The sequence below is a fragment of the Pseudopodoces humilis genome, chromosome 1 (assembly GCF_049639895.1).
Source record: "Pseudopodoces humilis isolate 2021_Gansu_Grassland_sample_001 chromosome 1, ASM4963989v1, whole genome shotgun sequence".
NCBI classification, from domain to species: Eukaryota; Metazoa; Chordata; class Aves; order Passeriformes; family Paridae; genus Pseudopodoces; species Pseudopodoces humilis.
This window is the reverse complement of record NC_142200.1, coordinates 120889863-121034041: the sequence shown is the minus strand read 5'-3', so window position 1 is coordinate 121034041 and position 144179 is coordinate 120889863. Positions and strand designations below refer to the sequence as shown.

At 38.9% G+C, this 144179-nt stretch overlaps 2 protein-coding genes and 2 long non-coding RNA genes across 7 annotated transcripts in view; 2 read left to right on the top strand and 2 right to left on the bottom strand.

Annotated features, from left to right (window-relative positions):
- LOC148185215 (uncharacterized) overlaps window positions 1-1121 on the top strand; it is an 8997-nt gene extending 7876 nt beyond the window's left edge. Inside the window, exon 3 of the long non-coding RNA XR_015773865.1 lies at window positions 1-1121. This exon is cut by the window's left edge and continues 749 nt beyond it. This is a non-coding gene — a long non-coding RNA (uncharacterized LOC148185215).
- Window positions 1122-72148: 71027 nt separating this feature from the next.
- Window positions 72149-90825, bottom strand: LOC148185214 (uncharacterized). Of its 3 annotated transcripts, none has more exons than XR_015772396.1 (5): window positions 90652-90825; window positions 84740-85212; window positions 79455-79548; window positions 77939-78143; window positions 72149-74540 (listed from the first exon to the last, which is right to left on the bottom strand). It is a non-coding gene; the product is annotated as an uncharacterized LOC148185214 (long non-coding RNA). The 3 variants fall into 3 exon arrangements; XR_015772395.1 differs by lacking the exon at window positions 90652-90825 and adding an exon at window positions 89600-89708; XR_015772397.1 differs by lacking the exon at window positions 90652-90825 and adding an exon at window positions 85570-85631.
- Window positions 89494-118224, top strand: SP4 (Sp4 transcription factor). Of its 2 annotated transcripts, none has more exons than XM_088054351.1 (6): window positions 89494-89521; window positions 91192-91292; window positions 91747-93295; window positions 112427-112655; window positions 112890-113089; window positions 114590-118224. In XM_088054351.1, exons 2-6 carry the CDS (start codon window positions 91212-91214, stop codon window positions 114835-114837), a joined length of 2307 nt encoding a protein of 768 aa, XP_087910477.1. In that variant the 5' UTR covers window positions 89494-89521; window positions 91192-91211; the 3' UTR covers window positions 114838-118224. The 2 variants fall into 2 exon arrangements, with proteins under 2 accessions (XP_087910477.1, XP_005518926.1); XM_005518869.3 differs by lacking the exon at window positions 89494-89521 and adding an exon at window positions 90335-90517.
- A 6338-nt stretch (window positions 118225-124562) lies between these two features.
- On the bottom strand, window positions 124563-128339 carry LOC148185213 (uncharacterized). The gene is made up of 2 exons (XM_088067181.1): window positions 127806-128339; window positions 124563-127001 (listed from the first exon to the last, which is right to left on the bottom strand). Exon 2 carries the CDS (start codon window positions 126888-126890, stop codon window positions 124959-124961), a length of 1932 nt encoding a protein of 643 aa, XP_087923307.1. The 5' UTR covers window positions 126891-127001; window positions 127806-128339; the 3' UTR covers window positions 124563-124958.
- Between the last annotated feature and the right edge of the window lie 15840 nt (window positions 128340-144179).

Below are 144179 nucleotides of genomic sequence, written 5' to 3'. Positions count from 1 at the left end.
CTGCCTTATACTGTGCCAGCAGAAAATCGTGGTTTTCATCCAATTCAGAATTTCAGTATTCTGTGCCCTATCAGCAAAAAAAAAAATCACTCTAAGACCTTCACTTTCACTTTAGGATTTTTCCTGTGAAACATTTAGGTGTGGCTCAAGCTCTCTTTTGGAAGGGGTCCTCTATGTGGAGTAAAACACCAGTTTACCTGAAGAAACACCCCATGTTTTAATTACGTTTGAACATGACTCACTATGCACAAATTTGAAACAGTTAAACTGACTAAAATTTGTCCTCAGTATTTATTCCTCAGGGTAATCTTGTGCTTCTGTTGCCTCTCTGAGAACGTTATAGTGCCCAGAGAACTGGGGTGTAATTTTCACCAAATCTGTTTAATAGCTCCTATAGTTACCACACAGGTGATGAATGGGCCATGTGTTCTACAGGAGCACTTCATCAGCTCCAAACAGCACATCACCAACCTGATGCAGTGACAAAACCCTGGCTAGCAATGCACCAGCTCAGACTGGAAATGACTACACAGGGCTTTTCTCAGCTCTTACCCCTTCTTACCTCCATCAGGTCAGCAGAGGTGATGTCAATGTAAAAAAAAAATTAAAATTTCAAGCACAGTGTCACATTTATAGTGTTACATATTCAGTGCTAAAGTTAAAACATTTACATTGCCCTAAAAACTGTTAGTCTAGAATGAATACTCCCACAAGTCAAATAAACTAAACCAATTCAAAATATCTTGCCTCTAGCATAGCTGCATCTGCATTACTAGTCTTGATATAAAACTTCCAAAGAAATTGTTTATGTTGGCACAATGTCCCACATCTTATTTTTCTTGAATTCATGACTTTGAGGGCACGATACCATGAAAAATTGCAGTGCACTGTAAGGAAAAAAAAAAAAAAAGTAGCTCAAAACAGGAGAGTGGAGACAAATAAACAAAAAAAGTGTGTATTTCTTCCATAAGTGGTAACAGTCTGAGGAATCAATCTTTAGCAGGCTTATTATTAGCTGGTACATTGTTGAATAGCATCCCCTTATGCAAGACATTTCAATGACACTTTAAGTGAAAAACCAAAAAAAGAGTGAAGAAACCCTCATTTTACAAGGCTTCTTAAGGGCAGATTTTCACTTTACTAGTCATAATTATGTGTAACTGTAAATTCAACAAAACTCATACAGATAATCTTCCTTTTGGGAAAAAAGTGCTGGTCTGAGTAAATGCAATTTGAAAATGTTTTCCCTCACTTTGCTTCTAGCCTGCATTCTATCCTGTTATAGGCAATGCAACATAAAATCTTGTCTAGTAGAGTTATTTTAAAATAACTCAAATCAAACAGAATCTCTTTAATTTGAGAGAAAAGTGACAGGATCCCTTGTTGTTTACTTGATGTGTGCTGCTTTTCCTCCTACCTGCTGTTTTCACTCGTTGTAAAAATTCATTCACAGCAGGGAAGCCATTGGCTTTACCTGTCTTTAATTCATGCAGCATTTCAAATTGTGCCATCTTTGCAGGTGTGGTCAGGCTTTGTTGAGGCTTCTTAAAAAACAAAACAAAAAATTAAAAATTCTGATCTACCTGCTTGAGTCTGTCAGGAGCCCATTTGTATGCAGGCAGCTAATGTGCTAGAAATAAAAGCCACAACCTGTCAAATAAACTCCTGCACCTGTATGAAGCAGTTAAATTGTTCCATCTACCATTATTCTCGGAGATCAAAGGGGCCTCACGGTGAGGGGCTCTGAAGAAATAAAGAAAATGATAGACCTACTTGTCCTTGAGCTAAAAAAGAAGGGGTGGGGGGAAGAAAGAAAAGTGGACCAGTTCAACTACCTGAAGGAGCTTTTGTTTGGCATGGGCACAACATGAACGCATTCTTTCACATTAAGACCCAAGAGGAAGAAATTCATTCACCCTTATTATAGTGACGTAGCTCTGGCATTGATGTGTTTTTAACCTTGAATAATTGTTGTCTCTAAAGCTCCAAACAAGTTTTATCCTGTCCACAGGTCAGTTTTGTTACAAAGGCCAATTAGTGGTGCTACCTTAGCCTGCAGCAAAAAGCCAAGTAATGGTGGGGCATGCCCCATCCAGAGGTGATGAATAGCCTGTAGAGCTATAATTTGAGAAGGGGGGGGGAAGCTTTGAAGCATTTACCTTACATGGAACTCCATTGTCACTGCAGGCTGTTTGATCTTTAAATAATTTACTTAATGATCTCACCATGGGAGCAATTGGCAGAGCAAGATTAGGTTGTAAGGGCCTAATGGACATGGGAAAACTTAAAATTACTAGAAGAGAGGTATGTACAGAACAGATTTTTTTTTTTTTCTGTGTGGATTCATGATTTATAAGGGGGGTAAGCTATAAATTATAGTATTTGCTTGATGTGTTCTGGCAGAGGAAACAAGAAGAAATTCTCTGTTTGGAGAATTTTCAGGGAGTTTTAATCCTTATTCTTTTAATCTTTGTGGTTTTGTTTTGCTTCTACTTAAAAAAAAAGGCAACCCAGGGAAATTATTGTTTTATAATAGGTTAATAGGTCAGCAATAAAAACCTTTGGCCACTGTGAATAGGCTGTTGTTAAAAGGTCATGGTTAGCATAATATTTCATTTTTGATAAATAAAGGGTTGGAAAGTCTGGGTCCAGAGCTTGTGAATGGGAAAAGTGTAGCATGACCCCTTTTAAGCAGTAAATATTGTAAAATATGAATTATTAACTCACTTTGTGATCACACTTGAAAAGTACACACCATTTTTGTGGATACAGGATTTGGGATATTCTACAGTACCCTGAAAATAAAGCATTAGTCACCAAGGCCCCCTTTAATTACTTGCAGTTAACAATTGTTGCATTCCTGTGGTATTACACTCATTTATGCATAGAATACTAAAAATACTAAAGGAAAGTTACCTAGACCTATGGAAGAATTGTAGAAATTTTAATATAGATCACTATTTAATCATTTAATATCTGCCTTTTTAGATGGATAGCTTTATGTGAAACTAAAAATAGCCTTATGAAGTGTTTGAGACATACTTGCCTATTATATGCAATTTCTAAGACTCTCTATTTTAGGTAATCAAGAGTAAGCATTTAAAATATCTGTATAAATGCAACTAAAATATCTATACAAATGCAAATGAAAAGGGCAACATTCTTATCTGAATTGTACATATTAGTATCTTTTCAAAAACTTCTTACAAGAAGAGCAGTTCCTGACCCTGGTTTAGGAAGCAAATGGCAGTGTCTCTTATTGGCTTGGATTTATGTTTGACTTTATTACTAAAGCTGATCCCACACATCCTTTGAGAAACTTTGAGTCTTCATTTCTTCAAAGTTTCTGCACTTTCAAGTGTCCTTTCTTTCTTTCTTCCTTTTTTTTTTTTAATTTTTTTTTTTTTAGTCTTCTCTTTCCCCTTCCAAGCCATACACTAAAAACAGAGAGGATTATGGCTCAGTAAATTTCACTGGACTACATGGAAAAAAGATAACCTCTGCGGAGGGCTGAAAATAGAAAAAACTCACCACCCTGCAGTTTTACAAAAATATTTCAAAGAAGCAACACTGTCTGCAATAAGTTCTGCAATAGAAGAATTCTGATGGGACAGAGCTGGAGTGTTTAAAGCTGTAGCCTGATGCAGTTCACTGACAAGTGCCTTCAGTGAAGATCTAAGCTCTGCTCTTACCAGTGTTTGATTAAAATTGGGATCTTTTTGGCAGTAGCTGGAAGAATGTTATTGAAAAAATGTTAAAACCTCAAGGTGTCAGATGCCAATGACAGGCATGAAAGTCCCTGTCCCTCTGCTTTGACCTTATGGACTTCAAGGCTGTTTCTTTGTTGAATTTTGTTGAATTTTGGATGAGGAACATTGACAAAGAGTTTGATGTTGTTGAGAACACCTTGATGACAGTAAAAGTATAGGAGCTAGAAGAGGTCCTGAAACAGGTCTGTCAGTATTGTCCTGCCCCCAGATTTGACACATTCCAGGTGGGTTTGGAAGAAAAGAAAGAAACATTGGGATTTGTTCCACAGCTGTGTAAGTGAAAAAAGCACTCCTGATTACTTAAAAAAAAGAAATTACAGCATTGGTGGAAATACAGTGTAGACTGTTGACTTCATTCATTAACATTCAAAAGCAATTGTTTAGGTTTAAAGATTTGCTTTTCTTTCTCATTGCAGGCACAGTTGGTGATATAAACACATCAGTTTTACAGCCCCCTCTTCTATTTAATTCATTGCCTGTTTGAAAAAAGACACACCCCAACCTAGGGGCAAAACCTCAGGGGAGATTTAGATTGGATATCAGGAAAAGGTTCTTCACCCAGAAGGTGGCTGAGCACTGGAACTCCCAGGGAAGCCGTCACAGCACCAACCTTACAGAGTCGAAGTAATGCTTGCACAACGCTTTCAGGTACCTGGTGTGATCCTTGGGTGTCCTGTGCAGGGACAGAAGTTGGACTTGGTGATCCTTGTGGGTCCCTTTCAACTCAGCTTATGCCATAACTCCATAAAAAAAAAATAAAGCCATAATTAAAAAGTATTTTAAAGTAATATTTAATGGCTAGTATTAGTCAATTGTTCTAAAACTGGAATTATGAGTTTAGCAAGTACAATCATGTATTTTTAGACTTTTTATATACATTTCTAAAATATTTCAATTATGTATCATGTTATGTCCCGCTCTCCATAGTACACCAACAAACTTTTTCCTGTCAAATGGACTAAATAAATAATTATGAAATTTTTTGAGTAGTAATAGGTAGGTGTCCCAAGTTGAACTCAATTGTGAGGGAGAAAAAAAGATCTGTAACTTAAAAAAAGGTAATGGTTTAAGAAACAATATTCCTGCCTCACATGAGGGCATGAACAGTTATATTTTTATATAAGAGTTATAATTTATATTGGCTGAAAATGATAAAGGTATTGCCATTTAGTGCTTTACACATAAACATAAAGTCATGAATACAAACCCAATATGTTCTTGCATTACCAGAAGTAAAAGCAGAAAGAGAATAAAAGGGAGAGAGCGAACGGGTAACATGCCCAAAGCACAGTCAAACACTGAGAAAGAATGAGTGAAAGGAACAGAGGAGGATGGAGGCCAGCTGCTGTGTTTTTAAGAGGGAGAAGGCTGCAAGCAGCAAAGCAAATATGATACCCAGACCTCAAAACTGGCACGGTTCACCTGCAGATTTGTACCTTGGAAACAGCTGGAGCAAACAGAAATCTGCTCCAAACAGACTTTTTTTGTTGCCTAATAAAATATAAGAGCTGCTTTGGAAGAACCTTCCAGCAGAGTGCACCGCAGAATTGTCCATGGGGTATCCCAGCTTGATGGAGATTTCCAAAAGCAAGATGCATCGGACATGTGCATCTAAAGCTCTCTGTGCTTCACTGGCAACATGACTGATTTCTGGTGGTAAATCTCAACCTGAAATCTTCCCTGGAAAAGGGAAGAAAAGGCAGAAGAGGTTGGTAGGTGTGGCTTACAGTGCTTCAGATGTCTCTCTTCCATGTTAGTCTGGCATCTTTCCATCTGGCTGTTTCAGTTACTCTATGGAGGAAAAAAAAAAGAAATTAAAAGGATGAGAATCAAAAAGATTCTTTTCAAAAATATGCTTTTTACCTCTTCATTCACTGACATACCAAAAATTTCCAATTAATATGTGCAGAGACAGACTTTTGTTTTTTTCCTACAAGAAGAAATATTGAATGTACTGATATTGTATGCCTACGTATATAAAATATAAAATATATATACACATCTTGGAATGTACAGATGAAAGGCTGAAGGATTACAATATAAGGGAACTCTGGGTAAACATAAACACTTGTTGATACAAGACTGGGACACAGCCATGCATAAACTGATAAAATCTCTTTGAAACAAGTAGGAATTTTGCAAACTTATGTAGCTGCCAAACATCATATAGCAGCGAGTGACATTTTATTCAGTTGAGCTAATGAAATTTTTGCCTACATGCAAAAGGTGTATTCATGGCAACTTTAAATAGTTGTGTGGTTTTAGTGATAATGAGAGACATCACCAGACATCCTTCATGACGGATATCCTCTGGATTTGGAGAAAAGGCAGTCTGGTAAACTTAACAAACACTAACAAACCATGACAGCATACCTGAGGTGGAAGATTTCCTCCAGGGGCAAAAAGGGTAGATCAGACTCAATAGATCAGCCAACATTTGGCCTCTTCACTGAATCTGCCAATTAGTGCAGAGCATTATGGCATGTTTGTGTTGTGGCAGCTAGAGAAAGAGACCTGCCAAACTCATTCTATACAGAACCCCAAACATCCATTAGATGCAAGATGCTTTTCATCCTGATGAGTTGGCTTCAGTTCAAACTAATGGCCAACTGATGAGAAAGTTCATTAACTCTGAAGCATTCACTCCCTCAGGAGGTATAAACTAAAAAGTGGGGTCCTACAGATATACACAACGTAACAAAAATGATGCTAAAATATTGAAATTACAAAGCCAAACACTTTAATGGCTGGGAATGGGAGAATTAAATTCACTCCTCAAATTTTCATGTTGTCTGCTTTTGCACATGCACTAATGCAGTCTTTAATTACAGTCTGTCATTTCTATTTTTTCCCATGTGTATTGGAAGGCCACAAATCCTCAGTAACAACCTCTTCCATTGAATGTGATAAGTGAATGAGATGATGCTCTCTCTTATTCAAGACCCATGCTCTTTCATTGCCACATATCTGGTTTATGATAGCAGCCCAATTGATGCTGTACAAAAGCTGAAGATGTGGAGATTTATGGATATCAGCGCAAAACTAACGACACTTAAACAAAAACTAATGACATTTACTGAAGACATTCACACAGAGAAGAAAGACCACAATGTTTTTCTTTGTCCCTTCACACCTTCTAACTGTATATTATCAGATACTGGGGAGCACTTGCTTAAGTCCACTTGCTTTTCAACTGGACTTCTCCAGAGCTGTATGTCCACTCATTTTGTAGTATAACTGTTAGATGGGCTCAAGAAAATACAGGGAAACCAGAATCCTAAAAACAACCATGTCTTTTAGAAATCCTTTTCTTCAACTGCTATGTGTCATAAGATATTACTAGTCAAGAGTCTGAAACTCAGGGATGTTGTCTTCTTGCACATAGAGTCTAGTGGTGATTATAAGATCTCTGAAGTGACTTCCATAGCCAACAGAGTCAAAGCAGTAAGGGTGGGAATTTGCCGAAATTAATTCCTTGGGAGACACAGAGATACAGAAATAAGCATTTGGCTAATCTGGAAAAAAACTTGGGTTGTGCAAAATTTTTATAAATTGTTATTTGCATTTTTTCTTCACCTTAGAAGTGCATTTGTGTGATCAAAGGTGTGCATGTGGAGGGATGTGCTGGAGTACAAGGTAGAGCAAGACAGCACTACGTAACAGTAACACAACTCTTGGAAATTCATGGCAGCTACAAAATCAACATGCTGTTTCTTCTTAAACTGTCAGAAGTAACATGGCATACTTGAAATTATCCATCTATAGCTGCTATGTGTAATGTAACAACAAGAAAAGGTTGTAAACAAACCAATCTACACACAGCAGATTTTGATTCTGTGCCTAGCCTCTGCCTTGTCTCTGTTTTGCCTTATCAGGGTTTCAAAGGTTTGAACAAGGCATCACAGAGGTAGGAAAATCTCTTCAGTCAACACATGCTACCCAGCCTTAATGAACTGGTCCTTTAGTGCTAGATTCAAGACAAAATAAATCCTTCCTACTTGGATGTGGATGTGTGAAGTGCTACATGTCCATAATACAGAGAGGATGTGCACAATCTCAGGGCACAGGCAGTACAGCAGACAGCATCCATGAATTCAACCCACAGGAAAAGACAGAAGAAAAGGAGATGGAGATTAAAAAAAAGAGGAGCAGGTCATCAATACTTGGCCATAAAGGGCCATGCTGTAATTCCTATCCTAGGTTAAGCTCATCCCACCAGATCACTCTTGCAGATCATAGAGGCAATGCAAACTCTGTGTGTGCATTTCTAAACTCCTAAATGTAACTGAAATACAGATTTGACTGCTCGCTTCGTAAACCTTCTCTGCCATGCAAATATGTCATTCCTTGACCTTTGGGTTCTCTTCATCTCTATTTTCATATGTATATATATTTTGCTTTATCAGTGAACCATTATTTCCGTGTTATTTGACCAAAGTACACACCTAAAGGTCACCAGACACATGGCAGCTTTATGTGTAAGCTTTAAGAGTTGTTTATAGAGTTTATAAAAGAAAGCTAAAATTTATTAGAAATCAAAGACAAATGCCCCTTTCTGTTGCAAAGGTTTAGCAAAACAAGGATTTTTACCAAGTGTGAAATACAGTGGTTTTAAATTCAGGCTTATTTATGCTTTCCAATTGTCTACCAGGTATTTAGAAATTTCTGGAGTTAAGTTCCCAAAATGATTTTTTATATTTGAAAATAAATTCTAATGATATTTTTGCTAGATTACATTCATTCACTGATACGTGTGCTTGCAGATGGACACCACTAGGCATGATAGGATCCTGATCTGTAGAAAGTATGATGATGATGATGTTCTGTTTTATTATTTTCATCCTGATCCAGTTTAAGTCCACATGAGTATAATTTTGTTCAGCTCAGCATTTTGTATATCCTTCTCTCTTTTTCTTGTCTCTAGAAACTCCACATGATGATTTTTTTCCTTTTATCTTGTTCAGTGTAAGAGAAAGCATCTCAAGTGTGACTGGTTTTGTACCAGATTCACTGACTGTTTAAACTTAATTTTTATCCTGACCTAAGTGTCACAGTGTGGGATGTACCCTCTTGTGGGCAAAGTGAATTTTACAGTCATCCCTGCCTTATGCAGATTCCAGATAGGTTTCATTTGGGCTCTCTTCATGATAAAAGAATCACATCAATATTCTGGGCTCAAGACAGCATTTTCAAATGTTGGTTTCTAAAACTGCTGCCATTGAGCAACATTGAAGGAATCCATACAAGATCTTAAGAGCCATAATGCACCTCGGTGCAAGAGCTTCTGGATCTACGAGGTTACTGGCCAAAAGCTTTTAGAGAGCTCTTTTATGGGATAGCACAGTAAGTATATTATATATGTAACTGTATAATATAGTGAGGGCTGTTTTACTGGGCATTAGCCAAAGAGATGAAGCTGCTGAGGAATCTTCAACTTCCCTGACAGCCCTGTCTTCCAACTGCAATGCCCAGCTTGGACTCCAGCTCCACATCCCACCATGTCCACATCCCACCATGTCCACATCCCAACACTGCACAGAGCTCCAATCTCACTGTGTAGAGCCCCCACCCATTTCATGGAGCCCCCATCCCACCGGGTAATACTGAGCAGGAAGGTGTGTTTTTTGCTCTGTGATCCAGCTCTGCAGGATGCTCCCCTGTCCCACAGTGGGTGAGAGGCGATGCAAGTCCCACGTGGGTCCCACTGGATCTCTCCCATCACCTGGACAGTGAGAAGACAAATTCTTCTGTATCATACCTACTAATACAGATGTCTGCCTTGAACTCCAGAATATTCAATTGTTGTGCGTTATACTCCAACATATACATACTATAAGATATATTGTATTAACAAGTAATTTGCATTTTTCATTCTTCTATGTTACAAAAAGAGGTAATTAGAACATAGATAGTTAAGTATGCTTTCCAAATTCTAATAATCTGCTTTCCTAGATAAAATCATGCAATTAATATTATTTCCATAAATCTTCTTTAATTTCCACTGCAACTGCTTATCATTTTATTTTTAAGCTGCTAAATTTAATGATCTTGAACAAGTCCTCTCTCCTTTGCTGAAGGTACCTTTTAAAATATGAAAATATTTAGATTCATATCACAATATTTGTATTAAATCTAAGAAAAATAAATATGGGCTGTTAATCAGGTTTGATTAAACACAGCTATATATTTTTTCATTAATTTAAATTTATGCTGACATTATCTGGATTGAACTGAAACATCAGACTAAATTAAAACTCCAGTGTAAGATTTTAATGAATTTCACATAAGCATAAATATGGTCTGTATTTTTCAGCTCCTTCTTTCTTATAAATGTTTTCTGCTGACCTAGCTAAAAATCTCACAGAAGCCCAGAATCACAGAGTAGATGAGGCTGGAAGGCACCTCAGGATTGTCTAGTCCAATCCCCTGCTCCAAGCAGGGTCAGCCAAAGAACATTTCCCAGGATCTTGCCCAGCTGGGTTTTGGATGTCACATTTGAAAGATGAAAAAGGCACAGCCTCTCTGGGAAACCTCTTTGAATGTTCAGCCATTCTAGCAGTAAAATTTTTTTATCTTGTGATTAATACTAATTAGTTTTATTTGTAAACAATGGGAATAAGACCTTAACATCAATTTTAGAAAGTGTTGGCAATACCCAAATATTAACGTGTTAGGAAATACATGTATTTAAATAACACAGACTTGATCAAAATTGCAAAGTAAGAAACTTTGTGAAAAATCAAAAATGCTCACAATTTCATGGGGAAAACTATGGGGAGCTTAGATTGGGCTCTTAATATCAGACCCTTTATCCTGCATAAATACCTACTTCTCATTTGTAACACAGAAAAAAGTTAATTTGCCTCACAGGAGCTCTGAGATAAATTCAATGTCATTTGTGATGCAGTCAAATATTGCAGTGAGGAGTACAACAAAAGGAGAAAAACAAGGGAGTATTAACAGTTTGGTATTCAGAACAAGGAATACAATAAACATGTCATAAGGCCGCATGCTGAATAAACATGAAATTTAATGCTGAATAGAGATGAAATTTAAAGCTGAATCGTGCTCTGTTAAGTGAGCATTGTCCATCCTGTGTCTTGAAAGAGGCAGAAGGTTGGTGACAGACACAGAGTATGATCATATAATTAATGATTGGTTTTTTTAGGAGAGATATTAAAATGATGCAAATAAGGATTCCATGGGAACTGCGTAACTTCAAACGTTTAAGTTGGTGGTCTTAACATATAGACAATTATTTATTCTGTGTACATTAGCACATTTAAGAATAACATCATTCTCAAAAAGACTGCCATTAATAAAAAAAAAGCCACAACAGGATCATATTAATAAACCCTATTCTCTCTATGCGTCTGTGATTTTTAGGAAATGTTAGGTTTAGAGGCGTTTTATTTTCTGCTCTACATTGTGAGTCTGATGTCATTTAAATACATAAGAGCCCTATTGTTCTGTCATTTATGCCCCATGCACTTCTGCTTTTAGCATGATTAAACAAAAGAGACACATACCAAAGCTTTCTCGTTTGAATAATGCAACATCAATATTTTACATCTTGGGCTGCATTTCAATTTTTTCCTCAGCAAGGTGAACACTTGAAAAAGAAGGAACCATTGCTTGCAAAAGTGTCAATTAAGTTACATTCTCTTCTTTTCCAAAAGCGATTTGTGATTCAAAAAATATACGTTATTGAGTAGTTGTCATTCTGTTGTAAACCAGTTCCCCAACAGATGGGTTTTTATTCTCCAGTAGCATAAGGAAAGCAGTAATGTATTTACATAACAATTCCATTCTTAACATTTCCAGTATGTTTTTTCAATGGAGAGATTCTTTTTTCACCTGCAGTGAGGAGAAAGAACACTTATGATAGATGCACCTGAGTGGACCTAGTGCACTGCACAACATGGAGAGTGGAGGGGTTCAGATCCATCTTGTGTAAATCACAGATGTTCATGTTAGGGTTGAATTCAGCTATGGAGATTTCCAATTTTGGTTCTTCAGTCTACAGGAGTTAACACACTTTGGATCTTCAATAACAGCAGCATTTGGGTATCTTCTCTTGGGATTGGCTCCTCTGTACACTTGTTATTGTAAAGATACATTCTACAGTCATTTCACTAAGTGACCGAGCCCTACTCTTTACCAGGAGGTATCTTCTGAGGTGCACACAGCTGGCACAAAGGTGCCAGCCTTTGGAGGAGCTGCTTCCATGAGTCTGGCTTTCCCCAAAGAATGCATCTCCATCTGGTTCTGTAGCTGCAACATCACAATTTTCACGAGTGCACCCTTCCATAATGCCTTCTCTGCCCCCAGACATAGTGTTGAGAGCTGCAAATTTCTCTTTTGCATTGTTATATTCAAACTCATGGGTTTGTGGATATTTACCAGTAAGCCAAAAGGGAGTTTCAGGGACATCAGACATGCTGAGATATACTTCCCAAATACTGGGCCAATCTCAAGCATGCAATGAGAGACAATTGGTATCCTTTTGAGAAATTCCATTAATTCCCATCAGATACATAATTTTATGCACACATAACAGTACCTGACAAGACAAACTTTATAGTGTAACAACATTCTGCCACCCTTTTGCCTCAAAAGCCTGCAAACCCACTGATTGAGGTGCTCACACCTTAGGTGACTTCTCACATTTTTACAGTTTGACTTGAAAATAAGTATTTGCTTTGTTAAGTTTCCCCTCTGTCTGCATAACATTTTTACATGACAATATTATGTTCTTTTCCAGAATAATGAAGTAATGCTTGTTCTATATGTTCAGTTCTTCAAACCATTTCTTTAAATTGCTTTAGTACTTTTTGCAGAATGCTCATTGTGTTTTCTAAAACTGTCTGAAAAGTACAGGCTATGACAAGCCATCTGAGTGGTAAGTTGGTGCTTGTTTGTCAAAGCCGAAAAATAATAAAACAAAAGCTGCAAAATGCCAATATAGTTTATGGAGTCAAAATCTGGATAGGATCTTTATAATAAGCAATTTAGTCCATTTCATTAATAATATGGTATTTGCAATGACTCATTCTTACCTCTGTCATAAAGCAGCCAAAATGTTGGAACTGAGCAGGCTCATTATGCAGTACCTAATATTTCATACTTAGCCTCCAATCTTTAATATTTAATTTTGGGTTAGTTATTCAGGCACACTTATTCTTTGTGCTGGAGATGATAAAACTGATTTCTGATATATATACCCCTATATATAAATATATATATATATACCTATTGTCGTGGTTTTAAACCAATAACTAAGAAAATTACTTATTTCTTGCTGTGAGATATGGATTAGAACAAGAGCAAAACAGGCATAAAACTTAAAAGGGAAAAAAAAGAAAGTTTATTGACAAACTACAATAAGAACACCAGAATAAACTTCCAGAAAAACCTTTTCATCCCCTGTCTACCCACTATTCCCTTGTTCACATGACAAAAAGAGACAAAACCTTTGGAACTTTGATGGTTAAAACAGTCCCAATTCTTGCTACAGTCTTTTCACCAGTCTTTATAGAGAAACAGAAGTTTCTTCCTGTTAATTTATGGAGTTTCTCACAAGAAAAACTATTTTTGTTATACTTTTCCATTGCTCTAATGTTAGCTGCCCAGAGCTGCTGTTATTAGAGCCCACTCCTCCCATTTTTCACATCACTCTTAAGTGTATATGGGCCATGAGTCTAGGGATGGGATTTTTAAGGATAAGTTATTCAAAGGCAAAAAAAGTCTTCTTCATCTGTTTCCGTGAGCTTCACCAGAAAACAGTTTTCTCATTGCCTCTCAAGGCTTCAAATCTTCCAGCACTTCACTGTACCATAATTTACTTTTTACTCAAAATTTACACTTTGAACACTCTATTCCTCCCTACTTACTGTCATGAATTAAAGGAGTGTTTTCAAGACCTTATTGTCCATTTCCATAGTTTTAACAGAAAGATATTTCAGCTTAATTAAAGCATCTTCTTAATTCTCTACCTTTTCTGAAGCTTCTTTTCTTTCCTGTCACTAGTAGTTTATAAAGTCTCTTTTCATGTTGATCACTCTCTTTTCTCTGTCTGGATAAAAAGATTAATCCGCAAGTCTCATCTGGGAAATGAAAGAGTTAAAATCTTGCCCAGGCTGTTGTAGGTAGTTCTGTGGCCCCGGCCGGTGCAGGAGCTGGAGCCGTCTGCGATGGAAAGCTCCTCATGGCTGCTCTGGAGAGTGTAGGCGCCGCGCCCAGCCCGCTGCAGGTCTAGAACCTCTCTCCTTCACTCAGCAGTTTCTAGTGAATTTAGTTACAGCAAAAAACCTGCAGCCGAGCCAGAGATCGGCTCGGCCCGGCCCGGCCGGAGCCCGGAGAAAACCCCCTCCACAGGGCCCGCATCCCCCGGCCGGGAGACGCTGGGCCCAGCCCAGTCCCCGCTCGGCCGCATGGCCTGGGCAGGGAACGGGAGGCCTGGAGCTCTGCCACCCTTCCCAGCCAGGAAACAAAGAGAACCAAGAGAGCTCTGGTTTTACACTTTAAGGTAGGGTTCACAAGTTGATCCCACTTTTCAATGGCCTAAACTGCTGTCAATTCTCAGCAATGACCGATAATTGGTCAGGAGAAAAGACGCCAGGCAGCTCCCAGCAACTTAAACTTTCTTAAAGGTAAAGTAACTCCATGACACCTATCTATCTACCTACACCTATATATACATATATATATGTACACACACACACCTATATATACATATCTAATATATGTAAATAACAACTCATTTATTTTAGCAGAGTTCACATTTACAAGAATTCATGGACATAATTTAGTGAAAGTTACAAAGAATCCAAAAGGAAAATAAATTACACTACACAGGTTCTTACACATTCAAAACATTTAAGTTTACCTCAGGATATATTCAGCTGGTCCTGTAGAGTTATAGAATACATGTGATGACTTCTTAGGTTCATGGAATACCATCAAGACCCATGAATTTCCCTTTCATTGTCCAGGGTCAGTGCTTTTATATTTTCTCCCCCTCACCTCTTTCTTATTGTGTGCAGCTAACAGTAAAACAGAAACAAATTCAGAGTAGATATGTAACTATAACTTGTCAAAAATGGCTGTCTCTTAGTGCCTAGCTGCCGCAAGGCATTATCTTGATAAATATGTATATATACCACAGACTATACTTTATTGCAGTTGGTTCTATTGTCTGTCTTTTGCATTACACAGCCAGAAATCCTTGAAGTTAAATGTCCAGTCTTTTGAAACATTGAATAAAAGATGTTTAAATACTTTTATTTTTATTGAAGTGTTTTAACACCTCTCATATTACTCAGAGAAATGAATTGCTTGGGAATGAGGTTAATACTCCAGAAAAACCTGCTTTTTAAAACCCTATAAGAGGGGTCAAAGACCAGGAAATGCTGGTGAGCTATAATTCTCATTTTCAGCTGAATTGGCCATGGCAACTGCACTAAGAATGCAAGTTTGAATTTCATTATGTTCCAGAAACCTGTAACTTTGCATTAGAATGATTCATGCAATAACAGAATGAAATTGTGAGCATTTTTGATGCAGCATACATTAATTTATAATTTAATAAATTAGTATTTTAAGTTAAGTAGCTACTTTCAAGTACAACAAAAAAATGTTCATTTGATAGCTACTAAATGCATCCCTTTGCATTTTACCTGTAAAATTCTCTGTGTTTGGTGACAGGTTAAATGTATATTATACACTGTACACAGGGAGCCAACATGTGTCTTTGTAATACCACAGCAGCCATAGCAATTTTAGCAGCTTTCTTATTATTTTAAGCCGTTCCCATTGTCTTCTAAAGAACATAAGTGGAAGCTGAAAAATTAAGGCAACTAAACTCAATAAGCTGTCATTAGGAACAAAATATTGTATTGTTGCTTAACAAGTGACCATGTCACATAATATGATAATGCCTTTTTCCTTAATTATGTCTTTGTAGGTCTAAGTCATTTCTCAAGCAAAACTTTCATTAATTGCAATGGAAGTTTTCCTGAATGATGTTTCAGCACTGGCCTTTTAGGTATTTCCCTTTGTTTAACAATAAAAATTCTGTAAATGAGCAAGTATTTTTTTATTACGAGAGCTTTCAAGAATACACTTGACTTTTTGAGAAATGACAGCGGTACACCTCTTTAGTTAACACTGTTGCCTTACAGGCAGCTTAAGGAACTCACTGCAAAGTAGTAAGGCAATGCTCAGGAGTGGGAGGTTAAGAATAAGAAGATACCTTACAATTTTAGGAAGCAAAGTTACGTAGTTCTGCGATGCTTGAGATGCTGATACTTCTCAAGCACATCCGTAGTATTGCTAGTATTAGGGGTGGATCCATGTGCACAGCTACTTTTAGCAAAATTGTGGTCTAACATACCTTACAAGTTTCTGAGCACACTGCAGGGAATTTCAAAGGCTGAGGTTTTATCCCAAGAAAGCTGTGAAATCATTCCCACACCTTCTGCTCTGCCTGCAAGCTTGGAATAGCCTTTCCCTTTTTCCAGCTCACTGTAATGTTCAGTAGAGTCCCTCCTGCTGGAATACACCCAGGCTTTTGCAGCTACTCTGCAGCACCTTATTATCTCAGCCAGATAAATGACAGTGAGAGAGACAGAACATAATATCAGCTGGAAATTCTGCAAACATGTTAGGTGTTTCCTAAGCTTAACTGGGATTTGTAGCAGTTGTATTGCAGAAGTGAAAGAAAGCAGCTTGGGTTGGATCTGCAGAGGTCAGATGGGATACAGAGACATGACAAACTATGATCTCCATCCCACATGCCCAGGAGTGATTTCAGTCTCCAGCCACATCACCACCAGTCACAAGTTTTGCTGAGAACATATATCCTATTAAGACTTGTCCCCTCTAGTATTCTGTTCTCAGACTAATGTTATACCAACTGTTTGCATGGTCAGAGCTGGAGGCAAATGTGATTGATTCCCCTGTCAAAGGTGGCCTCTATCAGAGAACACCAGGTAGAAGTGGTAAATTTGGCTGGGTCTAACATTCCTGGCCAAATTCTCTGTTAGGTTCCCATTATTCCCTCTTGGAAATGTGGGCTCAGAACAATTCCCGATGCTAAGTAGCAAAAATGGTCCATTTAAATCAGACATGTGCAGCATGTTCTGGTGAGAGCCAGAGAGATTTATAGGCAAGAGGCAGATCATCAGTATCCTTAGTGTCCTAATCACATACACACCTGATAATAATAAAGAGCCAACCTTGCTGGTCTTTTTTGAAGTTGTTAAAATAGCCTGGAGTAGAGCCACTGAACTGCCTCCAAAAGCAGCTACATGTAAAGAGAAGTATGGATTGTGTCGGAAATCTTTTCTTTCAGGGAGTCTAGTTTATACAATTTATGGCTGTTTAGCAGAAACTGTATCTAGAGAACCAACTGAACCAACTGTTGGCTCTGAAACCAACATTCTCTCTCCCCAAGGGGCATTTATGTGGTCCAAGAGATGTTTTCTTGGGAGAGATGATTTTGTGCTAGATGCTCATCAGAAGAGTCTCACATCACTGGAATAGGCTTCTGCTGTGGCACAGCACTCTCTCTCTTGTGCTCAAGGCACACTGGCAGCAACATTTTTTGTTAACCTCTGAGGCCATTAGCCTAATGGCCAACTCAGGGCAAAACTTATTTGTATAAAGAATAGTGTATGGAGAATTAGCTAAACTTCCTATGTGGTCTGGTAACACTGAAAATGAGTTAGTGCTTCAGAGATTTTGAATGGTATTTTTATTAGGATAAATTAAGGTTATAAATATCAATATTACTTAAAATTATATTAACACACCATACCAATTCTTAGAGATTTGTAGAAAAAGAAGGCAATTTGAGCCAATCTAGGACAATCAGGTAGTTTATGGAAGCACATACTCCTGTGCTTTCAACTTCTCATTGTGATGATTTTGCACAAGATCAAACAATATCTTCCTTTCAATTTTTCTTTCAGACTACTTTATTCCTTGGAAACAGCAGAAAGAGAAGCAGTAACACTGATGTTAGTGCTTTTCTTTGTTACCTGATTTCTGAAAAAGTCAGAAAAGACATTTAAAGAATTATAAATGCACATGAGACATTGAGAGGTCCCAAGCATGGTGTCTTATCATTTTCCATGGAAACTCTTAAGCAGATATATCTAGTGGATTTCTGATTTGCAACCATACTCTGCTCTTGTTGTGTTTGATAAGTGCTGGGAAAAAAAAATAGCTGAGAAAATCAAAGGCAGAAAGATATTCTGTAAAGTGGCAATATCTAAAAGCCTGACGTTGTAAATGTTCAGTTTGGAGCGCCCTTTGAAGTGGCATGGAATGCACAGGATACCTGCCTATTCATTTAGCCACTGATAAGCTCCTAATTAGCACAGCACTCAGAACCTCCCATATAGTGAAAGATAGAATACGGCTTTTACTTCCTTCCTTTGCAGCTGTAAGTGAAACAGCTTTTAGGGGTTTTGCTTTTTACCAGTGTGTGCACTTGGTGTACTTGTAAATACCTCACTAAGTGAAAAAAATAAATAAATAAATAGATCAACAGTCACAGGGGGAAAACCTGTTTTTATTGCTGGGAAGTAGTGGATTCAGCACTCATCTGAGTCATGCAAGGGAATTTCTGTGGGTTTAGGTCAAGTTTCACTTACAAACTCTGGCCTGCAGGCTAACACTCTCTTTAGTTCAGTGCAACACAGCTGGCAGAGTGAGTAATGATTGCTTCTCTGTCCAGGACTGGGCCATCAGACCCCTAAATCCTAAAGTTTATTCCAGTGGAAATGTTCCAGTTCACTGAAGTGCCTCCTGAAAGCAAAACTGCAGGATCAGGCCCTTCAATTTAAAAAAAATGACATTTAATATGGACAGACAAAGGCACTGGAGAAGAACACAGTGACTCTCTGTATACCTGGAGGAGGGATAGTAGTACAAAACAAGCTTTTCTTTAACCACTACAGCAATCTTCTAACAGCAGCACCCACTCAAAAGCATAGAACTCAGAGGCTGATAATCATCTTTCAGTTCAGGTTATTGCATGCAATTTTTCACATTCATTCAGTTTTCTTCATACAGCTCTTAGTAAAGTAACTCCCTTAACAATAAAAGCTTTTATGGCAGCCCATTACACAGGAGAACTAACCACTCCTAGTTTTTTTATTGGCTTCTTGGAATATTTATAGCAGTCTTTGTTCTCTTTGCAAGCTTATGCGTTTGGGTGTGTATGAAGATTTTTCTACTTTTTTTTTTTTTATACTTTGGCAGTTGGTTTTGACAACGAAGTACATATATTTTTACATCTGTAAGGCTTTAAAGCTTTATATTTGTTTTCCTTTATATATTATTATTGGCATCAAAGCCATCATTCAGTCTGCTTTTCATTGTTTGACACTTGAACATTCATTGCTGTAGAATTTTCAAGTTGCCACCATGCTACCTGTTCTTAATAAACTGGTTACACTCTGTGCACAAAGAAATTATGAAATTTGATTCCATACTAACCAATCAAAAATTTTACTTGATGTCTAAAGGGACAGATTAAATTTGTATTTCAATAATTTGACAGAAAAGCCTCACATTAAAACAATAGATTTGCATTTTTGCAGGAATCACCTCAGCAGAAACTGAAATTGTCACATGACTTTTCTGCATAGCATTTTGGACTCGGGATGATAAACTTTTGATAAAGCTTACATAGAACTAAAAGTGGTCCCATATAAAATCTGGCTTTGGATACCTCTTTCCTGTTTTTCAAAGTTTTTAATTTAATTTTATATTCTTTCTTTGATAACAACAATCTTTTATTGTTTACACCATCTTCATGAAAATCATATTGAATATTTTAATTGATGGAAGAATTCAAGGTATATATATATATATATATAGGTATATACGCATATATATGGCTCTTCTTTATATTCCAGTATAATGAAAGAAGAAATTGTACTAACTGAATGATGTAACTGTTGAAATTAGAATTGTTTTCTCATTTTTCATTTCCAGTTCAGAAAATTATACTAAAAGTTAAAGCAATGCAAATAATAAATAGTAATATTAAAAATCTAGTAAATTCCTTCTTGAATTTATTATAGACATATTTACTGAAAAATGAATAAATAATCAAAATAATCCCTTTCTTTTTGATCATAAAATTATTAAGGAAATTATGATTAAAGAAAAATAAAGATTCAAATCACTGATATGAAGTGAGGTTTTTATAGTGCTCTTAATAAATACAAGAATGTTGCAATAAACACATTTTCTGTGGTATCTTCCACAGAGACTTATGTCCCTGGAGTTTTGCTGCTGCTGGAATGCTACTAGGTAGGTGGAATTTTAATTTTCTTATTATTATCTTATTAGCTTGTTATTAGCTTACAATCTAATAATACCAAGCAAGTTATTTGGACCTTGATAATGCATAAACTATGTTTTACTGTGTTGACTTGGGGAAGTTTCTTTTAATGGCTTTATTAGGTGAGTATATCCCTCCCACTCTAGAGCTATAAAAATACCTCTTCCCACTGTAGAGTGTCATCCTGAAAATCAAGCTTTCTGACATTATTTTCATAGTTTCTGAACACTTTCCCAGGAAGGTAATTATAAACATAGATGTTTATACATTCCATTAAACATATGTCTTTTGATGGACATGTTTCTTATGACCAGTGTGTTTGGGAAGGTGGCAACCTAACTATCCAATCCCTGGTCATTGTTGAGAATCTATAAATACTGAAACAGAATAAAGTTGCTTCTTCCTCTACCACACATGGAGCGATGTCTGTGTGAATAATTTCGTGTCTGACAGTGACAGTAGAGACTGGTGGGGTTTTTATGGGAGAATAGAGATTGTGGTGTTATCCCGAAATTCAGATTTGGGAAGGCTCCACAGGCTCACTCAGGGCAGTCCTCGTCCTTTCTACAGGCGAAGGTTTCAGGCCATTTCTCGAGCTCCTCCTCTCCCTCTCATTTCCTGTTCTCTGGAAAGGGACATTTTAAGTGACATTCTTCCCCTCCTACAAGCCCAGAGAGAGCTCTGGCTCTGTGGGCTCAAGGGTCAGGCCCAGCCGCTGCTTCCTGCCCTAGGGCTGAGTCTGGGGAAAGACCTCATGTGACCCCCCTGCTACTCCCACTATTTGAAAAGAAATGGAGTCCAAGGAAAATGGAGTCAGCAAGGACTAAGCCTCTTCACTTGTCAATTTCACCTACCAGGTCACAGCTCCTGTGGAAACCTTTTTGTCCCTGTGTTTGAAACACCAAACCTGGTCAGCACCAGACAATGGCTGCCCCTCAGCTGTAAGAAAGGGTGCAGAGTGCCAGTAAATTTGGTGATGTTAGAAAGTTCTGTGGTCACCTACCTCATCACCTTGGGTTCTGCTTGCCAACCACTATTGCCTTCTGTCTTCAAGACCATTGGAGTATCTGACACTCCACATCTGTTATACCACATCTAAACAGAGAGAAAAAATGCAATGTGTGAAAAAAAACCCTGAAAACCCCATGGGAACCTCTTCTATAGGCGTGAATCTTGTCCCTGCCCTGCTCCAGTGAACATGGGAGACCACACACTGTTGTACAGAGAGGTGGGAGACCTCAGTGACAGCAATCTGCCACTTAGGTGTGACAGGAGCCTCGTAATGAGACACACTGTGTGAGGAGTCAGCACCCATGTGAACAAATAGGAAAGGCATTGGCAAGATGTAGCTGATACTGGGGAAAACAGAGAGTATGGCAAGTTGTTTCTTCTCTGCACAGAACACCATGTCAGGTCCTTCCTTGGTCTTATGGTTTAAGGTCTTTAAGGAGTCAGTCTCTAGCTGTGTTTGTCCAGGACAATGTAGCTCAGGGCACAGAGATAAATCCCTTTTGAAACACTACAGTACAAAATGTTGCAAGTTACAGTGGGACTTTGGTGAAATGAAGCAGTGGAGACTTACCAGTACAACTGAAATGAGGAGTGACAGTGAAAAACAAAATGAAAAATAAAGAAGTGTCTTATTCTGGTTTTCCTATTAGCAGAACTCTGTGATGATGACCTTTGTAAAGGACTCACAGGGACTCTACGAAGTGCCTCAGCGTCGCTCATTTTATGATGCAGTTTATGCAAAAAGTATCTGCATGCTATGATAATAATAGTTGTAAAGAATAGCTGTGATACCCACGCCAGACAGCAGATCAGACAAATTGGCTTTGGAAGGAATAATCAGCGTCCCTTAACCCAACATATCTTTCAGCAGTCTGAAAGAAGCATATAAACAAAACCTTAGCTTGGATATCAGTATACAGATTAACTACGGGCATTTTCATTCTGCCATTGCACTACGCTTTATGTATTCAGCCAAACATTTCTAAAAGGATTGTACCTCCTCCTTGTTTGAATTCAAATTCCTAGAAATTCAAACTGCTAATGCAGGGTAAAATTCAATAAGCTTTGCAAACTGCTTAAAATTACACTATAAATATTATTTAGACATATTTGTAGGCTTATGCATGATAAGTCTATGAAAACAATAGCAAAACACTATTTTTATTCCTTCAAACATTTTTAATTTTCATCATGCCATTACATTTCTTCAGTTGAATTGTAACATAGAGACGTTAAAAGAAAACATAATTGGGCTTGTTTGAAATTATTTCTCTGAGACTTGAAAGAAAGAAAAGTCAAAAAATGCATTAGAAGTCAGAGTTAGAAAGAAGTAAGGGAATGTATAACCTTTCAAGATTTTTAAAATGTAAGGCATAAATAATGTTTGTCTCTTGGTAAATAGCAATCATATGCATAAAATGGGAATGAGCTGTAGAAGGAAATAAATCAGACAAAGTCTATTCAACTAAAATCCAAGGAACTTTAATGTTGTGGAACACTGTTGGACTGCTTCAGTTTTGCAAGTGCTTTATCTCAGCTGAAAGGTGAAATTAGCAGCTTTCTCAAAACCCTGGGAAGCTATTGTGTCAATGCTACACACTGGAGACCACTGTTTGACGCCAGTGCCACTAGTTTAGATGAGCACTGCAATCAGGAGTATTAGAAGTGAGTTGGTGGATTGCGTTGCATGAAGCAATGGAGCTGCTTACAGACAAAAGAGCTGAATTGGGTTTTATACATATCTACATTATCTATAATGAAGTCAAACACCAAACACACAGCTTAATTCAGCAACATTAAAGTAACCAACCCAGAAAAGAAGCTGGGGAGAGAGGTGAGATGAGGAGAGCACATCTGAATAAGAGAATTCATTAATAAAATGAATTGTAAATTCAGACACAGCCACTGGACCACTCCCTGAAATATTAATACTGTGAGGAATGATGCATCAAACGTGTCTCTCAGAAGCTACTGCTCATAGTTTTCTGCACTTTAACAGGTCACATAGTTTGTACATTTTAGTTTGAGGAGGGCATTCCCTCAAATTATCAGCAATTTACACAGTATATTTCTTTTTTTTTTTCTTTTTCTTTTTTCTTTTTCTTTTTCTTTTTTCTTTTTCTTTTTCTTTTTTTCTTTCTTTCTTTTTCTTTCTTTCTTTCTTTCTTTCTTTCTTTCTTTCTTTCTTTCTTTCTTTCTTTCTTTCTTTCTTTCTTTCTTTCTTTCTTTCCTTCCTTCCTTCCTTCCTTCCTTCCTTCCTTCCTTCCTTCCTTCCTTCCGCCACTTCCTTCCTTCCTTCCGCCACTTCCTTCCTTCCTTCTTTCTCTCTTTTTCTCTTTCTCTCTTTCTTTCTTTCTTTCTTTCTTTCTTTCTTTCTTTCTTTCTTTCTTTCTTTCTTTCTTTCTTTCTTTCTTTCTCTTTCTCTCTTTCTTTCTTTCTTTCTTTCTTTCTTTCTTTCTTTCTTTCTTTCTTTCTTTCTTTCTTTCTCTTTCTCTTTTTCTTTCTTTCTTTCTCTCTCTCTCTCTTTCTTTCTTTCTTTCTCTCTCTCTTCCTCTTTCTTTCTTTCTTTCTTTCTTTCTTTCTTTCTTTCTTTCTTTCTTTCTTTCTTTCTTTCTTTCTTTCTTTCTTTCTTTCTTTCTTTCTTTCTTTCTTTCTTTCTTTCTCTCTCTCTCTCTTTCTTTCTTTCTTTCTTTCTTTCTTTCTTTCTTTCTTTCTTTCTTCTCTTTCTTTCTTTCTTTTCTTTCTTTCTTTCTTTCTTCTTCTTCTCTCTCTTTCTTTCTTTTCTTTCTTTCTTTCTTTCTTTCTTCTTTCTTTCTTTCTTTCTTTCTTTCTTTCTTTCTTTCTTTCTTCTCTCTTTCTTTCTTTCTTTCTCTCTCTCTCCCTCTTTCTTTCTTTCTTTCTTTCTTTCTTTCTTTCTTTATTTCTCTCTCTCTTTCTTTCTTTCTTTCTTTCTTTCTCTCTCTCTCCCTCTTTCTTTCTTTCTTTCCTTCTTTCTTTCCTTCTTTCCTTCTTTCCTTCTTTCCTTCTTTCCTTCTTTCTTTCCCTTCCTCCCTTCCTTCCACACTTCCACACTTCTTTCCTGTTTGCAGAGCATTTTTAGAAAATTTATAATCTTGAACTATCCTGTATTCTTTGTTTCATTCATGTCAGACTAAAATAACTACTTATAGGTATTTTTTTCTGTTTTTCATATAACCTATAACTTGTTTTGTTTTGTTTTGTTTTTTGGTGGTTTTTTTTCAGGGATGTAGCACAACTGAAAACATGCTGTGAAAAAAGCTGAAAAATTGTATATATATTTACACATGTATGAAAGCATAGAGGTATCATATTCTAAAGATCATTATCAGAAATGATGAGAAATAAAACAATCTTTCTGTTATGTGATGAGGTTTATGAGAATATCCCTAGACAATTCATTAGTTTTAAACTGACATGAAAATCAATTAATTTTAATAGGGAATAACAGATTATGTGTTTAATAATTCATCTAATTTCATGAGGCAAAGTGAATTAGACAATGCAATGTAAATCTAATAGCAGTTGTAACCACATAATTTGACTGTTTGTCATGAGCAAAGCATAGTGAAATGATCAAGAATTACACAGAGTGAAAAATATTAATTGTGTGTAAACTGAGTGACAGTTTCTTGTAACCCTGAAAGACTTTGAGTTCAGTGTAATTATTTCTATTAGATCTTTTCCTAAAATCGTTCTGTATTGTTAATTACGTATTCATATTAAGCAGGAAAATTAATAAATAATATGAAATAACTTTTCCATTAATTTTTTCAATTCAGAGATGCTATGCAATTGAAAGAGATTTTATAGACTGAAGCTACGTGAAAATTGTTTTATAGTCTGCATTAATTAATCAATAATGGCCCTGAGAGCTGGCATTTCTGCCTGTTAATGACCAGCTGAAAGAGTTGAGGACCTGACGTCGAGCAGGGGGCCCTTAACCCATGCAGTCATTCACGCTGGAGAAATGCCCGACCCCCAGGTCACTGTTGCTGTTAATCAAAGCCATAATAATTGTTATGGTTATTTTTCCATGAGCACAGAGCAGTCATGTGCTTTCCATCTGAGTGTTATTTATTTCAGGTTCAGGAAAAAAGCAAAACGAGCGAGAACAAACGTGAGGCCTTGACAAGAAAAATGTCTGCTCTGGGTGGCCATGCGCGACAGATGGAGCGTGGAGCACCAGCAGGGAGATCGTGGCCATCTCAGCTGGTGTGTCACAGGACACACCATGATGTTGAAGCACAAATATTATATAAAGAGGTTGTCCTTTCCTATGTTTGAAAATATACATGTTGAAATACATGTTGCCATGGATACGGGTCTGCCTTTAGAGCAATAGTCTCTTTCACTTGGTAGTGACACTGTAGTAACCTATAGAATCAAGGAATATCACACCTCCTTGTGTTAATATGAAAAAAAAAATGTAAAAAGCACTTCAGAAGCAATCAAAGTGCTTTTCTTTTTACAACAAATACAAAGGAATCAAGGCCAAATTGAATGGGGCTTTGAACAAACTGGTCTAGTGGAAGGTGTCCCTGCCTATGGCAGGGGGGTTAGAACTAAATGATCTTTATGGTCCCTTCCAAGCCAAACCATTCTATGATCCTATGAATCACAACTTTGTAGGTGATTTTTCTTGTTTAGTCTTGTATAGTCTGAAGAAAAAGTCTTGTTAGTGCAATTAGGCCAGAAAATGTGGTCTGGCCTACAGCACATGGGTTCTCATCCCTCTCTCCCTTACCAACAGAAGGGATTTGACGCACCAGAGATGAAGAAGCCGACAAGGCAGGGTGTGAAAATCCACCAGCCATCTATGCCAAAGGGATGGAAGATACCTATTCTCCACACATTCTAGCAGAAGCAGAAAAAACCTTACCTCCCCACTGAAGACCAAACAGCAGCTTGGGCACATTGAACAGAAAGATGGAAGAAGCAGGATCTGGAGATCATCCTGGAATTGCAGATCTGGGCAGGAGAGAGCAGTATTCACATTCTGGGCTGAGAGGACTTCCTAGCAGTCCTAGTCACCATCTTTTGTGAGTCCTCTCCTCTATACCCGCTTTTGTCATCCAAGCAACACTGCCTACTGTGTGTGAAGGAAAGAGAGACATTTACACTGCAATTGACTCTTGGAGTCATGCAGTCACAAAACCTTACTTTTATACCTTGAATCAAGGTGAGGAAACAAAAACTTAAGTTCCCAGACTTCTGCTTGTTCCTTCAGATTTGGAAACAAGAGAGGAGAAGAAACAAGAGCCTCCTTGGCTGAACATGCCCCACAGTGTGTTCTTTTTGGGGTCTCAACTCTATCAGTTGTACCGGAGGAACCACAACAGAAAAGTCGAAATAGGAAAGAGATACATACATAGGCTGAACAAAGAAGAAGACAAAAACAGATATCACAAAAAGAAAACAGATCATTGCCAAACTGGGTAATGAATTGGTCTTCTCTGTCCTACCTGCCTGTTTTCCATCCATCTGCCAAAGAATCTGAAGGAACCGAGCACTTCTGAACCTCATTCAAGGCTCATCAATATGTGTGTGCAGATAAGGTGTAGTTTCTTGTATGCTACTGCTTAAAACAGTGCACATGGGTGCAGTAACCCAAGGCTGGGCAGAGAATTTCCATGAGAGTTGTAATGAAACCTAAGTTTCACCAAAACCTTTGTATCTGGTTGTTAAAAAGCAGCTTGATATTCCTAGCACACCCATTACCTCTAATATGTTTACCAGCAAACTGATGGTTTTGGTTCAAGAAAGTCCCTTCACTCTATGACCACAACCACAAAGACTTTCAGATTTTGTAGGACCTCCAGCATAAAAAACCTGTTTTGGCTGACCACACTTCTGTCAGCTTCTAGTCCTGATCCACTCCATGCCAGGAATAAAGCATCCTGGTTGATACAAAGAACAGATTTTCTATTTCTATAACTAGGAATTCTGGAAGATTTCAATAAAACTAGAATTGGCAAAATATCCACAGGAATATATGTTATTAAAACAGTTTATGTCTGATCACTCCTATTGTTTTTGAAAATAAGTGCTGTTTACTGATCTGTCATGTAATGCAGTGAGCTAACCAAAAGTAAAGACTATGCCTGGCACTGTCTCAGAAACAATTTTTCTTAGCTAACTGAATGCACCTAAGCAACTTAATTGTTAAGTGCTTGGCATTTGCCTGCTTAAAAGTAGGCTTTCCTAAGTCTGTTAGTAAAAAACAAATTTTCTAAAAAGAAAATTGTTAATATTTAAGCTGACTGTGTTAAAAGCAGACATAGGAAATATAAAAAATAGAAATTCTTTACATTTCAAGGAGCCATAAATTCAATATTTTCATTAAAAAGGCAAAAAATTTGGTAATTAGTGTTATGATTCAGTCCTTGCAGCTCTTATGCCTTTAATCTTTCTAAAACCTGGCACTAGAGTACACTCAGAAAATCTGAGCAAATTGTCTGAAAGTCCTTAAGGAATTTAAAATAAACGCTTAAATGAATCTCTCACTACTGGCATCCAACAAATGCCCAGATGTATTCATAGTGATTCACCCAATTAAGTTTAGAAGAATTGCATGAGTTCAGTTTCAGCAGATTCCCATTGATTCTCCTAGTTAATAAACAGTTAAAGGATGAAGTGAGTTTTTAAAAAATATAAGTGCTTTAAAGGTGCTAGAGAGGAAAAGCATAGTACTAAGTGGTCATGTGGCTAGTGCCATTCATCTTGGTAGTGACTATCTGTCAAAAGTGGCAAGAGCCCTGTTAACAGCCATGACCTGTGCTGTAATGAAGGGAGAGTGCACAGCAAAGTGTCCATTATCAGGCAGTTGGGAGCAGTAAATTGGTGCAGTTTGCCTCAATCTTGCAGCAAGTTGAGATGTAAGATAGGTGGGGATCAGCAAGCAGCAATTTTATCCTATGATCATTTTTGTCAGATCACATCAGAGTAGGAACTTACTCAGATTCATAATTTCAATTAAATAAGTTCCCTCATTAAGCGACCACTGCCATGAACGTTTTCTGTGGTCCTATATTTATAATTGCATAAACACACCTGCTAATATTTGGACAGGGAGCAGTGATGGAGAGTAAGGTAGACGACACATTAAGATGATAGTCAGGTACAAACAAACAAATCTTGCACCCTCTCAACAGGGCTAACAGCTTGCAATAAAATAGGCAACCTCTGTTACCCATACACTAACCCAAGTTGCTTACATCCAGTTCTAACCACGAAAATTCATTTCAGACTGTTTCCAAAACAACAAAACACTCAAGTAAAATTCCACCTCTGTTTAATCCCATGCAAATGAATTGATGCTATTACCACTTTCCTAGGGAATAAGCTCAAAACTCCAGGTGACACCCAATATCTGCTCCTGGGTGCATGGAGACGAAGAATTCTGGATGAACTCTTAAACTATCAGGAAGACTAAACCCCTAGAGACTCTTTAGTAAACTAGACAAGCAAACAGAAGACAAATGTACTTGTCACCACCACTCATTCACCACTTTGCTGTAGCAAAAGACTTTCAGATCAGTTCATCTGCTTTTCAGACACTGGATGTATTTCCCTAATCACATTCTGTCCCCATTCCTTCCCCACAATCTAAATGAGGAACACTAAAACTTCTGTAATTCTGTAATTCCTGTGATTCTGTAAAGCACTTCATTATACATCTCTGCCAAATTCTTCCCCTATTGTGAGAGACATGTGCTTTCCCTGCCAGCTCCCAGCCACACAGGTAGTTTGGATGATGGGCAGAGAGGTAAAACTCGTGTCCAAATAGCATTATATTGCAAATGGTCACAGCTTTACCCTGTTCTCCAAAGACCCCACACCATCACCTTGGTGGTGTGGGTCAGTGCTACAAAACTGAATAGCAAATATGCATTTTTTTCTTTCCATAGGTGTAGTAAATCAACAGATGGATGCCTTTTTCTCTCTCTTAGTCTATGTCAGCAGCACAGCATCCAACTCTAAAGGAAGGACTCAGCTTCTGCTATATGTTAATAGAGACCAACAGCAAAATAATAAAAAAAAGCTTCTGCAACCCTTAAGAAGTTGCACTTTTACCTTGCCTACTTCAGCAGGTTTTCAAATTGGATAAGGGACCAAGGAAAATGTGCTTCGACCCTCCTTTTCTAGACAGTTTTATCTTTTTCATTTCAGTGCCAGAGGAAAATTTCAGAGCTGGAAAGAAGGGGAATATTTTGGCCCTTTGAAGTCCTCACCATTAAGTGAGCTGTGAGGACCAGCTAAAAGGATGGGCAAGCTGCAGCCACCTGAGCTGGTAAATGCAGGGATGAGCTTGGGCAACAAATAGAGGTGATGGCAATAAATTTAAAATGTGCTGCTGAGATAAAGTAGAGAATGGGCAGTGACACCACTAAACTGTCCCAGGGTACAATAAATGAATAATGCAATACATGAAAAAAAATTGATGGAAATGCACATCTTATGTCCAAAAAGTAGAAAGTAGAAAAGTAGAAAGTAGAAAATTAATTTCCCTTCACATATTAGCACAAGCATAACTATGCACTGAACTCCTGTTGATGTTGGGATCACCACCTGCAGGCACCCTGAGATTGCTTCTTCATTTTTAGTGTTCTGCAAAGCTGTTGGCATTTCTTACACAACTTACATGTGCTAATTATCAGGGCTACCCAGGCAATAGCCAGGATTTTTATGTCATAAGTATTTGGGTTGTATAAGGCCTGCAGAAGAGGAGTTTTTGCTTGTAAAGTGGGACAGGTCTTTCTCACAGGTTGCAGTGTACTACCAGAAACACTGAGCTAGAGGCACAATGGTGAAACACAAGTGATGAAATCAGCTCTAGCAGGTAAAAATTCATTTTGGAGGGGCTGGAACCATCTGTTACTATCTGTATAATGGCACTTCTTACAATTTGGCAGCTAAAACCAGGCTGTAAAGGGGGAGTAGAAGCTGCAACTTTCTCTCCATGTTTTTGCAGGGTGGTGGGAAGTGAAGGGAAATAAAATTGTCCACATTAGTTGATACACAGGCAAAACTGTAATTTTGGAGGGGGGGATTGTTTACCTTAAAAGCTGTGTAAATCATCTTGAAACTGAATTAAACAGGTGGCTGACCACCTGTACATAATGATTAACTACGCTTACACAATAATTTATGTGAAAATACTGTCAAACCCTGATAACATCACATCTGCTACTACTGTACTATTGTGCAGAATGTTTGTATTTATTATTTCTTTGAAAAAAAAGTTAGGTGTTGCTGACCTTTCTTCCCTGTGCTTTGCATTGAGGTAAAGTGTTTGCACCAAAAGTTTAATATTCTTCCTACTGTTAAAAATTTTGAAGTATCATATTTGTGCATATTTGGCCATTTGAACAAAAATTCTGTAATTTTAAGTACTGAAAAGTACCTGAATTAGTCTGATAAACCATTACATTTTTAGCATTAAAAATGTTATTGAACACTTTGCTACTTATAAGGTATTTAAAATTGCTTCTCTGTGTATATTTAGACATGCTGGAGTTTTCTTCACCTTTGAGAATATTATAAACAAAACACTTTGGTCTTTATTCAAATTCTAATTTATGCAAGCAGAATCATATTCTTGCCAGATGCTATTTTAAGGAAGGAGCACCTTTAGGTCTATGAATTTACACCATCAGAAGCAAAATCAGCATGTGACTGCATGGCATGTGTTCCCATTGAAGGAAGTTAAATCTTCATATGAAATTACAGTGTTAACCCAACACTGGTGAATTTTGGCTGATGTGATCAGCACGCCACTCATCCATCCAACCACCCAAATGAAAGGCTTTGAAAGAGCTCCAGGATCCATGCAGGATTACAAAGGAGAAGGTGAAATTTGTATCAGTTTATTATATAGGGAGCTGAAGACAAATGATTTAGGGCTTGCTTCATGAGCTTATCACCCAGCCCTCTTCTGAAAGGGCTTCAGGATCCCTCAGTGAGACGTGGCAGTTCCCAGCTTATTGTCACTTCAGCCATTCACTGGCAGTGTCCCATTGTATCCAACCTCCATCACAGTGACCAAATTCAAGTTTGGTGACATTCTTACATCAAACATTTGGGTTCCTGCACAACTGGGGGTACTATAAAATGCTTGGGAATGGCAAATCAGATTCAATGGATTAGAAAAAATAATAACAACCATACATTTTTTTAAAACTGCTAATATGATTCCATTTATATCACAGCAGCATGTTCAATTAATTGTACATTTACATGTCTGAAGAAAATTAATCCAGGAGTTTTCAAATTATTCATTAGTTATCTTAAATTAAAACCCTGAAGGTATGTACAAAAACTTCTTTTCATTTATTTCATGTCTTCGTTGTAAAAAAAAATAATTAAAAAATCTCCAATTGCAGCCATTCTTTTCCTGGAAAAATATAAAAGAAAGTAATAAAGTTCTTCTGCTACATCATAAAGAATCATGTAATTTTCCTAAATTAGTCCTAGTATTAATATTCTAATATTCTAATTAATATTAGAATGCCAACAGACAGATTCCTCTCAGTCTGTACCCCAAGAGAGACCTCTCAGGGCAATGACAAAAGGAAATTTAAGGTTTATGAGGATGCTGTTTATAAACTGTAGGTTGCCAGAACAGGTTCAGGACTCCCCTTGACACCAGCACCCACAAAAAGAGGTCACATACGTACCACTTCATCAGGAGCAGTACACCTCTCATAGAGCTGCCTGAGTGCTGCTGTGCCTGTCCTGTTATCCACAGCTCCTGTTTCTGTGTTGCTGGTTCTCTGCATTCACAGTAGAACAAATAGCATAACTATCAGTTAGGAGAGCTTCAAACACCAATTGCAGTGGCAACATTTCTAGTACGATTAAAATTCTAGCCTAACTCACATTTGATTTGGGGAGTCACTACTTCTTAACAGGATAAATGGAAGAATCCATTGAAAAAATACATAACATGTATTTTCTGTCTCCAGCTGAGTCTATATAGTCAGTTGGCCTCTGGACCCTTGGATTTTATATCTATCCCATCACTTTCCAAGCTATAATTCACTCCTTGTCTTTCAGCACTATGCTAACATGAACAGGCTTTTTTTTTACCACACAAAATCCTCTGACAAATACATTTGATGACTCATAATTGTTCTGCTTTGTTTCTTGCAGGGATGCCAAGAGCATTATGTCCATTGCACAGGAGTTGACTGAATTTATTAACACTTGCCATTAATATTAACCATATCCTTTCATTTAAAAAAAATAAAAATCACCACTACCATTGTGAAGAGTTTTCTTTTTTTATAAAAATACAGAACTGATGTAAATCTAAAATAATCCATTCAAACAAGTGTTCAGAAAAAGAGGGAGAGGACTATCATCTTTAATAAAACACTGGTTTGAAAGCCATGTTTGCCCAAAATCACAGCTCTGTCTCTTCTCTTTTTGGATGCCTCTACCTGTTCAAATTTCAGATTCCCTGAGCATGGATTGCAGGTTGACTGTCTTCTAAGGTAATTTCTTTATGTTACACAAAAGGTAGAAAAGGTCCTGCTGCCCTGGAACTCCATAGTAGCTTCTAAATCACACACTTTGAGTGAAATTTGTTCTTCCCCACATCTAAAGAGTTTAATATCTGGAGCACCCAGCACACATATCACACTTATGCCCTGTTCTCCCATAGAGATCCCCCTTTACTCTTGAAACTGGCATGGCAAATCATTAATGGGCTACAAGACAAAAAGTACAGCAAAAAAATGTGCTGGTAGTGTAGCAGCTTTGCTTGGATTAAAAAGTATTCCCTTCATTTAAATCTCCCCAACTCTAGTATACCATCCTTTATTTAAAAAGTTCTTTTTATTTCCTCTGTTTCTGTGTTGTTATTGCCTCTCTCGATGTCAGACATCATGCCAACAGGGAATATTGGCAATTCTGCTTTTAGGGAGTACAGATATGTCTTTATTGTTATTGTTTTTTAATACAAAGAAGTAATTACAGTGCTTGTTTTTGTAATGTAACTGATAACAAACATTCATAAGCTGCAAGAATTTGAAGCAGGAGAGAATCCAGGACACAGATGTAGGCATCACCTTCTTCCACTTTGCAAAGCTGTCTGTATGTACAACTGGTGTGCTTTGGTGGGGCATCCCACCATCTCTGTCCTGGCCATGATCTGCAGAAACATAAATGAAATCAGAGTTTAGTTCAGATTTTGACCAGGGTACCCTTTTTTAAACACTTTTGTTACTTCTGACCGTGTTTTGATCTTTTTAAAAGTGCTTGGGCTCATTCCCTACCACATTTTCTGGTTGCCATAAGGGCTGATGCAGAGAAAACAAACACAGGCTGATTCAGCTGCTCCAGGCACAATCCCTTTCCCAGCTATCTCTGGTGGGCATTCAGCCTGCATCAAAGCACACAATGATTCAAATACAAATACAAATATTACAATACAAATATTAGGAGCCAGGGTTTTTGTTCTGGTTCCTAGTTATTTTTTCCAGACACCACCAGGTTCCCAAAGCAGTCCATTGTGTAGCAACCTCAGTTGGCATTGGGATTTGTGAACTAAGATTCATCTCATCTCACTGCAGATGTCCCAGAAACAGATGCTGAAGTCTACACTAGTTATTCTTGGTTTCCTCTAAAGCTAGAGAAGATAAAGAGGAGCAGTGTCCACAGCAGGGATTTATTTCACACAAATTAACCATTTTCCTTAAGGTGGAGCAAATCTCTGTTGGAATCTCATTTTACTCCAGTTTAACAGTAGAAAGAGCTAAGGATAAGAGCAGACTTAGATACCCATCCTTAGAGATGCCAAAGAGAAGAATAAACCCACAAACCAGACTCATAGTCCTAAAGATTACCAGAAATTCTGAGAAACTGCTGAATGATGAAAATTGGAGGCAAACCACAAATCAGCCTATTGCACTTTAGTCTTCTTCATGGGCCTTGGAGGTCTTATGAAGATTTTCTTTGGAAATATATTAAAAGAGAGGTGTAGAATGAAGGCTGGTATGAACAGCCAGTAGTCTCTGACAACTAGGAGAATTACCCTGCCTTTCACTGGATATTTTTCAGTAATTGCTCATTTTAAATCTGAGTGATTTCTTGATAACACACTTAAAGATTTTTTTTCTAAAATGACCTCTTTAGCTAATGACTTAGATGAGACATTTGTTTGCATTTGCTGCACTCATTTTCTTTCATATTCAGTGACTAAGTTTCTGCTGCCAGCAGGTTTATTCCTATCTGCATATCCTTAAAAAAGAGATTTAACAACAGATGCAGTTTTGATCAGATTTTTCAATTCTGCCTTTAGCATATAGTCACTCAATATTTCAAATTAGGTGTTGAATGATGTTCAAATATAACAGCATCTTTTTTCTGGCTCTTCATTCAATATTTTAGGACCGTCTGCCTCACAAGCTTCTTGAACCAAAGACATTAGTCTTTAAGTTTTTTGTTACTGAGTTCCGGTGAAAACTGGATTTATGAAATCAGTGAGAAACTGAAGAATGTTGCAATATACTGGTTTTTGATCAAGTTTAGCATTTCTAAAAATATTTTTTATTTCATTTTCCTGTATTGAATATGTCTTGGTGTTTCATGGTGAAGCTGACAGATTGGAGAACAATATTGCCATAATCTGGTTTGTTTCTGGTAGTCTTGCCAGGGTCATTCAGCTATTCTGCATCCTGTGCCTGTTATTTCTGATTTGGATCCCAGTGCCCAAGGCTACACTGAGGAGCAAGGAGATGGTCCTGAGGATCTTTACCATTACTCTATACTTTATTTACAATAAATGGCTATATGCATGCTGAATACCTCCACTTCACACTACCTTCAGTCACCCTAAGCAGAAGTTTATTGCCCCACACTCCTTTGACACGAATATTAGACTTCAGCTAATGTCACTTGAATCTACCAGCAGTGCCAACAAGAAAAACCTTCAAAGAAAGTATTTGATGCAGTCATCATGCCTCCCTTTACAAATGTTTCCTTTACATCCTCAAACCAATGTAATTTTCTACATGGCCTTTTAAGCAGAAGTTCTGTCCTTTGTGTGCAAAGTAGGACTGATTCTTGCAACCACATTTGCTCTAAGCAGAAACACCTCGTTTGTGCTTTCCTTCCTCCTTTGTCAGAGATAGGACAAAAATTTAGCACCACGGGTTTCTCACCTACACCACCTAACATCTTTAACATGGGAATTCAAAAAGGCAGTGACCACCCATGTCTTTTATATAGGGAAAGAATACTTGTCCAGCTAAATACTGGCTACAGGGGAGATGGTCCTGAAAAAGTTAAACTATTTTGTGAAAAAGATTGGAAATCATTGCTTTGCAGCCACAAAACATCTGACCTTATGCTGTAGCTAATTGAAAGACTAGCAAATTTCTACAGGAGGGTGCTCTCTAATGCAGTAAAATATCTAAGAGTTAGAGTCTGCTTTGTTGTCTCATAATTTTGCCTCATTAAAGGTTTGAATTGTGTTAGGGATATCAAGGTCCCATACTTTCAGAAGATGAGTTTTTGAAACATTTCTTAGGAGTCTGGCTTCAGCCTTCCCATTTTGAACACCAAGCTCACAGAGAGGTCTCTTTTGGGCTTTTGGTTAAAAAAAGGAATGCTCTGGAGTATAGGGGAAGGTCTGCCCTGTGCAAGGATGTGTGGTGCAGATCCCCATGAAAGCACTGGCCAGGCTACCTCAGCCCTCAAAGGTTGTTTGTGGAGACCTGTGGTTGTGTAGTGGGTTCTGTTGCAGACATGTTTTAGTAAATCAAATGACTGAGCACAGACAAGCCAAGCAGTTTATTGCTGCATTGAGAGTTACTCTGCTGCCTACCCTGCTTATGCCAAAGACAAAACAAAACAAGGAGTTGGCTGATGCTTCTGAGAAAGACATCAAAGATGTGCCTCATCCTTGCAGCCTCCCTCACTCCTGCCATGCCTTCATCCCTCCTTCAGAGCTCTCCTCCTCCCAGGCCAGGAGCAGACTGGCTCCCAGCCCCTGCCTGCAGTTTTTGCCTGTGCTGATGAAATGATCTGAGCCAACCTTTCCAGAGTGAATATCTCCACACAGTTACTCTGAGCTGTGTACACGGCACACATCTGTCTGGAAGAAGCTTTGTGGTGCAATGCAGAGATGTGCCCTCAAAGACACAAAGAGTTAATTTTCAGAATAAAACTAAAGGCAGGGCATCATTTTTTTTATAAGCTATGGCAGACAGTGTGACACCATGTAATTTTTGAGGAATTTTATACTTTGCAAGAAAACAACAATAGCCTGTGTCTTTTTAAGACTGGGGTTTTTTTCTGCCAAAAGCACTCATTTGCTTTGTTCTGATTGCAGTATAAATATTGTGGTGAAGGCATTTGATGATGGCTACAAAGATTCTTTTATTTTACCTTGCAAAGGGACATTTCAGAAGTTTACCAGGCATATTCTTCTCAAGTGAATGAAAAATACTAGGCACCATAGATTTGCTGAAGTAGACCCTACAAGAATAAATGCAACAGTAAAATATTAGTCAGCATTAACACTTGCAAAGTATCCCAAACCCTTCTAGGTCCTTTTTGGTAAATCAACAAATGTGTGGCACAGAAAGACAAAGGTGGGAACTCTTAGTGTCATCACTGTATAAATAAGAGATGGTACGAGCAGCTCAAGCCCCAGCTCTCCTACATGCAGCTGGCTGCATGTGTTGAGAACCAAAAGCAACATCACTGAGTCTGATACATGAGAGACACCTGCCCTGCAGACACTCATGAAAGGACCCCTCAAAAAAATTCTCACATCTCCTTGGAAGTACAATCCCCCGTTGAAATCCCAGCTGGAATAATGTGCTTATGCCTCAGTGTTTGCACAGAGTCATACATAAAAGTGGGCCCAGTATGATTAAAAGACAAAGTCGGGGCTGAAATACACGGTGATTGACCAAAACCAGCTTCTCTTCAGATTCTTTCTTGCAAATGTAACATAATTCAGTCCCTGCTGTTTAGGTCAGGAAAGTTGAAACAAATTACCTTTTTAGTAAGTCAGTTTTCCTTATTTGGTTTAAATAAGAAAACTGGTCCCAGGTGTAGGGTCCCCTTTAGCAGTGAGAGGACTAGGAATAATATCTGGTGTAGGTTCATGTGGGATGAGGTGCCGACCTTAGTCTGAGCAATGAGTGTGTTTGAGAACCATTGCCCTGTGCTCTGACGAGTTGGGAGGCAGAAGTTTATTGCTGCTGAGCTGGTTGCTCCCAGGAAACTGAAGGGCTTTGGGAACTTCAGACAGCTTTTCTCAGACAGGTGTGGTTATGGAAACCTGCTGGCACCTCTAGCTTCAGCCCCCTGCCTAATGCAGGAGCTCACAGACTCAGAAATCTGCAGTCATACGAGAGCCTGGAGATCAATGTTCACCACCAGTGGATTCCAGGCAGGCTGTGAAACAACTTGAAACTGGTCATCAGTCCCAGAGCTGGCTCAGTCCCTCATCCCAGGGGCTATGGACTGATAATTGCTTTAGACCAAATTCTGCAGTTTATTCTCTAGCCATGATTTCTCCACAAGTTAGGAGTGACTTGTTTGCAGATTCATTCCATGGCCACCTCCCCCTCTGAAGGATCACCACAGCCCTGTTGCTCTGTAGCCCTCACACAACCTTCCTATGAGGGGAGAACATCTTAGTCCAGTTTATTTGCAGCTCACCATTTCATAAATTATTCTGAATAATTCTTCTATCAAACTTATTTATTTTTTCCTCTACTGTCTCAGAAGCATAGATCTATTTTCTGTCTCTATGTAACTGATTTAAATGCTTGCTTTTTCTGAAGCACTATACACCAATTTAGTGGAATCCTTGACTACTGGATCTGCTAGTTATTGTTATTGCTACATTGTACTGAACTAGATTTTTAAACTATTTTCTTATTGATAGCTATTTCAACCCATTTTTTCACATCTATAAAGGGGGCAGTAAATTGTAGTAGTAGTAAGGTAAGATAAGTTTCATCTTTTTGAAGAACAAGAAAAGAAAGCACATTGCAATATACGCTCAGATTTTGAAATTACAGAATATAAAAATTGAAATCTCATGAACCTTAATATTACTAACAGAAAGACTATTTGGTTTTTAATGTCATATTTTTCAGGATGATATTGAAAGGGCAGTAAGCTGAAAGCATAGCTAGTGCGACACCTGGGAGCAATGTGTAAGTGCACACAAAGCTGCTTTGATGGTTAAACAGAGATATATAGTGCATGTGGTTTTTTTAAAAAAAAGAATCTGAGGTAGATTAAACGTGATTTCCTTATATTTTGGTGGAATTGAGTCATATCTATAGGTCCTTGAGTGGGTATGTAACAGCATCTTTAAATATCTAAAGACATTTAGACAGCTGTGATGGAGGAGTCCTGCTAAATGGCAACGGAGAACTTTCAAGCCCCTCCTCACCCTTTTCTGGGAGATACCAAAGGGCAGAATTAATAATGGAGAGTTTGAAATGTCATAGAAAGAAAAATAAGGAATACAATAAGGATGAATTAGTGCTTGTATACATATATGTACATCTATACATACACATATTCAGACCTCAAGTCGGGGCAGTATTTAAGTTCATATGAAACCAGAAGAGGAATAGGAGGTATTTTATCTGACTGCATGCTTGACTGCCAGAATTATTGTAAATGAACCCTCAGGAGCTCACAGCTGAAAGGATGATCCATTTGTTATCTCTGCTATCCATGTTATCCATGTTATCTCTGCTAAGAGGTGTAAATGAATATGAAATTCACTTCTTCATGACTCTTGAAAATGACAAAGCATTTCTTATCCAACCATGGAATAAGAAAGACAATCCAGAGTTACTAATGGTACTGATGTGTAATCTTGTCTGACATTCCCCCTACAAGCATTTATTAGTAATTTGCTGAAGAGAGGACATATGACTAACAGGGGTCAGTTAGTCATTGAGTTTGGCTGAATTTCATATTTGGATTCTGTGAAAGGGTGATCTCTATCTTTGAAATATTTAAATATAAAGTAATCACCAATGGCAACATACAGGAAGAACCAGCATTTGTTTATCATATTTATTTCCTAGTGTGCATAAGCACTGCTTCAGCCCAACCCCAAAATGATGAATTTGTTTTTAAAACTTCTTTCAAACTTGTCCTATAGTATTTTATATTTCTTTTTTTTGGTGGGGGGGTGGGAAAACAGGAGGAACAATGAGTGGTGGGGCAGTTTACCATTCATTCCCCTTTTCCCTTTTTTAATTTCATATTAATTATCAGAAGGAAAAAAACCCCCACATTTCCACATTTTCCTCTTGGTCTCTTAAAAGCACAAGGTTTAAATAGATAGGAAGTATTTTTCAAAAACAAATCCTCAGAATAAATGGCATCTGGAACACTATGCTATCTCTAAACTTTCTCATCGACTGTGATGACAGCTGAAGTGGTGGGAAAATTAGAAACACTATCTACAAGGACTTTAACTCAATTCCTGTTCTGATTCTTTGCAGCAGCTCAAACAGGAGATGCAAGCAATTATTGTAACATAAATCAACTTAACTCCTTCCCTCTTGGAACAGTATTAATGGAGATAGTGCCTCTGAGCTGTACCCACAATGACGTGTGTGGGGACAAGAGTGGCTACTTGGAATGAAGTACTTGGTGCAGAAGATGTGAAGATCTCACTATTCAGGGTTCAGGGTTTTTTCTACCTCTGACATGCTCTCTCCAATGGCATATGCTGTGGAGAGACCAGCAAGTAGAGGCTCACTAAATGAAGACAGTGAGGAAATCTACTATAGAAGCACAAACCCCAGCTGAAGTGTCAATGTAACACACTTTCTGAGATTCTGAGAACTTTTATAGTGAGTGGCATTTGAAGCACCAGGATTTTTTCTTTGTTGGTCTTGCATTCCTGAGGAGCTGAAACTTAAACATTGGTATTGCATGTCTGAAGTCTCTTTTGAAGTAGATGTATGTAACCTTAAATGTTTTTTTTGGTGTTGGTTTTGAGGGGGTTTTTAGGATTTGGGTTGGGGTTTAAGTTTTTTGGTTTTTTTTAGTGAGTTTCAGCATAAATTAAGGCACGTTCTTCTAGGACAGAGGGCATGTTGGAAGTGTTCAATTAGGAATTATCATCTCCTATTACTTTTTGCATGGTACTTAAATGGGTAATTACTGTGGGCTCATAATGAATGTTGGCTAACAGCACTGTTTTTGAAGTGTTACTCACAGCATCCATTGAAAAAGTTTCAGTTCTTTCAGATTTTCTTCTTTCCTATTCTCAGCTGGTTCTAGGGAGTTAGCAGGACCTGTTCAAGTCTCCTCCAATAGTGATGCATGGATGAATTTACCCAATTCACACACTCTGTGAAGACAGGAGTTACAACAGTGTTGAAGTGTAGAATGCAAGTGCTTTACATATACAAGTCATATACTCTTTGCATATACAAGTCTTAAGGTCTTTAAGAAGCTTTTTAAATAACCTTAGAAGAATCTCCCACTCCTATCGGAAAGGAGTTTTTCTAGAAACTACGGGAAAATTTAGGAATTGTGCTAGAATTTAATATCTTTTTGTCACAGATGGGATCTCTGAGATAAAGAGTAGCTAATGAGCAGCCTGATGTCATAAAGCAGCTGAGGGGATGGTCATGGAAACCTGCTACCCTTATGCTCAGAACTGCTGTTTTGTCTTCCTAAACAGCCTGCTGGAGCTGCCTCTGCTCTGAGCAGGAGATTGGCCCAGATGATCCTCAGGGACCCCTCCCAACATCAACTACTTGATGATTCTCTCACAGTTCCACCATTTTTCTCTGTTTCACTCACTGGATTTATAGTTTTGAAAGAAAATCTGATAAAGATCTAACAATACTTTATTTGAGGTTTTTTTAAAGTTAAAAAAAACCATGCAACACTTCTCAGTAATGTGCTGAGGCTATACCCTTAGGCTCTTGAAATTCACACACAAACAAAAAATTCATCTTCCTGTGGGTCTTTATGGAGCCCAAATTCACTGTCCCATAGGAAATATGTGTGCTTATGAATGCAAAGTGACACAATTAAATGTTGTAGTGTCAAGACATCCATCCCAACCTGCCAAGATCTGAGATCTGAGACTGCTTCAGCTGACATGGGTGAAGAGACCAGATGCTGAAGCATGCAGTAGAAATAGAGGTTTTGCCTATACATATCACCATCCTGAATTCATGTACCATGTGGTGAAGTCAAAAGGAATTTAGAAAGCTTTATAACTGCTAAGGGATATCCATGAGATAGAGACTGTGGTGTACACTAAGGTCCTAGCTTGGTTTCTTCAAAGATTATACGTATCTTAAATAGTATTTTCATTTTGATTTAGAGAGCAATGAATTTAAATTGTGCATAGATTTGCAAGGAATGCAAAAGGAATTTTTTGAGTCCACATTTTATTACCTCATTATCTGATTTAAATCTACTATGACAATAATATATGTTACAGACAATTAGTATAATCTAATTGATGCAACTTCTCAATGATTTAAAGAAACTTCTGCAATACCACTTACATGATGTGGTAGCTCATGCTCTGGATAAGTTTGAGTTCTAGTCTGCATCATCTTTTTTTTATTATTATCAGTATTTTAATTATTATTACAATAAAAATGACTATACCTACTTGGAAGAAAAATGAGTTCTTTCTAGCAATGAGCAACTAAATAAGTCAGAAATTCAGCAAAAACATGTGACAATGTTGTACTCATGTTCCTTCCATTTAATTTGAAAGAATGCTCCTTTTGTGTTGGTACTGAGGTTTACAACCAACATAATTAAATGTTTCATTAACATGGGACTAACTCACTCTAATAAACACTACCTTAGTAGGAGATTTTTGCAGGGTTAATCAGTTCTGTGGTATTTCTTCTAATTCTATTTATCCTTTTCATATCAGTTATTTTATGCTTTCACTTATTTATCTACTTCAGAGTCTTAAGAAAAAATATCGGTTTTGGATTGCATTCTCTAATTCTGTCTCAAATACATGGGGTTGTTTTTTTTTGGCATCAGTACCTCTGCCACGTTTTTCAAAATACATAGCCTAACTAATTCTCGTTGCATCTCACTTATTGTAAGCAAAGAGCAAAAGGAGAGACACCTAATGCTCCTCTGCTCCTTTTTGCTATATCACTGCATCACAGAAATCACATGGAGAAGGAACATCCGGATCACTGTTGTGTTCTTTGAATCTTTTTGAGACCAACAAAATAGTTCACAGCTTTTCACATTAGAGAACTTTGAGAGAAAGGAAACTAATTTTTACACCCAAATAATAAGACAGCGCACACAAAAAAAATGGAAATTGCACCTGGAGGGTTTGCAAGGCAGTGACTAGATCAAGCTCCATGTGAAGAGGCTACAAATAGCCCTAGGGAAGGTCCCAGGCTGAGTGCATGACTCAGGATCCACTTCTCCTTCCACATAAGAAACACTACAGAAATTCAAGACTAAATTAAATAAGTGTCTTATTGTCTCAGTCAAATGGGTTTTCAAAGCTCTTGCTCTGGGGGTAATTAAGAGGTGACAATAACTAGACAAGGTAAAAAATGTCTATTGCAATAGCAAGGCTCTCAAAGTGAATTTCCCTCTTAGGAGGTTGTTACCTTAATAAATTCAGACAACATAATCCAGCAAGATTATGAGGCATGAATTGTACTGCTTCTAGAAAATGAAAACGCCAAAATGTAGAAATGGAAAACAAAGAGTGAAAGGCGCACTTGTTCAGGTTAGAGAACCGCATTCAGGGCTTGCTGGCCCTTAATCTTCCAGAGAAGCTCTTTAATGATCACCTAAACCCCTTTGGCTGCACACTCTGAAGCAGGATGTCACTCTACAAAGTAGCCAGTGTGACAGATCTACTACCCCAGAAGTTGTAAATCAAATATTGTGGGTTTTTTCTAAAGTAAGATCATATTTCCTCAGCTTTTCTCTGTTTAAAAATAAAATGTCTTTCATGCTGAAATTTAAAAGATACTGTGAGTTCTAAGAAGCAATCTCAAATCTCAGTATGCTCTGTCTAAATATTACATATTTGCTGTCTCACTAATTAATATAATACAGAATATTTGGATTCTTCTTCTACTTTGTATATAACATGTTTTTACTAATGAGAATCATAGTTTTTCATTAAAGAACAGTAGACCATTATTCTAGCTTCAGTTTGCAACGCAGTGGGTTAAAAAATAAAGCACAGCCTCAATCTCAAATTTCATAGATGATATGCTGGCTCTGTGGAAGTCAATTAAAATTTTGCCATTGATTTCCAATGAGAGTGTGCGACAATACATGTTTGGACTGTAAAAGAAATCAATACTATTTTGAGACATTTACTGGCTGAATTCTGTTTATTTTTAGTTCCCTTGATTCCTTCATGTAGACCAAGAGAAATTTATTCAGAGGACTTTGTGGACTGATAGCTCAACAAATATGATTTAAACACGAGGCAACAGGCTAAATCATATGACATTGCTTTCAGTTTTCAAACTTACCTTTTATTATCAAGGTGGGGTTTAACAGAGCAAAATGAAAAATTGACACACAAGTCAAGGAATATCAAACAAGATAAAACACACATCCCAAATACTTTGTTGATAATGATCTAGTTTTGTGTGAGCACATAGTGTATAGATATACTTTATGTAACTCTGTCCTCTCCACCATTTGAAAATGAATAAAAATATGTAATTTTGAAAGAATTTTCAAGAAATTTTAGCAGAGAAATTCAGTTTGCAAGCTGAGCCCTTACCTGCCCAGTTTTTGCCTAGAATAATTTTCTCCAACAAAGTTAATCATCCCTGAAAATATTAGTTTAAAGGATGCATTGAAATCATATATCTGTATCTGCACTTTAGGACATTGCTATGAAATGGAGCTTTTTACTTTTTACTTTATGGTGTTCTAATTTTCTGATTTATAATGTACTTTGAAAACAACAATTTTATGCCTATTTTCAATTAAAGGAGATTATTTAGCTCACAATACCTTTGCAGCAAGAAGGTTGGTTAAATTAATATGTGGCATTTGATATGATATAACTGCTTCAGCTGCTGTATATTAATATGTGTATATGGGCAATAGTTTTATAAAATTAAAAGGAAGGCATTTTTTTAAATTTAATGATATTCCTTTTATTGCTTTTCTTTTATGTTCTTGAGAAGCAGCTTAGCTCTTTTCATATTTCATAAAGTGGAAACGTGTTTGTCAGTATTAAATGCAGTGCCATGTACTCTACATAGTGGCTTACAGGACCAGGCATGTGTGCATTGCATGTTGGATAATATTGTTCTTTCATAATTTATCTACATGGTACATACAATTCTCCTCAGAGAGGGAATATACCCAATATGTTCACGAGATCCATACACTCCAAATATTTGGACCACTCTGAGATGTTAAGGGAGTTACCTCATGAGACAGATCACACGCTCTTGTTTCTCTGCGAAAATTAGGTGGTACCTTAATTAATGCTGAATTGCAGCGGAATTCTGTGTGAGCACTTAAAACACTCACAAGGCTACAGAAGGAGTTAATTATGATCAGTGTTATTACAGTGAATACCAAATGAATTAATAATGCTGGCACACTTAAAATGAAGTGTTAGCCAGGACTGCGGCAGAATGCGTAAGGTTAAACATTATGTGATGAAAGGCATTACGTGCTCAGCGGGAAGAAGCAAACTCGGTCTCTGCAGCTCCACACTCTCGAGCACAGTGCCTGCCAGCATCACACACACTTCATATTTGAACAAGTCGAATGCACGTTTTCCTACAGGAAAAAGTGCTCAGCAATGCTAGGCACAGTTTAAATTTCCAGAGGGAGAAAAAACACCCACCAGAGAAGCAGCATTTTGTAGCAGCACTCTGAAGGTCTTCTCCTATACACAGAAATTTTCTAGGTATCTGTAACATTAAAAGAGTTCACTTAAATGAGGCTGAACACAGAAGGAACACCTGAATCTCCTAGACCATGCTGCTGCCCTGAGTTGTGCTGTCACTTAGCAGACACCATGTACTCTAGCTGGAATGAAACTGTGAAATACCATGACCTTACTCTACCTAAATTATTGCTTCATAACCTTCTAAAGATAACCTGCCTCTAAGTCATCATGAAATTTTTTGTTTAGATATAATATATTGCAACAATTCTTATCTACTATACATTTGAAAGGTATGAAAGCATAAATGGATTTAATCAGATGTAATTATTTTTATGCCTAGTGCTCAAAAAATATGCAGAAATGAATTTATGGTAATTTGGCAGCCAGCGGGAATTGTGTTTATAAATGTTGAAACAGCTGTTGGCAAATGTAAGTGTTAAAGCAAGGAAAACAGCTTTTAACTTCTACGCGTCAGGTTTGTGATAAAGGAATCCTCGCTCCTTGTGAGAGCTGGGCTCTGATTGACACACACTTCCAGCTGCTTCCCTCGATTCATTCCACACTCATGGGCACAGAAAAGAGATAAGAATCTGCCCTCTAAACTCTGACTAGCTATTCACTGGCTCTCCTCCTGTCTGTAACTACAAGCACAAGTTACACAGTAATTCTCCAGGGGGTTACTATAGGAGGAAGGGATAACAAGAGGACTTACTGCACTTCTCTCTGCTTACTTTCAGCATCTTCTCTCTGGCTGGAGATGCCTGTACTGCCCCACCTTTACACATAGATCACATGCTTGAAGGTTTGTTTAACCTACTTAAAGCTGTGTCAGTGCTTAAAGACTCCTGTGTTCTCCAGGGTGGGCTAGTAGCATCGCTTTTCCAATTTTAGTTTTAGGCTTTCAAGCAGAAGGAGTCTATTTTACAGAAATAAATGCATTCTACCTTAATGTGTGATAGCTCTGCATGCAGTTCTCCTGCCAAGTTCTCATAGCTTGGCTTCTGCATAAAAAAATCTCAGTTAAAGTAATTTCTGAAGTTTTACACGGTATCAATTATTCATTTTGTTCTATAGCCTTATTGCTTTATTTCCATGCATTCTAGACAGGCAGACTAAAAAAACCTAGTTTGCTCTAACAAATTTCCCCTTCAGGTTCTAATTCTAAATGCAATTATTTTATTTGAAAATAAGTGAACAGCAGAACTAAAAGTGGTCAGGAAAGTCAACAGCACAAGGTAGGCTGGTGTCAGGAAAGTAACCTGTTTATGAACTGGAAGAAATAAATCCCGTATGAACAGCAGTAAGGACTGACCTGTCCACACTTATGATATTCAGAGTCATAATTTTTAAACAAACAGCAAGGGTAAAACGCATCATTACTGCATTACTGGGTAAGTACACTTTTGACTCAGAGTATGTTACAACTTTTGCACATAATTTCCAATTTTGAAGATGTAACTAAGAGCTGACTGTGTACATCACAGCCTTAATCCTAGTATCTGGCTTTATCAAATGATGGGGTTCTCTTTCATTCCTGTACTCTATGTTATTGTGGAAATCAGTAGCATTTCCAATAAATTATAGATTGACCAGTACTAAAGGCTCTTTGAAAACCACACTCAGTCATCTCCTACTGAACCCTTTTAAGCTTCTATTAAGCTCCTTTGAAAACCATAGAGTGCCCTCTGTTGACCAAAACATATTCCTTTAACATATTACAAATTTCATACAGAAAATGTTACACTTTCATCTTTTCCAATGTTTCATTTAAAAAAAATAAATGCTAATTTTGCAAAAGTGAATGTATTCCCTTAAAGATTGCTATTAGAATGCAGAAGTTTTAAAAAAACCCCAAAACTACAACCAAATGCATTACTAAATATTTACACATAATAGTGATAAATGGAAAGATACATACCTGGCAACACTAGCTGAGAGCAATTTTTTTCCCTGCATATGGACAGGTATGCTCCTGTCTGTTCATTGTCCTGAACATGCACATTTCTATTAATACAGTGAAAAAAAACAGACTTCGTTAAAACTCAGAGCAGACACAGATACTGCATGACAGAGCACACAGCGAGCCACAGAAAATGGGTGGTAAATGGTGATTGCTTAATCCCCCCATGTTCTCCCAAAAAGCAAAACAGCTGAGTGCAGATTTCAGCTCCCATGTTGTCTCCATATGACACAGAAAAATTGATGGCTTGGCTTGCCGGTGACTCTTCGAAAATAAGTTCCAGCAAGCCTTGATAAAACAGTAAATTTTATTGCAATTTCTGAGCAGGGATTCATAGGAGAATGAGAATAGTTCTATTTTTTTTCTCATCATTTTTCCTTTCTCATCTGTTGGCCGAGTGAAAGCATTGTTGTACTTAGGACTATTTCACATGTTAATTGATTGAGGGTGTCAACACTGAAAATGATTGACTCACATTAAAATATCTTCTAAAATAACATATAAAATAACATCTGATATACTTTATTTAAATGTTGATAAAAGACTCAAGCTTTATGATGAACATTGAGATAAATATTAGTTTATATTTAATCTATCCAGTTAATGAAATAGTTCCTTTTATCCTGCGTCGTTGTACAGACAACGATTCATTTTTGGAAGTGATTGTTCTGTGATATTTTGTAATAAAGGAAGACCGATTCCCATCATTTTGTGTCCATTTGAATGTGCAGAGATAAAAAAAGAACAGTTATATAGTTTGATTTCTCTTATTTTGTAAGGACTTTGGTTCCAGCTGTTGAAGAAATGGATCCTAATGCTGAATGTCTGTGTATTCAGAAATGTGGTGACAACTATAAAAACAGATGGACAATTCACCTGTTGAATCACATTAAATCACTAGTAAATAGAGTAAATTAACATTTACTTCCTGGTTTACATACAGACTTAAACCAGATGTCTGGAAATTAAAGAGGAAATATACAGACACACAGTTCTTCACTCGTCTTGGCTCTTTCTTGCATTGTATTTTTCTTCAGATTTGATTCTTTCCCTAATCCTATAAATGAACCGTATATTCATGAAATCAAGGTTTTATTAAGTTAGGAATATGGCAATATAATTTTTTAAAGTACATTAATCATTATAATTTTTGCATAAGATCTTCATTTTTCCAGGTCCACTGATTAAATTCAGTTGTGAAATGAAACGTCAAATTCATTTTTGTGGAGAAAAAAAAGGGAGAGTAAATAGCAAAAGGGAAACACAAGTGTGTTTCTGAAAATTTGCAAGATAATTAACTAAATTTATAAAATAAAATTTAGCAGCATACAGAAAGAAGAAAAAGCAACAAAAAATAAGAGTAACTAGACTAATGGTCCTTGCATTTTTTTGAAGGAAATTCTCACAATCATGAAAAATAATGTCATGTAGTACCGCCAAACCGGAAGAAAGTAAAACGCTTCGGAGTGTGCGCTTTTCAAACGAGCTTTCTTGACTTCATGCGAACAGCTTTTACAAAAAAAAAATAAAGAACCAGTAAGCGGAAATCTCTTCCCATGGAGAAGGCGCTAATTGCAGAACACTGCCGGGACCACGCGGGGCCCCGGTCCGGAGCGGCTCCCGGCGCTCCCGGCGCCACACGAGGGCGCTCCAGCTGCTCCGGAGCTCCCAGATGTGCCGTCTGACCAGGAGAACTCCCTACTTCCCCCTTCTTCACCCCAGTTCAAAGATCGTATATTTTACCCCTTTCTATAACGAGGTGATGAAATGATGGAGCAGAAAATCCTTGATGTGTTGCTGCACTTGTACAAGGACTCGCTCAAGTTATGTCTCCCTGCTGCCACTGCGCTGCTCAAGCGCTCACAAACTGTTTTGTTCTGCTGAGTACATGGGATACTGTCCCATGATACCAAAACTGTCACCACAGAGATTTATTTTATGGACAGATTGAGCTCTTGGGCAGCATTAAAGAGAAGGAGAACTCACTCTTCAGAGTCACATCAGAAGTGGGTGCAGAGCTCCCGTAGTAAGACGGATTACACCAAAGGGACATGGTGTGGGTGTAAACACACCTCCACAAAATCTGCTTTTCTAGCAGGCTATGCCTTGAATGCAACATATTATACAGCCAGCAGATAGCTGTAAGTCCTTGTACCTGACCCTGAAATATCTACTCTATTAGCCATTTTAAGGGTGATACACAGTGGCATGAGCATAGAAACTTTTTTCAATGTGCCTTTTCTATTGGAATAAACAATATTTTCTGCTGCACACAATAAGTAAGGAACATTAACAAACGTTTACAGGTATATTTATAAACTAGACACAGAAGGCTACCTTGTTTTTTTCAGTACCCTAGACCATATATAGCTTTAGACCACACAAGACTAATCTTCTAAGCAGATTTCCAAGTAAGCTTTCCAAGAGGAAAGCTGTCCAGGAAAGGCATAGGACAGTCCTTTTTGTTCCCATGCATCACTCCTTTTAAAAGCACAGGGTGCTTTTCCTTGACAGCTGTATCACAGCAAGGGGAGGGGTGTTGATGTTTTCCAGCTTTTTAAACTTGTGACAGTCCATTTCTGTCTGGAAGGCCTTTCTCTGCACACCATCATTATCAAACCACAAGCAAGCTTGGTCCCTTTAGCTGGGCCTTTAGCAGGCCCATACTGGGTATTGGTATACAGTGACACACAGAAAGAGGGATAAAATTCACTCCATGGTTGTAGATTGTCTGTGGCCTGTTTCAAAAAATTGAAATTTTTTTCAACTTTTAGCCTTCTTTCCTTCCCCTTGGCCACAGAAAACACAACTGGGAAGTTTGATTTCCTTCACTGCAGTGCTTATCCCCTGTGCCCTCTGAGCAGAGAGGAATTTCCCCTGCTCTGCTATCACTGCATGTTTTTGTATTACTGTGCATTCTTTGATAAAATCATCAGGAAAGGGCACAGTCTCAGCAACAGCTACTGGATTGGTGGCAACTGCTGGAAGTATGCTGAATTAGATGGGCCAATCTGTTATTCTCACAGATAAATCTTTTCTCTTGTTTGAAACTGGAAAACACACCATTGAAAATTGCTCCTGGCTCTAAGTAATGAAAACACAATATATTCTCTTCATGCTGAATCCATCATAAGGTAAAAGTATATTAAGTCTCAAGTCAAATGACTTCCCAATTAGCCAGCCAGATTTGTATCCATGAAAAATGCAAATTACAGATGAGTGATGAGATCTTGTATGTGTTACTATTTTGCAGCCTCAGACTTTTTAGCTGGAACAGTAGTAATAAATAATGTTTCTGAGTGCTCATGCTGTGAAATTGCTTGCTGTTGTGAATACATCTCTTCACTACCTGCAGGTGCAGCAGTGAAAGTACAGGCACTGTTAATCACCCACAAAGTGATGAAAGGGAAAAATGGAAAGATCCTTCCTGGTAATGTCTTTCATGTAAATCCAATGAATCTCGATAATATGTTATCTTCAGGAACTCAGCAGTGCACCTGTTTAGAGGATGGATTTGTCAGATATCCTCTCCTCTCCTCTAATCCCTTCCCTCTCCTCCTGCCTCTTGGAAAGGTCCTTATTTTGTACAGGAAAACAGGAGCTCTGACCATTTTTAGGGTGAGCAGGCAAAGATGTTATCACGTAGTTACCTATGAAGGGACAAGCCCTGCAAGCTCTAGACAGCCCTTCCTTGCAGGCAGATGCTGTTGGTGGTCACCACATGGCTCAGCAGTAACTCCTTTCCCCAAGGGTGCTGAAATGGCAGCCTTGAAATGTAAGGAAGTTTACTCTCCCCTTCAAGGTGAGGGTATCATGCAGAAAGTAGAGTTAATACAATTTATGATGCAGGTATTTCTTGTGTGGTACATAAAATATTGCAAATATATCTCATGTATTACAGAGAACAGTTTTACATTAAAAATTTCCATCTTCAGTGCCTTCTGATGATGGTCTCTGACTCTCCAGTTAATTGTATGCCATTGTCTAACCCATGCCTCCTACCTTGTGCCTGCTCTTAAGGGTGTCAAATGGAATGCTGTATTATGTCAGAATAATGAGGGCAAAGATGTTTGGCAGAACAAGTGGTATTTCTGTGAAGGGACAATATGACTTATAAAATGTCTGAGAGTGTCCACCTGAACATATCCTTCTCTATTTCCCAGTTCTGCAAGGAAAATTTGTGTATTGTTTGAACAACTGAGGAAACTGTCTGAAAAACATTGGACAGTTGGTAAGATGCACAATTAAGTCGAAACAGATGTTGATCCTTCTGGGTTTCATGTGTTCTACTTGGTAGCTTTTTTGCATAGTTTCCCTAGCTGTAATACATAGTGAAAATATTATGAGCTTAACAGTTTGGTCTGATAAGTTTTATTTCACTCAGCCTTGCAAAGTGCTTTAAGAACCTAGATATTATCAGCAAAATACAGGAGAAGTTTTTTTATCCTCTCTCTTTCATTTTTATTGTGCCTGTAAATCATAATGTTGTAAAAAATACATATATTCATGTTTTCTTTGAAAATAAAGAAAGGGATGGAATATTTTGCAATTAAATTCCATTTGTGAAATTCACCAGCAATCAATCCTCACACACAGAAAAAAAAAAAATCATGTGATGTATCTATGACAGTTACACAAAGAAAAATAATATAATTTATCTTGCACATAGTTACTGCTCTCCATTTGAAACACTTCTGTCAGCTGTATGTGATAAGATCGCTTGTCTGTGTATATTATGATAAAAGAAAAACCAGACTAGAACATCTACATTTCTATTACCTCAAGAACTGATTTTTTTCAGCTTTTCAATTAGAAAGAACAAGTCTGACTTAGCTGAAGGATTAGGTAGCTCCATCTAAACACTTGTTGCTGCAGTAGCAGATGTTCTGCTGTGCACTGCATGCTCTTTCCTTTCTTATTTTTCAAGTAGCACCACAATAGTGCCACCCAGATCATGTACTTGAGGTGCATTTTTTTCCTAAACTGCAGGACAGAAATATTAGAATCTCTCTTAGACATTCATAAACATCTAGAGAATTCCTAAAATTTTAAAACTACACTGAACTTTAGAAGTAGGATAGACAAGAAATATTTGTAAGGAAGCATGAAGCTGCTAACAGGTTGCTGTTATCTCCAAAAGCAGAAATATTAAATCATGCAAAAAATAATGAAATTCAGTTGTTGATTAGCTTGTTGAATTAGGAGATTTGAGATCAAAGCACCCAAGCAGCTTGGAGTCTGCTCTACTGTGGCTTTTAGAGGAAGATTTTCATAGACTGGAAAATGTTTTTTGCTGCTATTTCTGCCAGATCACATCTATATTGCTATATTAAGACTACACTTCCTGAAAAACAGTCTCCTGACCACATCCACTCTACTTTCAAAGGTGTTTTTTCAGAACTGGAGGTATGTGGGCAGTAACACTAAGTTACAGAGGCAAGCAAAGTGGGAAAGTTGTTAAAAGCTATTTTCTTTTAGAGGTATTTCTTTGGCTAATTTTTAAAATATCTGAGGAAAGTAAAAGGTTTTAGTGATTTATTTCAACAAAATTTTTTCCACACTTACATAAATCAGTTGGGAGCAAGAAGACACAAAATCTGCAGATACTGCCAAAATTCTGTTCTAAAGATGTGAAGAAATGAAAAGAAGACAATGATAACTTCTGACAGACATTTTTTTTAACATTAATTACGAGTTTCACCACCATGAAGAACTTCAGGAGGTTTATCTCATTATCTTCATTTCAAAGATAGCAAGTTTCAGGAGGACATGTAAAAGAGAGGGTTCTTCCAGTTGTATCAGGAAGATGTGTAGGCTGAAAAGATGTGTGTGTTGCAGATGTGACTGTGCTCCCTTTGACACGTAGTCTTACTCAGATCTTTCAGAATTTCTCTTCTTTGCATGCAGGTAAGGAAATACTGGTGGAAGAGAGAGCAGGGGAAGGAGGAATACAAGTGAAGGTTGGTAATTATCAGTCCCTCTTTCCTCATAGGCTGTGTATAGGACACTTGGGTGTATCACTAGAGGAAAAACAAAGCCCTACAAAGGGTTGTCTTCAGTGAAAGGAGGATGATCTTACCTCCATCACCACGTATGTAGCTGTATAAGCAGAGAATGATGGTGGGAAACAGCTGGCAGTAGGGTTTATACTCCTTCAGATGGCTGCCTTCTGTCTCTCACCTAGTGCCTCACTGCCACTGCCAAGAAAGTAAGTCTCAGTCAACATTTGAATAAATTTTATTTTTAAAAATTATTTTAATTCATCTTGCTTAAGGGCTGTCTGCATGACAAGGTTAAGAAGAAACATGCAGGGCTTCATTTTTCAACCAGAACATATAGTCCGCTTATAGCACCTCTCATTTGTCTTTGATATTATTTTTTTCACAGCATTAAAAATATATTTCTTGGAACTAGGTCATGTTGAACTTTAAAATATCAGTGAGGCTATATCAAATTTTTATCAAATGCAAGATACCAACCCTCACTGATCGCTCTCTAAAGTGACCCAAAATCAGATGGCTGTAGTGGTGTCAAATCAAAATGAATACAGCCTGTTGCTCTGCTGCACGCAGGGGTACAACTACAGGATGTTACATTTAGACTTGGCATGCAGTGAATGAAGTCCCATTGTCAGTCTCATTTTTTAAAGATTAGCTGAAGGTTGTGAGTGGCAGCTGGATTAGATGATCATTGAAGGTCCCTTCTAACTGAAACATTCTATTCTGTTCTAATTCTCTCCTCTCCTCTCCTCTCCTCTCCTCTCCTCTCCTCTCCTCTCCTCTCCTCTCCTCTCCTCTCCTCTCCTCTCCTCTCCTCTCCTCTCCTCTCCTCTCCTCTCCTCTCCTCTCCTCTCCTCTCCTCTCCTCTCCTCTCCTCTCCTCTCCTCTCCTCTCCTCTCCTCTCCTCTCCTCTCCTCTCCTCTCCTCTCCTCTCCTCTCTCCTCTCCTCTCCTCTCCTCTCCTCTCCTCTCCTCTCCTCTCCTCTCCTCTCCTCTCCTCTCCTCTCCTCTCCTCTCCTCTCCTCTCCTCTCCTCTCCTCTCCTCTCCTCTCCTCTCCTCTCCTCTCTCTTTAGGTCATTCCTCTTTCTTTAGGTCACTCATCTTCTTTGGAATCACTGTTAACTTTTCAAATGTATAAAACCATGAAAAAACATCACATTTCCAGAAACTGATGATGAAAATTCAGGTGTAAGTAGAACCAATAACTAAATGAACTGCAGTTCTTAATAAGTAAATTTCATGTCACTGAAATAACTGTTGACATTTTTTCCATGATTTAAAACATATGTTCAGTTTGTATGAAAGGTTAAGCATGACGGATTCTTATGTCCTCTAAGTCCTCGTTTTCTGGAGAGAAATAGATTCAAAATATCTGGTTGTGAGAAGCGTGCATTAAGCAAAACATGTGAACCAATCATGTCAAAACCTGACACAGAGCAAAATTTGCTATCCAGATGCTGAAAGAGAAAGATACATCCTTTTGCATCTTGAAAATTGAAGCATTAACTCATTAAGCACTTATTAGAAATACAGATAATGAGGTCTGTGTCTTTAATTGTCTAGCATCAGTCTCTTCAGTTCATACTTTCTTCCTTTAAGTTTAGACCACATATTTCAGCATCGATAAACAGATTAATATATAAGTCACTTACACCACCAGTATTGCTCATGATATTTGCTGTCAAGAAAATTGAAAAACTCCTGCTTGAGCAACTGCTGTCCTTCTATGACAAGGGGATCCACTTAATGGATGAGGGGAAAGTTGTAGATGCCTACCTGGACTTCAGTAACAGAAACTACTGCTCATGGCCTGGACAGGTGAAAAAATATGCTCAATGGGTAAAAAATATGTCTGAATGTCCAGGTCCAGGGTGGTGGTGATTGGAGTTACATCCAGCTGGTGGCCAGACACAAGTGGTATTCACCAGGGCTTAGTGTTGGGACCAGTCCTGTTTAAGATTTTGATCAATGATGTGGATGAGGGGGAACAAGTGCCCTTTCTCTCAATTTATTAACAGCACTGGGATGGGCAGGAGTGTTGATCTGCTGGAGGATAGGAAGGGTCTACAGAGGGGTCTGGAGAGGCTGGATTGATGGCATGAGGACAGCTGTATGAGGTTCAAGAAGGCTAGGTGATGGGTCACAGCAACCCTACAGGCTGGGGACAGAGTGGCTGGAAACCTGCTGCTGGAAAAGAGCCTGGAGGTGCTGGTCGACAGCAACTGAACGTGAGGAGGGAGCCAAGGTGGCCAAGAAGGCAAATGTCTTCCTGGCTTGGATCAAGGACAGTGTGGCCAGCAGGATCAGGGCAGGGATTGTCCCCCTGTGCTCAGCACTGGAGAGGCCATACCTTGAATCTTGTGTCCAGTTTTGGGCCCCTCACTGCAAGAAATAGAATGAGGTGCTGGAGAATGTCCAGAGAAGGACAATGGTGCTGAGGAAGGGTCTGAATCACATGCAGAGTGACTTATGGTGAGTGGCTGAGAGTGCTGGGTCTGTTTAACCTGAAGAAAAGTAGGTTCAGGAGGGACCTTCTAGTTCTCTAGCTGAAAGGAGGCTGTAGCTAGGCGGGGGTCAGTCTCTTCTCCCAAGTAACTAGCAACAGTACAGGAGGAAATGGCCTCAAGTAATGCCAGGGAAGGTTTAGATTGGATATTAGGAAAAATTTCTTCACTGAGAGGGTTGCTAAGCACTGGAGAGGCTGTCCAGGGAAGTGGTGGGATCATCATCATCACCAGAGGTTTTTAAGAGATATGTAGCTGTAACTCTTAGGCTCATGGTTTAATGGTGGACTTGTCAGTGCTGGGTTAATAGTTGGACTCCATGGTCTTAGAGGTCTTGTTCAGTCCTAACAATTCTTTGATTCTATGAAAAGTCAACAAAATTTCAGCTTTTTTCCTTTTCCTTACAGAATGAGTTTTTGGTAGACATGAATATCAGATATTGTACGTACATGAACATTCTTAAAAATTATCATATATTTAACATAGTAATTATTATTCCTAATATTCATATTTGTATCTCTTTACATAGTAAGGGATGACATGATTTTAATATGGCTTGAACCAACTGTGCTTGAATGAAAATTTCATATTAAAATGACTCAAAACAGAACCTGAGATTGTTAAGTGAAGGTGTGCATATCCAAGAGGAGACCAGAAAAAGTTCAGTCCAACATATTGTCCTTTGATTTACCAATCAAGCATCATGTAATTGAGAAGTCCCTTTTTCAGTGTGTCCTTCAGGATTTCAATATTAGTACATTCTTTTTATTTTTTAACTTTCTGTAGGTAGAAAGAGGACAATGGTGTTATTCCTGCTTGCTCTGTTGGATTTCCAGCTTTGCACGAGCTAGCCATTAAATCAATGCAGTGTAATATTCCCTGTGTTTCCCTGGGAGAAGCACAGTGGCTGTCCAAAGCCAGTTTGGTGTCTCAGCAGAGGTGCAGGTCCATGTGCTCGCCCAAGGCCTCCGAGAGGGGCTGTTGTCACAAAACTCTGCTGTCAGCTATGGAATGAATGACCTGAGACTGGCACATGCATAGCTACAATTCCCCACTAGTAAAGATTTTCCAGGAGCACCACTGTGCATTATCTCACCTTCTACAATACTCCCTGAAAGTGATTTACAGACAGATCTTCCAGTAAATCTGAAACGGATCCCAAAGATCAGTTTCAGGCCATTTATAGACAAAATACAAAGAATTCCAGGGGATCCAAATGAGGTTTTAAAATTTTAACATTTCCCACAGCTTTCTAGATTCAAAGATTTGAATTGCAATCCATACGAGACATTAAATACTTAATACATGCACTGTTCTTTTTTTTATTATTATTATTTTAAGGCAGTTCATAAATTTATTGCAGTCTTATGGCATACCATTCAGATTGATTTATGGGACATAGCTCAGATTTCTTATAGCTGAATTACCAAGTACAAACCAGGTACACCATCCCATTAAAAACGAATTTACTATGGGAACTGCACATTGAAAGTTAAGTAATGGCTTGATTTTCAAGCTGAAACAGAAATATTTGCTTTTCTGCCAACTAATCCAAAACAGTCTATGAATAATTGCATTACCTTTGCTTTCAAAATGTTGTTTATTTTCACTGAAGGTCATAGTCTTTGGGGAAAAATTTCAGAATAATGAGCATTACTTTACATACTCTGGCCAGTAGTGTCACCACTGTCACACCTGTGCACTGAAGGGTATGTTTATCTTGGCAAAAAAACTTAGTTATGCTGAAGAGTATTTTTATAGATATTTTTATTTTATTTTAAAGAAAATTTTCCATACGTATACATACATATAAACAGCTTCAATTTCTATGAACTGCAAAATTATGAATGAGTTCCAGATCAACAAAATGTGGAAAAAAAAAAGTTCTTAATCCCAGAAAGCCTATCATTGCCCATTAACTCATATTTCGTAGGAAGTAATATTTAAGCTAATATCCTAAAGAGTAAGCAAAAAAAAAAAAATTCCTTTTTATTTTCTTTCTTTCACCAGTCTGATCATAACAGAATGTATGATGTTAAAAGAATGATTCAGTGGAGATGTTTCTCATTGTTTCCATTCCACACTCTATAAGGGTAACAGTGAAAATACAGGGTCCCAGCCTGAAGTGCTGACCCACCCTTCATTTTAATTCTTAAAATTAAATTAAATTACAAATTAAATTGAATTAAGTTAAATTAATAAATTAAATATTAATATAACATAATTTAATAAATTAAATTAAAATTAAATTCCATTTTAATTCCTAAAATTTTCTGAATGTTAACTTTATGATGTTCTTAGGATTGAAGAGAAGATTCACTATGAAATTAAGTCCTTTATAAAATCTTTTATCCGATGGTATGGAAATCTTGTCTAACGTATCAGAAGTGATGAAATAAGAAACCACAAGATTTTGATGTATGATGGCTCCTAAAATAAATTAAAATTAAAGAGGAAAAGAGAAAAAAAAAGAAAAGAAAAAATAAAAAAAAAAGTAAAAAGAGAATGAGAGAGAGAGTAAAGGTAAATAATTTCCTCTCCATGCCATTTGCAGTTTTATTTGTTTGGGGGGCTATTTGAACTTGTAAACAAGCTATGGCAGTAACTAAGCATTTGAACTGCTGTCCATGCTGCTAGGTGAGATGAGCAGTTTACTCAGGTCAAGATTTACTGGGTTAAATCTTGCCCAACATACTTATTCATAATGAAATCTCTGGTGAGTTGAAAGGATCTTTTCAGTCTCCATCTAGAACCTCATTTTGTTCACGGTCTTGGGAGGCCAGATGAAGTCATTATGTGGTGATACTTAAACAAACAGGTGGCACATATTTAGTTTTGGGTTTTCCAGGTAGACTGCCTCGTCTATGTCATTTCTTAAGCACAGAGGTTCCTTTATCCACATATGACCTGTAGTCCCCTCCCATATCCTCCTCCCCACACTGTTGTCAAGCACAGAGTGCCCATTGGCAGCACACAAAGTGGAGCAGGTGCTGGCTGAATGCAAAACAATAGGTTGCATTCCCAGTTTGGCACAATAGAGTTGAACTAAAACTGCAGCACCCATAACCAGGTGAGTGACATCTTTACCCGTGCTGTGTACTGTTGGCCTTTGGAGAAGGTGCTTGTGTGTCACAGAAGTACTGGTTTTATCCCACTTCTTCCCTATCTGGCATACACCCAAGGAAGATTTAAGTTAACTGCTCAAGAGTATGCTTTATGCAAAGAGTAATCAGCATGCTATATGCAGAAAGAACAATTAGTTTATGTGGGGTTTGCCTCATTTGTAAGAATCATAGTGAAAAAATGCAGAACCAGCATTGCCTGATTAAAACATGGCTCCTTCATCCAGGTTTTCTTCACTGTTGGTATGGAGTGGTCCCATTCAGCTGTGCATTTGGAAAGCATTCTGGATTACCCCAAATTTATGGCAAATGCTTCACAGTCCTATAGCCAGGCTCTGCATTACCAGAAGGAAATTCACTCCAAACTTCCTAAGGCAGGGCATGGAACATAATTTGTTAGGCAACCTACATAGTGTGTTGAAAGGAGACCACGAGAACAAGGGCCAAAAGCTGAGAGATTTTTGTGATAAAAGACTAGGACCAAGGCAGCTACTAGAAAATGAGCCGCATAAAGAGGCACATCCGTATTTATCTACAAATTTTACAGTGTACAAAAGAACATTTATAAAACGTGCAAATGTGATGTGCCTGCAGAGTACTGAGTGCTTCTAACACATTGATTTATTACACCACTTGACAATAGTTTCCCAGTAATGGATCCTAACTGTTAGTGATGATTTTAGAATTCAATTGGAATGAAAACAGGACTTTGTCTCTTTATTCTCTCATGTGTTACACACCGTGTTAGAAGTGATAACCTGTGTTGTGTATTCTGCAATTGGCCAGTGGCACAGCATGTTCTATAGAAAGAATGTACAGACTAAAGTTATTTCATACTCTCCAGCTTTCCAGCTGTGTTCACAAGTCTTACATTTATGTGTACTTATTCTTTTTAGAGGTACTAATTGCTTGATTTTTATTTCCTGAGCAATTAATACCATGAAGTAAACACACATTAAAAAAAAAGGCTTTATCCAGCACATGTAGAATTTATGACAGTTTAGGTAACTTTAAAAATACTTCCCCACATTTTTTCTTGTTAAAAATTACTTCACACAGAAATTGCAAATGGGTCTTTCATAATGCTTAACAACAGGCATCTGAATCCTCTATTCAGTGAACAGGGTGCAGTTCTTAGGAAATGTGGGGCTCTCAGGCTCAGGTGTACTGAAGACACTGTCAGTTGTTAGCCTCAAGCAAGTGATGTTGGATAATCAGAGACAAAAGTCAGGAACCAATTACTCACTGTGAGTGAGGGTTCTCATTGTTTTTCTGGGAAAACTAGAGTCCAAGTTCAAAGTTCCTTTTTTTTTTTTGTATTTCCAATGCTAGAAAGGGCTTTCAGACATTTAAATTTGTCTTTCTACCGTTGTTGTCACGAATGCTATTTTATTTGCTTTCTACCATTGCTGTCACACTGTTGCCTAGAAGAAGCTGGAGAATTCATCTTCCATGTGCAAAAAAGGTAGTAAGGTCAAAAAATATATATAAGTAATACATATGTAAGTATTCACCCCAAAACTCAGTTTCACCTTCTACTTTCCATCATCAACCTACAACAGTCATGCTTTTAAAATATTCCTTACCGTGAAAACAAGGATCAGCTTAAGCAAAGTTGATGGTAGCAAAGATCAGCAGAAGAGGAGATGGGGTACAGTATACTGGACACCGAATTTTATTCAGAAAATGAGAAAAAATACTGTCTTTGGGAACTAATATGACACACAACCAAATTGCAATAGCAAGAGAGCATCTCATCCACTCACTTTCTTTCCTGGCATCATTTTGGTAGCTATTTTCTTAAATAGGTAAAACTCTTTTTTTGCAGGTTTCAGCTCATTTTCAGAGCAGAAATTGATGATTTCTCCACAACTCCATTTTACATCCACAGTCACCAGTCATGTGAGAAAGCTCATCTGCCTTGGGATATGCCAGGTATTAGTTCTTCTAGTTATATTATTTGGTTGAATAAGGAAGAAATACAGTGAAAGTGTTCCATATGGTGTGCAGGGGTCACTATTAGTACATTATGCCCAAATCTCTGCTCACTTCCTCAATCAGAAAGAGATGGTGACCTTCTTTTCTTTGTTAAACTGTCCAATTGTAGTTTGAACTCTCATTTCACACATTTTCAGAGCAGACCCACTGCTTTGTCTGTTCTCATTTATTTCAGTTTCTTTAGCTAGTTTTCCTTATGTGCAATTCATATGTCATAAAGGATTTTTTTTTTGATTTTTTTTTTTTTTTGTGGGGAGAGAACTTGTTCCCAAGTGCTAATGTACAACTGATTAGAAATAAGCCATATGCTCCCCTAAATTACTAATCCTGCTTACTAATGAGAAAATCAGAAACAGTGTTGAGGACTCTGGGTGAAAGCCTCTTACTTTCTGCTGCTGTTTATTTAGAAGTCAGAGCAATGATGATGTTCCACCATGCTGACCCAGCAGCGCAGCCGAGACTTCTGTCCAGGACCCTGGAGAGTGCCTCTCCCGTCCCGAGGGACCGCCCGCTGCTCCCAGGGCTTGGGGGAAAAGATTTCAAGAAAACACGACTTTTCAGAGGGGAAAAGTGTACTGGTTCGGCTACCCATCCTGTCAAGCAGGAGACAAGGCAGATATTTGTGCTGGTGATTTATGCGAGAAATTTCCCTCAGGGAATGTTTTCTTTGTTCACTCTACATTTCACACTTCCTGCCTGTTCTTTGCCTCCATTTGTTTAATGAGATTTTTTTATAGACAGCCCTTAAGTTTTCTGGGTTTTTAAAGTTGTATCCTAAAAGAAGACTTTCATATCTTTTGATAGCATAGAAATGTCTCTGAGTCCTTCCTTCCTCCCTCTGAGGACTGCACTTTATCTTCATTTACCTTTGCCTGCATTGTTTACATCCCTCAAGCGCAGTTGCACAATTTTCTTGTGACAACAATAACAACTGCACACATGGGCAGAGTCTTACAGAATGTACAATGTGTTTTCACCTGGCAGCTATACCAGAGAACTCTCCTCTCTGAGGATTGTTTGCAACACTCTGCCCATCACAGTGTAAAAACTTTTAAGACGCAGTAAGGTTTGAGTAGAGCTGTCTCAGAAGATGTACTCTAGAGCCTATTCTGGTTTTGGAGTTTCTTTCCCCAAAGGACTTTCCTGATAGGGATTTTACTAAAAATCTCATCATTGGAATGACTTGATAGAATTCTAAAAATAGGTCACCAAGTGGATGTTAGCATACATGTTTGGAAATATGTGTTCAGTTTTAAATTGAAAAAGTATAATTCAGATCACTTTTCATCTCAGAGTTTCATTGTGATGATCAGCTGGGAGAACTGAAGTGTTTCCTGCTTTTTAATAACTTAGGAGAACAAATTATGCAGAGAAAAGAATGCACAATGGGATTCCTTCTAATACTTAATCAGAAAACAAACCCACACAATTCCTTACCAGAGGTGTTATTCCTCACCAACACAAAGCGCAGAAATTGCTCTAGGCATTCTCATAAAAATAATTTCAGTTATAAAGAGAAACACAAGGTAAGGAGGAAATGTTCACGAGCTGATGTTTTCTCTTATTTAACTGACAGGTTTCTTGAATACTTGGCTGGCTTTTTACTTCATATCTGTCAGAAAAATTATATTCCCACAGGTAAGATTCCTGAACAAAAAGAACTGAGCAGAATATTTGTTTACTAATTAGGTACCAAATGGCTGACTACTTATTCTTGCACATGGATAACATAGATCAATACAGTGCACATGAAAGCACACATATTATACATATCAATAAGCATGTGGGTGGAGGATCAGATGATCACTTTACATCGGTTCCAACATTCCTTTTGGTGACTCTGTCTGTGAGAATACACATCCATGCATAAAGCTTCCATGTCGATGAAGGATAGGACATGACAGGCATTTAGTTACAGGTTATTAATGATTTGAAAGAGGAGGTGTAAAATGGGGCTCTAAGAACAGCTGCAGAAAAGATTTTTTATTTCTGTAGAGAAAAAAGAGAATGCTTCATAGTACTAGAAAACAACAGATTTGAAAAAGGTCCAAAAGAATATCTGAAATTCCAGATCCTTCTCTAAGACCTTGAGCAAAAACCTCTTTGTGGTTGCTGGCATTAAAGACATGCTATACAGCTTGAGTAAACCTAATGCTTCTATTCAAGACTGTCTCAAAGGAACGAAGCAAACTAAAAGATTAGATGGAATCTGAGTTTTAGACCAGAGATTCATTTGTAACAGGATTCCCTTTAATAGAAAATGCTATTTAATATTATTGATGTGGGCGTTACAGTCCCCAGAAGCATGTCATCTCCTTGAAGAGCTCTGTAATTCCTTTGGTAAGATGACTGTACAGAAGTCCCTTTCTCTTTTGATAACTGACCCAGAGGGCATTTACTGAGTTCAAAGAAAAGGCATATTTATTTTTTTTCTCTTGCAAAGGCAATCTATATAGAAGAGGGAGCACAAAGCATTCCACTTTCTCCCCCTCCTATAGACACTTTATTTAATATGTATATTCATGAATAATGTTCCTTTTTCTAAACTGCTGATTCATTTTTACTTAGGTGCATATTGTCATACAGCATTCTGAGCGACGGCATAACCTTATATGTTACACAGGCTTATCCCAAATAACATTCTTTTTGAGTCAACTGCCCAAGAGAGCAAAAATAATTACATAATAAAAGATGGTATGGGTGATGACTTGCAGGTAAAAATAACTGTAGAAGTTAATACAACAGTGCATGGAACTCAGTACAGCCATTTTTTGTGATTCTGTGATTTTAGCCCCAAGAAAAACACAGGACTAAACCCTTGAAAATCAGAATGAATCTCTGATAATTTTTTTTTCTTTTTCTTGATTTCTGAATATTGGTTAAATCTCTGATATGTTCAGATTGTTCTGATGCAGATTATTCCCTGCTTTCCACAGGGATAAAGTTGATTTTCTTCCTAATAGCTGGTACAGTGTTGTGTTTTGGATTTAGCATGAGAATAATGTTGATAACACAGATGTTTAGCTGTTTCTGGATTTAGCAGGAGAATAATGTTGATAACACACGCTGTTTAGCTGTTTCTCAGCAGTGCTTACACTTTTCCAAGGACTTTTCAGTTTCCAATGCTCTGCCTGAGAGGAGGTGAAAAAGAAGCAGGGAGGGAGCATAGCCAGGACAGCTGGACCAAACTGGCTGAAGGGATATTCCACACCATGCCCAGGATATAAACTGGGTGGGAGCTGGGCTGGAGGATCTAATGAATGTTTAGGGCTGGGCTGGGCAGCAGTCAGCAAATGGTGAGCAATTGTATTGTGCATCTCTTCTCTTCCTTGAATTCTATTCCTGTCTCTCTTTTTTTTGGCTTATTTTTTTGATTACAATAATTATTAATATTATACGCTATTTTATTTCAAATTATCATACTGTTTTTTTTTTTTTTTTAGTTTTATCTAATTCAAATTTTAAAAATAATTTAAAATTAAATAAAAGTATATTGTGATAACTTCTTTCAAAAGGGAAATCTAAACTTTATCCCTAAGGTATAATCCTCCATATCTAAAGTTTTTACAGCAAACAGCATTTTGCACAACATGTGCAAGAACTGCAGCATGTGTTAATACATTTATTTTTTCTTAATGCTGTCCCGTGTATATGTCGTCACACATATGCATGCAGAATTTGAATGAAATTAATTAAATTTTAAAATACAAGATTTCTACTTATAATTCAAGAACAGTACTCAATTTCAGGTTATTAATCTTATATTTAAGTTTTTCATGTCAAAATTTCCACAGAACTCATTCCAGATTTATGCCAGAGATTGATTGCAAAAAGGCAGCATAAGTAATTTTCAGTTACTTATTAATATTTTTTTTGATCTTTGCTCATCATAAATACTATATTCAACATATGTAACTCATGAAGATACACAGCCAGTACATTTTCCTGTGGCGAAGTGCATTAAAACTCTTTCTGTATACCTTTCTCTTACAGGCAAATTAAGAAGACTTTTTACTACTAGATTGTCAAATGGTGGACTAAAGCCACTTCAGGAAAGAAGACATTATTTCAAAAGGCCATATTTGCCATTTTGCTAAATACTACAGATTATATGAAGACTATGTTATAATTTACCATTAATCTGCTTTAAGAGGGACAATTCTCAGCTGAGAGATCTTGACTTTCAGTTGTGTCAGATTTAATGGGAATTGGTGGTACTCATCACCATCCTGGAGTAAAATTAAAAGAGAACAAGACACAAATCATTGCATTTTGCTATAAATACTGTAACTTGGCTGGGTTTTGAATCAGATCCCATATAATTTAAGGTAGAAAAATATCTCATTTACCTTTAAAAAGTAGGTTCTAAACAAACTGAGCAGAAAGGCCACAGTAGCCTCAGTTGCTAAAAGGAGTCTGACACTTAGTCCCTGATCTGTGCTTAAGCACCTCCTGACACAGATCAGCCTGTTCCTAGTGTAGAACTCCTGGAGTAAAATAATCACCTTCTAGAGGTGTTCAATTAGTCTGTACAAATCTATAGCTGCACTTTCCCTGTTGCATACAGAAACATCAAGCACTACAGACCAGACTGCTGCACAGCTAACATAGTTATCACGTGTCTATCCATAGGTGGAGACATAGATCTTCCAGGGCTCTCTAAGACTTTGGTGCTGTAACTTGGTTTCTGTGAAGAAGAGGTAACACATATCCTCAGTAAAGCTTCATCTTCTCCCTTGCTGCTCCTTTTCCTGTAGCAATGACAGATCAGGTAAAATGGGAAGCATTGACCATCCCCCTGCTTCTTCACAGAATTCACTGCATAGGCTGATAAGGAAAGTGCTGGTGCTCAGACATGTCTATCACTATCCTGGCCCTGTTTCTCATTCACCCAGTGAATTTTCTAGAAAAGAAAATGGTAAATAGATTTTTATCATATCCCTTTCATACCTTCTCCATCTTTGCAAGCCTTTCTATGGTTTTCCCAGCCTTAATTCATTCTCCTACCCCTTTTCTGCTGGCCCACACAGTCAGGGTTTCACAGCTTACCTTGATATCAGCAAACTATTTTTTCAGCAAGATGATGATATTTACTTCAATACTGGAAGCAAGTGCTTTAATAAAAAATTAAGCAGTAAGAATAAAGTGAAAGTTGCCTGCTGAAGACACAGAAAAATTTAGATGACTAAAGTGAAGCTAATGCATGTGGGCTGTTAATCAGTGAGATGACCTCTGAGACTAAGTGGGACAGTTGTTGGAAAGAGCTGCCCTTCTCTCCTGATACAGCCAGAAGGAAGCTCATTTTTTGCCTTCAGGACTAGATAGGTTGACTGATGAGTTGCAGAAAAGGCAAGAGAAAAAGAGAATGGAATTCAGTATGGAAACCTATAGTTTATATTTCCCCAAGTTTACAGTCAAATTGAGACTCTTTGATCTAGGCTACTAGAAGATAGCAACTCTTTGAAGAAGACATTAGAAATTTATAAAGTATCTCAGGATTTGATGACAAATAACAGATAGCATTTATGCAGCAACTTTAAAACAAATAATCTTTCATTTTCTTACAAGCTTCCTATAGAAATTAATCCCATTGCTACTAAATTTTTCAAGTACATTTGAGTAGCTTGTGTACCTCCTTGAACATCTATATTTTCACATGTTAGTCAAATGAAATATTTAGTCCAAATATTTGTCACATAGTAAATACTAGCAAAAAAAGGCCCAAGTAACCTTTTAGTTTTATGTATCTTGTTTCTTATCCTCCTCATAAATACTATATTCAACCTTTTAGCTTTATATATAGTTATGCTGTGCTAAGGTTAGCACAGACATAAAAACCATCATCTTTATAATTAATTTTATCCGAGTTTGCCCTTTTAGGATTAAAATAATAAAATAACTGTTAAAAAGAAAACTGTTAAAAGACAAATCATTATTTCTATAAATGAAAAATGGTTTTTTTTTTTTTCATTTTGAAAGGTAAAAAATTGAGATAAAACCTAGTGAAATATATGTAGAGGTGTCTGTGGCAGACTGTCAGGTATAACACAGCATGCAAACCAGATATTTACCAAACATCTAATAATTTTAGAATAAATTCTTTTAGAATTTTAGAATAAAATTCTTACGATGTTTATGCTGCTAACACACGTGAAAAATACAGAAAATTACAAGATTGTTTCTGCAGAAGCAACAAATATTTGCAGTAATGTTATCCATCATCCTTCATGTATACATCACCTGTTTGTGACATATAGTTTTCCAGGTTGCACTCATGTTAAAATACACATTTATGAAGACCAAATGTTTTGTGTTTTGCCATGAGCTCTTTAGCTCGTTTTTCAGCTGAGACAATGTTGTTGCAAAATCTTATTGGGATGGAGTTGTCTTCATCTGTGGCCTCATGGTGCCTGTGACTATGGAAATTCCAAAGTGTTTCTGATATCCTAGGCTACCAAATGGATAAAGAATAATAATGTATTTATTATATAGAATATAATAAATTATATTGCCTTAAATATATTTTCCTTATCTGCCTAGAATTTCCTGAAGAAGACACCTGTTTTATTTCTCTGAAATAGATGGGAATGTTGGGGCACATCCTTCCAAAGGGATGCTGTCCTGGTTCTAGGTACTTAAAGAGGTAGGTACAGTTTTCTTTCACAGAAACACAGAATCACATAATGGGAAAGGTCGGAAAGGTCTTCCTAGAGCCCGCTGCACAGATCTGCATTCAGACAGTTCTTGAATGTCTCCTGCAAGGGACACTCCACATCCCCTCTGGGCAACCTGTTCTAGTATGGGGTTGCTCACACAGTAAAGTTCTTCCTCATGTTCAGGTGCAATTTCCTGTGCAGCAATTTCTGCCTCTTGTCCTGTTGCTGGGCACCCCTGAGAACAGCCTGGCTCCATCCTTTTGGTACTTTCCCTTTAGACACTGACAGACATTCGTGAGGTTCCTCTCAGTCGTCTCTTCTCGAGGCTGAACAGCCCCAGCTCCCTCAGCCTTTCCTCGTAACAAAGGTGTTCCAGTCCCTCAATGATCTCTGTAGCTCTGCTGGACCTGCTCCAGGAGCTCCATGTCTCTCTTGTGCTGAGAAGCCCAGACCTGGATACATTACTACAGATGCAGCCTCACCAAGGCTGAGAAGATGGGCAGGATCACCTCTCTCAACCTGCTGGAAATCCTCTTCCTGATTCCCCCCAGGATTCCTTTGGCCTTCTGGGCCTCCAGGGCACACTGCTGTCGTTACAGTGGTAACAAATACAGAGCTGTGGCTAAGGAAAGGCTGGATAGAGCACCTTGCTTAGGGAGAGCTGGAGAGTCCAAGGTCAGACTGTGGTTACTAAGAGTCCTGTGATGCATTTACATCAATGGGAGTTTTGCAGGGCCACATCACTATGTGCCTCATTCTCTCCTGAGCACTTCCTCGTCTTTCAGCTTCTGCCACCCCCATCTCCTCACTCAAGACTGCAATTACAACAAATAACTATGACTTCTGATGCTGCTTAGCGTTTGCCCTGACCAGTATAGACAGGTTATTAAAGGAAGCTACAAGAAAGCTGTACACACCCACTGACTCCGAACAGGTTTTTACTTATGCAGCAAATCAGAGCCTATCCCAACATCCAGGCTGTGATCAGAACTAGTTTAAGCCTAGGCTACTTTGGAGAGTATGTCCTAGCTGCAATAAAGCAGGGAAGCACTAACAAAATTAACAATTATTCTAAGTAAAAGTCTTCATATTTGCCTTATGAAAAAAGCACAATCTGAAACTAAACACAGCTCAAGCTTGTGGTTTTTTGACATGGTTAGTTCAATCTCCCTGTGATTAGCTGTTGCTTTTATAGCTACTGAAGAAATAACTGGAAGCATCTGCCACATAAAATTAAAACATAATGTTTCCAGAAAATAGTGGTAAGTTTGCTTTGCTATCTGTCATTAGAGAATAATCTTTTTTGTTGTTTGCTATCTGATATACTTGTAACTTTCCTTTTTCATAATAATTGTTCTTTTTTCCACCTGAGTAAGCTAACAGAAGGATCTGGGGTTTGAGCTTGTCATTCTCTCTTCATTCACTCTTCCTTTCAACCAGGCACACAGAAAAATAGCTCTTGTTCAGTGCCAAAGTACTGGATCCTATCTTTTCAGTGCTGAAAAGAAAAACCACTGACTTTTTTTAAAAAGCCATACTTGTCATTCTTCCTGTTCAAGCCTAATCACAGATATTTAAGGTGTCTGACAGCCACAAGTGACATTGTTTACAGTCTCTTGAAACATGCACTTCTTAGTTTTAATACCCTTTCATATAACTGTTACTTGTTACTTTCATTTAAAAGAGAAAACTGCTCATTTTTCAACAGTATTTCATTAATGCAAAATAATCTTTCTGGGTCTGGAAGAGGCATCTATTTATAAACCTAGCCCCTTCTTGTGCCTTCTGTGCAGTTGGCAGGGAAGCTGGCTGGGAAAGGCCAAGGGGCTGACCAGAGCCGGTCACCTTTCCACAGCCCATTGTGCAAGGGCCTGGACAGACACATGAGATTCAGATGATCAGCTGTTCTAAACTGGTGCTTTGTTTCATTTGTTTTCTACTTCAGTTGGAACAGGCCTGCAAAGATCATCCAGTCCAACTGCATGACCACTTCAGGGCTGACTGAAACTTAGAGTGCATCACTAACAGCGTTGTTCAGGGCCTCCTAAACACTGACAGGGATAGCTGATCCACCATGGTCTACCACCTCCCTAAGAGGCAACAGAATAGAATAGCATAGGATAGGAGAAGAATAGAATAGGGTAGGAACAGAATGGAATGGAATGGAATGGAATAATAGATTTGTGTTGGAACGGACTTAAAGGGTCATCTAATTCCAACCACCCATAGGCAAAGACATCTTTCAGCAGACCAGATAACTCACAGCTCCATCCAACCTGGCCTTAAACACATCCAAAGACGGGGCCTCCTTAACAATTCTGGCAGCTTGTTCCTGTGTCTCATCACCCTTACAGAAAAGAATTTTTTTCTCATCTCTAATCTAAACCTACTTTTTTCAGTTTGAATCCATTCCCCCTTGTCCTGTCACTAAGTGTTTTTGTAAATAACCCCTCTCCATCTCTCTTGTCTGTTCCTCTCAGGTACTAGGAGACTGTAATTATGTCACTGTGAAACCTCTTTTCCAGGCTGAATGAAGCAGAACTTTGGCTCTGCTTGTTCTCGTGGCTTCACTGATGTATACCTGACATTTACCACTGCCTGAAGTCATGAACACCTTATCATTCTGGGCAGTGATGACAGACTAGTTTGTGAGGAGATGAAGAAGCTGCAGTTTCTGGCATATGGCTTGGAAGGAACAAACCATGTCATTCTATGTGGATTGGAAACTAAAAACACTGAAAAATATCTCTGCTTTCTTGCAATTTCAATTTCCCAGTTGCTCTGAACATCAGGTTGATTTTATCCAGGCACTAGGGATACAACCTGGTAGGTGCTCACTGTGCTTTGAACACTATCCTCAGTAGGTAGTGAGACTGCTGGGAGAAGACTTCCTTAATCTTCAAAACTTCATTGGGCTGCTGTGAAGAGCTGATGCTGTTAGTGTGTACATTAACAGAATCTCACAGAGCTAAAGATCACTTCTGTGAGGAAATGTGGGGCACCCTCGTTAAAAAAAATGGAAAAGGAAAAGGAAAAGGAAAAGGAAAAGGAAAAGGAAAAGGAAAAGGAAAAGGAAAAGGAAAAGGAAAAGGAAAAGGAAAAGGAAAAGGAAAAGGAAAAGGAAAAGGAAAAGGAAAAGGAAAAGGAAAAGGGAAAGGGAAAGGGAAAGGTGTGGAAAGGAGCAGAAAGGTGCGGAAAGGCGCGGCGCGGCGCGGCGCGGCAGGGCAGGGCAGGGCAGGGCAAGGCAAGGCAAGGCAAGGCAAGGCAAGGCAAGGCAAGGCAAGGCAAGGCAAGGCAAGGCAAGGCAAGGCAAGGCAAGGCAAGGCAAGGCAAGGCAAGGCAAGGCAAGGCAAGGCAAGGCAAGGCAAGGCAAGGCAAGGCAAGGCAAGGCAAGGCAAGGCAAGGCAAGGCAAGGCAAGGCAAGGCAAGGCAAGGCAAGGCAAGGCAAGGCAAGGCAAGGCAAGGCAAGGCAAGGCAAGGCAAGGCAAGGCAAGGCAAGGCAAGGAAAGGAAAGGAAAGGAAAGGCAAGGCAAGGAAAGGCAAGGCAAGGCAAGGCAAGGCAAGGCAAGGCAAGGCAAGGCAAGGCAAGGCAAGGAAAGGAAAGGAAAGGAAAGGAAAGGAAAGGAAAGGAAAGGAAAGGAAAGGAAAGGAAAGGAAAGGAAAGGCAAGGCAAGGAAAGGCAAGGAAAGGAAAGGAAAGGAGGCATCACCTGTTGTAAAAAATTCTTCATTTGAGTATCCCCAGCTAAATCATTTCAGAATAAAGCTGATCTAACAATTTCTGAAACTTCTTATTGGCTAATTCAGTACCATATTAAATGGCATATCAAGACAATGTCTTCGTGATTGTTTAATCATGGTCGTTATTCCACTGCGAGTCACTCAGAGGCGACAGTCCCTCTAGGGGTTTCCCTATCTGTCTTCACAATAATTGACCTAGCAAAAAAACCCCTTTCCTTTTTCGCTAAATGAACTTGAAGTTACATTAAGCAGGGTGAGCTGATGAAACCACTCCTCACCACAGAAAAAGGAAGAACACTGCTTGTGTTTCCTCTCCTGTCTTTCCCCTAGCACCTGCTCCCACCACGTAGGTAGCACTGGGCACCTCTTTGTGACCTGTTCAGCTCAGTAACACAGCACACAAGCACAGGAAAAGAGAACACTATGAGCAGGGAGCTCCTTGAGCAGTGAGCTCAGCTGGCTTGGGAAGGGGGCTGATGAATATTAGAGCAAGTAGAGAAGGAGAAAGGACTCTGTGGGAGGCAACAGTGCTTGCAATGAGGCCCTGTGAGCACAGGAGGAGCAAAACCTCCCCTTCTCAAGGGACAGCGAAATGTTAGAAAAGGGGATTATGGAAATACATCCTGGAAAATTTTACCCGCTGTTTTTGTCTCAAATGTGTCAGTGTTTACTTGTGTGATTCTTATCAGGAATACAGGTCAGAGAAAAGAAGAAAGATGAAATGCAGTGCAAACAGATTGTTATTTGTAAAATCATTGGAACAGTATTAACCTGGGCAATATAAGAATAAAATATATCACTGCATAATTCCAACATGTTTTTCATTTTTTAAAATATATCACTGCTTGCTAACAATTTTTCATGTATTTAATAATTTTGTTGCTTCAAGACTACCCAATAATATCTGTCTTTAGTTCTAGCATTTAAAACTAGTTCCCAGTCATAAAATCAAATTCTGAACATCCTGAAAAGAATAATTTATTATTATAACACATATAAATAACACATTTATACAGACTACAGAAGAAAATATTGTGAACAGAAAATATGGAACTGGTAAAATAACAACATTTGAACACTCATTTTTCTATAAGAAATGTATTGCATAAAATCAGTTTTATTAATAAAATGTCATAATAAAAATTAAAACAGAATTAAAAGTCAAATATTAAATTATGAAAATATATTAAGTTTATTGAGTGAAACTATATTCTGGAAAGTAAGGCTAGTCAGACTTGGTCATGCACAGACATCAAGTCCAGTTCTGTTACCAATAACACTTAAAGCTCCCAGAACAAGGCACGTCATAATAAAGTATATTCTGTCTATGCCACCCATTGAGAATTCACCTTTTTTTCTTCCTTTGGGCTAGTCTCCTATATCAAACACAGGAGATTAGAGGTCCCACCAAGAATTTATTTCATGTCAGGGAAAATTTCTTTGGAAAATGTTCGTTCCTCATTTTATGCACTTCAATTTCAAATTTGCTTTCCTAGCCATAAAAATTGCATGCAGGTCCACTATAAATATCTCAACCAAACTGACTTCATATAAAATTGAGGTACAAAATTTAGACCCATGATTATATTCATAAATTATATTAAACACAGAGAAGTATTTTACCATCAATACACCAAAGCAAGCCCATAACACAAATACAGCACCTTATTTCTTCACACTTAAGACATAACTTTAAAATGGATTATTTTATAATTTTTTTCCATGCTATACGTTCTGAATAGGTGCATTGGCTGTCAGCAGACTGGCTTTCTAAGTAAAGACATGTTGTTCTAGAGCAATGTGAAGTTACTCTATGGAGTACCTCCTTTATTTTTCCAGTGGAATGACTATTCTCTACTGACTTCAATCCCTTAGGGCTTCAGTATAACCCAGTATTCCTTAATTTAAACTTGTTTTTCAAGTCATGGATAATGTTTTTTTCCCAAAACATTACAGCTTCCATTTTCCTTGCCCATAAAAGCCATCATGTGCATCAGCAGCTATTCTATATCCTTTCTGCCCTCCTGTGACCTACATTCAAGACTTCCCTTAGAAGAAAATCTTTCTTTCCACTCAACAAAGTACTCTAAACCCAGCTTAAAAGAACTCTTAACATCGATCTTAGTGAGACAGAAAAGTTCAGTAGTAAGGAAGACTCTCTTGGATTTGGCAGATGTAAGTCCTTGTTCCACAAAAGCTCTTCTTAGCACTCTAGGCAAGCCATCTAGTGGGATCCATGGTCTTAAATAACCTTTTTGAGTACAGATTTTAACATCTCTGTGCTTTGATATCCAAGCTGTAGTGGGAAAAATAAAACTCCCTTTTTTTACCTGAGTGTTGGAAACATAAGAATGTAACAATTTGAGAGCTCTTACACATCCTGGAATAAACATTTAGTGATAATATGCTCTTTATGAGCTTTTCAGGGATCTCACAGATTACAGACTCAAGCAATTTTTCAGAATGCGTGTATACTGGGATATACTCTTTTTTTACAAACAACAGGAAGATCTTCATTAAACTCTGGTGCAAAATGGGAACTGCACAAAAAAAAAAGTGCTACACAAAAATACACTCTTGAGTTATTAATTAAGAAATAGAAGTAATAATTAAATTAAATAGAAAAATGAATACTACTACAATCAGTGCACTTTGTACTATTAAATTATTAAATACCATAAATAGTTCAAGCTTTCCTTAGTGTTCCAATTAAGTTTCAAATGCATATTACTCTATTATCAGTGGTGTACCTGCAGCAAAGGCAGGCTTGAAAAGCATTACCTTCTAGTTTTTGCCATCATTAGTAATTGTAGCAACACTGTTAACCAGAGTTTATAAAACCTTATTGATGAGTATTTTTACTGTCATTGGCTGCAAGACAGACTGTTCATCTTTGAAGGATGGTACCACAGCTCTAGGCTGCTGACTCAACACTCCTCCACAGCTGATGCACACACTGCTCCCTGCCCTTCCCACCCTTCCTTTCTGCCTCAGCACTGACCACTCACTCCTGATGCTTGCACCATGCCAGCTTCACAGCTAATGAAGTCTTTTTGGGAACCACTTTTAGTCAGCAGCGGGTCATGTCAATTCACAGCAAAGCCTGTTATAACTGGAACAAGGAAGGATGGGTGCTTGAGGAGACAAGATCATGTGGACCAGGAAGAAAGAGAGCAAGGGCATGGGGAGGAAGGCTTTCTTGGCCACTGAGATCATTTCCAGTCACTGCTGACTCTTGCCTTTAATGTGTTCCTTCACTAATAGTAAATATAGGCTAAAAAGGTCACTAGGCAGGGCAGGTTCATTCATACTAAAGTGACACTTTCAGTTCTTCTTTTCTGGAGTGCATTTGGTATCTGCTGAAGAGTCACATCTCAGGCACATTCTTCAGATTTTTGGGTCTTCTTCTGATGAAATTAGAAGATCGGACACTTGGGCTAACACCAACAGGTTCTTCCCCAACTACTGCACAGCCACACAGCTATTGGCATAAGTATCTTCTCCTCAGAAGACAAATAGAAAAATTTAATTACTGTATATATATATATATATATATAAAATAAAAAAATAATGTCTGACATCTTTTAGATCTGAAATTTTTTAAGATTATGAAATGTCCAGCCAAAGAGCTTCTGAGCTTCTCCAAATTATAGAGTACTGTGAGACTTGTAGACCCAGTGAAGTGGCAGTGCCTGATCACTCAGTTCAGCTTTTGGCTTAAGAGAAATGGCTAGGAGGAAGGCCAAAGAGGATACTAGAGTGACATGTCTCACATGCCACAGTGTGATGTGACATGTGTGAGTGACATGTCTCACATGCCATAGTAGCTTTCCAGAGAGTGTTACTTTATTGCACCATTTAAAGCAGCATTAGTCTCTCTTTGAAAATATCTGTATCAGCAACATGATAGACAGGGGATCAACTTTCGCAAGTGCTTTCAGAATGGTAACAGTTTCATCCTTCCTGCTTATTTTTAGGCTCATCCACATATTCTATGAAACTTTAATTATATGCTTTAAAATCACTATGAGGCCACCACATGTCCTGATGCTGCTCGTACACCATGTCTCATGCTGAGTCATTTTGAGACATTCCTCATCCTGGCCTTATTTGTTCACTAGGTGTAACTTAAGCTAACTCTGCCCCATGTGTCCTAAGGTCAGACTAATTTCTCCTGTTTGCATTTCCTACTTAGGCTTTCCCTCTTAGTATATCTGTCAACTTGTCCCTGTACAGGTTGAAGCTGAAAACCAGTGTGGATAATTGTGGAATCTGGGCTTGAAACCTAAGCTGAAGTAACACCTATAAGGCATTCATGTGGGTCATACTGCCAGCAAAGGCAGCTCAGGAGTCCAAACAGCATGCCTCTCTTTCCAGCTATGATACAAGCACAGTCTCACAGCACGGCTGAGCCTCTTACAAAGGAGAGGAAGAGGCCTCATGAAAGCAAAGAGAATAGGTGTAGAGGTGTTCTGCTAACCCCACAGCAAAGCAATGTTGTCACAACTCTTGTAGCTGATCTCCACTGCTGCTGAAAGGTGCAGTCTGTGCCTGGCCAGATTCTCACCTTCCCTTTGTGCTGGGGCTGTGCTGCTTCATCACCACAGGCAGCTGAAACAGTTTAGCTGAGAAAATATCTATTGTGTGACTGTTTTTCCAGTTGGGTTAAGTGAGTTTCTCTAAGCTGTTGCACGGCCACACTTGTACAACAGCAAGGAAATCAGTGGTGATGCACACTTAGGCAAGAGGAAGAATCATTCTTTTTGGAAGAGTACCTTCTCAAATTGGCTAAAGGCAGTTGTGAAACCACACAGCTGCATATGAACCCAGCACAAGTAAGTACCTTGCTGTGAATCAGCACATAAAACTAAATGCCAAGCCCAGAAGACTTTAATTAGTTAGTGTAGCACTGCATTTGCTAATGACTAGTGCTGCAATGACCAGTGAGATCAGTATAGAGCACCATGGTTTGAAAGATCGTGGCTTTTCCAAGACAAGCATTGTGAAGAACAAGCAAACTTAGAGAAAGCACAGATGTTAAATGTTTCTGAAGTCTTTCTGTAACTAAAAATGGGAGATTACAAGCCCTGTTAAGAATAATTTTTTAAAATGAAAGTAAAAAATAAAGAATCCACAATATGTCCTCTGATACAGAGTAGCAGAAGGGATCAAACTGGCATAAGCCCCAGCGTGTCAGTTTTCTACTTCTAGAGCTGCTACCTGATTTTCTGTGCCAGCTAGCTCAGCTTTACAAAGAGACCGCAGGAACTGTGCACAAAGTATTTACTGATCACATGAAAGGTGTCAGGTTGACTTTGGTTATCCTGGTTGCTCCCCTTCTCACTCTCTGTTTGAACCAGGAAAAACAGCTACTGTCAGCATAGGGATATGGACCAGGGCATTTACTTAGAATAGAATTTGTTACCAAACTGACAAAGTAGTTTAGCTGGTCATAGCCAAACATTTCACCTGCACCACTGTGTGGTTTCAGCAGCCACTGTCTGGTTTTCTGCCCCTTCCTCTCCCAAATGATTGAATGCATATATTCCTAAAGAGGGAGACTTAAAGGTACCCAAAGAGTTTGTCACTCCGTTCATGCTCTTTAATCATCTCAGCTAAGAATTAGAGCAATCTTATTCTAGAGTTGTGAGGTGCCCTTGTGAAGCTTCAGGACAGATGTCACTTCAGTGAGAATATCTACCATTTCTTAATATGTAAAATATACACATTAAACCAGAAAGCTTCTCTCTCTCTCTTAATTATGTTTTAATTATTATTTTTTTCAGGTGGGTAAAGAGAGAACCAATTTCCATATTACATTTTATGTTGACCTTTAGTCATTTGTTTGGCAAGTTTAATATTTGATTGTAGGAAAAAAACCCAAACAAATGACCAAAAAACCCAAAAGATATCTTTCATTGTCTAGCAACTGAACTTAGCAGTGCTCATACATTTGTCATTGCCAGTATGTATTTCATCAGGAAACCACATGAGATGAATTAGATTTCCTGTTCAGCTTAGAGAGCAGCAGAAGGCATCTAGCCAGTGCAGAGTTGTTATCCACTGTTACAAGAGACATAACTGACTTTAAAACTCTTTAGTAGTTCTTCATCTGAAGACTAACATGAATAGGCTGCATGATGTCAGATTGGTTCTGTTCACTTCTGTGAGCTGCTTACTTCAACATACAATATATTCGCCACCTAGGAAAGCTGTCTTTCATGCCAGGCAACTGTGTCTGTGATCTAAAATATAAATTTAAATATACAGCTATAAATTAAGGTGTTCTTCTAAGGCAGATGGAGAGCTGTTCATGGCCACATTCTTCTGCTAAGAAGAAAAACTTGAATTCTGCAATTTCTTTGCAACAGCTTCTTTGAGCACCATGTAATTCCAAGGAGTATCCAAAAGCAACTTCCCTTTTTCTCCTCACATAATAACTGAAACTTGATTTAAAGAGAATTTTGTTATGATTTAGAATGTGATTTTTAAGTCTTTGGAAGTGAGTCTTGGCAATCTACATGAAGCTCTTAACAAAAAAGAAATCACATATATTTCCATCATAATTTAACTCAAAAACAAGGTAAAAAGGAAACCACTAAAGAAACCATAAAGGTATGACCAATGTAAAATGGCACATTTACATCACTGTTTTTCTGATATTTTTACCTTCTAAGAGAAGAAGGAACAGATCCCAGTAATCACCTCCCACAACCCACAGCATCAAATACCTGTATTTACAAGGCCAATAGCAAATGGGTGCTTTCCTCCAGAGAGGTTTAAATTTCACTAACAAAAATCAGTTACAATTGAAAGGTTAAAACTATTTGGTGGATGAGGGGTGGTTTGGGTCTTTTGTTAGGATTATTATTATTATTATTACTATCATCATCATCATTACCTGGAGTGCCATCTGTTGCAGAAGAAGTTTTCAGTTGTGTGATAAAGCTCACCTGCACACCCACAAAGATGCTCAGAGAGACAGTGGAAGGATTGGGAACCCAAATTACACCCTGTCGAGCTACCTTGAGACCCATCACGGAAGCCATCAGATCACTGAAGACCCATTTCCACAAGTCCAGAGGAGTACAATGGCAGGCAGGAGCCTAGAATCATACAATCAATGAATCATTTACATTGGAAAAGACCTGTAAAATCATTGAGTCCAACTGTTAATCCAGTACTGACAAGTCCACCACTAAACCATATCCCTCAGTGTCACATCTCCACATCTTTTAAATACCTCCAGAGATGGTAATCCACCACTTCTTTGAGCAGCCTGTTTAAAGGCTTAGCAACCCTTTTAGCAAAGAAATTTTTCTCCATATTCAATCTAAACCTTCCCTGTGCAACTTGAGGCCTTTTAATCATGTCCTATCCCAGGATAGCTGGGAAAAGAGGCTGAACTCCACCTGGCTACAGCCTCCCTTCAGGCAGTTGTAGAGAGCAATAAGGTTCCTCCTAAGCCTCCTTTTCTCCAGGATAAACAACCTCAGCACCCTCATAGGACATGTACTCCAGACCCTTCCCCAGCACCACTGCCCTTCACTGGACACTCTCCCACACCTCGATGTCTTTCTTGTAGTGAGGGGCCCAAAACTGAACACAGGGTTCAAGGTGTGCCCTCACCAGTGCTCAGTACAAGGGGACAATCCCTGCCCTGCTCCTGCTGACCACAGCACAACCTGAACCAAAGACTACCAAGAAACAAACAGTTTATTCAGGCCCCTCCCTGGACTGTCCCAGCAGGGACCCAGAGTCCAGGTGGAAAAGCCATCATGACAAGGTGCTGCAAGCAAGCAGCTCTCTAGATCCCTTTTCAGACCAAGTAAAGGTGCTGCCTAGGGGTGGGATACATCATTCAGTGCAGGAGAAAAGCGTTTTCAGATTGTAGGATGACTACATAATGCTTAGGGGAGGATCCAGAGGCTGGAAAAGGGAGATGTTTAGGTGATTAGGGAGAGGAGCAAGAGTGGGAAAATTAAGGGGTAAGGGGATAAAAACAGCCAGTTTATGTAAATACAGTATATTTCAATATTTCTGTATCTCACTACCTCTACTCTTTTTTTGTTCACATTTTAATTCTTTTCACCACTCACTTATTTCAAAGAAGCAGTTTGGCAACCAGGAATTTATTATAAATGTAGTTTGGATACAGAAAATTAGTAAGTATCTAACTAGCTTCTTCTAATAAGTATCAGCAATATTTAGAAGGAAAAGTATCTTAAAGCTCCAAAGAATACTAATAAACTAGTTATACAACTTCCCTTCTGAAAAGTTATTTAACTTTATTTTCTGTCTTGCAAACTTTGTCTTTAAAATGTTTACTTAATTTTCCTCTCTTGAAGCAAGTGTCAAAAACTGATATTGAGAACAGAGACACAATTTTTATGTTCACACAGTGTCTAAATATTTACCTCAGATATTTTCTGTGAAGTGGTCCTAGAATTAAAACATTTCTAACACTGCATTGCCATCACTGTCTTCAAGAATTCTTGAACAATAGGTAGTCTGAATAGAGGAGAATAAAATATCATCTTCAGAAAGGAAAAATCAGCAGTCGACATTATTTCAACATCAAGAATAATAATAAATTATTCAACTGACACTTTTAAAGCACCTGGAGGGTCAGCGAAAAAGAAACAGGCAAAAAAGATTTGTTGCAAAAAAAAAAGTCTGAGAAACTGCTGTGTTTTCTTTGTGTAACAGATTATCTGTCTCATAGTGAAAGAAGCAGTAGAAGAGATGTGTATTGACTTACAGGAATCTTTGGGCACTGTCTTACTTGACATTCTCATTAAGAGGTTACAGAAACATTTTGTTCTGGGCTAACCTGCTGCACACAATAGGTGCATAATTACTTGCAGAAAATACTCCTAGACTTATTTATATTTTGTTTTCAGTTAAAAGGATATATAATATAGAATTCTGATGAGGTCTGGCCAAAATCTGACCCAATACAAAATTTTCACTTATTACTTAGTTGATGGAATGGAGAGCACACTCAAAAAAAAATGCCAAAGAAAAGGGGTGCAAGGGACCTGAAGGATTAGAATTCAAAATGACTTTGATAAATGGGAGAAGTGGTCTGTAATCAATAAGACGAAACTCAATAAATACAAGAACCAAGTACTATATTGAGGCTAGAAAAAAATCAAATGCATAAATACAAAATTGAGAATACTAACAGCACTGTAGAAAGAGACTTGGCTGTAACAATAAACCACATATTGAATAGAATCAATGATACCATGCTGATGAAACAACAGAAAAACTCATCTTGGGACATTCTAATAGATATGTCATATGTAAGGCAGGATTAGTAATTGTTTTTCTTAACTCACCTTTCAGAAGCCTCAGTTTGGGGTAGTGTAATACAACAGCACATAAAGAAGAGTACTTTTAAAAATTGTTTAAAATATGGAAAATGATTGAAAAAGGGAGAGGTAATATTTGCTCTAAAATTAAAGGCTGATGACAGGTGTGGAGGTGATTTCTCAACCTTCCAATATGTAGAAAATCCTGAAAAGCAGGGACCCCACTTAATGATTGTTCTTCATGACACTGAAGGCATGATAGAACCTTGCTGGCTTTAATTGCAGCTGGAAAGGTTTAGGATAAAATAGGAAAACCTTCTGACTCTAAGGATAGCTACAGACAGAAATAGGTTACCAAAAGCTGAGGTCTAATTTCCGTCATTCAACTTTCAAAGAAGAGGTTAGAAAAATACTCATCAGAGTTCCTCCATTCCTTTGAGGAAGAGGAAAACAGTGGATCCTGATGGATTTTCATTCTTGCTATTTTTGTTACAGTCTCAAAGAAACAGAAAGATGCAACTTAAATTAGCTATATTTTTTAATTACTAAATATTTTCATGAAAGTTTCTGAGGGACTTGCCTTTTAGAAATTCATGCCCTAGTGGTCTGCTCATTTTAAACAGTAACGTCTGCACAGGTTAGATCTCTTGCTGACTTTGATCCATTCTCTCAAGACAGCTTAATGTATTTCTTGATGCCTGCAGGTCTTTGATTCCAAATATTTATCTTCTCTTGGATTTACTTCTGACCACTTGAATTTTACATTTCCTCACAGAACCTCTCTGACACATTCATCAGCTACAGAATTCAGATGACACTGTTCTTGATGCATCCCTGGCATCATGGGGGCTGCTTTTAACTCTTTATAGGCTGATTTATTACTCAAATAAACTATCTAATGCAGTATGTCCATTTAATCATTATACTATAGTGTAGTTAAATATTTACCAGATTGATTTTAAGCATGTTATTTTTTTAAAATACTTTGCCTTTTATTTCATGGTTTTATACCTGTGGATACCCATTCTACAGTTAAGATCACTACACTAATCTTCACTATCTTGCAGCTACTGTGACAGAGAGAGTCAGCTGTAATTACTTCTTAAATCAGATCTCATTTGTTACTTAGGACTAAATCTCTTGTGCACCAGCAAAACCACCTACTGCTTACAGTAGTCCTTTGTGGTAACAAGAATTTGCTGCTCTTAGTTATGTCCTTCACTGGCATTTGAGCCATTAATCCTGGGTACTTGAAATTATCTATTACTACAAGTTTACTTCTATCTGGAAATAAACTGCCCTTGTTAATGCACTTCTTTTGCAAGGATTATTCTTCCAGAATAAAATATACTGAAACTTGGAGCTAGGTAAAATTTAAGTCTATGGCTCATGTTCTTGGCTCCCTCTCCTCAGAAGTTTTATGAAAGTGTAACTGTATCCTATTGAAGAGTCAAGATTAGAAAATATATTTGAGACTATGAAATGTGCTTGTTCATCTGTTTTCTTTTCTATTAGAGTTCAATAGTTACAACAGTTCAATAGGAGGAAAAAATTTACCTCCCATTCACGCCTCCATCTGCTGTATCTGTAGACTTGAATTTTCAGGTACATTCATTTATTTTCTCAAACAAAAACCAACATTGTAATTCACATGTCCCTCATGCAGCTTTTGTCTAAATTTATTAATACAAGACCTGTGCAGAACTGTGTCACTGGTACCACATACAAAATTTGGACTACAAATTGCAAATAACACAGAGAATAGGGTATCCTGTTTATGACTGTATCTATATTACAGGTATGTTAACTAGTATCCTCTAGCTCAACTTCATCCCATTTTCCCATCCTCTGGTGCTTTGTAAACTGGCAGCGCGGTTTCACTGCAAGAAATAGGTGAGAGAGGTTATGAATCCACAAGTTGAATTCATCATCCTGACTGGGTCCCTTCTAACTCAGCATATGCTGTGATTGTGTCTTTGAACTGTTTAAGTTGAACAACTTTAAAAAAACCCATAAAATGCCCTGGACCTATCACCACCCCTGCCATCACAGTGTCTCCATTTTTGGAAGATAATATGAGCAAAAAGCACATATGTGGGCAGGGCAGCAGTGCTTTCGGTGGCAGCACAGATGCAGGCAGACTTCCTGAGCCAGAAGCATTTCCTGCACACAATGGGCCACATAAAATGAGACTGCAAAGTTGGTTACATCAGACATGACTTTCTGTGTAGTCATATATTGCCAATGATGACAAAGACAGGATCCTTTTGAGCATCACATCTGGCTCTGTGAGAAGAGTTCTGCAAAGGCAGGTGGGGCAGCTCAGCAGCAAAAAGATTTCAAGAATGGGAAGTACAATATTAACTATAATAAGTTCAGCCCTTTTTTTGGTGAGAATAGTAATGTATAAGCATGTTGTTGAGCAAGTGGAGAAAATAACTAGTCATGCAGAGACCCAAAGCACAGTTCTCCTATCTCAGTGCCCTGGCAGCATTTTGGGACTGGAAAATCAACAGCAAGCAAAGCTATTTAGGAAATTAAAACATTAATTTCCTAATTAATGAATAACCTAATTAAACCATTTTGATAGGAAGTGGTAGTAGACTTGGATACATCCTCATCTGCATCAGGGTCACTGATGGGGAAAAAATTCTCTCTGCTATCCTGGCTGCTGCTGAGATAGAGTTTTGGGTTGTTTTTTTCCTAGTAGCTGGTACAGTACTATAGGGTTTGCATTTAGTATGAGAATAATGTTGATAACACACTGATGTTTTAGGTGCTGCTGAGAAATAATTACTCTGAATCAAGGACTTTCCAGTTTCCCAAGTTTTTCTAGTGAACAGGTAAACAAGAAGCCAGAAAGGAGCACAGCCAGGGCAGCTGCCCAACTAGACAAAGGCATATTCCATACCATAGAATACTATGCCCAGTACATAAACTGGGTGGAGTTGACAGGAGGAGATAATTACTGCTCAGGGCTGGACTGAATGTTAGTCAACAGGTGGTGAGCAATTGTACTGTGCATCATTTGTCTTTCTTGGGTTTTATTTTTATTTCTCTCTCTCTTTGTTGCCAACCTTTTCATTATTACTATTATTAATAATATTATTACTATTATATTTTATTTTGTTTGATGTTTAGTGTTTTATGTTTTATTTTAATTATTAAACTGTTCTTAAGTAAACCCGTAAGTTTCTCCTCTTCATCCCGCTGGGCCAGGGGGCAGTGAGCAAGTAGCTGTGTGTTACTTAGTTGCTGGCTGGGGTTAAACCATGGCAGCCACGAGTCTCCATGCTCTAGATCAAAACGAAGGAGTCACTGTGTTGCAAGCTTTTGTAACTAACCATGGAAGACAATGCTAGGGTGAGGTGATACATGGAGGTGCATGGCATCTGCATGCTCCACAGCTCTCTCCTGGCCATGCTGACACAAGATTATGATCCCTCAACCTCCCAGCACACTGAGATCAACAGACTGACCCATCAGAGCCACTGGACACTGTGCCTGCACCCTGGAAGTGAAGCTCATGAGCTCATCTTCATTAAGACCTGTTCAGTTACTGATTTAATTACTTTAGGGTGATCACTGGCTGGGTGTACTTGTCCATCTCAAAGAAAAATCCTTGATTTTCTGCCAGACTTCATTCTACTCATAGCTTTCCTATATATATATATTACATATTTAAGAGTATCTATCTCCTAATCAGAAGGAACTACATCTCAAGGTTTTTCCTTCCCTATTTAATCTAGCACTAATGATGGTAGGGTATGTCACATACTTAGCCAGCAGGGGCTCTCTAGCTTGGGGGAAAGGAGAAGGCAAGATGTCTGCAGATACTCACACCTGGCAGAATCTTGGGACAGGAGGACAGGAGCCAACAATACTTCACAGCATAGACATCTAGAACCAAGTAATTCCCCAGGTTCAAACATACTTCAGGCAAGACCTGATTTTAGTTTTCAAACTTGTGATAGACTGGGCATAGAAAAGTGTAGAGAAGAGAAATATCATCCCCTTAAGATATGCAGATCTTCTCTATGCTAGATGACATGATTCTGGGTGTTGGAAAAACACTTTTTTGACCTAGTAGGGGAAGCTCATCAGTGAATGTCCTGAAGTCAATTTCCACTGTGTCCTTGGATATGCTGACGTCCTGGATTGCAGCTATCACCTGTTACTGTGACAAAAAAGAAAGTCTGATGTCTTGAGTAATGTCAGGTAGATTTCACTTTCCTCTCCTAAGATAAAACCTCACTTTCACAACATCTAATACAATGTCATCCAATAGTAGTCAGAGCTGACATGGTAGCAGGGTGCATGGGCCCTGTCTAGAGCCACATAAATCCTGCTCAGAATAAGTGTTTGATTCAGTGCTTGAGACATACCTGCTTTCTCATAGTAACTGCAACACAGTAATGACATGAGAAAATCCTAGGAGAACACTAGGTAAGTGAGAAGCAGGTCCAATGGAATGCAGCACAAGGAAGGGAAGCTTTGTCTTTCAGGCCTGGAGAACTTAGGACCATGGCAATCATAACTGAAACATTCATTTTTACCACTGGTCTTCCTGAAGGCAGGATTCTGAATCCAGTCCTGTGCTGTCTGAGGTTCCCCAGGTTGATGAATTTTCAAAGAGAGGATACTGATGAAGAAATCACTGCTTGAGCTCCCACAGTGTTGTCAATAGATATTTTTCACAGAATCCAAGTAGGTCAAATACCTCTTGCTTGGTTCACTTGGGATCACATGGAACAATGCTGAAGGAGCTTGCTTGCCAAGTACAAGATTTCCACTGTGGCTCTGGTCCAGGCTCTGTCTGATCAGTAACACTAGGCCATCACCAAACTCTTCAAAGCTGCTGTTGATGGAATTGAGACAGTTGTTTACAAAAAAAACACCAGATGTATGAGAATAAATATGCACCCAAACCTGTATATATTTCTTGGGAAAAATTCAAGCTCCATGGCAAAGCAGCACCAAGAGCACAAGGAAGCATGAAAGAATTGGCAAAAAAGCTTCATTCAGAAATGCGGTTACTGATACTTTATCTTACACAATCCTGGCAGACAAAAATTACTCCTTCATATGTTTATATAAATATTCCCACCACCACCCCCAGCTTCAGTCAAACAGTGTGGTCTTATAAAAGTTCAGCACTTTGTGTCTAAGGGCTGCATTTTTAATCTAATACCAGCTATCTTACAACTGGACTTACAGTTTTGTGAAGCTACCATGTCATTACTGCCTCTGCTGTTTGCAGCTGCTGGCCTCTCATCTCTCTCTGTCCAAACACAACCTATGTAAGTGCTGGCAGAGAGTAGAGAAGGGAACCAATGAAACTGGAGCACGCAGACAGCTGTCTTTCCCTCCCCCTTCACTCCCCCTCTTTTTTTCTCCTTTTGTAAAGATATTTGGATGTTGTTCTGTTCAGCATTACAAGCCCCACTGTGCTCTGGAGGGTCATGCCTAAGTAGGTTCAAAAATATCAGTCAGTGTGTTAGGTGAAAAAGCAAGGAGTGCTAAAGACAGCTTAAAGAGCAAGCCAGAAGTGATACAGCAGAAGAGTTTAGGAGCTTAAAAAGGGGGGAAAAAAGGAAAAAAAAAAGATAAGAATGCAACATACAGGTGGGGATTTTGGGTGAGAGAATATTTTTGAGGTGGAGAAATGGGTGGCTATTAGAACAAGGAAAGAAAGTAGCAAAAAAATAATGGGAAAAGCAAGACCTGGAGAATTAAATTCACACAGGAAAAAGTTGGAGAAAATAAAGTAAATGAAAATATTAGGAAAAGAGAAACAAAACAGAAGAACTGACAAGAGAGAGAAAACTGCACATATGGATAGAGAGAAAGGATAATTAAAGCATCAAAAACAAGAAGCCAAGCTCTTTGTAGTTAAAATATATACACACTGTGAGAGACACAAAGTAATAGAGACAGCATTAAGCGGATTTTCTTAGTTTGGGCTGTTGTGGAAACCAACCACCCTCATGTGATACTATGCCTGAGCTACTTCTTGCCAGGAACCTCATATTTCAGTGGGTCTCTGCTCACCCACACATTTCCATGCTGTGCTCTTTTCCTGGGTGACAACACACTTCTAAAGTTCTGAGCCTGAAAGAAAGTGGTGATGAAAGCCTTTTGCTTATTTTTTTCCCATTTCTGATATTTTACTTTCATAAATCCCCATTAGCAGTTGGGACTCCTGTGCCTGTGACACACATCCCATGTGTGACACACATCCTCAGACTTGATCTTTCTTTCATACCACTTGTCAGGTGACTACTGCTGACTTCAATCAAAGCCCACAGAGAACAACCAATGTCAAGGTGCAAAGGGAAGGTACTGGTTCATGTGGGAACAATGCTGAAAGGGGTAGACTTAGCTTAAGCTGGCAGAAAGAATTTGAGCAAGAGTGACATTTGGAATTTGGGAAAGAGTAGGTGGTATAGGAATAACTATGGATGGTAAAAATAAAAAATGAAAATCATGGTGCCCCTACTGAAACCACCTACACCACCACCATCTTTTATCTGTCACTTCAATCACTTGCTGAGTTGACACAGATTTTACTCTTTGCACCCTAGAGCAAATTTTTCAAAAGTACTGTACCTACAGCCTCAGATGGAAAGCCAGTAAAAGTTTAAAAGCTTCCACAGGACTTAAAACCTCAGTCTCTCACTAAAAAAAAAAACAAACAAACAAAAAACCAACCAAACAAAAAAAAAAAAACAACAGAAAAACAGGAGGGTGACATGGTAGCATATTTGCCTGTTCCTCATACATCCTCTCCTTCAGGAGGTGCCCCATACTCTGCTTCCCAGAGCTGAATGCATGGGAAAGCTGAGATGCTCTGAACAGCCTGACTGTACACTCCCACACACTGCCCAGGGGCTGGAGGTCTCATGGAGCTCAGCCCTGGTCCTGTGGTGGAGGTGGCCCAGCCTCCTGCTCATCTGATGACCACTGGATCACCAGCAGGTCCTGTCACTACCTCAGACCTGCTTGGATGTGAGGGATGGTGCCTTGACCAGGAGGGCATTGCCCTGCCTTGGCAGGACACCCTCTAAGGGGGAAGCCCTACTCTTGCTGCTCCCTGGCACTGACTAGGAGGAACTGGGACTTGGCTGAACTGTAAGCTGTGAGCTACTATCACTTGTTTGTCTGAACACAAATAATTCAACATTTGTTAGGGCCATGATCCCTTCCCAACTGTTGCTCCTGTGCAACAAAAGAAAAAAATTGCTATGTAGATAGGGCAGGAATTCAAGAAGTTTTTGGGAATTTATAGATGAAAGAAAAAAGCTTTAGTTACGTTCTCTAAAAGCACAATAGTGGTATGTCCTTAGAATTCCAGTTCACAACTGAGCTGGACAGTTAGGGGAGCAAGAAGTGAAAATACATTTACACTGTTGAAAACACAGAAGAAACAATCTTAATTATGTTATGTGTGCTACCATTTCTTTGTACCTTTCTTTGGTATGTTGTTAGGAAATGGGTCAATTTCAGGAATGTAGTTTTTAATTTTCACTAATACAGTGGGTAAACTGATAGCCTTTCAAAAATACGGAGCAATGCTCTGGGGATAAAACTACACCACAGTGACTGACACACAAGAAAATTGTCTCTTTAGAAAACATAAACCTTTAGAACTGAGAATTGTGATGGAGTTCAGAAAATTACTCTGTCTAGCCCTGCACTGAGGTGGAATCAAATACTCCCAGACCAGCCTGGCACATGCACACCCTAACTTTACAAAAACTTCCTGTTAAGGAAGTTCCTTTGGCCCAAAAGTTGGTCTGTTCTGGTGTTTCACCACTACAATACCACATAACAGAGAAGAGATTCAGAGCATGTCTGTGTTATGTTCATAGTAGGGACAAACATCATTCATTCACTGCTATGACAATGTAACACTCCAGTTGGATTTGATGATCCTTGTGGGTCTCTCCAATCCAGACTATTCTGTGTGATGTAATTTTCTACTTGTGACCTGTGTCTGCCTGTACAATGTCTGGAAACAGCCTGTGCCATGCTCATGTCTATTGCTTTCTTACTCTACAACGGTATTTCTACATTTCCTCTCTTCCAGAGGGTTTGCTGGAGGCCTGGAGTAGAGAGTGGGTGGAGGATGGCCTCCTCCCTTTGAAGGATGAACAGCTGGTAAAGAACTGTTTTGGCACTTTCATCTTTGACTTATCATAGAATCATGGAATGGCCTGCATAGGGACGAGACTTAAGATCATCTAGTTCCAACCCTTCTGCCATGTAAGACTCATTCCACAGGTCGCACAAAACTCCATCGAGCCTAGCCTGAGTACTTCCAGGGATGGAGCATCCACAACTCCTCTGGGCAACCTGTTCCAGTGCCTCACACCCTCCACAGTAAAGAATTTATGCCTACTATCTAATCTAAACCTACTCTCAGACTGAAGCCATTCCCCTATTGTCCTATCACTACAAATAGTTCTTGAGAATAGCTCTCTCCATCTTTCTTGTAGCCTCCCTTTAGGTAGCAGGAGGCTTCAAAAAGGCCTTAAGCCTCCTCTTTTCCAGGCTGGAAAAACCCAGATCTCTCAGCTTTCATTGTAGGAGAGGTGCTCCATGCCATTAATCACCAAGGAGGCTGGTGATACTGCACTTGACAAACTTGAGCATGTAGTATTGAAAATTTAAACCGACGAAATTTGCACACATGCACCAATTTTTTTCCAAATCTGAGCAAAGTTAACAGGCTTTACCACGGAGGTGGTTATTGTAGATTTACCATATTTGTACCCCATAGCTGCCACGACCAGCTCCGGCTTGCCCAGCTATTGCTCCAAAGCAGTCAGGCTGAGGGGGGGCCGAAACCGCAGGGAACAGCGACACAAGCACCGGGAGGAAACAACAGCACCACGGTAATTCATCTACTTTGAATCCAACAACAACCAGTCTAGTCCAGCACAGCGTGCCGGGGACTGACTCCCGCTTTGTGAACCTGCAGCGAGGCTGAGCACTGACGGCTCCGGGCTGACCCGCCCCGAAGGCACCTGCCGGGCACCGCCGCCACGCATGCGCGCCCTCGTCACCGCCAGCCCAGAACTACATAACCCGGCGTGCCGCACGCGCCAGCCGCTGCGGCCCAGCCAATGTGGAGCGAGGAAGCAGTTCCCGCCTCCACACAGCAGGTGTGGACGCAATGCCCGAGCCATCCTTCCCCCGCCCGCAGGCAGAGGGCTGGCGCGGGAGCTGTTACAAAGGCGTACCGAGGCGGCAAAGCGAATAGGCCCTGCCTTCCCTATGGAAGCCGCAGGGGTGTCTCCTCCCCGCTCCCTGGACAGCCGGGGAAGCGGGCGCGGGGGCCGCAACTCAGGGGAAGCGGCGGCTCGGGGGCTTCCCGCGCGCTGTCAGTTAGGAGCGCGCGAGGGGGGGGGGCCCCACGGGGTGGGCCGGCGCCCGCGCGCGGCCCCGCCCGCCCCCTCGCCGGATTCGCTGGCGACCGGGGCGCGCGCGCCGTCCATCATCGGCCCGAGCCGCGGCGGGACCTGGGGCTGAGGGCTCGGCCGGGCCCCGCCCCGCCCCGCCCGAGGCTCCGCCCCCCCGCCCGCCCCTCCGCCCAGCGCTGTCAAGCGAGCGGCGCGAGCGCGGAAGCCCGGGCCGCCCGCACGCCCCCGCCCCCGTGGAGCGCGCGCGCCTCGGCGGGCACGCCCCGCCCCGCGCGGCGCGGCGCGGACGGGCAGAGGACCGGGAGAAGGAGGAGGAGGAGGAGGAGGCAGAGGGCCCAGGGCCGCGGCCCGCCCCCGGCCCGCCCCCTGTGCCTGCGGCGTGGGGGGGCGGGCTGAGGCGGAGCGGGGCGACCGAGGGGCCGGCGGCTGGGCTCGGTTTCCTGCACAGTGGGCGTCGTTGGGGCCCCGGCGGGCCCCGCCCCCGCACCGCCCACCCCGGCCCCCAGCTGTCACTCAAGGCGGCGGGCTGAGGCCGGCGGCAGCGGCGGGCGGAGAGAGAGGCAGCTACGCCACAGCCCAGCGGCGGCCATTCGTGGAAAAATAGGCCGTCCCGCTCCTCCCAGCTCCGGCTGCGACCGGCCTTCTCCCCGCTACCCCCACCCCACCCTCCGCCTCCTCCTCCTCCTTCTCCTCCCCCCTAGAGCGGCGCCTCAGCGGGGCATTAATGCGGGATGAGCGGTATGTAACCCCCTCCCTCTCTCCCTCCTGTGCACACCCCTCCCTCCCTCTGCTCCTCCCCCCACCCTTCACCCCCCCTCTATCCCGCCCTCCCGGGTTCCCCCTTTTCTTCCCTCTGTTCTCCCCCTTCTTACCCCTCTCTTCTCTCGCAGCCCCTCCGCCCATCCGTGCTGCTTCCTCTTATGCCCCCTTTCTTCTCTTCCTCTCCTGCCTACCCCTCCGGCTTGCCTCCTCCGTACCTCCCTCCTCCATTCCCCCTTTCTTCGCTAACCCTCCCTCCTGTGCACATCCTTCCCTCCTTCATTCCTCTTTTCCTCCCTCTTTCCCTCCCATGCACAACCCTCCTCCTGCCCCCTAAAGCATCGACGGCCACTGAGTGGCCGCCGATGCTTTAGGGGGCAGGAGGAGGAGGAGGGTTGTGGGTGGTTTTTTCCTGCTGTCTCTGGGAGAGGAAACCAAACCTCCCCTTTCTGGGTGTTAACTCTCCAGCCCCCATGGGTTGGGTTTCAAACCACGTTTCTTAGGACTCGTTCTTTTGTAATAATGATTTGTACTTTTGTTTTTATGAAGAGGCAAAAGCGACAAGCTGGGAACTGAAAAGGATATGCTCGTAGGTTTTGTTATTGTATAAATGAAGGTGAATAATTAACCTGTTACACTTGATATTTTTGCAGATCAAAAGAAGGAGGAAACTATGCCCACAGAGGGAGAGAAATCTCCCGAGGCAGAGAATAACAACAATAATAATAAAAAAGGGAAAACTGGAGGCTCACAGGTAAAGAACACACACCCGAATAGGGAAGTGCCCAAACTATTAGCATTTAAAATGAAATGTTCAGCTAACAGCGTTTCCTGCTCAGGGCATATTTCTTTGGGTTGAATGAAACACAGTTGGTTGGGTGCAATGTTTTTACTGCCTGGACATGTTTGTTTGATTGTATTTTGCAGTGATCAGCTGCTTTCCATGTAATAGAAGCATTTTTAAATTTTTTTCTTTATTTTGAGGGGGTGGGAAAGACTGAATTGATGATGCAGTTGAGGTCTTGGCTGTCATATAATCATTGATAATTGATAAATAGAATACTATGTTTAAAGATTATTTACAGCAATTCATACTTCCTTGCAGAAGCACTTTTTTTCTTCCTGTGCAAACCTTAATGCTGACTTCTGATGGTTCATACTTGCACTCTTCACCTGAATCCTTACTGTTTTCCCTTTTTAATGGATAGGATTCTCAGCCTTCACCTCTCGCTTTGCTAGCAGCCACTTGCAGCAAAATAGGAACTCCTGGTGAGAATCAAGGAACTGGACAGCAGCAGATTATTATAGACCCAAATCAAGGTTTGGTGCAGCTTCAGAATCAACCACAGCAGTTGGAATTGGTAACAACTCAGCTTGCTGGAAATGCTTGGCAGCTCGTTGCCGCTGCTCCTTCTGCTTCAAAAGAAAATAATGTTGCTCAACAAGGATCTTCTGTTGCCTCAAGCGCAGCAAGTCCCTCCAGCAGTAACAATGGAAGTGCATCTCCTTCAAAAACCAAATCGGGCAATTCTTCTACAACAACCCCTGGACAGTTCCAAGTCATTCAAGTACAGAATCCAAGTGGTAGTGTCCAGTACCAAGTGATTCCACAGATTCAGACAACAGAAGGTCAAATCAATCCATCAAATGCTACTGGTCTACAAGACATACAGGGTCAAATTCAGCTTATTCCTGCAGGGAATAATCAAGCTATTCTCACAACCGCAAACAGGACAGCTTCAGGAAATGTTATTGCTCAAAACCTAGCAAATCAAACAGTTCCAGTCCAAATCAGACCTGGTGTTTCCATACCACTGCAACTGCAAACTATTCCTGGTACTCAGGCGCAAGTTGTAACAACGCTGCCTATAAACATTGGTGGGGTAACCCTGGCTTTGCCTGTGATTAACAACGTTGCCACTGGAGGAAGTTCAGGGCAAGTTGGCCAGTCTACTGAAAGTGGAGTTTCCAATGGAAATCAGCTGGCATCTACACCTGTCACTTCTGCTTCTGGTAGTACCATGCCAGAGTCTCCTTCTTCCTCTTCCACCGCTACAACCACTGCCTCAACATCTCTGACTAGCAGTGACACACTGGTAAGCTCTGCAGAAACAGGCCAATACACAAGCACAGCAGGTAGCAGTTCAGAGCAGGCGACTGAAGAACCTCAAACAACTGCTACGGATTCCGAAGCCCAGAGCTCCAGTCAGCTTCAGTCCAATGGACTACAGAATGTCCAGGATCAGTCAAGTTCCCTTCAACAGGTCCAGATCGTAGGTCAGCCTATTCTGCAGCAGATACAGATCCAGCAGCCTCAACAGCAGATTATTCAGGCCATTCCTCCACAGTCATTTCAGCTCCAGTCAGGCCAGACTATACAGACCATCCAGCAGCAGCCTTTGCAGAATGTTCAGCTGCAGGCTGTGAGCCCAACTCAGGTGCTCATCAGGGCTCCAACTTTAACACCGTCAGGACAAATCAGCTGGCAAACTGTGCAGGTTCAGAATCTGCAAAGCCTTTCAAATCTGCAAGTTCAAAATGCTGGGTTACCCCAACAACTAACTATTACCCCTGTGTCTTCAAGTGGTGGCACAACCATTGCCCAGATTGCTCCGGTGGCTGTTGCTGGTACTCCCATCACTCTGAATGCTGCCCAGCTTGCTTCAGTACCTAATCTTCAAACAGTAAGTGTTGCCAACCTGAGTGCTGCAGGTGTTCAAGTTCAAGGAGTTCCTGTTACCATTACCAGCGTTGCGGGTGAGTGGTCTCAAAGTTTTGGGGTTTTGCTTGTTTGTAGGGTTTTTTGTTTTGTTTTTGGGTTGTTTTTTTGGGGTTTTTTTTGATTGTTTGGTTTTTGTTTTTGTTTTGTTTGTGGCTTTGATTTGGTGGGTTTTTTTTACTATTACAAGAGTACCAGATGATTTTAGATTTTCAGAATTTTCTGTAATCAACATTAAACACTTAACTGTGAGGAAATATCTTACACATAACACTAAAATTCAGATTTTAAATAGCTGACACTTTTGCTAAACATTGCATTAATATTACCAGTTGCGTCAGTTGAAATGGAACTGTTTGTATTTGATAAACTATACTTAAATATTTCTGTCCTCCATCTTACTAAAGACATGTAGGCTCCAGAAGTGAACATGAGCCTTTACTGTTAGAGCTTCAATATGTTTGAAAAACAACCCAAAAAAGCTTTTTCCAACGGTATTCCTAATCTCCTTTTGGGGAATGTAGAATGAGAAGTAACAATACGTGAGCTGGGATACCTTGTGTCCTGGCATGCATTCATATGGAACCACTCATTGCATTCTGCACTAGCTCATAAAGTTGTTCCCTTAAAAGTCTTGAGTTCTGCAAAGAGATTGAGTGGAATAAGGTGTGCTTGCACATAGTTTATGTGGCTTGTTTTAAAATAAAAAAACCAACTGGTGATTGTACTGCAGTACTTGCTGCTGAAGTTTTGATATGTACTGTGAAATGCCTGTTTGATTATGCTTGTCTAATAGTTGGGAAAGGAGCTGTTAAAAGGCTCTAGGCTGGATTACTGAACTTAGTTTTATGGTTTACTCTTGCAAGGTCTCTGCAGTGTCCCACAAGGACAACTCTTGATGTAAAATTTGCTGACTTTTAATGTTTCAGATAAAACTTGATTTAAGTAGGAATTTTCTTTATCAGCTTGATAACTAAGCTTGAGTTTATGTCATAGAAGTAAAAGTCTTCTGTTGTAGTAGTTACAATTAACTCTTCTCAACAACAGCCTAACTATAGGCACAGTTTTTTTACTATAAAACTGTTAGAAAAAACTCATCATGTTTAACTGCTGTCCAGTCTATCATATTGACTCTTAAACAGTTTGGCTTTTTATAATCATTATGCTAAGATGACAAATGTTTGACTGGGCAATAGATTGTTCTCTTTAATTGAAATGTTTTGGAGGAAACATAACTACTAACATAGTTTAGTAGCTAGAAATTTGTTATTGGGAGAATTTCATCTGCTATGGTACTTCTAAGCATGGAATGGCATGTTGAAATACTAAGAGCTGAGTTAGGTGCACTAAACGTGGCTTGTGTAAAGTGTCACACAAGCATTAATCTGGGTAATCAGAATTAAAATCTTGACCTTGTGTTTGGCTGTAATGGTTCAAAGAGAAGTTTTGGTTAGCTGTAGCTGAACAGCTGCAGTCCTGTTTACCTTGGAACACTTTTCTTCTTGGTGGGAAAGCACTGGTTGATGGTTTTCTTAGATGGAAGTCCCTACTTTGGTAGGGGACTCTACAGGAAGCCTGCTTTGGGAACAGCCTAGATTTGAGGGTGCTGGAAAAACCTTTCTGCATCTAGGTTTTTTTCCTCTGGTTACTAATGGTGTACTACTATTCAGTACACACCAGCAGGTATTAGAGCAAGAGATTCAGAATATCATCTGTTGGTTATATTGACCCTACCTGTGCTTGCATATGATGTCTTTTGGAAACTAAAGGAATTGAGATTAGTAATTTGAGGATGAAAAAAGGGCAATGAATCACAAGTATGGTCCTGGACAAACCAAGCCTTAGTCATACAGTGTTTGTATGTTAACTGGACTATGTTTTGTCACCATTGAATTCCTCTTCATTGTGCCCACTCGCTCCTGCCTTGCTCCCAGGTGGCCTTATAGCTGTTTCCATAATTTTTTGGCAGCAGTGAATCATAGAAACATAGAATAGTTTGGATTGCAAAGGACCCTTAAAGGTCATATAGTTCAACCCCTCTGCAATGATCAGGGATATCTTCAACTAGATGTTGCTCAGAGCCCCATCCAACCTGGCCTTGAATGTTTCCAGAGGTGGGGCATCCACCACCTCTCTGAGCAATCTGTTCTAGTATTTTGCCACCCTCATTGTAAAAAATCCTCTTTCTTATGTCTAATCTACATCTACCCTCTTTCATACTAAGGCCATTCCCCATTGTCCTATCACTACATACCCTTGTATAATGTTCCTCTTCAAGTCTCTTGTAGCCCCTTTAGGTATTGGAAGGTGCTATAAGGTCTCCCCAGCACCCTTTTTTCCTTCAGACTGAACAACCCCATTTCTGTCAGCCTTTCCCCATCCAAGTGGTGCTCCACTCCTATAAGTGTTCTGACATTTTTTCCTTTCCTTTGTCAATGAGGTACTATTACTCCCCCAGGATTTGATGCTATGGAGAAAGAGTAAGCTTTCTGAATGCAAGATTAATTGTAATTTCCTTCTTTTACTTATCTCTGTTTCTGTCCTGTGAAACTTCCTTATTCTACACTCTGGGAGTTGGAGACATGGTAGAATGGAAAGTGAAGAACATGATGTGCAGTCCTTAGTACTGTATTAAGATTCCAAGGAAAGAATGGTTATGAAATAGAAAATTGCAAACATGCTAAGATCTAAACTTTGCTTGCCACCTAAATAGAATAAGATTACTTGATCAGGGCTACTAACTTCCTCAGGTTTTCTGGTTTTTATTTGAAATGTTTTTTTCTGTTATTCCCAGGCATCATTACAGGAAACCTTTTGAAAAACAAACAGCTCCTCAATATCTGCAGATTGTATTTCTTTTCTGTAGTACCTGAGCTTGCCAGTGTGAAGTGTCTTGAAAGTAAGCTGAACTCTCCACAAGTAGATCATTCACCACAAAAGAGCAGTAGAAGTAGGTATTAGAAACAAGCTGTATGGAGGATGTCCAGAAAACTTTGAGAAGGCTGAGTGAAGAGGTGCTCTAACTTTGTTAGGGAAAAGAAGTTACTTTGTCCTTCAATCAAACCCCTTCAATCAAGCCAGCTGAGTTCCTAGGAAAAAACCTTTAAAAATAACAATAAAAAAAATCACAATAAATAACTTTTTTTTGTATTTGTGTCATATTTCTGTTCCATGAACAGTGGTTTTCCTAGTTATTTCCACAGTGAGATGTTTAAGCATTTTTTTTTAAATTTTTACGTAGCAAATGAAATAGTAAAGCAGAAATATACTTAGTTTAAAATTATAACAGAATTGTTAATTTATATAAAATTTTGATAAATGGGGGGAGTTGTGATTTTTGTTGGGATTTTCTTGTTGTTTTGTCAAATAGATTCTAAATTCCAAAAGAGAATAATTTCACATTGGGAAGAAAAACATTAAAATCTTCTGGTAAATATTATATTTTTGTCTACCTTTCATAACCTTTGTTACTGAAAATCTACTGTAAACCTAGCAAGATGCATAAGTGTGTTTGGGGGTTTTTTGTTATGTTTTCAGTAAAAAGTTCAAAAACTGATCCTGGTAAGTAGCATATGTAGGGTTATATATTGCGTCTGGTCAAAAAGCAAGGCAAAGCAAAGAAGTTCTCACACTCTTTCACCTTCTGACCTGAAGGAAAGCTACGATGTCAATGATAAAAATAATTTTTTTACTGTGAGAGTGACTGAGTACTGACACAGGTTGCCCAGAGAAGCTGCAGACTCCATCTTTGGAGATATTCAGCAACTGTCTGGACATGATCCTGGACAACTTTCTTTAGGTGGCCCTGCCTGAGCAGGGTGATGGGACCAGATGCTTTTCAGAGGTCCTTTAAAATCTACACCAATCTTTGATTCCATTAAATTTTATTAAGGTGTACAAAGTGTCAGTCAAAGGCATAATTAAATGTACAGAAGAAAGTTTTTAATCTTCTCATCCAAGTTTCTGAGTGTTAAAACCAGGTCTTTAAACAGTTGTTTAATTAAGAGGAAGACAAACAACAGGCTACATAAAAACCACTGTGGTTGCTTGAACATTCAGGTATCTACTAATACCTGCCTTGCTCTGAGATCAGTACCTGTCATAGTCTTTTACCAAGCTAGTTCTGCACTAAGTATTTATTCTCTGCTCTGTCAGTTGTTGTTTTGCACATGGTTCCCTGTGGAAGGGGATAGCCTTCCACAGGGAATAGGATAGGGAATATTATAGGTGGCAACTTCCTGAATTTAGCTCCTATGATCTTGGAGAAAAGCAGATACTACAGAATACCCTTGCCTTTTTTCAGTGCTTCTGCTGTGAGAGTTGCAGATGTAAGTTCAAAGGATTCCTGTCCCCAGCCCCTTTTTAAAATAAGGTATATTTTGCCTCTTTAAAGCTTATTTTCAGGTCCTTCAATTTATCTAGATGTGTTAATTGACAATATAAGGGACTATGCGAAGGAAACTGATTTTTAATACTAGTTGATTTCAAGAAAAATATACAGGTTTTAAAATAGTTTCCTTTTGGTAGGTGGGGTTTTTTGCTGAGTTCTCTGGGGGTTTTTTTGTTTGTTTTGTCCCTCATAAAAAAAGTTATTCTTTTTTATGAGAAAAAAACGTAATAGATCAAACTCATGTCTACCTTAATTATATGTCTTAGAGTAATTTTGTTACATGGTGGTGGAGGTGTTTGCCCCATACAAAAGTGAATTAGATGCTTTGGTTTTAAAATACTGAAAAATAATATTTGTATTTTATGTATACTTGTTCCAAGATTTTTACTTGTTTTAAGCAAAAGTCATCAGATTCCATCACCTTGCAACACAAGTTCAAGCCTTTTTCTTGAAGATGAGTGGTGACATGGCCTGAATTATGGGAAATTTGGAGTTCATCCACCCAAAATAACCTGGGGCAATGACTTCTGTTCAGTGGAACAGTCTGTTGCCTGGCAATAGTAAAGCTGGAGAGTTTTAAGTCTATTGTAGGGGTGTGCAATGGTCTCCAAAATGACAAGGAAATCCAATTCCAAATGCTCTTATTGGGGTACTTAAAAATACAGTGACCCTTGCCGTTGTATTTCATACTCTGTACTAATGTGCTACTAAGGCATTTCTCTCTTTGGCCAGATACTTTCACATCACTGTGACTAGTAGTTATACAAGTTGTCAGTACCTTGAGGTCTCTGGATTTCTTGTGCATTTTCCCACTTGTCTGCATCTAGCTTCAGCCTGTCTTCAAGGCTTTCTCTTCCCTTTCCCTCTTTATTAACTCTTCTTGTGTGACAGTCACTAGTTTTAGGACTTGCAGTTCTAAGATTTGATATATTGTTTAGACATGACTGTCATTCTGGGTCAAAGTTTGATGAGGACTTTGAATCATTCTACCCAATTCTTTAAAGAGGAAAGAAATGGATTAGATTAACTATATGTCACTCAGTGACTGGAAAAAGGCAAACATCACACCGATCTTTAAAAAGATAATAAGTAGACCCCTGAGAACTACCAACCAGTCAGCCTCATCTCTGTGTCTGGTACAATCATGGAACACACCTCCTGACAGCTTTGTCCAGGCATATGGATACAGAGGTGGTTAGAGACAGCCAACACATTGTCCCAAATGTACACCAAATGTGGCTTCACAGAGGGCAAATCATGCTTGACTAATCCAGTGGCCTTCTGTGATGGAGTGACTGAATCAGTACATAAAGGAAGAGCTGCTGATAATAATCTACTTCATCTGCCATGACGTATTGTAAGGATTTTTGACATGTTCCTCACAGTAGCCTTGGAGAGATGGATTTTATGGATGATAGGGAAGTGGCTGGATGGCCACATTCAGAGTTGCCATCAATGATTCAATCTCCAAATGCAGATCAGTAATCAAGGATGTCCCTCAGGAGTCTGTACTGGGACCAGTACTGTCAGTTTCTTTACTAATGATGTTGTGAGATTCTGTGCACCCTTGGCAAATTTGCACCAAAGATGGCACCAAAATGAGTGGTGCAGTTGCTGTGCTTGAGGGAAAGAATGTCATCCAGAGGGGTCTTGGCAGGCTTGAGAAATGGGCCAATGTGAACCTCATTGTACTTCAGCAAGGCCAAATGAAAGGTCCTGTACCTGTGATGAGGCAATCCCTAATCTCAGTATAGATTGTATGATGAAGTAATGGATTGAGAGCAGCTCTGTGGAGAAGGACTTGGGGATATTAGTAGATGAAAAATGGGATATGCACTGGCAACATACGCTTGCATCCTGTAGAAAGCCTATTCTGTCCTGGGCCACATGAAAACAAACAAGGCCAGTAGTTCAAGGGATGTGATTCTCTCCCTCTTTGCCACTGTTGCGAGTCCCCATCCATGGTAGTGTGTCCTCTGCTGGGATCCCCACTAGAAGATAGACATGGATCTGTTAGAGATGGTCCAGAAGATGGCCATGAAAATGATCAGAGAGCTGAAACACATCTTGTGTAAAGATGGGCTGAGAGAGTTGGTGTTGTTCAAATGGGTGGACAGAAGGCTCTGGGAGCCTTCCAGATATACAATGGGACCTTACCAGAAAGATAGACTTCTTTACCAAGACCTGCCCACAGTAACAGCACAAGGGGCAGAGTTTTAAACTGAAAAAGGGTAGGTTTAGATTGGACATAAGGAAGAAATGCTTTACTCTGACGGTGGTGAGACACTGGAACAGGTTTTTCAGAGAGGTTGTAGATGCCCTGTCCCTGGAAGTGTTCAGGGTGAGATTGGGTAGGTCTTTGAGCAGTGTGATCTAGCTGAAGATGTCCCTGCCCATGGCAGGGGGATCAGAACTACATGATCTTTAAAGGTGCCGTGTGACCCAAAGCATTCTGTGATTCTATGAAAATAAGAAAAGTGTTTCTGACCCTGTCTCATGCTGACTGCAGGTGATGCATACAAAAGCAGTGCTCAGATTCTCTTCCCTCATTCAGTCATCTGCATATTTCTGAGCCAAAAGTGGGATTTTTCTTTAAAACAAGTTTAATAGTTCTTGATGGATTTATTTTCTCTGAATTTGTCTTTTCTGAGTCTGCCTGATTTTTTATGCATTCAGTTATTTGTCTGCAATATATTGTTTTAATTGTTGCATAAGACATGTTTTTATTTAAAGTTCTTAAGTTCCTCTATTATAAAAACTTAAAATACCTGATTCATTTTCATACTATTCACAGTCTTCTATTATTCTCTATTATGTATGCTAGATTTTGGGGGAGGGGAAGGTGTTTAGTCTAGAGTCCTAGAATATTGCACTTACATTGTTGAATGAAAGAAAATGCATTTTTGTGACAACACATCCCGTGGGGCTCCTCTTGTGTTAAGGTAATAGTGAATATGTCTAGAAACAGAACTCAATGAGTGGTGTAGTTACTAAAGAAGGGATTCCTGTAGGTGGTAAGAAGGCAAAAAGGCTTCATTCAATACATACATAGCCACATTACATGGAAGAAAACTGGCAAATATAAACACCAAAGGTGGAAGTCAAAGAAGCTGAAGGATAGGGGTTGCTTTATTTATTTTTTTTTTAAATAACTTGCAGTGTTTTACTCGATTTTCATTGACAAGCAAGATGCAGCAGACATCTTGAAATAAACAAGCTGCAAGCTGTGAAATCTGTAGTAAAAAGATAAGTACAAAGTACTGAGCTGTATTAAAAAAACCCAAACAAACAAAAAAGGATTCTGTCTTGGTTTTTCACTTCGTAGTATGTAACTTGGCATTCTGAGAGCGTAACTGGAAGGAGTATAGAAGTGTAACATACTTCTTCCAGTCATGAAAGGTCACAACTGTTCTCAGGCTGCTTTGAGCTCAAAATTGTTCAGAACCACAGTGTTCTAAATATTATATACTTTTCAAATGTTTCAAGGTAATTACAGGAGGAGTATTTAGTTTCCTAATGACAAAATTACTTTGGTTATAGGATTTTCTTAAACTGAAATTCAATACAATGGCAGAAACAGTTTGACAACAAACTGCAGTTGAAAACAAACATTTGCCATGGTGATGGTAGCATAAAAGTGTCAATATAGTCGTTCTGAATTTGATGCCTTAGGAATGTGCAATCTGCCTGTTCAGATAAAGTGCCAATGGAGAATAACCTGGTAAATATGCCTCAGTAAAATGAGTCTTCTCTGCCTGACTTGTGAGTAGCAAGACATAACTTCACATTACTTCTAAAAAAAAGTGGGAAGGGGAAGCATTTCAACTACCAACTTTGCTCATAATTACCAGGTAAAATAGGTTTATAATGAGCTATTTTTATGCTATAAACTTCAAGAACAAAGTATAAGCCTTAAAGTCTTCAAAGCAGAATGTTACTAAAGCTGTATTTCCATATTAGGTTATGTGTGTCATCGATACAGGTGCACCCTCTTGAGAATATTGGGTTTTGCCATCCCTTCTCCCAATCCCTATTGTCAGAAATCAGAACATATAGAACAGGAAAAGAATTGGCTGAGGTTTTTGTTCATAAAATGCCAAGCAAGTGAGTTGAGTGATACGGCACATCTTAAACAGCTTGTTAGTATTTTTTTCTTTTTTAAAGCATACTTAGATCTGCACTAAACCAACCTTCTTGTTCTTCCATTACCACCTGGTGTGAGGGAAAGACAAGAAGCATATTCAAAATCTCATTTCAACAGCTTCCTCACTGTAACTTAAATTTTGGAGTTCTAAGTCTTGTATGATTTTGGAGCTGGTGGATGAAATAAATAATTTCTTACTGTTTTAATATATTAAAAAGCATTTTAATAGCAGTGGTGATTATTGAAAAAGCTGTTTATGGAATGGGGTGTTCTAAGGAGTATTAATTTCAAGTGAAACTGTTATTATTGGGGGTTGCCCTGTGGAGAGCCACGAGGTGGACTCGATGATGCTTGTGGGTCCCTTATAACTCAAGATGTTCTATGATTATTGAAAAACAACTATTTTTTTTAGTGGTCAATTATTTTTAAGGGATAATTTAGTTAATAGAAATAACTTGATTTATATGCTATAGCATAGTAGCTTTGGAAGTAGTCAGGACTGCATAATGAAGTATAATTTTTTTAATTAATATTTTACTCTGGTTATGACACTTTCAGCAAAGCAATAGCTCTGGACATCTGTAGTCTCTTGAGAAATGTAGGATCTCTTAATTTAGTTTATGCTTAGTTTAGTTTGGGGCATGATTACACAGTTATATTGATTTCTGGATACATCCATTCCTAACAGTGGAGTCTCCACTGATGTTTAATGCTGCTGACAATTGGTAGCAGTCATACACCTTGATCAGCTGGTCATTGGGAAAACTGTATCACTCCAACATGCATATTTAATCTTCACAGGTTGGCAGACTAGTATTATTTTGTTGTAAAGAGAGAATTATCAGTTAATATCCCAGAAAACCCCTTGGGATACGTGTTAAGTAAAAACCTGAGTTTCCTTAATTATAGTGATGTGTGATGAAATTATAATGAAATTATAGTGAAAAAGTGATGATGTGACTGCTTTTCCCTTGAGAAAAATACTGAGGTTTAAGAAATATGGACCTTGATTTTCTTGTTTCTCTGGTCACCAGGAAGTAACTGGCAAAAGCATGAAGCTTTTCCGTTTGTTCTGACACAAAAAACAAGACTAGGTAAACAGTTTTGTAAACAGTGTTACAGAAAATGTCAGAACTTTTATGGGCTTGGGTCTTACAGATTTATGTGGCCCTTCTTTTGGGATTCTATAATATATAGTTTTGTTCGTCCTTGCCTGATGAAGGCTATAGCAAAGTTTCAGTTTTTACACCTTTAATAAACAAGTTAGTTTTCATATTGGTCAGCCTATTCATCCAAAGCTTGTGGCTCATGTTTAGTCTTGCTGTGTAAGATCTTTAAAACTGTTTTATGAATCTGGGTTTTTTCCTGATAATATCCTTTAAATTCCTTTTAATTACCTTGCCTTTTTTAAAAAAAATATTTACTTTATCTTGATCAACATACATTTCATATAGCCAAAATACCTACTTTAAGAAAATCCATGAACCTTCTAGTCAAGTGTAAAATCTGTAAGCCAGCTAAAGCATAGTCAAAACCCCATAATTCCCACCCAAAAAAGCCCCCAGCCTACCTCCCAAAATCCAAATAGAGTACTTAGCTTATATTTTCTCGTGTTAGCCTCCTTCTGTCCTTTCAAGATTCAGTTATTACTACTTCATGGCAATCAGTACTCATAAATTGGATGGAAATGCAGAAAATGACACTTTCTGAGCATGTGTTTTTGTTGCCATATGGCAGGAGTGTGTAAGATAAGCATTTGATTTTTGTTTTGTTTTGGGATTTTTATTTTGTTTCAATTTGTCTGGTATTGAGCTTCTCTAGTCAGACTGTGGAGACTGGCAGACCACAGGTTTCTTTCTAGGCCTACCCCTGTTTAAGAGTTGGGGGAAGAATTGAAGGAAAGAACTGGACCACATTCTGTTGTGGCAATAAGCTATAGAATAACCTGAGAATTGGGGCAAGGGAATGAGGGAGAGGGAGATGTTCCATAAAAGTAAATCTAAGAATCTCAATTTCTTACATCTGCTGCCAGTTTCCATGCAATGTGTCTGATACTTTGCAGCACAGCTGGTACTTGGGTTTTCAGCTGTTGCTCTAAGTTTCAGCATGCAGGAAACTACTTGTGTTTATCTGCAGTGAAGTGTTCTTGCAGACTCACCCTGAATATACTTTTCTTTTTGATTTTTTATTCTATAATGATGAAAATCAATAATTTTTTTAAAGGGTTTCTTTTCACTAATATAACAAGTTACTTTTCTGATTCCATCTCCTCTTTTAGAATACTTAATTAATTGACCATATTTTCTTTTCATCTTAAGTCACAGTAACCAAAACAACCAGAGACATTGCCTTGCTTTAACTGAAACCACCAGTTGGTTATTCAAGACTAAATTTTGTGAAATTGTAGCTCTGTGTTTGATTTTTATATTGGTTTTATATGGGTCTTTCTGTGTTGTATTTGTGTTAGCTCTTTCCTACATTTAATAAAGTAATAAAAAGTAAACTTGCTTTCAGTTTAATGAAAGGTCCTACCAGCTGTGAAAACTTATTTTTTGTCTCAAAGTACTGAAGTGCCCTCAGGTTGTCCTAAAGCACTTGGGTAAAGCCTTACATTTTTGAAAAATCATTAAAGTAACTTGGTGAAACTTCTGGGGCATTGGTTTGATTTTGTGTTACCAATATAGTTCTTGAACTAGAGGAAACAAACTTCATCTTTTTTAAGATGCTTAACCCCCTCAAACTTTATTGCCTTAAATTTCACTCTTGAAGCAGTGCTTTCAACAGAAGTTAAGCATAGTTATTATGCTGTTCAGTAATTTTTCAACACTCTGAGGCTCAAAAAGCTTTTGGAGTATAACAAGTTCTTACAAATCTTGACAAAGTTAGCCATGGACAAAAGATAGAAACTTGCTGCAGTGCCCCTGTAGGAGGTAGAAAAAACAGATTTCTGTTTGATGCTGCAGTTTGCACTGGAAACTTTCTGCTTGTAGTAGTGTCTGGACACAATGCTGTGATTTGTGATGACCCTTGTAGGAGCTGGGTGAATCCAGTTCCTCTCCTCACTCCAAACTGATGTTCTCTACAGGATGTGTGGGTCCCTTGTATCAGTGCTTGCAGTTTCCGTTCTGGGGAATTTTTCCTTTGTAACATATTGTTTCTTCATAAGTCTTTATTAACCACTGTTTAGAAGAGAGAGCAGACTTGCATCATCTTCTGTGTAAATACTTAAATTCAGTGTTGTCTTTACATAGATGTAATTTTAAAATATGAATTGTTCTTCTTTTTTCAGCATGAAACCTTCATAGTAGATTAAAAAAAAAAAGAGGATCTCTAACTATATTGACACACATTTTAAACAATATTTAAATCTTGTCTATCACTTAATCAGAGTGTTATATTCTATTATTTAGACATGTTATTATAAGTATACTGTATTATAAATAAATATATAAAGTATATAGATATTATCCTAGTATAAATTATGTGTATGCCTTTGTGGAAAAAGAAAATTAAAGGATGTTTTCAAGCTTACAGTACCTGGTGTATGCAAGGCAAGGGAAGATGAGACACTTTTTTTCCCAGTGTTTCATATCAGTGAGTTGTTAATGGGTGAGTTGCTGCATCAGCTCTGATGCCTGTAGAGCTTTTGAACTCTGCAGGCTGTCTTGTAGTAATATACATTGAATTATGGATTCTAACTGCAACCTTCTCTTTGCTTTTTAGAATACACAGTTGAAAAATTTTCTTTTTTGCTGCATTAGCCACTGTAGCTCTAGGTACATTTTGCAAAGTGTTTCTCAGATTTTGCAGTAAGGTGCACCCTACTGAGATAACTCTTGTCATTGGTTGCACAACAGCAACAGGAAATACATACATTTTTTCCTGAGGAACTATGTACCAGAACTTAGAAGTATCCTTTTCTTAGTTGTTTCTCTTATTTCCATGATACAATTTTCTAATGCTTTACTCTCATGATTTCTGTAGATCAATAAAGTTAAGTCCTTTTTTTCCTTCTGCCCTATTTGCCTCAGTGAGTAGTATTTCATGCCTGCTACTTCAGGTGAACAAGAGTTGAAAAGTAGATGTAGCGTGTGGTAAAAGGGAGCTTGGTTTGACTTAGAATGGATGGCCCAGCCTATTAACTGGTGGCCAATCCCTCTGTAGAAAAGTACTTTTTAGGTACCATGCATTAGCTTTCTTAAATCATTCAAGTGCTGTTACAGCTTTGCAAATAAATTTTTAACTGGAATTGTGATTTATGTGTGTATTACTTGGTTTCACAGTAATTACTTCAAGTTGTTAAATTTTCTTGCATATGTTACAAACTCATGTATGGGAAAGTATATGTGAGTTTTACCTGCTAAGATGGAATTTTACTACAAAATTGGAAAGCTGAGCAAGTGATGCTGAAGAATAAAGGATGTGAAATCATTTATCTTGATAATCCTGTATCTCGTGTTAATAAGTAATGCATTTTCTTAATGGCTTAAATGGGAAAGATTAGTGACAAAGATCATGCAGGTTCTTTTATTTGAGAAGCTTAAAAATTTCTATTCAGTCATAATCATACTTGTAATATTGCAATAAGTGAAACTTCTGTTGCACTTGATTTGTAAACACTCTATCAGGTGTCCTTACTGTATGCCGTTTGTCCTATGGTCAAATAAATGGTTACTATCCAATAGCAGGAGAGAATTTAGGCCTGAGAGGAAATTAAATGCAACTGAGTATCAATGTTATTTTGTATCAGTGTTATTTTGTAACATTTGGTTGTAACTTTATATCCTGACAACATACACTAAAACTGAGACATAGGCAAGTTCAGGAATGATTTTTTAATAAAGATATTTCACAATTTCAGAAATCATTCTTAAAGAAATTATGGGAACTTGAGGAAACTTTCTCTGTTCCAAAAGCAGGTGTCAGTGTGCGGTGACTGCTTTCACAGTTCATACAGAATAGCATAAATGAACTGAAGTGTGACTTTGTTCACTCATGTAGTGATTTGTTTAGACCTCTTTCTGAAACCTGTGCTGGGACATGAGAGCTGTTGTTACTGAAGGGTTTGATTGTGAATGGTGAAACGTAATGATATCAGGTTTTGTGGTTTGGAGTATGTCAGGAAGAAGCAATTTCAAGTGGTCTCTTGATTTTTACAGCATTTCTGGAAGGCTTTAAATAGAATTTAATGCCTCTAGTAAGACATTGACAGGAATATTTTTAATAAGACCTTTTTTCTCCGTCTAGAAAGTGTCAAGGGATCATTCTGTTCCTGTATGGATGTTGTTGTCTCAACCACCTGTTTTAGAGTAAGCAGGTTTGTTTGTTGGGTTTGTTTTTTTTTTCAAATAAGAAGCCACTTTAGACCTAGATCCTCTCAACTGAAAAATCCTCTCTGTTTCAAGCTTTTAGAAGTTGCCCTCATTTAATTTAGTAGGCTGCTGATAAACTCATGTCAATATTAAGTTTTCTCAGTATCTTTTCTTCAGTAGAGGTGATTTAAGAAATAATTAAATTATTTTATCTTCCCTTTATATTCCCTTTATTTTTCTTCCTCTTTAATAAGTGCTGGTGATGTAAAAGTTAGAGACCCTGTGATCTAGTATATAGTTTAAAAAAGTAGAATTCTAGTATATAGTTTAAAAAAAATCTCATACAAGTCAGACTCCCATATCAGACTCATTTTGAGATTTTTGGGCATGTTCTATCAGTTGTTTTGTGAAAAATGTCTAGTTTTCTTCAGGAGAAAAGATATTTCAACTGGTCTAAAGTACATTCACATTATTCTCAAAGACCAAAGACTTTTATGTGTAACTGCTTTAAAATGAGAATAGATACATTTCTACCCTGTGTATTAGTAGTGTGCTAACTTGTTGGGGTGCCCTCTCAGGAGTTCAAAACAAAAATTAAGTCCAGTAATTACATTATTGAACTTCACCATGTTTTCTTCTAGATGCATAAATCATTGACAAAGAATATTTTTTGTGTATGTGTACTTTCTTCAGTTACTTTTTTACCTCAAAAAACTAGATTTTCTTATTGAATGTTGTGGCCTGGCTCTTCAAATAAGACAATTTGTATGATATTTTGAGGGCTTCAGAACCTTCTGTTCTGAATTTAATAAGTGGAGTTCAAGGGAAGGGAGTTTAAAATAGTGACTCCATGTGATTAATTTAAAGAAGAAAAATCAACATGCATATTAGAAAATGTAACTAGTTAATGCTATCTAAAGAGCAATCACCTAATTACTGTTTAACTGAAACCATGCGGGGAATGTAATTGTCTGCCTGAGCAACCTTACTTGGCATTGCCCCCTTTGTATTTTTATTGTCATTTTTACAGTTATTGTGAAGAATTTCTACTCAAATGTGTCACTGTATTATGTTTAATAAATAGAGTAAGGTTGTAGCTCAGTAGTGTGTATCCTGTGTTCCAAGATATGCCCTGTCCTCACATGGGAGAAGGGAAGTTCAGAAAGGTAAGGTATGTGCCAGCAGTGGTATTTGATATTCTGAGGTGTCAGAAAACCCTTGCTTGGTTGGTCTTTTCATTACTTGGACAGTGAAAATTGGTTCATATGGAATCAGCAAAATATACTAGATTTTTAGAAATTAGAGGCTTCTCTATTAATATGGATTAGTCATATCCTAGAATTATATCTTGAATATTAACCAGTAATCATGGGATGAGAAAAGGAGTCATCCTCCTCAGTGTTCAAGTGCCTCAATTCACATCTTGCTTGAAAAGCCTTGGTTTGGTACCTATCTTGGTTTAGGGTAAATTTATGGAGGGAACTTTTAAGGGATCTCTTTAGAAAGTAGATTTAAGTGGTCCCTCCCCCAGCCAGCTCAGGAGATAAATTTTCTTCAAGAGAAGCAGAAAAAAACCTGTTTCTTTAATGAGCAAAGTACTCAAAAACATGAAAAAATTAATAATATCAAATAATAAAACCTCTTGTTGCTCTGAAGAGATGGTAGATTCAGAGTCTACAGTCTTTTTTGTAGGTATGGCTTTTTTTGACTTAGCTATCAAGGCAGCATCCAAGGTGGGCGGGGTTTACTGGCATAGGTTCTTGGTGTTGGTCTTCTGGACCAGAGCATCATTGAACAGTTTCTCTGAAGAAGCCACAGTCTAGAGAAAAAGCTTTTGTCTCAGCTAATGAACTAGAAGCTACTTTAAAAGTAAAGACCTCTCAGTTTTCGCTTCCCGGCTACAGGGCTGTGAACTCCAAGAGCACTCTGAGTGCCTTATATTTCTCTGGCTGTCTGTGCTAGGCAGCCCAGTCTATGAGAAAAGGAATTTCAGAGGAGTAAAAATGAAGTTTCTGCAGATAAATGGTGAACATCTCCCCTACCCTTCTCTCTGTCTCTCTGGGTGAAGTTTAGAGCTACGGGGCCCATTTCTGAGCAAAACTACAGACAATGGGGATACTTTCTTTCTTTTTTTCAGGATACCACGTCATAAAGTCACCTCAGAACAGCAGCCCAGGGAAAGGTTGCATTGAAACTTTAATATCTGTTCAAGAAAGTCAGAGAGAAAGATAATTGTCCTCTTCAACTGAGTTCTGAGCACAGACTGATTAGGTCTCGGGACTTCTTTGCTCCAACAGGACTTTGTGACATAGGTGGAGTCATCTTTCTAACAGACTGTAATTAGTATCATTCTTAACAATGTACTCAAAAATGTGACTGAAAATGAAAATATAATAGGAGGCTGCAGTAGATCACAATATCTGTTACATCCTTAACTTTTGTAGTGACTATTCACAGACCCTTCATTTCTAGTGCTGGTCTGTGAGCTAAAGGAGTTTGCACCTTGGGTATGTTTAACAGATGAAGAGTGGAATGTGCTCTGCAAAAGACTGCACATTGGGCAAGTTCTTCCTTTTCCTTTACCTTTGCCTCACCAGAAAGTGCAACTGTTTTTTACCACAAGCATTCACATTATCATGTTAACATTATCATATTAGGATAAGCATTAGATATAAAAAAAAAATTAGCTTTTTTTTGACTGTGGCTGTTTATAGCACTCAATCAGTGTTCCAACAGCTTAACAGCCTAACAAGGAGTTGCCCCAGGACTAGCACTTTCTTTGGAAGCTCTAGTATTCTCTTCAGCTACTGTTACACCAAAGTACTTGATATTACTATTTGCATTTATATCATGATGTTCTTTTTACCCTATCATATTCTCCCTCAAGGATTATCATGAGTGCTTTTCTTTCCCATTAAAGTATGGGAAATAAATATATTTCTAGTACATTGCTATTCTGTAAAGAAAGACTTGGTTCTGTCCTAAGCATATGAAAACTCTGCACTCAAGGTTAAGCCTGTAATTATTTTTCCTTTGGTGCTGATACCAGAATCCTTTTAGATTTTTTGTTTGTTATACTGTCTGTCCAACAGTAAGTGGAGTTCAAACACTATCTTTTGTGGGCTTGTCCTTGTTCTTTTCAGAGAACTGAAAACACTCAGTGTCTGTCAGTATTTATGGCCTTAAGAAGACAAGGAATTCATGTTTATTTACATATCTAGGCAGATCAGTTACAACTTCTAGTCACAAATTAAGGGAGAATACTGGGAAAATTTGGTCATTGCTTCAGGTAAAAATAACCTGGTACTGACCTTGGCAGAAACAAGATTTATTATATTTCCTGTAGCCAGCAGTGGCCTTTAGATGACAAATCAAGTCACTTTGGGAGGTTCTCTGTATATCATGTTCTTCAGTCCTAACCTGTGTGCATGTATGTGGTGGTGTTAGGTGGTGTGTGTTAGGTTTCATCTCTGGCTGGTAGCATGGTGTTACACAGGATAGTCTCTCCAAGCATCTATTGCCCCTCAGCAATCACAGGAATGACGTAGTCATTGTGCCATGCTGGGTTGTGTGTCAACTCACTCAGTAGTTGGGCACTTCAGGCTTCAGAGAGAGCCTTCTTATCCCCATTGGTGATGTCTGTTGTGGATGCTACAGAAATCATTAAAGCCCATGCAAATATCTCTGAATCATGTTATCCCCCAAGGAATTTCTACATTTTAAATGAATATTTCAATACTGAGGACTTTCATGTCTTAAAATATTGTATTCTGCTCTGAAGAATTCTGGTTGCCTGTTACACTCTCTAAATAAGGAGATAGTATTTCTTTTAATTTCACAGTTGTATGAAGGCAGTGAATTTTTGAAAATGGCAGTATCTAATTATATTTTGTCCCATTCCTGTAACTAGGAGGGTTGCTGTTCAGTGTTGTTATATTGTGGCTGGAAGTCATATCTCTCTCTGTCAGATTTAGATTATTATATGTATTTTTTAAGTCTGTGTATTACTAACATTTAAAACAAACATTATATTACTTTGTTGTTCAAGAAACTACACTTCTTACCTATATTGGAATATAGTTTATTTTGCTTTAATATCGAGCCAGTAATCCAGATTTCATTAGATCAAGAAAGCCAGTGAGATAATGGACTTATGCAATCAGGCTGAATTCTTCGTTCGTCAAGTCAGCCTTGGAATTTCATTTGATCCCTTCCCTGGGGAGGCTGTTCTGGTGATCGACCACCCTCTCAGTGAAGTCTTTTCTTAATGTCCCACCTGAACTTCCCCTGTTGCAGATTCATGCCATTCCCTCATATCCTATCACTAGTTACCAGAAAGAGGAGAGAGGAGATCAGCAGCTCTCCCTCCACTGCCTCCCTTGAGGAAGGTGTGGACTACATGGAGGTCACCTCTCAGCCTTCTCTTCTCCCAGCTGAGCAAACCAAGTGGCCTCAGCTGCTCCCTGTAAGTCCTTCCCTGGAGACCTTTCATCATCTTGCTCCCCTCCTCTGGACACTCTCTAACAGTTTGTTGTGCTTCTCACATTAAGGCATCCAAACCAGCACAGAGTGCTCGAGGTGGGGCTGCACCAGTGCAGAGCAGAGGGACACAGTCACTGCCCCCTCGCTCGGCTCACTGCACTCTGCTGGATGCAGCCCAGGGTACAGCTGGCCCTTTCAGCTGCCAGGGCACTCTGGTGACTCTTGTACAGCTTGTCATCAACCCAAACACCAGATCTCTTTCCTCAGGACTGCTCTTGCTTCTTGTCCCCCTATTTATACATCTAACCAGCATTACCCCATCATCAGTAGAGAATCCTGCAAAGCAAATCTCAAGAAAGCTTTGGTATGTTAGCTTGTTCAAGTCTAGTCCTAAGTTTCTTTTTCATTCTAAAGTTCCTTTCTGGCTTGATGTTGATTCAAGACAGATTGTAAGAGAACTGACAATTCTGTAAGTACCATAAAGCAACTTCTAATTAGCTAATTCTAGTTTTCTGAATGCAAGGTTATTAGAGAGATATTAATTGGCAATTGACTGAACAATATTTCTGTGTAAGATTTTGCCTATCTCATCTTTTAAGAAAAGGAATACATTTTTTAAACTAGTTAATTTTTCTTAGTATCAGTCAGTAATTTGCAATCTTGTGCTGTTTTAATACCAAATTACATTAAACTAGCAGGTAAGTAGTGCTTCAGGAAAATGGCTGGATTTAATGTTTTGTTTGTGGCTTCACTTAACATTAGGTGGATTTTTTTACACCTAGTGTAAATGTATAAAGGTTATTTGTGCATTTCACTTACTGAAACAATTTTTGTTTTACAGGTCAGCAGCAAGGACAGGATGGAGTAAAAGTACAGCAAGCCACAATCGCTCCTGTAACCGTAGCAGTAGGTGGCATTGCTAATGCAGCAATTGGTGCTGTTAGTCCCGATCAGATAACACAAGTGCAGCTTCAACAAGCTCAACAAGCTTCTGACCAGGAAGTGCAGCCTGGCAAGCGACTGAGAAGAGTTGCCTGCTCGTGTCCCAATTGCAGAGAAGGAGAAGGAAGGTAAATGTAACTTTTATCAGTATATATTTAAGCATCTTATCACATCCTGCCTCATTTGGGAATGAAGTTGTCCTATATTGTGTAAATTTTTAATGCTTTCTATTAGAAAGTACATTTGTGTGGGCTTTTTTAGATGGGGATTAAAATTGCCTCTGTTAGCATGAAATGTTTCTCCTAATAGCTGGTAATGCTTTAGAATATAACTACTTAGCTGTTTAAATATGATCTTTTTAGAGGCAGCAATGAGCCAGGAAAAAAGAAACAGCATATCTGCCATATTGAAGGATGTGGAAAAGTTTATGGCAAGACATCTCATCTTCGGGCACATCTGCGTTGGCATACTGGTGAAAGACCATTCGTCTGCAACTGGATTTTTTGTGGCAAGCGATTCACAAGGAGTGATGAGTTACAAAGGCATAGAAGAACCCACACAGGTTGGTCATCCCTCTCTCTAGCCATAGTACAGCAAGTCTGAATCATAGTGGCCATAGTTAAACAATAGTATCAAGGGTCTCACTTACTGAGTTAGCTGAAAACTACCCTTAAATGTAAATAAAGTAACTTTTAAGCAAGGAAGAGGTAGATTGTTGCAGTCTGCAACCTCAGAATCATGTCCAGGGAAGCCACAGATTCTGGGGACCAGCATGGAACACCAACGAGATGGGCCTCTGTTCATGAAACCATTTATTCAGCATGGGAACAACTCAGATCCAGAACAGAGAGCTCCAAGCAAAGGCAGGGTGACGGGTTTTGAGGAACAGAACCAGGGTGGAGGACAGGGACTGCTAGAAACACAACAAGGGATAAACCCCCAGGGACTCAAACCCAATCAGAACTTCTGGGCCGCCCTTCACAAGGGGTTTGGGGTGGGACAACTTCATCCAGGGCTCACATGTCCATCCCCCAACACAGGGGTTCAAAATTCACACATGGCTTACAGCCATGCCTCTCCTTTCACAATGCTTATCTGAAACTAGCTCTTTGCCTCCCTGAGGCACCTCACAACAGTAGATTCCAGTTTTCATTAATTTAGGCTGACTGTAAAATCATATAAATAAAAAGAGATCTGTTCCAGCTTTTGTATGTAGGCTAGAAAAAGATGACCATTTCATCATAGATAGCTGATGTACATTAGCTAGTTCCTGATCTAAATGTAACAAATTTAGGTAAGGCACGTAGGATTGGCCATGGACCAGGGTTATTGTTTCCTCGCTTGGATTAGCTCAGTCCTTAAGAAATTCATTAACCTGGTCCATGCGCCAGATTTGGTCTTCTTGGGAAATTCCCTAGAGTTTCAAGTGGGAACTGATAAAGCAAATTCTCTTAGCAGTTCAGAATGGGAAAGCTGGTCTTTTAAAAGCTGAAAATTTTAACAGCCTTCATATTTTTTGCCCCAAGAGAGTGTCCCCCCTTCCCTGTGCCTCCTCCCTCAACTTACAGCACCTGATGTCTAAGCACTAATTACATTTGAACAGTGACAGGACTTTTTGGTAAATTGAATTTGTCTCTCTTGATGTAGATTTCATACATCTTCATGGAGTATTGGAATTCATGTTTCTGATTTTTTATCCCACCACTAAATAACAAAAGTATTCTTAAAAAATGCTACCAAGTTGTTCTCTGAGTGCTTTTAACCTTCCTTGCTCTGGTAGGTTCATGTAAGTTTATCAAAAATCTCTGGTGTTCTGAAATTCAAACTCCTGATCAGGTAGTCACAGCATAGCAAATACTTGTTGAGAAAATGTTTGTAGTGAAGAGTAAGTGGCCAAAAGCCTGTGGCTGAACAGAACACACCTGGAAATGAGTCCGATGGAAAACATGTCCTTTTAAAGACACTTTGAATGTTGAATAGAATAGGGTGAGATTCAGATGATCAAGCAGTGTTCAGCGGTCTCTTTCAGTAACATTTTGGTTTTCTTCTTCTTTTTAAAAAGGTGAAAAGAGATTTGAGTGCCCAGAATGTTCTAAAAGGTTTATGCGAAGTGACCATCTCTCGAAACATGTCAAAACTCATCAGAACAAGAAAGGTGGTGGAACAGCCCTTGCTATTGTTACCTCAGGAGAACTGGACTCTTCAGTTACTGAGGTTCTTGGTTCTCCAAGAATTGTCACTGTTGCTGCCATTTCTCAAGATTCAAACCCAGCAACCCCTAATGTTTCAACAAACATGGAAGAATTCTGAAAGGATCATTTATATGGACACCTAGTGCTGCACTTAAGTTTACATACCTTTCAGGATATGGAAGTGGGCTGGTAAAGTGGATTACAGAGCAGGAAATCTTTTTTTCAGTCATGACTTCTGTAAGTGTTCCAGGTTGGAGGGTCAGCATGGGAAGTGTACACCGGTGCAACAAGACAAAAATTTCAAAAATACAAACAGCGCAAATTGATGACTGGATAAACAGATAGAGGAATAATATTTCCATACTGTACTTTTTTAGTTATATGTCTGTATATTCTGTAACGATTTTAAGTGAACTTTACCCCCCTATTTTAGCACTGTATGTTAATGTGTTTATAAAAGCAGATAGTGTCAATGTAAAATTGGGTGGATCTTGACTAGGATTAATACCATTTGATGAAGGCACTTTGTTTTTAACATAGATTTGTAATATTTTCATGATATCATCCTTTTCCCATAAGGCACAGCAAAACAGAATACAGGATGAACGACAGTGGATATATTTTGGGGTTTTGCTCAGTCCATACAACACATCGGTTAATTTTGGCCATCTTTTCTCAAGTTTTGGAATTACTCAAATAGCAGCTGGGTGATGCATGCTGCAGAGTGGTTCTGAGGTGGGCCTCAGATTAATTTTGACTACTACATTATAGTAGTGTGTATAAATGACAATCAGTAAGTTCTAATTCCTCCCTTCATGTGGAGAGCTAGGTTATGTAGAATTAGTGTAAACAGTAGGAAAGATAAAACCTTAAGATATTAACATAAGATTTACAAAAGTGATGGTATCTTTATGTAGAATGAAAAAAAAAAAATTGTGTCAATTTTTGGTAATTCATTTCATTTTATATTTCCCTGCCCATGGCAAGGAGGTTGGAACTAGATGATCTTTAAGGTCCATTCCAACCCAAACCATTCTGTGGTTCTATGATTCTGTATTTTAAAACATCTGTGGCCCATTTCTAACTCATAGATAACCTGAATCTTGAAAACTCGACCTTAGGTGTTTGAATGTTTTAATTTTGTTAGAATTCATGGAAGTTAATCAGACAACTGAGTGTTGTCCAGTGTCTCCTCTCTGTAAATACTAGATTATTATGTTGTGGTTAATGTGCTGAGTTCTTTGTGCTTTGACTTAATAGCCAAAGAAAAGAATTAATTGTCACATTTTAATAAGAAAATAAGTAAGTAAACATTTTATCTTTCCCCTTAAATATTACCGTCTCTTTTTTTCTAGTCCAGGATAATATGTAGGCTGGTAATAAATATCTGTTGCCTATCAAGTCTTATATTGACCCTCTAACCACAAAACAAACTGGGAAAAGAGAAATATTATCATCTTTTTGGGACATGACTTTTGGTCTCAAAGGTTTGATTACATTTTCAGATGTGACAGTGAATATAGAGAAAATGTAAAAAAAAAAAAAGAGAAAAAAAAACCAACAAAAATTGCATTTTCTATGTGAAAATTCCAGTAGGTACAAGGAGGAAAGATGGCCAAATATTTCATACTCAGGATTTTTAATTACTTCCCCTAGGCGTAAATATAACCTTTTACATCTAAAGTCACTTGTTAATAAATTCTCGTGACCAGTTTTTAAGGAGATTTATACACCGAAAATATTTTTAATGTAACTGAAGGAAGTACAGTGCAAGAAAAATAAGATGTTTTTCTTTCCCCTACAAATTATGAAAGGAAGAATGTGTGTGGTAACTGTTGGTTTGCGAGACATAACAGGTACCCTGTGCATTCCCCAAAGAGCATATACTTCTCATCTGAACAATTTATCAATCTTGTGGTGTTTTCTGTATTTTTGAAGCAAAATAAGTACCATTGTTTACACTGTGTACACTTTAGGCCAGCCCTTTGTAGCAAAATACTAAGCTGAGGGTATTTTATACTTTCAGTTTACATAAAAAGCTTTGAGATTAAAGAGAAACAATTTTACACTGTGGTTATAAATTTCAAGTTTCTTAAAGCTTTTTTAGACTTGTGACAGAGTCTTTAAATTTTAGTTGGGTTTTGTACATTATTTTGTATATTTTATTTAAAGTACTCCTAACTGATGTATCTGGATTTAAAACGTCAGAAGCAATTAGGTGTTACATTTAATACAGATGAACATTAGGTAGTATTAACTGTTAATTTTATTATAAAGGAAATGAAACGTCAAAGATATATTTTATCATTATGCTTCACAATCAGTGCTCTACATTACTTTATGCAAAGAAGAACTTTCCTAACGTTAATATCATATTTCCTAAAAGTTAACAGTTTTGTAAACTGAAGTTACAAACATTCTGCACAACCATTTCATATGTAATTTTTTCATGCATACTTACGTATGCAGATAGGAAACTGAAGTAATTTTTAATCTGCAATGAATCCCTATTATAGATATTTCCAAATCTAAATCTGGTTGGCTTCATAGCATCTCAAGTACATTAACTTGTGTTAGCAGGTGCACATTTTACCGCTGGAATTAGAAACATTCTGCCAGTCTGTTCTGCATAACATTCTGAATCCACTTTTCTGTCTTAAAAGGATCGTAAATTTCAATGTCCTTTATTTGACTCAGTGGGATATAGCTGTTGTAAGTAATAGGGCACAGATGTGCAGTAGTATCTTGTTTAATGGCATTTCACTGTTCATTCCCTTTGCCACCATTAAAAATTTTGCTTTATTGTAATTATCAGTGCAAAGTGTATTTACCATGGTAGAACTCCAGTGTTAGAATAGTTTTTTTCTTACAATATACTTTCTTTGGTTAGGTTTGTGTATGTGTTGCTGATTACATTAGCAATTGGTGTTAAGTCATTATTTATCACATTCTTTCACGAGAGCAGTAATAAAAGTGTGTAATCTAGGAGAAAAAGTTAATTTGTCAAAGTTAAGTAAGCATGATGTTTAGGTCCTATTTTTCAATTTTATAACTGTTTTATTGCAACAATATTTGTATTTAAGTCTTCATTTTAATGCCTTGTGGTGTTTTTTTATGCATGTCACTGAATTGTCATCCCGCAAGAATTGATGTGCAGCATAGGGTATTAAATCTACATAATGATTTTGAAACAGAAAAATAGTTGATGGTAAAAATGTAAATGTTTTGCAAAAATTCCTTATAAAAAGAAAAGTTTTTGTAGTAATATTTCACTTGTAAATTTTTCTAAAAAAAAATGGAAAAGGAAAAAAATGAGAGTAACGTTTCCCCACATGTAGAATTTAGAAATTAATTCTGCCAGCAAAGCCTGTAAGGCATTAATCTGACACTTTTACAATGCTGATTTGTATAATTTTTTGGTGGGTTTGGAACTAAAATCATGTACAAGTTGTTGCCTGCAATAATATTTTGCAAGTAACCTATTAAAATTCCCTTGAGTTTAAAAGGTTTCTTCATTTAATTGCTTACAATATAAAGCAGCAATAAATTATGTTTGTATGATAATCTGTTCATCAAGAAGAACACTAGAAAACAAATGCTTCTCAATGGGGAAAGGTTGGCAGCAGCTTCTGGATTTGTGTAATTAAGACCTGTACTTGCTGGTCAGCGTTTCCCAACTGGCAGACTCCCAGCAGGGAATTAAACCAGCATATTCTAGCTCAGCATGAATTCTGTGGGGTTTGTTCAGCTCTTGCTAATGGAAGCTACGGTTGTTCCTCAATACACCAAAGGAATATTTCCTCTTTTTTTTCCAAAGGGAAAAATTTCCTAAGGTAAGGAATATGTATACACACACACAGACACACAGATGAAATACAAATTTAGAAAATGGAAGATAATTCAGTTTGACAGAGATAAATAATAGAAGCGTCACTGTATTGCACACAGGGAGTAATACAACAAAGAAATGGAAACCTAAAAGTACTGACTTCAACTCATAGAAAATATATTGAGCTTTCTTAGTGGAAGTCGGCAGGCTCCTGCATTTATGTTATACTAAAATAACTTTCATGGTATGCCAAATTGCTAATGATATTGTTATACTGATTTTTTTTAAATGCTAAACGTTTTTATGCTAGATTTTACTATACTTTTGCAGTGAATAAGTAATGCTGTTTCACAAAGGAAGAAATACATAGAGAATCACAGGATCATTTAGGCTGGAAAAGACCTTCAGCATTGTTGAGCTCAAGTGAAAAGTTAACACTACAAATCCCACTACTAAAATAGGTCCCTAACCACCATATATACACATAAGAAGGACACTTTCTTCCAATTTCCAAAAGAAGATGAATTTTTAATTTGGGATTCTAACCTCGTACAGCAAAACAGAATCATATTTCCTAATGGAGATATAAAATACATTATCTTTATTATGTGCTTGATTAAATACCTGTTACAATCTCAGTAACCTCTATTTGAATGTCAAACTTCTGAACTCAGTCTATGTCATAATTCAAAGTAAATGGACATCTGACCAACTAATATGTCTTTATTGACCAATTGTTTAGTATTGTGGCACTGGTGTACTTTGAAGCAAATTCTGCATTGCTAGTCCTCTGCTTACACCATTTCAAATATAAAATATCAGAAAGCAACAAATTCTTACATAAGGATGGAAGTGCATGCTACATTTTACCCTTTTAGTCCTTCAACTCTGATCATTCTACTCTGGGAAGCATGAAGTGTGACACCAAATTGAGTATTTCTGTCTGCAACTGTAAATTCACTACCATTGCTAAAATTATTTAAAGTTATATTTTTTATTATTCCATTAGCTTTATTTTCTGTCCGGCAAGGTAGCAAATATCAGGATTAATTCATATTGAACTTTCTAATGCCTTCAATGCCCCTGCTTCCCATTCCTTTTCCTTTCCCCAAAGCTATTTGCATTCCCTGATATCCTAAGATTTGTCAATGAAAATGGAGGTGCTGTGGGGACCTAGAGCTGGCATGTGCTATCTTTGCTTGCTAGAATACCTTCCATGGAGAGAGGACAGTGAGATACCTTTTCTAGAAGAGCCTCACTAAAAATGACCAGAGGCTATCACAAGCAGGTGGATTGGTGCTTTGCCCAACTACTCTGCATGTAGTGATGGGCATTTTTCTTTTCAGTTTATTATGGTTTGTTGGATGGTTTTCACAGCAAGTACCAAAAATTGCTTGCTTTTAAATTTGCAGGTGAAGAAACATAAGCATTTCTTTAACTTACATGAGCAGTGTACAATTCATAATATAAGATTATGAGATTCACAATATACAAATTCAAAGCTATACCTATCGTTTCTACTTCTGTGTATGGAAAATGCCTAGTCTTGAGCATTTAACAATTTCTTAACAATATTTTAGCACAACATTTTAAAAAATATGTTTCAACCTTCATAGTTTGTCCTAGGAAGGAGAAACTGTTCTTAACTGAAGTGTATTGCAGACGATAAATATTCAGAGATTTTTTTTTTTACCACATACACATTTTACAGCATTTCTGGACTTTTTCACTTTCTCTCTTGCATCTTTTCCCTCATGCATCTGTGCTGTATCCTAGCCTAGGTTGCCCTTAAGACCTCTCTCGTTTCATTTTCAAATGCTATAGTTTTTTATTTGAATAACCTCTTGCTTCTTGCTAAACACATTGCAGTAACACATAGACCAGACAAAAAAAGTACTCTCTCTTAAATATTTATGTTGGAAAACTCCTTTGTAAAGTATTTCATTTGAATGAGATCCCTGTTCCATCCCCACATATTATGGAAACTTAGTCCAAGCTAAGCAAGAGTAAAATAAAAGTTTGCAGGGCAGGGAGTGTTTATCAAAAAATGTTTGTGCTGCTGATCTAAAATTCTGTTGAGCATTTATTTTTATGTTGCTTTTAGTTGAATGCATAGCTTTGTGTCACTTGTATGTATTTTAAAGGAAAGTCTTGGACTAAATTCCAGGAAGAGCCCAGTCTCAAAGCTGGCTGACCTTTTGGTGTTGACACATTTGTCAAAGTTCTGAAAGAGTTTTAAAACTGCTAAAAGCAACTAGCAAGAGAAGTATTCTCTGCATAGACCTAGACACATTCAGATTTCTTTAAAAAGTAAGTGAATTAATGGGGTATTGATTTGCTTTCACAGCTCAATTTCCTAACTTAAACTGATGCTGATAGGTAATAAGTGTGTCTGCTAAGTGGGCATATACATCTTCCAGGACTTAAAGGTTCTTGAGTTTGTACATCAACAAATATATAAAACACTATCCTATTGCTAACTCCTTTTTTTGTCAGTTCTACTTCAGTCTTGCAAATAGAGATTCTCTGCTTACAGTTTTAAAAATCTAAGGGATTAATATGCAAAATTAAACAGGTGAGTGAAGAAAAACAAAGAAAGTGAGAGTCAAACCAAATGAAGTGTTTTTTTCTAGTCACGCATTTTACTTTTGTACTGTTGTAATTTTTGCTTAGGCATGCCAGATTTTCATCATTTTATGGTAGTTCCTAACAGGAAACTTCCATAACTGGATATGGAAGAAAAGTTCATTTAAAGGAGAAAAAAAGGTAGCTAGAGCATAAACAGGATTCTGGTTGGTGTACCTTTTCCCCCTTAGGTCTTCAGCCACTAAAGTTTACTGCTGCTCATAAAGGGAAAAAAGTCAAGATAATTGAAGGAGGCAAGAATTACCTGAGAGGGATGAGAAGGGTGATAAAATACTTAATTAGGAAAAAAAAATTAAAAAGTACATTACAAAATAGGAAACTGAAGAACTAAAAGAAACCTGAATGGAGTCTGGAACGATACTACGCGAACAGGAAAAGCAGTAGTTACCATTGTACAATTGTACATCATAGTACATTGTACTACAAGTAAGTTACCATGTTGAGCTAGAAGGAGGAGGAGAATAGGTAGGATTTTCCCTTTGCAAATACACATTTTTTAATGCTGTTGAATTTTGACACTGGTCTTGCACGTGGTGCTGGCAGCTTCTTTCTGTCTTTAGCAGAAGTCAGTACGCAGTAGATGCACTATTGAAAGGCCTTTGAAAGTGGAAATCCTTGTTAGTGTTTATTTTTCTAAACTACTGGATTTCCAGACAGAGTAGAATATGGTTAAAAGTAGAATCTCCTGGGAGCTGTGCATGGGCATAATAAATGTCAGTCATCCTGGATGCTACCATCTGTTTACATTAAGAGAAGCAATCAATTTTTACAGATTGTCTTAAACCAGAGAAATTTTTCTACTTACATTAAAAAAAATTCAATTTCCCTCAGTTTTTTTTTCTCTTCCTCTTTTATGGCAGCATGAAACCACACAAATAAAGTTAGTACCCTTGATGGAATAAATACTCTGGTTTAAATGGTAAGAGCTTAAGACATGAAATAGTCATACATTCTCTTAAATATGAGCAGAAGTGATTTCACTGGCATCCAGCATCAACTTACTGAAAACATTCAAGTGGTGTAGTTCAGATATATCATAGTAGATATGACTTTTGCATTAAACTAAGTCTGCGCTTCCACATTGGCACCTCTAAGTTTCACTTTTGTTGAAATAAATGCCTGAAGCCTCTTCTGAAACTAAGATTGAAACCTTTGGGTAGTCCTCTATTTTTACACTTGCAGCTTTCAAAAGTAGTTTGGCATTGAGGATCACCTAGAAACTGCTATGATTGCTACTCATTATTGCTATTATCCAGTAATAATGAGTGATTGCACCCTTGTTCTTCCTTTAGTTGTAACTCTTCAATAGCCTCTGTTCTGCTTGTTTTAGCACAGCAGTCTGTTACCACAGTTAGAATAAAATTTCTCTCTTTTAAGAGCTCTAGTCTATATTAGATTATCTAATTAATTGGTGGTAGCTGACTGATCATGTGGTAAAATGCACATAAAGAGTAGAGAGCTAGAGAACAATGGCCTATGTAACAAGCCAATATGTAAAGAGGCATTAGTCGCAAAAATGCTAAATTTAATCCTGTTTCTATTTGATCTCTTCCCTCCTTTCAAGTTCTGCTTGTGCCCTGCAAAAAAAAAAAAAAAAAAAAAAATCATCTGTGGTCTTGAGGAGATACCTAGCAAACACACAGCAACACATGCAGTGAAAAGAATCTGACTGAGACAAATATTTATTGCAACAAACCCTTACCAGTTGGACAGCAATGATACATGGAGGAAAATCAAAAGTGAAAGTTATTGTGGAAGATGATAACAGATTTCAAATGTGTCACGGGCTCAGAAAAATAATTTGGAGATTACCTTTTTGTCATATTGAGGAAATAAAAAGTGCATGTACCACAATAATCTGTATGAATCCCTTCATTTGAATGACACAAAAAAATGTACCAGGTGATCCCTCAGCTGAACTAACTGAACAAAGCTTCCCACAAATATTCTACAGGCAGTTTTTAATAAGGATCAGAAAATTACTTTTTGAGGGTGCCAACCTTTTTCATTTCAGAGAACAAAAGCGTCTGTTATACTACTTTGCTGAGATCATAGAGATCAATATCTTCTTCACATATATCTAGACAACTGTCACCTTATATCCCTCAAAATGTATTATTATGATCTCAAATTACTGTTGAGCTTGTCTGTTAACCATGTGTTAATTGTCCTTCTGACTGGCCAACTAAGAGATTCAAATATCACTCTATACATTGTGTTGAATATGTCTATTCACTGTGCTACAGCTGCAGCAGCTAACTAGATAATTTGCATTGAAGCTTTTACCCATACTCTTGCTGAAGTGCGCTCCTAGAAGATTTTCAGCTGAGTATTTGGGATAAGATTTAAAGAAACAAAAGGATTATCAGAAAAGAATAAGACAAATAAAGCTTGAGGACAGATTATGAGGAGAGTCACTGAGGTTACAGATGTCATGAAGAGACTTTGGGTCAACTTACAGAATTTTTCATGATTGTTTAATTATAAATCTTTCAAGTTTTCTTTAAAGCGTGTTTTATTTAATTTCATCACAGGAAATGGGGAAATTACTTGCCTTCAATAGGTGGATAGATTAGATAGATAGATAGATTAGATAGATAGATAGATAGATAGATAGATAGATAGATAGATAGATAGATAGATAGATAGATAGATAGGCAGAGAGATAGAGAGATAGATGATAGACAGATGGGATGTTTTCATCAGTGCTCATTTAAGTTTGTAGACTCCTCTGGCTCCAAGAGGCAGGTTTGTCTCTGAGGAAGCCTGGAAAAACCCCTGCACTTACACCAAGACAGGTGTTTTCTCTGCCACTGTGCAATTCTAGAAAAGAAATGTAGTTCAATCTTAGCTATGAAGAGCTGTATTACACAGATTCATGTCTCCAAAGAGCAAGAGGAGTCAAAAAAGAAAAAAAAGATTTCTCTTTCCGTTTCCTGGAGAAAGGTGGAAAGTGCTTTGAAAGTTGGTTACATGCTAAGTGTTGACCAAGTGAAGCATGAAAAGCAAACGGATGGCACTGGTGAGGGAGCCAAGCTCCAAGCCCTAGCAACACTGCTGAATTCTGGCTGACCCCTGCAGAGGGGAAAGTAATCGCCTTCTCTTAGAATATGAGAACAAAGGTGCCCACAGAAAAGAAATCAGGGGAAGAAATGCAATGTCCCCTGTGCTGTAAAATTCATCAGGTGGCACTACAGTTTGCTGCACAAAGAGAGCAAGCCAGCTCCAAAGGTCTGTGGGGCAACAGCCTGGCACAAGGTGGATTGCTGGGCATTGCCTCACTCTTTGTACTCAGCTCCTGAGTGCTACATGCAGCAGTGCAGGGCTCTGTGTGTTGCCCGATCCGAAGAAAACACAAACAACCGAAGTCGTTTATGCGGTGCTTTATTGAGGGCCCGGGAGCCTGTGGACTAGCGTCCAAAGACAGAGCCCCATTTCACAGAAAAATCACAGGGTTTTTATATGTTTTCTACACGATTTCTTCATCATCATAATTTCTTAATTCTCTCTCACTACCTGGTACGATTATCTCTCTGACATTTAAATTTTGCCAAGAGTACATTCCTAGATTATCTCCTAGTTACACTGCTTACTTTGCAATATCTGCCGTATAGTTCATCTGCAGGTTACATGTGGCCTACCAAGCCTTAGCATAACTACTACTAATGTCAAACTAATGCTAACTAATATAGTTTATTGAACTAAATGGCAACAATTCCCCCCCTTTTGAGCATTCTTCAATCTTCTGCAAGAATGCTCAACTCTTAGTCATCGTTGGTTCTTTCAAATGCTGGATTATCCTGCCCAACGACATCTTCATACTTCGGAGGAAGTCGACGTCTTTCATCGAGGCGTATCTCATTGGTTCTTGTCAAGGCTTTTATCACTCTTCTGGTGCGTCTTGTTTCTTTTTCAATGACTCCTAGAACACACTTATAGGCTAACCAAACAATTAATAGCAAAACTACAAATAACAAAATGTACTGTACTATTGACGAAACCCATCCAGAAACCTGAAGTCCTAGGGACTCAAATATAGCTCCGATCCAATTATGTTGTGCTTCTTTTTCAATTTCTCTTGTTTTGGATTCAATCGTTTCCAATTGAGAAATATCTTTTTCTACTTCAATGGTCACATTTGGAATATGGATGCAGCAATGGTCAATTTTCGTTTTCAGATATTGACACACACCATGCTCTTTTAACAATAGCATATCTAGTGCCATCCTGTTCTGTAAAGTCATTCGAGATGTGGCTTGCAATTGCAAATTTATGTCTTTAAATCCTTTCTTGGTGGCTGCTGCTAATCTCTCAGTTTGCCCTAGCAGTTTGTATAGCATTTCTCTGTTCCTGTAGGAGGCTATAGGTGCAAATAGTGATTCTAGAGCCCATCCAAACTTAACTCCACCATCTGGCTCGTGCCATTCATTTTCTAACTCAGTGAATGCATCTACTTCTCTTTTCTTCCGGTTGGGTTTTAGTTTTGATTGTTTCCACAGGGGACAGAGGGTTGGGACTCCTAGAGTTATTTGTGTCACAGGTCCATCTACAGGAATATGCGTAGTCCATTGTCCATGTCCCATTACCCAAACTAAATTTCCTGGACTTTCAATAGTGGTAATTCTACAGCTTACAGCTCGTCTAATTCCACTGTTTCCAGATGCTTCTCTTGTAATTGTATGATTAAATTTCCTGCATTCGCATCCCCACTTAAGCAATACTCTAAGAGGTGCCAGGCTAATTTGGCTTTCAGGGGTATCACATGTAATAACTTTGGTACAATTCCAGTTTTCTTTAGCTGCTTTAATTTCTCTTGTGGAGGTCTCTGTTTTATAGACTTCTTTTGAGGTATGATTTTTACTTCCTGTCCATTGTATACACCAATCTACTGCCCCAATATAGCTATAATGTTCTAACAAACTCGGACCCCATATGGTTTTCCATTCGTCCCACAATGTGGTTTTGCTCGTAATATTTTGACAATCTTGTAACTCATCATAACTACACCACCCTAGATCATTAATCCCTCTCATACGGGTGAATTGGCTGCTGGGCAGTTTCATGCAATCTTCTTCAGGTCTGATAACTACTCTTTGGACAGTCTTTTGACATACCATAGATGTGCTGTCTGCCGTTTCAGGTAGTAATGGAATGGGGATTATTCCCCACGGAATTGGTTCTCCTGCTGCTTGTGGGAGGGGCAAGCATGCCGTAATTCGAGACACATTTTGGACCTTTCCAAAATCCCTGATCAATCCTACTACTAAATTCTCTTGTTCATCACTTCGATATGCTGCCACTTCTGTATCTCTCAGTTCTCTATGCTTCTTTTGTGCATCCTTACCCCAAATTGTGACAATTTTTGCTTCTGGACAATCAGCACCTTTCTTCCAGGTTGCTGACACGTTCTGGACTTCAGTTTTCCGGTCATAAGTCAGGTTCCCATCCATCTTTTCCACTGGTTCGGTACCTGCAACTACCATAGAACCGTTAACAAGAATTGGTTTCGTCATTACCAGTAACAATATAATCAAAAAGGCTACTTTTTGCGAAAAATCATTTGTGTTGGGGAGACTAGTTGAGTCTCCCATTGTACAGGGACTTTCTTGACTCGGGTGTAATGGATCCATGAGTCGATTCCTTCGACCTTTACTGCAGTATAAGTTGTCAGGATCACTTGACGGGGCCCGTCCCATGTCTCTTTCAAGGGGTGGGTGGACCAATTCTTCACGTACACTTGGTCTCCTGGTTGAATGTCATGCACCGGATTCTCCAGTGGCATAGGTCGGTTCCACTGCAAGGCTCCCCTTAAAGCATTAAGAGTTTTGTTTAGTGACATGATGTAACTAAATATTGTCTGATCACCCTGCACGTGCAAGTCTCCTTTCAACACATTAGCATGGTATGGTTTTCCATATAGAATTTCGTATGGACTAACTCCCACTCGCTCCCTGGGTTTGATTCTGATTCTGAGCAATGCTAATGGCAGTGCCTGTGGCCACTGTATCTTTGCCTCTTGGCAAATTTTCTTAATTTGTCCCTTAATTGTTTGATTCATCCGCTCCACCTGACCACTCGATTGAGGTCGCCAAGGGGTGTGCAAGTCCCAAGATATGTCTAGTATCCTGGCCACTTCTTGTACTATTCCTGCTGTAAAGTGTGGGCCTCTATCTGATGACAGTCCTAGAGGTACCCCAAATCTTGGAATGATTTCTTTCAACAGTGTTTTAACCACTTCCTTCGCTTGATTGGTGCGACAAGGAAAGGCCTCAGGCCATCCTGAAAAAGTGCATACATACACTAAAAGATACTTAAAGTTCTGTGCTTTCGGTAATTCTGAAAAATCTACTTGCCAGTAATCTCCTGGTTCTGGTCCTACTCGTAATTTCCCTAACTGAATCTGTTTCCTAACTATTGGGTTATTTTTCAAACAAGTTGAACACATGGCATTCACCCGTTTTGCCAATGTTAACATCTGGTTAGAAATTACTTCTCTTTTTAGAAATGTTACCAACGCTTCTGCTCCCCAATGGCATTTATTATGTTCCGTCTCTAAGATGGCTTTCATAATTCGGGCGGGAACTACAACTTGTCCCATGATTGTTACATACCATCCAGTTGCATTCTTCTGTGCTTTCAGCAGCGATGCTAATTTTTCATCATCCAGGGAATACTTCGGTTCCTGAGTTAAATGTGGAGTTACAGGACTCACCTTAGTGGGTATCAGGGCCATTTGAGTCCACACTTCTCTGGCCACTTCTCGTGCTGTGACATCAGCTAATTTGTTTCCCCGATATATTTTTCCTTCCTCCTTCTGGTGACCTCTCACATGCATTATTGCAACCTTTTTAGGTTGGTGTACTGCATCTAGCAAGGCTAGAATTTCAGTTCTATACTTGATAGTAGTTCCTTGGGAGTTCAATAACCCTCGTTCTTTCCACAAGGCGCCATGAATGTGCACAACCCCAAAAGCATATTTAGAATCAGTCCATATATTCACTTTCTTTCCAGAACTTAACATTAGGGCTCTAGTGAGTCCAATGATCTCGGCTCGCTGAGCTGATGTTCCAGGAGCCAAAGCTTTTGCTTCCACTACAGTGGTAACTGTTACCACTGCATATCCCGCATACCTGGTACCGTTTTCTACAAAGCTGGACCCGTCGGTGAACAATTCCCAATCCGGATCCTCCATTGGAACATCTTTCAAATCTATTCGGCTGGCATACACTTGTTCAATCACCTCCATGCAGTCATGTGCTAATTCTCCTTCTTCTTGCTCACTGCGGAGAAATTCTGCTGGGTTAACATGATTAGTCATTTTTAGATCTACATCATCCTGTTCTCTCAGAATTGCTTGGTATTGCAGCATTCTGCTGGATGAAAGCCAGTGACCCCCCTTTTGTTCCAAGACTGCCAGTACCATGTGAGGCACAAATACCTCTATTTTCCTTCCCAAAGTCAATTTCCTGGCTTCCTGGATGAGGATCACTGTGGCCGTAACTGCCCGCAAGCATGACGGCCAACCAGCACTTACTGTATCTAGTTGCTTCGAGAAATACCCTACCGGGCGTTTCCAGGAACCAAGTCTCTGAGCTAGCACTCCCAGTGCCAATTTCTGTCTCTCATTCACATACAACTGAAAGTCCTTGTTTAAATCTGGAAGGCCTAATGCCGGAGCTTCTTTCAATGCCTGTTTCAAGTCTTCAAAGGCCTTTTTCCTCTGTCGATTCCAGCTCAACTGCGGTTCTTTCAACGCTTCATATAATGGTTTAGCTAGAAGTCCAAAATTCAGAATCCACAGCCTGCACCACCCTACCATTCCTAAAAAGGACCTTAGTTCTTGATGGTTCCTGGGAAGGGGAATAGCACAAATAGCTTCCACTCGATTGACTCCCAACCGTCTCTGGCCTTGGGTGATTTCACATCCCAAATATATTACACTTTCTTTTATCAGCTGTGCTTTTTCTTTTGACACTCGGTAGCCAGCTTGGCCCAGCATATTCAACAGAGCAATAGTCAATTTCAGACACATTCCTTTTTCTGCTGTCGCTAAAAAGATATCATCCACATACTGGAGAATGACATAAGAGGAAGGTAACTCTCTTACCCTCAGCAGTCTTCCATTCTTCCAATTCCTTTGCCAATTGATTTCCAAATATTGTAGGGCTGTTTTTGAATCCTTGCGGCGCAGTCGAGACCCAGGTGAGCTGTCCTCTTTCTTCCAGTATCAGGACTCTCCCATTCAAAGGCAAAATATTTCCTGCTTTCCAATGCCAGAGGGATGCAGAAGAAAGCATCTTTCAAATCAATAACAGAAAACATTTAAATGTTTTCTGACACAGATGTTAATAAAGTTTACGATTGGCAACCACTGGGTGAATGTCTTTGGTAATGTTATTAATTGCCCTCAAATCTTGCACTAGCCGATACTTACCATTGGATTTTCTAACTGGAAAAAATAGGAGTGTTAAAGTCTGATTCACATTCCTGCAAAATTCCTTGTGCTAAAAACTGAGTTATCAAAGGAGCGACACCCTGTTTAGCTTCTAACTTGATTGGGTATTGTTTTAATTCTCACTGGCTGAGCTCCTTCTTTTAATTCTACTACCACCGGCTGAGCAGCTTTTGATTTTCCTGGATTCCCCAGTCTCCCATACCCAAGGTACTACAGCTTGATCTACTTCAATAGGAATTAGGAGAGGGATCAATTTCTTTTATTACAAACAATTTAGCAATTTCCTCTCCCGGAAACCTCTAATTTTCCCCTCCCATTTTCGAATATGATTCTGACATTTAATGATGACAACAAATCTCTGCCAAGCAATGGCTTGGGGCAATTAGGCATGTACAAAAAACTGATGATCTAATTCTTTTCCTCCAAATCTCAAATTTTAATGGTTGCAAAAAGGGTCTCTCTTCTAATTGTCTCCCGTTGCCCCCACTACCTGTATGGTAGTAGTAGTATCGCTGATAGGTCCTAACCTTTTGTTTAAAACTGAATGCGTTGCCCCCGTACCCACGATAAACTCTTGTTCTTTCCCATCAATATCAATCCTGACCCTTAAGTCCTGTTCTAGTCAGCTTTGATTCTGATAATTTCCCAATACAAATGCTTGGGCGCCACTTACTGGATTCACAGGATAACCTGTTGGTGCATTCACTGGCATTCCTCCCAATCCAGCTTTCACTGGGCACTCATTCTTCCAGTGTCCTATTTGACGAAAGAACGCACATTGATTGGGAGCAATCTCTCCTTGCTGGGGACTAGGAGGGGCCATCCCCCGTCCTCCAAATTTAACATTCTGGAATCCTGCCCTGCCGCGTCCAGAACCACGACCGCGCCCGAAACCACCTCTGCCTCCCCCCCTTTCACTGGCTTGCTGCATTATAGCTAGTATGTTCGCTCTGCTGTTTCTTGGCTGTTTCTTTCTCCCTGTTATTATAAACTTGTCCAAGCCACTTCTAGCATTTTATCCAGGTCCCGAGTATCTTGTCCTTCTAATCTCTGCAGTTTTTTTTTCCGAATATCTTTCCTGTGTTTGACCCAAAAAAGATTAAAGCAAGCTGCAATTTCCCTGCTTCACTGTCAATTTCCAAATCAGTGAAGCGTCTAGCAGTTTCTTTAAGTCTTTCTAAAAACGCCGAGGGGGATTCATTCTTATCCTGCCTGCCTGACAGAATACAGTTTCGACCAATTTAGCGTCTTTAGGCATCCCAGTCCTGATTCCTTCTACTAACAACTCCTGGTACATCTTGATGGATTCCATTCCTCCGACCCTGTTTGGATCCCACCCTGGATCATCGCTCGGAACTAAGTCATTTACTGTTTCTACTGTACAACGCAGCCTAATCTCCTCCTCTCGAGCACGCTCTTTCATTGCCCGTACCACCATCTCCTTTTCGGTGGAATCCATCAAAGTATCCAGCAAAACCTGCATGTCATTCCAATCTGGATTCTGGGTTTTAATTATCATTTTGACCACCCGTGCTACCCTCTCCGGATTCTCACGGTAACAGCCTGCTGACTGCTTCCAAATCACCAGATCCCCTGGGAGAAAGGCACTTTCACAAGTACTTTCTCTCCTTGGGGTCCTATAGCTTCTCTTAAAGGGGCAATAAGCTGGGATTCCCCGTAATTTTTACGTCCTCTGTCTAGTGCGTGCCGCAAGCGGAGTATTTCGCCGATTCTGGGGAGTAACAGGGGAAGGGGTTTTAGGTCGGATAACAACTTTCTTAACATTCCCCGGTACTATGCCGTTAAATTTGCCACCTCTTCCTCCTCATCCTCATCCTCATCCTCAGTACTGGTTTCTGGTAACGGTGGATACAAAGAGGAATGGGGTGAGACAGAGGGAAGAGGTGAGACAGCAGGAGGGGTTAAGACAGCAGGAGGGGTTAAGACAGCAGGAGGGGTGGGTGAAGCAGGGAGCGCACCGGGTGACACCATTAAAGACAAATCCTCCTCTGGTCGAGAGGTTAAGGCCAAGCACTGAACACATTTAGATCCTTCTTTACAACCCCCGCACTTGGATTCTTTCATCTCTAATACCATTATCCCACACTCAGTCTGCCACTCCTTCTTACGGCGCAGTAAATGGAACAGGTCTAAATACTGTATTTCATCCCATTTTTCATTTTTCCTCCAGATAGCGCATTAACGAATTTATGGTGTCCAAAATCTACAGTACCATTCTCTGGCCATGACGGCCCTTCTCGCCGATATTCGGGCCACCAATGATTACAATAGTCAATCATTTTGTCCTTACTCATCTCCTGGAAAAACCTTTCACTTTTCCACCTCTTCAGTAAACATCCCAGCGGGGTATTTTCTGGGATACCTTTATTAGACTGAACCATAAACTTAAGTGTCTTGAATGGCATTTTATACCTTACTCACAGCCGTACAAAAACTCAGTAACCAATAGCAACAACCCAATATGCAGCAATATATGAAACAATAAAAACCACAATCAATATTAACAGTCCAACAAAATCAATCATACCACGCACTCACACAACAATCACTTCAATACTGAGGGAGTTTCCTTTTTAGCAGCAACAAATTCAACTAACAAATTATATCCAAAATAAACAAACAAAAGGACTAAATACCAAATAAATACCAGATAAATACCAGACCAATCCAACTTGCCGCCTCTCGACGCCGCCAGGGGCAAGTGCCCGGACCTGCGCAGCTTTCGCCGCGTCTGACAGCCGGCGCCTAGGCTTCCCAGAACCAACCAGAACGTCTTAGCCCAACCCTGCGAGGATCGCCGCCTCGTCTTATGAGCAGGCAACCCAAACCAGAAAGAAATAAAGCACCTTCGGGCTTACCTTTTGCAGGTCGTCCGTCAGGTGCGGGGGTCGGGCACGAACCGATGACTCCCCGAGAATCACTCGGTGCCGGCGTGGAGTGGATCAGAACGCGAAACCGCCCCAGGCACCTTCGGAGTCCTGCCGCGGTCGCCAGAAAACTGTTGCCCGATCCGAAGAAAACACAAACAACCGAAGTCGTTTATATGCGGTGCTTTATTGAGGGCCCGGGAGCCTGTGGACTAGCGTCCAAAGACAGAGCCCCATTTCACAGAAAAATCACAGGGTTTTTATATGTTTTCTACACGATTTCTTCATCATCATAATTTCTTAATTCTCTCTCACTACCTGGTACGATTATCTCTCTGACATTTAAATTTTGCCAAGAGTACATTCCTAGATTATCTCCTAGTTACACTGCTTACTTTGCAATATCTGCCGTATAGTTCATCTGCAGGTTACATGTGGCCTACCAAGCCTTAGCATAACTACTACTAATGTCAAACTAATGCTAACTAATATAGTTTATTGAACTAAATGGCAACATGTGCAGACAGAGGTACCCGTTTAGAAGGTACATTGATAGTAGATCTCAACTCATAGCCCCATCCTAGATGTTTTCTTGAAAACAATCCATGATCACAGGGATCTCCAGATGCCCATGCCAAGAGCAGGCACATATTTTATAAGGTTGTTTTTGCATTAGTCACATGGCAGAAATCAGCTTTTCCTGGGCTGTCTACAGAGATGTTCTACGGCTTGGGCAGACTACCATGAGCTGGTAGAGACAAGAGCGGCCTGTAAGTGTCAAACTGAAGAAACCTCAGAGAGAAACCTATCACACACCAAGCAAAGCTGGCTTCCCTCACAGCTGATTTAATGGGTGTTTTTCTCAGACATCCACCGATACTTTGCTTTCACTGGGTTGAAAACATGCATTATGAAAATATCTGTGTTTTGTTTGTGCTTAATCAGATGCAGTTAGGCAGCTTTAGCAGCTGTGAAGTTGGGAAGGCAACCACTAGTGACTTGTTCTTTTTTTTCTGCAACAAGCAAGCCGAGAAGAAGTTTTAAATCCCGGTAGGAAATGTTTCTTACACAGTGAGCCTAGCTTCAAAAAGCTGCTGTCTGCCGTGGAAGAGGCGGTTGCTACTCTCACGGCCTTAAGTTTAACTAAGAGCTGCCCAAATAAAGCCGCTGTTGCTGCATGGCTTCCTCCTGAGCCCCTTGTCCTTGTGTCCCCGCAGCAGCGGGAGAGGGATCCGCAGGGACCTGTCCCTGGCATCCCCAGGGCGCTGAGGAGCAGGTACGGGCAGGCAATAAACAGTTAATTTATGCACTTTTGTACCCATTTGGGGAGAGAGATGCTGAGACAGGGATTCGTGTTTCACACGTTCCCTGCGGCGCGGAGGAGGATGCACCAATGTTGCTCCATAGGGACTCGAGGCTGTAAACGGTCCGGAATTCCCTCAAATCCCGCCGTGCTGTCGTGCCCTCCGCCCCCGGCCCCTCCCGCACGGCTCCGCCGCCCGCCCCCGGGGCCGTCCAGGCGGAGGGACCGGGCCGCCCCCGCTCCGCCGGCCCAGGGAGGGAGCAGCGCCGGCCCCGCGGTGCGGCGGCGGAAAGGGGCCGGGGAACGCCATCCCCAGGGAGACGGGACGCGGTGAGCTGGGGCTCGGGACGGGGAGGCGAGGGGTGTGTGTGTGGAGGCAATAAATGTCTGAGCCTGCGGCAGCGGAGCTGCGTCCCGAGCCCTCAGAGCGGCTCCCCAGGCGGCCGCGGCAGCGGCAGGTGAGCGGGGCCGCCCTGACCCCCTGTCCCCGGCAGAGCTCCCCTTTCCCCCGGCAGAGCCCCCTTTTCCTCGGCAGAGCCCCCCTTTTCCCCGGCAGAGCCCTTTTTCCCCGGCAGAGCCCCCCTTTTCCCGGCAGAGCCCCTTTCCCTTGTCGCCTCCGTCCCGCTGGAGGCAGCGGCCGGGCAGCGCCGGCGGCCGCCGCTGGTGCCTCCTGCCGGCCCATGGAGGGCTTTCCTCAGGGAATTCCAGAGCGTGTTCTTTCCCGCTATGCCGGGGTGGGATAGTGGGAAAATGCAGCGGGGTTGCGTTCCTTATTTTCAGTTCTGAAGGGTTTGTTATTTTGAAAACCTGAAGAGCGACCAGCAGCCAAGTCAGTGAGAATGTCGTCTCTCGATGGAATTTAGCGTCAGTCTGAAGCAAAAAAGTTTTTTGGTTGTTTTCTTGAGGGAACAGGGGTTGGACAAAACCTCAAGCTGATTCTACAGCCTTGGTTTTACCAGCAGAGCAGGTTCAAAAATTAATTCTTTGTGCACCTTTTCTTTGCATCACCGTGAGGCTCCACTTGTATCTCTTATCCAGTAAGCTGGATGCATTTTAAGAAGAGTTTAACTTTGATAGAAACCAAGAGGTAGAAATACTGATACTTTACAGTGTCAGTCGTCTTCCTGCCCTCTCCTCCCTTGACATTTACTTAGACAAAGGTCATTGATTTCTCTGCTGTACTGGCTCTGTGACATCTATGTTGAGAACTAGAAATACAAGAACTGTGTAAATCTCGGTCCCAGTTAAAATCTTTATAGCAAATGGGTTGTTTTCATGACTGTAGCATCCAACAGGGAAATCTGTGAATGCTTTAGTTGTGGAAAGCACAGCTCCCCTTCCCCCTCCCGTCCTTCTACCAATGGAGTCATGCTTATGCTATGGCAGGGATTCCTGCTATTTCTTACCTCTAGCTGCTGACCTATGCCAAGAGTAGGCTGACCTTCTCAGAGGAGATTATTCCTCTGCTGGGGAGCTGTCTCTGTCCCTCTTAGCCCTCTACCCTACACCATTCAGTGGGCTACAGCCTCATTTCAGGAGTCACTTAATGCTGTATATGCTTGTTGGTGTGACAGAATTAACCAATTTCTTGTTGGTAAGGTCCCAGACAGCACTCAGTTTGGCCTGTACTCAGTAATGGCTGTTAACTCTTTCAGGTAGGATAAAAGCAGCTTTCTTCAATGAAAATTTCAGTGCTGTATTTCTGAGCAAGCAGAGCAATTCACAGCAACTTGCAGAGCTGCCAAGTCATTAAATACAGAGCCTTGGCAAAGAAGATTCTGAAGAGTTAGTTTATTTTTGGACATGAAGACACAAATTATGATGAAATTACGCTGTCAGAAATATTTTTCTAGTTCTCACTAACTTAAAGAGTCAAGTATATACAGTTGGATGGAGCTAGGCCTGTGAGAACCTTGTCTCTCCTAAATGCAAAATGCTGGTATCTGGGAGGAGGACCCTGGTTCTATATCTGTTACCTACCAATCAGGCTCTCTGGAAGATAAGACTATATGGATTTTTGGCAGAGCAGAGATGACTAAATGTGATTATGTATATTAAAATATGGCACTGATGAAAGGTGTTAAGGCATATCCAGGGATGGTTTTCAAAAGATTATGTGTATGATCATATTTCCAATCCCAGAGGCTTGGGAAAGGTCACTGAATATCCATAGGGAAAAGCAAGTTTAGGAAGAAGAACAAAGAATATGTATGTTTGTGCAGTATAGGTGCTCTGGAAAACATTTTTTTGGATTTGAAACTTGCCTATTTATATGTGATGTTTTCTTCACTCTGTCCAAACTAAACATGCTGAGGTTCTGACTTCTATTATGCATCATTTGTTGGAGAGCTCTGATGGGCAGCTGAAGCCCTCCTCATCTTTTGTCTGTCTAAAGAGAAATGTGGCAGTGGAATTGTCAAACCAATAACCCACACATCACTTGATTTGGGTGCCACATGAGGTGGTGCAGAAAGCTGTCTGTGCTATGAGGAACACCACAGAGTGCCTTGGCATGGAGAACAGCAGCAAGGACCTCCAGTTTGGGGAGCTGGCTCAAACACTGCTCCAGCACACAGTGGTCTTCATAGAAGTTTTTATATCTGAATACTTGTGATAAAGCAGGGGAAAAAAAGAGAAAATAAGAAGAGAATGATATTTTAACTGGCACCAGAGACAACTTATGCAAAATAGCTTTTATTAAAATGCCTCCTTAAAAAAAGTAGCTATCCCACTTCTAATTCAATCATCAGAAGTGACTTGGTGCTGGAGGCTTAGTTCTGTGTAGCATGTCACTCTTCCTTTCTTTTTGTTGCCTTTTGTATAATGGATGTGACTGCTGTCATCTGAATTGTTTACTGCATGAAGGATATATTCTTCCTTGTGCTCAAGTCTCCCGAGCCATCCCCAGTACGGTGCAAGGTGATGTTCTTCTTGTCCAGGGTACGTCACTGTGAAAGATGAGGCATGAGTCACCTCCCCCGTGGGCAGTGATGAGTAACTGCCTCTCCTTCGTGAGCAACAATGTGGAGCTGCCACACCAGCAGCTGGGCACACAAGGAATCATCACCTCAAATCAGCTCTCTGATGACTATATGATGTAAAAGCAGTTTATTAAGTTGCAAGATTAAAGACTTTTACAGCTCATAAAGGAGGCAAGCTCATAAGAAGGTAATAAGAGAAGGAATATTTAATTTTGCACAAGTCTTCCTAAAAGTGCGCTGCTTCTGAAATGTAAATCATTAAAGATTTGTATACAAGATTTCACAATGTGTCATGTAAGAGTTATTAGGATTAAACTATAAAAACAATTACTTGTATAAGATTTGCTTAAAGAAAAGCACCTTCTTCTAGTGTACATGTCATAAAGCTCTTTAGAAATCTCTTGCCTTATTAGCAATATGTAGAAGACACTTAGAATTAGGAGCAGGTACAAAATATTCAGGCTAATTTTTGTGTTGTAAATGTTTTGGGACTAACATGAAGTATTTAGTTTTCAACTTTTCAACTGAGTCTATATGAACACTTAGAAGAAAAGAGAGAGAGAGAGAGAGACTGCAAACCAGACCAGACTCCTACCTTTGCAATAAAATTTCCCTTAAAACTGCTTAGGAAACTCTGCCTTATAGCAAGGGTGGATTTACACTTGGTACAGAAAGGCAACATCGTGGATTAAAGGTTTTGTACCTGGTTCTTTCCAGCTCCCTAGTCATGCCTCTGGTCCTGATCTTGACTATTTGGGTTTCCTTTCCAAAATTTTGAGAAGGTTTGACTCACAAAAAATAACATGTTTTTAAATGAAAATACTCCAGTTCTGTGGAAAACTTTCTGATGTACAGATGCAGGTCCAAATTTTGGCTGGAGGGAGAAGAATGTACAGGTCCATGTCCATAGCTCAGGCTTGGGGAAACCCAAATTTAAGACCAGGAAAGCCAAACAGGTTTCACAGAACAGTTTTTAATTATTACTCCTGCATTTTTATGGAAGAAAATGAAGTTTCAAAGAGGGAATGAATGTGTGTGCCATTTATGCTGCAGTATTACAGATATTGTGTATAAATACCAATGACAATGAAAGGAAGATGAAAAGTATTCTTTTTGTCTGCTAGTACTTTGTTAGCAGTGTTGGGATTTCAGGCTGGTGATTATCTTTTCAGTTTGATCCTGAGAGGCAGCAGTTATGAATAGGGGCAGGGATGGAACCACAACTCCCCCGCCGAGACGGAAATCTCTTCCCGATTGAAGCCCATGACAAAACTCCCATCAACATCAAAGCAGAAAGATTTCAAGCACAGCAACCTGAATGCATCTGAAATCCACTGTTGGGCAGCTTGGAAAGGTCAAGGTTTATTTCAAAGATTAGTAGGGGAAATAAAAAGACTGAGAGCAAATCATACTAGCATAAAGAGAAGAGGAAGTTGACAACTAACTTCACAGTTCATTGCTAAATCTCTGTTTATTAAGGAAGGTAATTTTTGTGAAAACTGATACAGGCATTCAGCTGGCTTAGGTGTTTCTGCTTCAAATGAGAATGGGATTATTTTTTTCCTTGGTTTGATGTTAGGGAAACAATTATATAAGATTTGGTTGTCACAAGTGGTATCTATAGCACTATTGTGGCTGTTTACTTAACTAGCATATTCTGCAAAGAGAATTCAGAATTTCCCAGATTACCTGCTTCCTTCCTAATTTGCTAAAGTTTGTATCTTATGCATATCATAACTTTCAATTTCCATGTGTTTGTGTTATTAAAAAACAAATGTAAACAACAAAATATTTGTCATCGCAGAGTGCTTAAAAATTTATTTTAAAATATTTTAAAACCTTTTGCAAAGGAAATAATGAAAGAGAAGTAAAAGGTTTTGATATGAATTTACTGCTCACTCTGTATACAGAAGGAGTTTAATTTATAACTTTGGTATTTAAATTTAGTAGTGACATCTCATAACATGTCTTTAGTGTTGAAAAATAGGAAAATAACCCCCCCCAATGACATTTTTGCTCCATTTTTCCATACTGGAGCAAATCCAAACCCTATCAGATTTATGAAGTCTGTGAAGTTTAAGGAGTTTATTGTGTTAAGGAAGCATAAATTACTTCATAAAGCCACAAATGAACTCGTTAAATGTCTGCCTTATGAGTCTCTTGGGAGCACACAGGCAGTGTAAGGCATGCTCTCCTCACGGATGAGATGGGAACTGACCAGTGTGACAGATGTCAAGAGGCTTTTAGGAGGGGAGGATGGGCTGAGCAAGCAGACTTCTGCTGCCCTGGAGCAGCTGGTGGTGCTCAGGGGCAGGCTAGGATGGAGCCTGAGCTTCAAGGTGCTGGAGAAACTGTTTGTTACTCTATCAGGCCCTAATAAATTAGATTTTTGGGAGAAGGATGATGGTTAAAGCAGATAAATAGAGGTGCTGTGGTTTCCATCCTAGCTTCTCCAGCTTTTTTTTTGCCCACTCACTTACCTGTTGCTTTGCAATTTTTACTCACTTATGCATGTGCTGCAGTTGCGCTTGTGCTGTTCATGTCTTCACTGTCAAAACAAGCTAAACTGCACCATGAGTTTGTAACTACTTCTGCAAAAGCAGACTTGCATCACTGTTTTCCTTATTGCTTCCTTTTGTTTTATTTTTCAGTTTCTTGTTTGTGAGTCACTGGCACAGAAAGGAATCAGTGGAACACATTATGGATGTAGCAGCACATCTTAAGCTGCACAGGGACCTAGAACTGAGTTCATAGCAAGGGTTCATCTCCCTGAATTCTGTAACTCGAAGGTTACTTGTCAGTTTTGATGTTTGGCACTGAATGATGTTTTTAAGTATTTTTTTGGTACAATTAGTGTATTTTAAACTGTAATTGTTTTGTCATATTGAAATATGAATTTTCAGGAATTTATATTTTGGGTTTATTAATTTCAAAGGTAAGACTTAAGCAGTCTGTAGAGTCATCAGAATTTGGAATCAGTTGAAGCTATGCTTCCAGGGTACAAAACAGCATTATTCTCTTGAATTACCTTTTAAAAGTGTTTTCAATAGATTGCACTTCTCTGTTGCCTTGAGCATTTAACACGAACTAAACTCATAAAAGTCATCTAATTGTTTTTGATGAGACTAACGCTAATATCAAAGGACAGCATCAAAAAGGAGTGTCACTAATTATTCAGGTGTGCTTCTATTGTCTCTAGAGACGGCAATAACATGAGCTGTGTTCCAGAGAGCTCACAGATTAAGCAAACTGAAGTTTTGATTTCTTGATTTCAGTTTGGGACTGACCATGTACAGAGATGATGGATAATCAGTTGTTGGATAAATGAGGATTTATAATCCTGTCAATAATAAATTATCTGAGGGCTCTGGCCAGGGTCAGCTCCTTGCTCTGTGTCATGGCAGTGAAGCAGGTGTTCCAGGCAGAATAGTGTAAGTACTAAAATCTCAGCTAAAACTTAGGCAGAACTGATGAATTGGCTTAAGTGAAAGGAAAAAAAAAAATAGAGTGTGGAACAGAATGTAATCTTTAATGCTCCATTAATATTTTACTGAAATGCTTTGCCGTGTATTATTAGTTTCGCTTTATGTAAACACTGGCAAAGTGTAATAAAACATATTAAATAAGATCTATTTAATATTTTATGTTTATGTTAACTCTCATGTTTATTCAAAAAAACAAATTACCATGTAACATTAGGAAATTAAATAGTAAAATGTATATTTTTCACTTCTGGAATAACTGCAAGGAACCATTCAAAGGACCTACAGCCAATAATTTCTGAGAGGGTGTTTGGGCATGGTGTTGATTAATAAATATAGCTGAAATGTGATCTGTGTCTTTATAAACATTCTTTTATCTCTGTCTTCAGGATTTTTTCTTTTTTTAAATCTTATTCTAGTCAGAATTAAATTCCAAATTTCAGTGTTTTTCATCCTTAAAGTGAAAATAGAAATGGGGGGTGGAGAGATCTGTGTTATTGTGAGGTAGTATTTCCTTTGAAATTCAGGCGCTTTTTTTGGATTTTGCAGACAAAATTCTGATTCCAGGACTCTGCTACATGCAGCTGAATCAATGGTGGTGGCAGCAGACGCATGACACTGTGAGCAGGGATTCTGCTGGTCTTCTGTGTGCTCATCATACGGGCCTCCAAACTGAGCTGAACTTCTGGAAAGCAAGACAACATTTTAATCAAAAATTAAACTGGTAAGAGATTTCAGGTATTATTGCACACATCAAGGAGAACTTTGTTTTGGATTGCCTTTCTCTATGCACTTTGAAAAATGAGGCACCAAAACGATTTTGTGTTGTTTCATTTTGGCAAATAGCTTATAGCGGTTTCCCAAAGTAATCAGGGTTTGCGTAAATCACAAAAGAAAAACTGAATTAAACATAAGAGAAAGTTGATGTTAAGGGGTTAAACAGCTGTAAGGGATTCTGTTGTTCTTGTCCATCTCATCTAAATTTCTTCCTATGACATTTCTCACACTCTGGAAAAAATGACCTGGAGAAAAAAGTTTATATTCAAGAAATTATTGCCAAATTTGGCCATGAATCAGACAATGTTGATTAATAATAATAACCATAGTTCGTTACAAGCAAAATAGCTCTTTTTAATTGAAAAATATAGGCAAGGTTACTTTTCAGATGGGAAATATTGTTGGGAGCTGTGTTTAATCCTCTTCTTTTGCCATGCTTGTTATTCACAGTGTTGTGATGCCATGATGCCAGGTGAGTGAAGAATCCAGTTAATTCCCCATGTTTTGACCTTCCCAAAGCTTTCAGCCAGCATGCATCAGTCTTTATTTGTCAGTAGGCTTGGGACATATTTATTCATTAATTCTCTGAGTGTACTTGTAAGTTCTGTATTTTTGACTGGCAACCATGATCTTCAACTGTTTTCTTTCTTTTTTTTTTGTAAAATTATAGCTACAGTGTTTTCTGGATAAAAAAAAAAAAGAATAAAAAACCTAAAATCTTAAAAGCCAAAGAAAGCAGCTGTTACCCTGCTTTTCAGGGCGTTTTCAACGAATTAGGAGATGGTAGAGTGATTGAGATGTATAGTTTGTGTTTATGTGTCTAAGTGTAACAAAGTAACCCAAAATTTGTCTTAACATGAGAGTGTAAGTCATGGTACTAAGTTATATAAGACATGCAGGAGCTTTTCAGGTGCTGAGATGGCTCATTGTTCCTTTGTTTGTTTGTTTGTTTTAAACTTTATGTGGATACTTTTCCTGTAAAAAAAATAGGTGAGAGAGATAAAAGTAGCAAAATCAATTAGAATGTTCACTTTTTTTCAGCATTGTTCTTGATACTTTAGATGCAATAAATCTATAGATAGATAAATTCTGCTGCCAAAATAAATTAAGGCAGTTAACAATATAAAGAAATAACTAGCTAATATAATATTTTGTCTATAAAATTAAACTGTAATGAAATATAATGAAATACCAGCTTCTCTTATCATGTTATTCAGCTTAGAAGACATTAGTTCTGCAAAAAGCTTACACTTACAAATATTTACTCCTGGTTAAAGATCACTGATAAAGGTTTGTAATAAAAGCCCATCTTGTAAAAGCCCCAGATATTGAAATTTATCTGACACCACTGGAAAAATACATTATTCTCTTTTGGAAGATGAAATTCCCAAAGATTTTTAATTTAATCCCACCTTTATTTTACACCATCTGCCTGATATGGAGCTGCTCTGAGTTCCACAGCACTCCTGTGTGATTCATAGTCACAACCTACTCAGGTAGCTGCAAGTAAGGGTTGTAAAAGTAAAAGTACTTAATAAATAAATGTTACTTGATACACAGCACACTATTAAAAAAGACATGGATTTAATCTGTCTTTTAGCTGCCTAATAAACACCAAGATTAAATTACAGATACTTTCAACCAGTTCTAGATTATTAAATTTGAACAGAAGATGAATAAATAGTTGTCAGATAGTCATCAGCCATACAGGTACTCTATACTTAAGAACAAAATATGCTTCTTGTCTAGTGAAATAAATTCTCTAGAAGCCATATAACCTTTTCAGAATGGGTTGCTCCTTATTCTCCTTTGTTGGTATAAGTTTGCTGCCTTTTTTCTTATCACATTTCTTAGTAGGTATTTTTGTTTGTGAATTTCAAAATGCTGGTAAGAGCTGCACACCCCAAGAAAATATGGGCTTTGCAAACAAGCTGTGAATGACCTGCCTTGAGGCACTTTTTGGGGTCAATAAGCTTTTCCCATGTTTCCACTGAAACCAAGTGTACCACTGAGAGCGTGAGCACTTTCAAATGTTGGCAAGCAAAGGCATTCTGTAGGGTTCACTGTTCTGGAGCATTTTGTTGGTCAGGAAGTAGGAGAATTATACATTACATATGCATGTGTGCTAGCTTTGATTCTGGGGTTGGGGAAGCTCTCTTCTGCAAGTTTACTAAATGATAAAATCTAAGAGGACTCACATTGCCATATCTGTATATGTTGGAACAATATATAGAATTAGTACCCAAAAGTTATGGCAATGCTATGTCAAACGGGTGAATAAATTTCCAATATTACTTTTATTGAGAGGAAGAAAGTCTCTTTACTGCGTTATTTTCTGAATGTTCACTGTACAGAAGATGATATGTAAGTCAGTTGAGGATGCTCTGGGAGCACCTCAGAAATGAGCATAGCATTATAAGATAATTCTAAAGCCAGAATCATTAGAGATAAAAAATTTATGACACAATACATGTTGAGGTTTGTGTTTATACACAAATTGAAAAGTAACTTTATGACTGATGTCACGACTACATTTTGAAAAGTAACTTCTAATATTTTTTTCCTGTGGTTCATTTATTTTCATTCTAGTATAGATTGTATCTTTCACCAAAAATATTTTTGAATAAGAAACTGAAGAAGCATTAGAGTATGTGAAAACAGCTAAAACTACCTTAAAAAGCTTTAAGGATTTATTCTTTAATCACAGAAACATGTTGGAGAGTTATTTTGCCTGTGCCAAGGAATTTAAACCATGGGATTTCACATCTGAGATTTTGTTTTCTAGATTTGATATATTCCCTGAAAGCTCACTGAGGATTGAGGTATTACTTATTATCTATGCTGTTGGATAAATACAGTATCTGAGAAATATGGGCTGCTTTCAGTCATGCAGACAGCAAGGCTCAGCTTTCTAATATCCGGAACACAAAATCACAGTGCACAGAGGAGAATTAAGAGTGCTGAACAGAATGTCACATGCTGTGCAAGGACCAGACTAGTAATAGCATTATGAGAAATTGCAAAGGTGATTCCTAAATCCACCCCTTCTTAGGGTTTTGGAAGTTGCTTCAGTAAAGCGCTGGTCTCCACATGCAGCCC

Excerpts from the sequence above, each read along its gene's own strand:
- SP4 (XM_005518869.3), top strand. Across the intron at positions 91,293-91,746 it reads GGAAAACTGGAGGCTCACAG|GATTCTCAGCCTTCACCTCT; the intron begins GTAAAGAACACA and ends TTTAATGGATAG. Across the intron at positions 93,296-112,426 it reads TACCATTACCAGCGTTGCGG|GTCAGCAGCAAGGACAGGAT; the intron begins GTGAGTGGTCTC and ends TTTGTTTTACAG.
- LOC148185213 (XM_088067181.1), bottom strand. The coding sequence starts at position 126,890 with ATGGGACGGGCCCCGTCAAGTGATCCTGACAACTTATACTGCAGTAAA.